General features: G+C 43.6%; 4 protein-coding genes and 3 pseudogenes across 17 annotated transcripts; 3 read left to right on the top strand and 4 right to left on the bottom strand.

Annotated features, from left to right (window-relative positions):
• Positions 1–22,526: 22,526 nt before the first annotated feature.
• On the top strand, positions 22,527–35,863 carry DELE1 (DAP3 binding cell death enhancer 1). Its single transcript, XM_016124156.2, has 13 exons — positions 22,527–22,682; positions 23,304–23,418; positions 23,513–23,630; positions 25,622–25,769; positions 26,690–26,851; positions 27,099–27,187; positions 27,290–27,386; positions 30,046–30,188; positions 31,052–31,210; positions 31,303–31,395; positions 33,641–33,800; positions 34,299–34,532; positions 35,254–35,863. The coding sequence occupies exons 1-12, from the start codon at positions 22,652–22,654 to the stop codon at positions 34,529–34,531; spliced, it is 1,548 nt and encodes a 515-aa protein (XP_015979642.2). The 5' UTR covers positions 22,527–22,651; the 3' UTR covers position 34,532; positions 35,254–35,863.
• Positions 35,864–39,172: 3,309 nt separating this feature from the next.
• PCDH12 (protocadherin 12) lies at positions 39,173–53,574 on the bottom strand. Its single transcript, XM_016124155.2, has 4 exons — positions 50,350–53,574; positions 46,899–46,996; positions 44,799–44,950; positions 39,173–41,366 (listed from the first exon to the last, which is right to left on the bottom strand). Exons 1-4 carry the CDS (start codon positions 53,227–53,229, stop codon positions 40,894–40,896), a joined length of 3,603 nt encoding a protein of 1,200 aa, XP_015979641.2. The 5' UTR covers positions 53,230–53,574; the 3' UTR covers positions 39,173–40,893.
• LOC118606079 lies at positions 49,862–49,980 on the bottom strand (annotated as a pseudogene).
• Positions 53,575–62,490: 8,916 nt separating the features above from the next.
• LOC118606213 lies at positions 62,491–62,609 on the bottom strand (annotated as a pseudogene).
• Positions 62,610–63,226: 617 nt separating this feature from the next.
• RNF14 (ring finger protein 14) lies at positions 63,227–94,461 on the top strand. 11 transcript variants are annotated; one of them, XM_016124148.2, is made up of 10 exons: positions 63,300–63,315; positions 64,234–64,365; positions 65,623–65,794; positions 66,956–67,117; positions 68,130–68,281; positions 71,062–71,589; positions 72,233–72,461; positions 77,219–77,391; positions 78,887–79,017; positions 80,605–82,012. In XM_016124148.2, exons 4-10 carry the CDS (start codon positions 66,964–66,966, stop codon positions 80,660–80,662), a joined length of 1,425 nt encoding a protein of 474 aa, XP_015979634.2. In that variant the 5' UTR covers positions 63,300–63,315; positions 64,234–64,365; positions 65,623–65,794; positions 66,956–66,963; the 3' UTR covers positions 80,663–82,012. The 11 variants fall into 11 exon arrangements, 9 of the variants coding, with proteins under 9 accessions (XP_015979639.2, XP_015979635.2, XP_015979634.2 ...); XR_004951920.1 differs by lacking the exons at positions 63,300–63,315; positions 64,234–64,365; positions 65,623–65,794 and adding exons at positions 63,356–63,638; positions 86,111–86,276; positions 90,203–94,461 and having other exon boundaries at positions 80,605–80,697; XR_004951921.1 differs by lacking the exons at positions 63,300–63,315; positions 64,234–64,365; positions 65,623–65,794 and adding exons at positions 63,356–63,638; positions 86,111–86,255; positions 86,337–86,544 and having other exon boundaries at positions 80,605–80,697.
• GNPDA1 (glucosamine-6-phosphate deaminase 1) lies at positions 88,264–99,236 on the bottom strand. 4 transcript variants are annotated; one of them, XM_016124142.2, is made up of 7 exons: positions 99,093–99,236; positions 98,016–98,145; positions 95,026–95,127; positions 93,415–93,597; positions 92,220–92,404; positions 90,401–90,575; positions 88,264–89,712 (listed from the first exon to the last, which is right to left on the bottom strand). In XM_016124142.2, exons 2-7 carry the CDS (start codon positions 98,137–98,139, stop codon positions 89,612–89,614), a joined length of 870 nt encoding a protein of 289 aa, XP_015979628.1. In that variant the 5' UTR covers positions 98,140–98,145; positions 99,093–99,236; the 3' UTR covers positions 88,264–89,611. The 4 variants fall into 4 exon arrangements, with proteins under 4 accessions (XP_015979628.1, XP_015979629.1, XP_036080162.1 ...); XM_016124143.2 differs by lacking the exon at positions 99,093–99,236 and adding an exon at positions 99,031–99,080; XM_036224269.1 differs by lacking the exon at positions 99,093–99,236 and adding an exon at positions 98,698–99,024.
• Positions 99,233–111,433, top strand: LOC107499689 (annotated as a pseudogene).
• Positions 111,434–123,245: the final 11,812 nt, after the last annotated feature.

Here is a 123,245-nt window from a genome sequence, read left to right as displayed (position 1 = left end):
CTGTGGCTGGCTGGGTGGGGGAAGGCGGGCAAGTTCTGCCTTGAGGTCTAGGAGATGCCAGGAGCTTGAGGCTGGGCGGGGGCTGCCGCTCTGGGGAGGCTTCGGCAGCTGCTCTGCTGTGGAGCTGGGAAGCCTGTTTTCATTACCGTTTTAACTCTTTTTTTAACCTTGTTTTTCTCTCGGCTGCACTTTCGCTCACTCATTAATTTTGGTATTTTTCTCACGGTGCCTCAGCCCCTGTCAGGGCTGCCATGGAAACAGGAGGCAGTGTGCACAGTGCCAAAATATCCGATCAAAAAATAACCAAAATAAGCAAACACCAAAACGGTTGTAATGGGGGCTATGGCCAAGGGAGAGCCAATGGCTTAGGTCCAGGAAACCCTACATTCCCGAGGGACTCCTTTCACTCCTCACTCTTACCAGGAAAGCTTTGCTGAGCCTTCTGGTAACCTGGGAGGCCCCTTCCCAAGCAATTCCCACAACACATTCTCCCAGGACTCCCAGATTTCCAATGGTCCCTGCCCAAGATCCAGCTTTGTCTGAGGTGGGAACATTTGGAGAGTGTGAGGGCTGGGGCACACTTCCCAGGAGCTGAGAGTCAAACCTCTAAGAAGTTCCCTACCTACCCTAGCCACACACTTCTGCACCCACCCCTCTCCTGGCCCCTCCTTCCTTAGGCTTCTTCTACCTTCTCTGCTCCAAACCCCTATTTGACCACCTCCACTTTTTTTCTTTCCATATATCAACATCCTGACAGGATGGATGGAAAAGAGGCAGCTGCGGCCTCCAACCCCGCCCTCCCCCAGCTCCTCAGTGGAGGTGGTAGGGAGGGCTGTCACAAAAGCGCCTGGCACTCCTAGGCCTTTGGCCACCTCTAGCCTAGGGGAGATTCCTGAACAGCCCTGAATACCCACACCAACTTCAATTTCCTCTCCTATTTCTTGTGGCTTTCTAGTTTCCTGGGGCAGAGGGCTCCTTCTCTTAAGTGGGCATGTCCTTCAGGAAGGATAAAATGATAGACCCTCATGTGAAGGGTCAGAAGAGGCAGAATTCTTGGTACTACCTGTCTTCCTTCCTTATTCACCCACTAATTTCCCCTGTGAGGGGGCTTGCCTAGATGTCTGGAACACTGAGAACTGAAGGAGCAAGAATGAGCCCCACAACTCTGTCTCCATTACATCACCCAATTACATCTCTGGTCCCTCTTCCTGATGCGCCCCCCCCGCCCCCCCCCCCCCCCCCCCCCCCCCCCCGTGTAAGCCTCACTCCCAACAGGTCTCCTCCCCTTCTGGGGATAGAACTCACTTCCTACTCCTTACTTTCCAGTCCTACCTTCCCCTCCTCCTCAAGAGCAGTACTGGCCTTGGCCTCCTGGCAGAGCCTTCCTGGGCCTGTTTCTATAGAAACCGGGTAGTCTATGCATTGCCGGAATGGAGAGACATGAGAAGGGAAGAGAGACTATACCTTAGGGCAGCCCCAGAAGAAGGGACATCGGCACTGAGAGAAGAGGGGAAGCTGTCCCATCCAAAGGGAGGATGGGACCTTGTATTGGAGAGAGAAGAGGTAGCAAAAGCTTCATAGGTTCTGCCCCCACGCAGCTTGCTGCGCTGCCTCCTGAGGAGAGGGTACACACTGGTTCCTCCCTGGTACAGGGAGGGGAGTTCTTCTCTCCCTGCCCCCCCCCCCAAATAATTCTTCACCAGGAACTGCCTGATCCAGGATGAATCTCCTTCCCACAAGCCACCAGTCTCTACGACGGGAACCACAGGACACCTCCTCCCCGAAGCGTGCTCTGGAGGCTAGGCAGCCCTGAACCCGGTGGCCGCCGCTGACCCCTGGCGTGCGGCTCTCAAAAGCTCCATTCATCTCTGGGGGCTGAAGGCACCATTGTCCACGGTGGGAGGTGGTGGGGGAAGTGGGGTGGGGGGGGTCTCGACTCAGAAGAAAGGAATGCGTCTGGAGAAGTTGCCCCCAGGGCTCCAGTCTCCAGGTCCCCACCAGATCTCCCTCGGGACCCCTTAACGACCCCGAGCCCTTTCCACCACTAGCTCCCAGCAGCCTTTGCACATCTCCTGAGGGTGGGGACTGCGGGGCGAGAGGAAGCCTAGGCCCACCTCTCCAGCTGACTCCTGAGAAGCTTTTCTGGGGCTGGGAGCTGTCCAGCACTTCGGGTCCTGACGGACAGCTGATTCGCATAGATGCCATTGAACAAGAGTGTGCTTGGCGCCAGCCCTGGGGCCTCGAGAGCTGTCCTCCACCCTGGCTAAGACCACAGACCATACCTGGCCTGGGTGGACATGGGCGTGGCTCTAGACAAGGGATTCATTGGTGCCGAGAACTGACTCAAGGAGCAACTTGACCCCTGCCCTATCTGAGTAGAATGGAAGGGTCAAGTTCCTCCAGGCCACTCCCATGGAATTCTGTCTTAACCCGGGCAAAAGAAAGAACCATGAGAGGTCAGGCTCCGCCTTTCCCTTCCCCCATATCTCCCCCTTGCCCGGTTCTGTTTTCCTCCCTCTCTCCTCCTCTTTCTCTCTTTCCCTCCCTGCTGAGTTGGGGGGCTGCTGAATTATCATTTCTCAGCTCTGCTAATGTGCTCCCTGCTGTGGGGAGGGATCATAATTCTGGGAGATGATTAAGTTTCAGATTGTTTTTCTTTGTGTTGTTGAAGATGAGGCTTTAATACAGTTCCTCCCTAGACAGGGTGCTTGGCCTGGCCCCAGCTTCCTGCTCCCATCTCTCCTCTGCTAACCTCTCCTCTCTGATAGGCCAGGTCTCGGACCATGTTCCTCAGGGTTTTCTCTAAACTTTTGTTTGTGTGTGTGTGTGTGTGGGGGGGGTGTATGGACCTATCCTTAACTCAGATAAGAAGACATATAATGAATGTAGTGGTGTGAAACACTGATTTTTGAAGTCTGACAAGTCAGAATTCAAATCCTCACTCTGCCACTTACTAATTGTGTTACCTTGGACAAATTACTTCAACTGTCTGAGCCTCAGCTTCCTCCTCTATTAAATAGAGATAATTTGATAATATCCTCATCGAGTGCTTGTGTGGATTTAAAATGATAATGCATGTAAAGTGCTTTGCAGATTGCCTGGCTCATGGTAAAACTTGGCAAATGTTAGTGGTGATTAGTACACATATACCCCATCCTGTTGGATCCTGCTTCCTCTATTCTCCCTTTGTTCTTAAGTTCAGTAAATGTTTATCTAATACCTACTATTTTCTAGACACGTGTGACAGAGATTAAGCTATCCAGGAGTGAGGAGTTTGGTTTTCTTGCTTATCTGCCCTCAAACATCCCTTCATTCATTTCCTTCTCTCCTTTCAATTTAAGTTCACTCCCATTACAGCCTCCCACCTACTTCTAGGTTTTCTTTCATTATACCCACTCCATTCTTCCTTCTTTTACTGCAGTCTTATTACTTCACTTTGATTCTTATCCTTCTAACACATACACATCTCTTATCTTTTATATTATTCTTCATCCCATTTAGGGCCATCATCGTGAATAAAGGGGTTGAACTTTCAAACCAGGAGAGAGAATCTTGAGTCATGGTTTGTGTGTCTAAGGGTCACACATGTTAATTCACATTCCATGGTGGATCTACAGCTAACTTCTGAACTCTCACATTTAATGCGTGTGCTTATTTGCCTGTCTACCCTCTATGTATAAGTCATGCAACCCTTGAAATATAAGTCTATTTCTTTGCCTACCTACTTACCTGCTCTGCCCCTGCCTGTATTTTTTTTTTTATACTCTGAATGAGAAAGCCTGCTGATTGTTCAAGAAGAGAAGATGGTTCATAATAACATATTTTTGTCTCTGCTCACTGGCTTTCTACTCTTCACCATTCTTGCTTTTAAATCAAGTTTCTCAAAGAAGTCATTTCACAACTTTTGCAGGCTTGGTTCAGAGCAGAAAACAGAAACTACTCTAGGTATTTCAAACTAAAGGGAATTTAATATAAGGAATTAGATATTTACAAAAACTTTGAAAAGACTTGGGGAATGGACTCCTAGAAACTGTTTCAAGATAGTTACTAATGCCAAGAGCACTAATACTTAGGTCATTATCAGAAAGTTGGGGACTCAGAGCTCTACCACTGGAACTATTGAATTAAAGAACACGTTGCCAAAGATGTGCCGTCTAGGAATTAGGAAAAAGAGACCAGGAAGCTGGAATGGCCGTTGCAGGAGAACCCCATGTTTCCAGGATTCTGTTTGCTAACGGAAGGCTCAAAATAGAAGAAAGAATGCCTATTCCTCCTTTTTGCCTTCTAGTCACACAAGTGCACTTCATTGTAAGGGAGTCAGGGAAATGTACTGTAGCTTTCTAGTCTCTGTAACATAGTAAAAAAAAGTAAGAATAGAGGACACATGCCAATTGACCATACTCAACACTAACTTAGACCCTGCCCTTTAGGAATTCACAGACTAGAGGAGGTAACACCAGGATCAATGCAGGTTGAAAGGAAGAGCCAGAAAGTGTCTGTGACAGACCAAATTTCATCCACATGAGGTCTGGGACCTTAGTAGTCTTAAACTGATTCCAGACCTAATTTGGAGCTATAGAGCTCAAGCTCTGCTAGTCACTGGAGGAACAAAGCTGAAGTCAGTGCACTAGGGAGAGAGAGGCAGAGACCATGACCTAATGTCCAAGACAGTTCTCACTTCATAAAAGTTACTATACACGATAATCCAGAGCCCTGAGTGCAGTCTCAAGAAAACAGGGCCCATGTTCATTGGGAACTCCTCCCTCACACTGACTGGTTTTGGTTTCTGTGGCCCTGTGTGGCCCACCTGTCACTTGCCTCAAGACTGTTGTTTCAAAACAAGCCCCCCAGCATCAGCATTAGGGAAAAAGAAGTGCAGAGGGAAAAACTAAAGTGGGCCTATGTCTCAAGCAGGAGGGCCTGAGCCCAGGAGTGTTTTGCTTGGGAACATCGAGGAACTGGCACCTTTCCAGCTGTCTGTATCTGCTTTCTCCTTCAATTCCAAATGTTTTGGCATCTCTTCTCTGACTCCAGAAATCAAGAGCTAGGGCTAGCTGGTTCTAGGACAAGGAAATAGTGGCAGCTTCCAAGATCCCAAATAAATCCCCATTTCATAAATGGCATCAGCTTATATCTGCTGAGTGAGTAGGAAAGTCTAGGGACAAGGGGTGGGCTGGCATCTCCTCATAGGCTTAAAATGGAAGATAGTATATCCTGGTGGATAAAAGCATGGCCTCGAGAATCTTGTCCTATTTTAGCTGTGTTCTTGTTGTGTGACCTTGGGCCAATGACTCAACCTCTCTGAGCCTGTTCCCCATCTGTAAAATGGGAATAATATATACTTACCACATAAGATAGTTGGAGAATTAATTGAAATAATTATATATGTATAAAATGTTTGGCCCAGCACCTGGCATATAGAAGCTTTCAATAAATAGTACCTGGTAGTATTTTTATTATTATTATCGATACCATATGTTCTGAGAAACAAACATCTTCCCTCTTAATGACCAGGAAATATTTAGAAGAGGTAGTTCCTCATGTAAAGCTTGTTCCAGAAATATGAAGTCTTAGTCATATTCTGGAAAAGTGAGGAGCCAGATCAGGCCAGAATATCCCTCAAATGTGTTCCCTGCAGCTGAGAAGTCTCTGTTCTCGTGAATCCTGATGCTGTTCTTTTGTGGTTCCATTGGGCATCTTAACATGCGCCAGGAAGGGGTACACGATGTCACCCTGGCAGGTGAGGAAGGGAGAGATAGGCATTTCAGAGGCCCAAGATCATAAGAGTTTGGAGCCATCACTTGGACCTTTTGTGCCCCTTTCCCTCTTTCTTTGCTTTCCTTTCCCCAAACCCTTCAGCTTCATTTAAATTTTATTAACTATCTGCTATGTATCAGGTACTATGCTAGGCACTGGGAGTGCAGTAAAAAGCAGAGAGACAAGGCAGTTCCTAACCAACTGGAGAACTCAGTCTACTGGAACCATAAACTATACATATATAATTATACAAATAATTCCTTAATTAAAGTTATAATAGGTGCATCTAGGGAAAATAATAGAAAGTAATGAAAGTGGAAAATGGGGGAACTTATCCTCTCTTACTAGTCTGAGAGAAGGTGGAGCGGCAGGGAAGGCCAGATCAGCCCGAAGAATGAGTAAGAGTCAGCCAGCCAGGAAGAGGAGTGCCCAGGGCAGAGTGAGTTTCTGCTAAAATGTTAGATAATAACTTTATAGTATGTTGCCTTGACCAGAGGTATTTGATTCTTAACTGGGGACTCCCAAAGGGATATTTACTGGCAGGACTTTTGAGAGGCATGTTCTTCTCAGCAACATCCAAACCCAACCTTGTATGTAGCCAGGAAGTCTACTTCTGTATATATAGTGAGAGTGAGTGTATGTGTGTGTGTGTATAGTAGTGTAAGTGCATGTTTGTGACTGTGAATGTCAGTGCAGGTGTATATGAATAAATACAGAACTATAACTAATAATTTTGACATCTGCACCAAACAGCAGAAGCATATCTTTAAATCCAGGGATACGTCATCTCATGGGGGAATTGGGAGAGAGCAGAGAAGGAAAACTGTTCTCTCACATGCACATAACAGCCCCCAGTAGCTGGATTCCTCGCCCTTGACTGTAGATATCCCAGATCATCTATATTTGCCAAGTGTGGAGGACAAACTAGCCAGCTCTGCTGGGGAAGCACTGGAGTTAAAGGAGGGGTAAGAGGAGAGGCATTAAATTTTGCACTGTCTTTTAGAATATTATTCAAAATATTGGTACCCTTCATATTTTTGTTCCTGGGTCTCTGGCGAGTATACTCTTATTGAGACTTTGAATGTATGCTTGCACATATGTGTGTGAGCATTGACTGCATGTGCTTATTTGTATATGAATTGGTGTTTGGGGACCACAATGTAAATTGTGATAACTAAGAGCCCTGTGAATTTGGGGCTAGCAAGCAGGCAAGTTTGTGGGTCTTGCCCTCTCACTTTGTCTATCTCTGCTGATCTCATGAGAAGCAGGGGCTGGCAACATCTGCTGATCAGGGCTGACCGCAACACAGCAAACAGAAATAATATGCTCACGTTCACCCCCATTCCATAAAGCAAGTGGAACCTGGGCCTATTGCAGTGAATGAGCTTCAATAATTCATTCCGGCTGCCAATGTGATATTGACAATAAAGCTAATTTAACACTGGAGGAGCCAGTGGAGGTAACGAGCAATTATGCTTCATCCGCATATGGTCACTCCGCTAGCTCTCTGGTGCTATGCTGGAAAGCAAGTCCCAGAGTGAGAAAAGAGCTAGGGAGGTCACTTGCCTCCTTTCCTCCTTGCAGTTGATTTTCTGAGGCTGTTAAGACGATGTTCTATTTTCTTCTTGACGATATTTTTAGAGACTTTCCACCCCCATCTCAGAATTTCCCAATAGTGAAGGAGGTGTTTCTTAGGTCAGACCAAGTTCTTTTCCATATCTCTTCCTGAGGAATCCAAACCACTGGCACTTTCCAAGGGATGTAACAGTTAAGCGAGTGAAGGTGAGGATTTTTTTCTGGAGAGAGAGGGGACCTATGATTAATGTCTTAAGTGACAGCCAACAACCCGTTTGATTTTCCTCTGTCTCAAAAATAAAAATCACTCATTCAACATCCCAGAAGTGATTGAGTGCCTATCTTCATTTACTTAATAAATGCTTAGTGAGCACCTACTGGTACTAGGTGAATCAAACAGTCTGGATCCTCACCCTCATGGGTTGGCGGCATAGTGGGAGCGAGAGGCTTTGGACACATAACCACGTGAATAAGTATATAATTGTAAATTGTTACTAATGCTACTTATTTCTATTTGTGTATTCATGCGACCATCAGTTCAATGAGAAAGAATAACAGTAAGGAACAGCTTTGGAAAAGGAAGGCCTCTCTGAACCCTGAAGGATGAGTAGCCTGGGAAAGGGAGTGGGAAGACCAGACCAGAGAGAGGAAAAGGCACATGTTTAATGTTTTGCTTCTTGCTGCAAACAGATGATTAAACCTGACTAGGGCCTGGTGGGAGAAAAGGAATTTGAAAGAAAGATATGAGTTTAAATCCTGATTTTGCCACTTTATAGTTGAGTGGTCTTGAGCAAGTTACTTCTCTCTATTAAGCCTCAGTTATCTCATCTATAAAATGGAGATGATAACATTTCCCACTTTATAGAATTGTTATGAAAAATTAAGTAAAGTAATATTCTAAAGTGCTTATCAGTGCTTGGCATAGGGTAAGTGTCAATAAATTACTATTATGGCTATTTTGATTATCCTCAAGTGCTCCAAGTTCTTTATTACCCCCAGGCTTTGGCACAATTTGTTCCTCTGCCTGAATCACATCCATTCCCTTTACTCACTTATACTTATCTTTCAAGTAACAGCTGAAATATACTTCCCTAGAAGGACTTTCCTGACCCCTATATCAGTGGCTCTCAAACTTTAACGCACCTAAGAATCGCTGTGTGTGTATGTGCATGTACGTGCACACTTATTACAAAGTGGATTTCCATTTTTGACAAAATACCTTGGTACTGTAAGATGATAACATTAGGGGAAACTGGAAGTGAGAGATATACAGGAACTCTCTGTACTATCTTCATAACTTTTCTGCAAATCTAAGGTTATTCCAAAATAAAAAGTTTATTTTAAAAAGCAGATTCCTATGCAAAGCAGAATCACAATGAAATACCACCTCACACTATTTAAAAAAAACCCATTAAATAATAAGTGTTGGTGAGGATGTGGAAAGATCGGAACCCTTGTGCACTGTTGGTAGGAATATAAAATAGCCACTTCAGCAAATTATATGGCGGTTTCTAACCAATTAAAAATAGAATTAGCATATGGTATAGCAACTCCACTTCTGGCTATACACCCAAAATAATTGAAAACAGTCTCAAAGAGATATTGTACATAGAAGCACTAGTCACAATAGCCAAAAGATAGAAGCAACTCGAATCTTCATTGACAGATGAATGACTAAACGAAAAGTGGTAGATGTATAGGGTAAGTGTCAATAAATTACTGTGTGTGTATGTGTGTGTGTATATATATATACACATATATATGTATATATATACATTCATATGTGCGCGTGTGTGTGTGTATACACACACACACACACACATAATGGAATATTATTCAGCCTTAAAAGGAAGAAAAGTCTGACCCATGCTACAGGATGGAGGAACCTTGAGGACATTATGCTAAGTAAAATAAGCAAGTCACAAAATATCGCATACTGTATGATATGCCATTGAGTCAACTCTGACTCCTGGTGACCCTATGAATGAATGATGTCAGCTATGGCTTTGTTTATGGAGTCAATCCATCTCATATTTTGTCTTCCTCTTTTCCTGCTGCCTTCTATTTTTCCTAGCATTATTGTCTTTTCCAAAGAACCCTGCCTTCTCATGATGTGTCCAAAGTAGGACAGCATCAGTTTTTGTCATTTTTGCCTCCAGCGATGTTGTTTCAGGCTTGATTTTCTCTAGGACCCATTCGTTTGTTTTTTCTGGTGGTCCAGGATACCTGTAGAGCTCTCCTCCAATATCATATTTCAAATTAAATATCTATAGTAGTGAAATTTATACAGACTGAAATCAGAATGGTGGTTCCTGGGCATTTGGGGGAGGGGAAAAAAGGGAGTTGTTTAATAGGTATAGAGTTTCAGTTTTCTAAGATGAAAAATTCTGTATAGTGTTTGTTTGAGTACCTGTTCTCAGTTCTCTTGGGTATACACCTAGGAGTAGAATTGCTGAGTCATGCGGTAATTCTACGTTTAACTTTTTAAGGATATACCAAACTGTTTTCCACAGTGGCTGCACTATTTTACATGTTGACCAGGAATGTAAAAGGGCTCCAATATCACCACATTTTTGCCAACACTTGTTATTTTACTTCTTAAAAATTTTATTATAGCTATTCTAGTGAGCGTAAAGTGGTATCTGGTATCTAACTGTAGTTCTGATTTGCATTTCCCTAATGTCTAATAATATTGGGCATCTTTTCATGTATTTATTGGCCATTTGAATCTCTTTGGATAAATGTCTATCCAAGTCCTTTGCCCATGTTTAAAGAGAGTTTTTGCTTTCTTGATGGTGTCCTTTGATGCACAAAATTTTTTTGTTTTTGTGAAGTCCAATTTATCCCTTTTTTCTTTTGTTTATTGTGCTTTTGGTATCATAGTTAAAAAACTATTGCCAAATCCAAGCTCATGAAGATTCATCCTTATGGTTTCTTATAAGAGATGTATGATTTTATCTCTTACATTTAGGTCTTTGATACACATTGAGTTAATTTTTGTATAGAGTGAGAGATAAGGATCCAATTTCTTTCTTTCTCTTTCCTTCTTTTTTTCTGTTTCCTCTCCTTCTCCCTCTCTCCTTCCTCTCTCTCTCTCTCTCTCTCTCTCTCTCTCTCTCTCTCTCTCTCTCTCTCTCTCTCTCTGACATGTGGCTATCCAGTTGCCCCAGTACTATTTATTGAAGAGATTATTCTTTTTCCCATTGAATGGTCTTAGCACCTTTGTTGAAAATCAGTTGTGAACATAGTTGTATGAGTTTATTTCTGGACCCCCCAATTCTATTCCATTGATTTATATGTCTATCCTCATGCCAGTATCACACTATTTTGATTACTGTAGATTTGTAGTAAGTTTTAAAATAAAAAATGTGAGTCCTCCAACTTTGTTATTCTTTTTTAAGATTACTTTAGCTATTCAGGATCCCTTGCAATTGCATATGAATTTTAGGACCAGCCTTTTTATCTCTGTACTGAGTCAAAAGCTCTGAAGGTGGAGCCCAGATAGCTACTGTTTAAATTTTTTTAAATTACAGTAAAATACACATAACATAAAATTTGTCATCTTAACCATTTTTAAGTGTACAGGTCAATAGCGTTAAGTATATTCACATTAGTAGCAATACTAACAATAGCCAAAAGATAGAAACAACTCAAAACTCTTTTGATGGATGGATAAATAAAATGTGGTATATACATATAATGGAATATGATCCATTAATAAGAAGAAACAAGGTACTGATATATGATACAACATATGTTAATGAACCTCAGAAACATTATTCTAAGCGAAAGAAGGCAGACAGAAAAGGTCATATAGTATACGATTTCATTCATGTGAAATATCCAGGATAGGTAAATCAATAGAGACAGAAAGCAGGTTAGTGGTTGCCAAGAGATGGGGGACAGGGGAGTGGGGAGTGAGTGCTTGATGGGTATATGGTTTCTTTTTGGGGTGATGAAGATGTTTTGGAACTAGATAGAAATGATGATTGTACAACGTTGTGAATGTCCTAAACGCCACTGAAGTGTACCCTTTTAAATGGCTAATAGTATGTTATGTAAATTTAATTTCACTTTTTAAGAAAGCAGATTCCTGGCCTCAACTCAAAGCCTTCAACTCTATATCTGGCACAAGGCCCAGGAATCTGAATTTTCTACAAGTACCTCAGATGCCTCTGATGCAGGTGGTCCAGGGACCATATTTTGAGAAACATCACTAAACTGTGTTAAACCTCCCCTTGATCCTCTCCCATAGATTCCTCAGCCTCTCCTTTTGTAACATACCTCATAATTGTAATTATTTATCTTGCACTTCTTTTCCCCTGGACTGTGAACTCCTTGAGGTCAGGGCCCATGTCTCCCTTATTCATCATAATATTCCCAGCATTTAGAAAGGCACCTGCCATTACATGTGCTCAATGTAGACAGGGTGAGTAGAACTACTGAACTGGATTAGTCAGAGAGATCAGAGTAAAGGGGGGAAATCCTAAGGAGTCTCTAGTCCAAGAACCCAGAGGTGAGAAGGTGGGTCTGAGGTTTAACCTTTCTTCTCTCCATGACTTCGACCATATGATGAAGTGTATCAGCCCCCAGTGTGGAAATCAGCACACTCTGGCTTGGAAAGGAGGCTTCCTCGGGACCCCAAACAGGGCTCCCTCATTAGGGAGCTCATGGCCAAACCTGGGCACCACAGTCTTAGTACTAAGATCCTCAGATGTTGCACCCAGAGGGGCACATATCTCTCTGTTAGCATTTCCTGGCTAGTAGACTCTGGCCAGGTTTTCCTCGCCACCTAGCTGATCCCAGCACCATTTGGCAGGGTGACTGCTCTTACTCTTGGCTGCTTCCACAGTGCCTTAGAGCACAGTCAGCAGAATGGCTTCTCTCGCTGTCACTGAGCTGGACCTGGTCCATCCTACTGTCACCCGTGATGACTTCTAAGGCCTCATCCACACTGCAGGAAGCATGATGCAGCCAAGAGGGTGTGGGTGAGACATCCTGGGGACCGGCTGGAGCCTTATGCCTGGGCCTCTCATATGCAGCTGTACTGATGTAATTTTCTTCTCACTGCTCCAAACCCTCTCATCCAGACACCTTAAAGTCCCCTTCCCCTCTGTGTCTTCTCTAAGGGGGGAGTGGAGTTTTCCAATTTCACTAAGCTTATGGCTGTTAGTTAACCCAAAATCACCACCCCTCTACCACACACACACACTTACACAAGGAATATCACAAAAGTAGGAAGACAATGTGCTTCAAAGGAAAAATTAGGGCCCTTTCTTAATTTTATCATTTGGTCTCCTCCAAGGCCCCAAGTCTTTCCTTCGACATGCAAAAAGACACTTCTCAAGGCCAACTCAAGGATAAATCATTTAGCCAATGTATAGGCTTTAGTTCAAGAAGAAGGCAATAGTTTCATTCTAGGTGATTGTTGGGCAAAGTGAACAGAAGTGCCCTCCCACACCATCTGATTCTCTTCAATAAACATATTTTGAGGGCTGACTTCCAGTAAGGCACTGAATACATGCAGAGACATCATATCTGCTTACCACACATGGGAATTCCAGAAAATAGTGCACACAGATGAAGGGTTAAGGGCATGTGCACTTATGAGGTGAGCTTAGAACCAAATCAGAGAGTCCCTATCTTGCCCTGCAAGGGAGAGTCCCACATAGCACATGCAGAGAAGCTTGGGCCAGATGAGATATACATAGGGAATGAATATATATTCAGTTTATGCTTCATAAAGGAGGGTGCAATGGAATAATTTCACACTTTGAGGAATCCCTCCATTCTCTTCCGGACGGTAGATTATAGCCTTGGGCCTTCGCAAGGATTGGTCTTATGGGGCCTGGTTTGAGGAAATCGTGGTTTCTTGTATTCAAAGGGTCCCATTAAATGGTTTATGGGTCTTTTAATAGCTAAAAACATTCTCAAGTAGAAGGGACTGCCCTGTTAGGGGATGAGTTCTCTGCACCTGTCAGGGAAGCCTGCATGGATGAGGTAGGAAACCTATTGAGATGACCTCTAGTTTCCTTTTAAATCGGGTCCTATGTTCTGAAGTTTAAATGGGTATTGTTCTAAGGTGTCAGACATTCTGAATCACTAACTTCTAGTCTTTCCTGCCGCCTCATAGATAAGAGGGCACCCCCTTTCTGGCAGGCAGATGGCATATCCTGGGAAACTTGGAGGAGCATCTGGGGAGACATTGGGGTTGAGATAGGATGAGGATCAGAAAGACATAAGAGTGTGTTCTGGCTCTGTCCAAGTGAGGCAAATCTCCTAATTACTCTCAGCCTCAGTTTCTTTATCTGTGAAATGTAGCTGTATCCAAAGAAGAAATAATAATTATCCCCATTTTATAGATGAGGAATCTGAGGCTTAGACAAGTTGATTTGTTCGAGAATTCTCTATATAAAGTAGTCATAATTCAAACTCAGACAGTCTGACTCTGGAGTTGAAGCTCTTAATTACTAAGAATCACCAGTGGAGTGGGGGATGGGGGATGGGTTGGAGAGGAGGAGCTCCTCTAACACGTTTAATGCGAACATCCACTGTTGGATGTTTGCTGGTCTCCAAAACTGTTAAACCAAGAGCGTGTTTTAGCGTGAAGGGAACGCAGTAGTGCGAGTGGGCAGGAAGGAGAAGAAACAGACTCAATGTGACTGGAATCAGTGCTGTTTCTTTCTCGGGTTTACAGCCTCTGGCAGGCCCAAGCAGGAGGGCCTAGGCTCCTGCTTCACTAGGGATGGACTTGGAGCAAGCAGCCTTCCGTGCAGGGTACCACTGACTCTCCCTTCCCCCAGCAGTCAAGACTGGGAGGAGGAAGGAGGGCGTGCAGCGGTTGCTTAGTTTATGCTCCTCCAGAGCTTCAGAGCAAGATTTCCCCAAAAAGCCATATTAAATAAATAAAAGGAAATTCAGCAGATGGGAACATGAATCAATGAAAACTCCCATATGAGTGCAAAGATTTATGTCAAAAAACAAAACATCAACATCTGGGAGCCACCGCGTCTTTTCTTGGTTGCTCGTTTGGAATGGATTGTTGGTGTCGCTTTTTGCCTCTTTCTGGCTCTCGGAGAGAACAGAAAGAAATAAAGAATGAAACCCATTTTTTTTTTAAATAGTCTTTTTTAATCAAAAAACGCTGGTTTTCCCCCTCGAGGTTGGAGGGAACGTGACCCCGGCGGCGGGGCTGAGGCGCTCGGCCCCGGGATGGCAGGGAGAGAGAGCCCCCTGCCGGACGCCGAGGGGTGCCCTCCCTCCCCGCCCCGGCGGCTCTCCGGGGTCCATTACCTCCAGATCTCACAGCGGCCGCGGCAGCGCGAGCGCGCACACCCCAGCGCCCACCGCACTGCGGCCGCGCTCCACGGCTCCGCGGTGCCCGCGCGCCGACCCATCACGTGGAGGGGAACCGGGCTGGGCGCCATTCCGTGGCTGCACTGCCTGCCACCCGGCCCGCTGCGGGGGCGCTCACCTGGTCAGAGCTAGCCTCTGCTGAGGTTCCCCTAGTTGGATGAGAAGGATCCAGCACGTGCGGCGCAAAAGAAGAAGGCAGGCCTTGCGGAATATGCGTCTCAGATCTAAGACCATGCTGAGCTCCTTGGCTGGGCCACGCAGGGGTTAAGAGGGCAGGCTTTGGATCCCGATGTTAGAGTTCAAATCCCAACTCTGTTCCAGCCAACTGTGTGATCTTGAACAATTTAAGTTCCCTGAGCAAGGGCTTCATTATTTGTACAGCGGGAATAGCACCAGCCTCCTAGTGGAGTTGTGAAAAGTAAATGAGGAAACACATGTACTTAGCACAGCGCACACATACATAACGTTGAATAAATAAATGTTAGCTATTGTCATTAGGATAAAGCCTCGAATTCTCATCATAGCCTACAAAGCTCTGCATAACCCATGCTCCCAGCTCTGTGGCCTTGGCGAAGCTACTGACTCCCTCCATCACTGGGCTACAGCAGCATTAACCTTGTCTTTCATCTAGCAGCCTAGTTCTCTTCTGTCTCAGGACCTTTGCATATGCTGTTTCCCCTACCTAGAAGACTCTCTTCCACCTTCCACTTCAACCCAGTCTGCTCTTTCCTTGGGCCTTGGTTTACTTGTCACATCAAACTCTGAGCCGTGGAGAGGTACCAGTCCGTGGCCTGTTAGGAACCCGGCTGCACAGTAGGGGGTGAGCAGTGGGCCAGGGAACAAAGCTTCATCTGTATTTGCAGCCACTCCCCAGCATTAGCATCACCACCTCAGCTCCATCTAAGATCATTAGATTCTCATAGGTCTCTGGGACTGCTGATCTAGGAAACTCTCCCTGATCCTTCCCTCCCACTCTGCTCTATGTTCTCATAGGGGACTGGGTTTCTCATTGCTAGCAATGCTCCTAGTTGAAATATATCATCAGTTTTGTTACATGTTTAATATCTACCACCCCCTGAACAGTCCACTCCGTGAGGCTAGGAACCCATCCTATTGCATTCACTGTAGTAGCCCCGGGCCTCAGGATGAGGACTGGCCTAAGCCTTCTATTTGTGATGAATGAATAGGGTGGGTGGTGGGATCCTAAGGCCAGAGGGAATCTTAAGTCTTCTACATTGTTTCATCAATTCCTTGAAACAGTAAACATGTATTTATTAAGCTCATGTACGTGCCAGATCCTATGATGGGCACCAAGGACACAGATCCATACAATTCTATCTCTGACTTAATAGCACTCATAGTGCAATGGTAGAGACAGACAAGTAAACAGAGGACAATACGGAATGAGTGGAGACAGCAGTCAGAGCGTGTGGGGGGAATGAGGATGGCTGGTCCTGCAAGGACAGGGCCCTTGGTTCTCGGTGATATGGGTGGACTAAGCTTCCTGCTTTAACTGCATTATCTTACTAAAACTCACAACTATTACCTATTATCATTCCTATTGTACAGGAGAGGTATAAAGAGTTAACCAACTTGCCAAGGGTCACAAAGATAGTAATGGCAGAAGTGACATTAGAACAGGGACACATTCTGTTTCAGAGCCAGAGCTCTTAACCAACTACTTGGTCACTCCTATGCAAACAGCTGTGAGGTTACCCTCTGTTTCCACAAACCCTGTTCTGCACAGGATGAGAGTGGGCACTGCCCCTCACCACATCCCTGCTGGTAGGAATACCGCCACCCAGAAGCAGAGGAAGTGGAAGCGCCAGGATGAGTGCCAGGTGAAAACTGCTCCCCACATTGAGCTTAATGAGGAATGTTCACAGGATGGCAAAGGGGATCTGCAACAGCTCAGCTGAAAACAGGAGCGCCTCTGGCTTCTGTGCTGCCAAATCCCCAGTGCTGGGGGGGAGGCCCCAGCCTCAGCCTGGCTCCGCACCCTGAAGGTGCCGCTCTCACCTTTCACACCCATCTCAAAGCTCCACTGATCCTGCTACATCTCCTCTCACCAACCCTGGGGCTTTTTTTAAAGGTTGGATTCACATCCTTCATTTGTTCTCTTAACAGCAGCCCAGCCTGCTCTCTTGGATTCTATCTAAGACAGCCAGTAAATGGTTTGGAGGCTTACAGGGGAACTGTTCTGAGACTTCTTTTCTGAGGCCTCAGGTGGGGGTTCCTTTGAGGATCTGATGAGACCACTCCTCTTTTTCAGGTAGTCTGACCCTCCAGGACTCAGAAAGCTGCATCTTCCAACAGTACCTGGAGAATTCTGACAGGTGGATCTGAGGTCTGAGGAGGACATTTAATGGAAAAGTCTAGCAGGTGACATAAAACTGAACTGTTGGGAAAATGAACAAAGGTAAGGCAAATAATTGTTGTCATTTATTGGGTCCTTTCTAACTAAGCACTTTACATGTGTTAGCTCAGTGAGTCCTCACATCAACCCTGTCAGGAAGTAATCCGTTTTATCCCCATTTCACAGATGAGGAATTGAGGCTCAAAAATGTCAAGTTCACACAACTAGAAAGTGGTGGGAGATTCAAACACAGGCCATTAAGACTCTGGAATCTAAGCTCTCAACCACTCTACTCTCATTTAGGGGTCAACAACAGAGAAGGTAGTTCAAGAAAAGAGCAATGAACAGAGAACTGAATGTGGGCGATGTTCATACTCAGGGTCAGGAGGAGGAAAAGCAAGATAGGAACAGAACGACCAGGGGATAAACAAACAAACAACACAAGGGATGGATTCAAGGGCCTGATGAAAACATAGCAATTTTTATAGGACCTGGTGACTAGCTGGGTTTGGGGACACCTTTGAGGTGTCTGTGCAGAAGTCCAGAAAGAAAGGTAAGGAGAGAGAGGGGACTCACTTCATTGGCTCCTGAGCGTACCGTCCCAACTTTCTTGGATTCCAGCTGCATCCTGCCTTTGGAGTTCATTAGATGTCCCCTCACTCTTCAGTATCCTGATAAAACTTTTCTAAAGAGCTCTAGCTTCAGTGAGTTTTTCATATTTGCAACGAGAATCAAAACTAATGTAGGGGAGGGCAGAGAATGGAGTTGAGCCAACCCTGAGTTCAGGGTTTCTTTCCTGAATGGCTTGGGGAAATGATACAATTGACAGAAATAAGGAAGTGGGATGATGAGGTGGTTTTGTATGTGAAATTTAAGGAATAGATGGTCAACTGAGTCAAGTGCTCTGGAGATTTATTAAACAAAAGCCCGATTGTGGTTAATGAGATGGTCTTTGATGACCCTTAGTAGTGACATCTGTGTCAGGAGAGCATCGATAGAAGCTGGGAGACAAAGCTGAAAGTGAAGGAATGGGAGGCAGTATGTATGTTGCTTAAGAAATCTGGTGGTAGAAAGAAGGAAACAGAATGGTAGTTGAAAAGGGCAGGAGATTCAAATAAAGGATTTCCCCCACCAAGATAGGAAAGGCCTGTGTATATTTCATAGGTAGAAAGAAAAAAATAGTAGAGGGATGTATCCTTTGGCATGAGGGTCAGGATAATTATAGACAAGGTTCTAGAAGAGGCAGGAAGAGAATGGGACTGAAAGCAAACACAGAGTTCGGCCTAGAACAAAGGAAGAGACAGACCTCGTCAAATGAGTCTCTATTCTTGTCATTTCTTCTAGCTCATATTCATGCCTTATATTTATTTGTACAGTGTGCAACTAAATAAATGTCCACAGCTGTACTCACAGCTGTTCTCGTTAGATCCTTCTTCATCATCACCATTTACTGACCATGTGCCATGCAATTTATGTTATCTCATGAGAAGGGTACAATTATCATTCTCATCTTCCAGATGAGGAAACTGAGGTAAAGATACAATTTACTTGACCAAGGTAACTCAGCTGGTAAGTGGAAGAACTGTGTTGGATGCCAGGAAGTCCAATTTCAAACCTGAGCTCCTCTGTGCTGCTTTCTGAAACCCTGAAGAGTTGAAAATGGTTGCTCTTTTAGTACTGTTTGACTTTGTACTAGAGTAGGTACTCTCTTAACCAACCACTACTTAACTGAGGGGTAAATTCCCCTGAGTCTGGCATGCGCCCTGCTCTCCTTAACATACTTTACACAGGTATAAATTGTTTGATCACTTGACCAACCACATGCTCCCACTTTTAAAATAAAAACAAAAACAAAAAAAACCCCCCAAAAACAAAAACTTGTACAAAGGAGCTTGCATTTTTTTATGATAAAAATTCCCACTAATAAAAAGCAAAAAGTACTCCTAGCAGTGCTGAGGTGGTGACTCAGCCTTCTCAGTGAAGAAGGTGAGGTCATTGGCTAGGAGGGACACGGTGAAAAATGAGGGCTTGGCCCCTCCAATCCATCACCTACTCAATAGCCAATAGCCTTTTTAGATTCCCTTTGGCTTGATCATGCCTGCTTCTTTTCTTGATGTCCCATGCCCTCAGGACAGAGTCTAAACATCTTGGGGGACTTACAAGACTTTATGACCCGGCCCCATTTACCTCTCCAGACTAAAGGTCTATCACTATCCTATAACCCTCCCCTGACTGTCACAGACACACTGATCTTAAATTGTGCTCTCTTTGCCTCCCTGGGCATTTGCATCAGCTGTTTCCAGTCTGAATTATGTTTTCCTTTCTGGCTTCTTCATCTGGCTAGTTCATCATTCAGGTTCATCAGATTCGATGTCACTGCCTCCAGGAAGTCTTCCTGGAAGTCTTCTTAGGACTTCCATAACTAGGTTATATGCCTCCCCTGAGTGTTTCCATAGCATCCTGTACTTTCCTGACTAACGCACTTGCTAGTCTCCAAAGAGATCTTAAGCACTATTCAAGCCTTTGTGTCTTCTCCTCCCACACTGATTCTGGGTTGATCCTGTGAATTGCTTTAACCAACAGAGTGCACAAGTGAAACTCTGCAGGTTCCAGGTCTAAGCCTTAAGAAGCCTGGCAGCTTCCACTTTTGTACTTTTTGAAGCTATGAGCCACCGTTTAGGGAGTTCAGCTACCCAGCTGGAGAGGCCACGTGGAGCAAAGACTATACGAAGTAAAGACACGCAGCCTTTTCAGTGTCCTAGTTGAGCCTTCATATGACTCTAGCCTCAGCTGCCATCTGATGGGAATCTCATGAGAGACCCCAAGCGAAACCAGCAGAATTGCCCAGCTGAGCCCAGTCAATCAATGATTGTTTAAAGCCACTAAATTTTGGAGAGTTTGTTATGCTGCAATAAGTAACTAAAACACCATTATGTGTTTTTACTGTCTACTGAGTTTGTTTGCCCTGCTAGACTATTTTCTCTGTGAGGGCAGGGACCATACCCATTTTAAAAAATTGTTATTTACTCAGAACATTCTCCAGCACAGAATAGGCTCTCATGTATTGGATCGATGCAAATTAAAAATGTCTACGAAAGTGAAGGCAACAACAAATGTCTAGAGCCTTCGCTGTGGTGAGTACAAGGTGGCATCAACAAAAGGAGACTAAGTGGACACCTGGGCAGCAGGTTTGCTTTCATTTGTAAAGAAATTAAGTCAAATTGACTTTGGGCCACAAGCCAAAAACAGAGCAATCTTGGGAGCAGGAGAAGAGAATGGTTGATGGTTTAGACCTGGAAGTTCAAGCAAAACTAAAAGCAAGGGAACAAAGTTTCCATGCCCAATGGTGCTTCTCTGGACTGCACTCAGTAGGTGATCTGGTGTGTCAGGGAGGACTCCAGCTACTCTAGCCATCTACCCTCACACATGTGATCTGTTAGTGTTCTCAGGCATTTAGGGACAGATGTCATGAGGCTATTTTACATATGAAAACACATTATCTTCTTTAAAATTTTTCAAGTAACTTCAAACACAGAGGGCCCTCAATGTTTGCATGTGGAATGAATACATTTCCATTTGAATCAATAAATCCCATGATTGGGGTCTGGTGCTCTTGTCTAAAATCATAACAGCACAAGGTGTCAAGTTAACAGGCATTGTTTGAACATCTTCTGTGGACAGTTTATGTCAAGTCTGATGTGACACAAAATGGGAAAATGCCATCCCTGCCCTGAGGGAGAGAACTGGAGAGACTAGACTCACACAAATAAGATAATTAAATAACGGGACAACATATAATTACTGCTAAATTGTGTGGTAAGAAATTAAGTGCTACAAAAATTGAGAAAAGCGAAGAGTAGTGAGGGCTTCAACAGTTGAGGAGTCATCACTGAAGCACTGGATGTGGCTGAGCCTTCAGGAATGAAATGAACTAGACAGGCTGAAAGGAAGAAGGGTGCAGAAGTCCAGGAAACAGGGCTGAACCAGCATGCTTGTTATTTTATTTTGAGGTAGCAATATGAGGAGTGTCATAGGTGGCTGTCTCAAATCCCAAAGCAAAGATATTTCTGAATAGTTCTCCAATATTCATACTTCTGGGCCTGTATTAATTGTTTCTCCTGCTTGCAATGCCTTTCTCCCTTCTCCACCTGGCAAACTCTTAGTCATTTAAGGGTCCAGCTCAAATGCAATTACTTTTCTGAATCTTCCATGGTATTCCATAACACAGTACTCATACTTCTATTGGAACATATCTATTTGTTTACTCATCTCTTCTAACATTACAATTAATAGCAACTTATATTTACTAGGTTCTTACTATGTGCCAGGAACTATGCTAAAAATTTTAAATATACTGTTATATTTAAGCCTGAAGCATTATTTTTTTAATCGATATTTTATCGATAAAGAACCTGAGCCTTAAAATGGTTAAGTGAACTGCCCCAAAACACCTCGCTGGAAGGTTAAGAAAGGTGGGATTCAAACCAATTGTGGAAATCTAGAGGCCACCAAACACTGGATCATGTGTTCTTGGAGGCTACAAATGCTCTTTATTTGTCCTCTCAGATTTTAGGATGGTGGCTGACATATGGCTCAAAAATTAAACAAATTAACACAACTGTCTGGTTTTATTAATTGCCTGTCTACAAGTAGGTACCCCAGGACTCTTACTCTGGGTGGAGACTTCCACCTATCCATAAATCATGCGCCTGGGGGTGGGGGGAAGGGGGAAGTCTAACCACCTTACGTTTGAATTTGAGTGCCTTTATTTTATAGATTATTTTACAGAACACATCGATGACATTAGCTGGGTCTGAAGATGAGAGCTTCGATTAACAGATGTGTGTATGAGGGGGTCTCCTCTAACGTATTTTGAAAGCAGAGAAACTCAAGTGGTTTCTGTCAAACCAGTTAGCACCAGTCGAGGTCACGCCATCTGACCCTATCATGACGCACGCTGAGGCCCAGACAGGGGAAGGGGTCAGCCAGAGGCTACACAACGAGACAAAGCTGAGCCAGAGTTAGAGCCCCAGAATCCGAACCCTGCCCGTTTCATCGCCTACCGGCCTTGGACGGGAAGCTCGGACTACGGGCACCGTTCGTCGGACCCTAAGGCTCCTTTCTTCTGCCCAGTAGGCCTCATTACTCCCACCTCCCCCAGCCTCGGAGCCTGGGGAAGACCGCTTCCCTTTCCAGTCTCTACGGTGTCTGCAAGATCCTCCTGCGCCACCGCGGCCGCTCTGGCCCCACTTCCCAGGAGGTTCAGCTTCGCCACCTACCGCCCCACCACACTAGGGACCCGCCCCCGCCTCTACGCGCGCTCCCCGTTCTCTAGCGGGCGGCAAACCACACCTCCTCCCTGGGGCGCGGAGACCGCATCCCTAACGCCCTTGCCGAAGTTCACCTCCGGCTAGCCCAAAACACGCCTACACCCCCACTTCCTTTCACTGAGACCCGTCCTTCCGGTTGGGCTCCTTTCTAATTGGCTGCCTGAGAGCTTCCTTGGGGTTCAGGCATCCGGAGGGCGCCACCGCGGCCGCTCTAGCTGTCGTCCCATGCTTTGGCCTTGCTCTTTCGGCTGCGAGCCTCTATGGTGTTGGCGACGACATGTGGCGCCTCCCGGGACTCCTGGGCCGAGGTAAGGGGCGCCGGAGCCGCGCGTCTGGAGGCAGCGGACTCAGTACTGGAGGAGGGGGAGGACCGGAGGACCAAGCCAAAGCAGTAGTGGGCGGGGATAGAGCTGAGGAAAGGCGGGACCTAAAGCGGCGGGCTACACCCAGAAGGCAGGAACTTGGGGTTTGGGTGGAGCTAGTGGGGAGAGGAGGTAGCGCTTAGAGCCAACGGGATGGGTGGGATTATTGAAAGGGGAGGGCCAAATAATGAGATGGTGGGCGAGCCAATGAAGAGAGTCGGGATTTAGAGAGAAAGTGCTCCAAACATTGAGTCTGTGTATGAATGGTCATTTTAGAACAGTGGTTGTTAGCTCTGGGAGAGCATCAGAATCACCTGGAGAGCTTTTTCAAAAGATAGATGTGCCACCCTGAAGTATCCTGGTTTATTGGTTCTGAGGTGGCGCCCTAGAACCTACTAGGCAAAAGATTCCCACTTGTATCCTTGTCTAACACCTCTACAGAGGCAGATGCCAGTGATTCTTGGGTTTCTAGGGTGGGACTCTGTCAAAGGTCAGAGGGAAGATTGGTGGGGCTGCCATTTCTTCAGTCCTGTTCTTATCAAGGTGACTAACTTTTGTTCTGCACAGCTCTTCCCCGTCTGCTAGGACCTGGTTTCCGGGGAGTGACCCCCAAAACCACCAGCCTAGATGGGTCTCAGGGTGCTTCCTCTACTCCGCTGGTCCAAGTGCCAAGCTTTGACAGGTGAGATCCTGTTGTTCTATCACCCGTCTTCTCTCTTGGCCTCCCTCCCCCCCTACTTGGGGCAGAACTTAATGGCCTCTGTTACATCATCTAGGTCAGGCCCCCATGGTACAGGCACAAGCAGGGGCCCAAGATCCCATGGATGGAAGGATGCCTTTCAGTGGATGTCTGGCCGTGTCTCCCCGAATACCTTGTGGGATGCCATATCGTGGGTAAGGCTTCCTCAGCCTTGTTTTTGACTTTCAGTGTGGATGAGAATGATTCTGCATGGAATCTTGGAAACAAGAGCTAGGGCATCATTGTGCCCACATTCAAAATTTGAGTAGCTCATGGCATTGGAGCATATTTGGAAAGGTAGTGCCATTCTCCATCTACCTGCACTCCATGTATTTATTCTTCCTTTTAGTCAGCAAACATTTATTTAACACCCTTTCTAAGCCAGGCATTTTTACTAGGCACTAGGGACATAGCAGAGAACAAGTTAGATAATGATTTTTGCCTTTGTAGAGTTTATAATAAATAATACTAAATAGTTAATATTTTATTTGTTTATGTAAGGTGTTATATATGCATTATCTTGTTTAATTCTTACAAAGATCTTACAAGGGAAATATAATCTTCATTTTATAGATGAGGAAGCAGGCTCTGAAACTTTAGGTAAGATGCTTAAGATCACATAGTTATTAAGTACAGGAACCAGATTTTGCTCCGGAGCTCATGTACCTGGCTATCATGCTCTACGGCTTGGTTGCTGAACCTAGTATGGCTTGTAAAAGCACTTAGTACAGATACTGGCCCATATAGTTGCTCAATAAATATTGAATTTGATCTATTAAGTGAGATGTTCAGTAGCAAACACATGGTCTAATAGGGCAGAATCTTTGCCTTTCACGTTCTGCTTATAAGGTCTTCTGATAAAGTTGGCACACACATTCCTCTTATGTCTGTCACATCTCATCCCTATCACTTTCATGCTGTGTACTTTGGGCAAGTGACTTGACCTCTCTGAGCCCATTGTCTCATCTGTTAATGGGTGTTATCAGCAGATCTGAGCCTGGAGTGTCTCTCAACAGGGACACTTCTGTCTGGGGAGCTGTGGACTAGAGATATAACACACCCTGGAAAGGGGAGCATTTTCCCATTTTGTCAAAGATCAGAACCCTGTGGTGATCCCACAGTGAGTCCTTTTTGAAACTGGGCTTTGATCCCAGGAGTCCTTATGCCATCCCTCAGCTCTGTCACTACTGCCCATGTGAAAGGGCCTGAGCACAAGCGTTCCCCAGTGCCATGGATACATGTCCACTGTTGACAATGCTAGCACTTTCTCTTCCTTCTCTTCAGCTCACACATCACCCTGATAGGGTTTCTATCTTGTCAGGCCTCCCTCTTACACTTTGCGTAAACCCTAATTTGTTTCCTTTCTGGCATTTAGCATAATTTGTAGTTATTGTGTTATTTTCTGTGTACTTGGATTTTGTTTTTCTCCGTCAATGAAAGTATACCTACCTGGGTTATAAACTCGATGAAGGCAGAGACTGTGTCCATCATTTTTGCCATTGTACTCAGTGGCTCTTGCAACAAAATTAGTATTTGGGTGTCATTTCCGTTGCATAATGCATGAAGGGACAGGGAAAACCAAATAGTCACTGGTCTAGGTTAGGTCTTCTGTAGACCTGTTGGAGAAGAGACACCTTCAACAAGCCTGTACTTGTGAATGTGTGTGTGTGTGATGGATGGCTTGGTCAGTGGAAAAGGGAGGAGTTGTGTCAAATTAGAGAGAGTGAGCTTAGTGGGAAACTCTGACCTGTTGCTGCATTTGTGGCCAAGCCTCAACTTACCACGTTAATTTTTTGCCTACTTAGGCTTTGTTTGTTTATTCTGCATTCATTCAGTGTGTATATCTTATCACTGTACTAGGTGCCAGGGATACATTGGTGAGGAAAATAGAAGTGGTTCCTGCCCGTGGGGTGCTTAAAGACGAACAGGAGAGACCGACCTTGGTGGAATAATTGTAGAGATGATTACTCAAGTACCAGTGTGTTCAGGGCTCCAGAGGGGATGTCTGGGCACTGTGAGAGTGTGGAGTGAAGGAGCTACCCCAACTAGGAGTCAGGAAAAGCTTCCCGAAGTAATGTTTGTGCTGATGGCTGAGCCTTGAGCTGACTGGTGAAGAGATGTGTATCTGATGTGCTGTCTTTCCCAGGGCACTCTGGCTGTGCTGGCCCTGCAGTTGGCAAGGCAGATCCACTTCCAGGCATCCCTGGCAGCAGGACCTCGGCGAGCGGAGCGCGGCTCTTGGCGCAGTCCCCTGGACTGTTTCCTCTCATCTCCCTTGTGGCATCCGAGCCCCTGTGAGTTCTTAGTCCTGGGGATAGGAGGGCTGGGCTGGGAGTTTCTCTGGGTCAGGAAGTATCTCTGGACACGCCTCAGGAAAAGAGCCATCAGCAGCTCCTTGCCTTTCCTATCTGAAGTTAAAGGAAGGGGAATGTGAGGAAGTTCTATCCATGCAGGGTGTGGGCCACACCTACCCTCCAGTGTCCTCCCATGTCCTCCCATCACCTTCCATGAAGGGAGCCCCACAGGGGTCCAGGATAGTTTAGATCTTGCCTACCCCTCAGACAGTTAGGTCATTCTCTGTTCAGTCACTTGTTAATAAATTAATTTTTATTGAGTAGCTATTATGTGTCATGGTACAGAGGCAATGCAGTCTAGTGGTTAAGGGCTCTGGAGTCAGATTGTCAGGTTTCAAGCCCCAGAGCTGGTGCATATTAGTGTTGGGTCCCTGGACAAATCACTTAATTTCCCTGTGCCTCAGTTTCTTCGTCTGTAAAATGGGGCAATAATAAACTTTACCTTATAGGTTTCTTGGGAGGACTAAGTGAGTTAATACATATCAGGCACATAATAAGTGCTCAGTAAGTATTTAAGTTCTTGTCCTTATTATTATAATTGTTATCAATATTACTGTCAAACAAAGTATTAGGTGCTGGGGCTATAACGGTGAGTAAGTAAGGTAGCTGCCTCCCTGCCGCTGGAAGAGATCAAGCAGAGGGGGGATTTATGCTTAGGGCGAAGATCAGCATAAACCTGGGCCCCTCTCCACTCCTGCGGAGGGAGCCAGTGAAGGAAATGGCGGAGGAGGGCAGAGAAGTGTCACGGGAGTTTCCAGATTCTTCCTTTGGTCCCTGAAACTTCAGGGAGGACTCAGTCAAGCCCAAGCAGGCTGTGCTGGTCCCCTTCTGACGTGACTGCTCTTGCTGGCTCTTTCCAGCGCTGCGGAGCTACATTTTCCCCAGTCATGACAGCCCAGCTCCAAGGCACAGTGGCCACAGGGAACCCCGGCTGAGCCAGGAAGAACCCTGCACTCAGCCCAAGAGCCACTCCTCACACAGCTTCTTGAGAGCAGCTGGTCTTCAGGATCTTTCTGAAGAAGGTACGTCCCAACCTAGAATGAGTAGAAGGCAGGGGGTGGTGGGGAGTTGGGCAGATGACATTTGCTGCTGCATATGTTAGTACTTGGCATTCCTGTGAGGCCCCGTGCTTTCTGGGGCAGTTCAGAATTGTTGTGGTTCCTGGCAGTGGTGCTGGATGGAGGGGCCGAGTGGCCTGGGAGAGTGGGAAAAAGGCGAAGTAACACCTTCTCCTTCACCCTGGCTGGGTGTCGGCCATTTCCTGTGCAGATCTGAGTGACAGCAGCTTCCTGCATGCCAGCAGTAGCTTCACCTCCAAGGCAAAGCCAGCCCAGCCTCAGCCCGCTCGTGAAAAGCAGGTATTGTCCAGATTTGGCCACCCGGATCTTCACAACATTGACCTGGGCAGGTGGCGATCCCAGTGAACCATCCCACGATGAGTCTTTGTATTTCTTCCCCAGGAACAAGATAAATCAAAACCGCTTTCCCTTGAAGAGGCCGTGACTTCCATTCAGCAGCTGCTCCAGCTCAGTGTTTCCATCGCTTTCAACTTCCTGGGTAAGTAGACTCTGCTGCAAGGCAGGCGGATGGGAAAATGGAAGGGGTCTGGGGAAGGTCAAATAGAGTCAGGGCAGGGAGTGGTTTAAACAAGAGAGTTTATTTTCTCCCAGGTAGGTAGACCAAATCAGGTATGGTGGCTCAGTGGTGTCAGGGACCCATTCTCATTCAAACCTTTCTGCCATTCTTAAAACTGGCTTCTATCTTGAGGTCCTGTGTGGCTCTTCCAGCTCCTGCCCTCATATTCATATGCTAGCCAGCTGGAGGGGAGACAGTGGGAAAGCTAAAGGACCACTCCTTCCCTTTAAGGACATGACCTAGAAGTTGCACAGATTATTGTCTGGAATGTAGGCTTATGGCCACTCCTAGTCGCAGAGGGGACTGGGAAATGTAGTCTATAGCTGAATGTGCCTACCTGAAAATTCTGTTACGTAAGAAGGAGAAAATAAGTCTTGGAGGACATCTTGTGTTCTCTGCACACATAGGCAGGAACATTCTCCTGAGGTTTGGAGCAGGCCCCCAAGTGCACAAATAGGAACTTCTTACCCACATCTGGGAACTCCGGATGCCCCTCCATCATTTGTCCTGGTCTGTGCAGTGACTTGGCTTAAGTTTCAGGCCTTTTGATGTGGAGACCCAGACTCCCAGCAGCCTCTGTTGGAGTCTAGTGGGCAGGTGGGTGAGAGGCTGGGATTCATTCAGAACAGAGTTATTGAGCATTCATCTTTTGCTCGGCCCTGTTTTAGGTGATGGGGATATATAGTGTTTCACAAGACAGAGCCCTTACTCTCATGTGAGTTGAGGAGGAGAAAAATAATACATCAGTAAACAATAAGAAAATTTCAGATGGTGATAAATGTCGTGGATAAAATTGAACAGGGGAATGTATTAGTGATTTATCCAAGGAGCAACTTTTGATTTGGAAAGGCTCACTGATGGGGAGATCCTTGAGCTAAGGCCTGATTGACAAAAGCAAGCCAGTCTTATTTCCATCTGGAAGAGAGCTTTCCAAGTAGCGATAACAACAAGTGCAAAGGTCCTGAGGCAGAATTGAGTTTTGCTTGTTAAAGGAACAAAGGTAAGTATGTCTTAGAGATTATGGGGAGAGTAGAAGATGAAGTCAGAGAACCAGGCAGGGACCAAATCAAGTGAGATTTTCTCAGTCATGGTAGAGTGTGGATTTTCTAAATGAGACAGGAAACCATTTGGAGGATTTTACACTGGAGCAGGAATGGCGGCAGTCACATGATCTAATTTACTTTTTCAAAGAGCTTTCTGGCTGTCGTGTAGACAGATGTGGAGTTTAGGGATACCAGAGGGGACACAGGAGACTGAATTGAGCTATTACTGATGTCTAAGCAAAAAGTGATGGTGGCTTGATCTAGGTTAGCAGCAGAGGAAAACAGAAGAGTAGATTGATCAGGGTATGTTGATGGAGCCAGTGTGAGGAATGGGGACAGGGTGGGATCCTTAACCCTCCCGAGTCTTCCCCTCAAGGACAGGGGGCTCTGTGAACCCTGGACAGTGAGTTTTCAGGTAGCAGAGAGGCAACTGTAATTCACTGCTGGCTAAATGGAACCTGACTTCTACCTCATTAGCTTTTTGGGATTTTGATGAGCAGTCTCTTGTGAGAATTTTCTTGCCCATTTCTTTATTCATATATTCATTTACTCAGCTGGTGCTAAGCACTGTGACAGAACACAAAAGGAGCATAAGCCATAATCATATTTTGCATTTGTATAGAGCTTTCACCCTATGCAGAGTTATTTCTTTACATTCTTTTTCTGCTTCTGCCTCCAGGATTTTACAGACTAATTGAGGAGACAGGGCCAGTGCTCTTGAAACAGTTTAGTTCATAGAAAAAGATTTCTATATTAAGTAAGTGCCAAAAAAACATTTAAAGCCTGAGTGTGGTCTGCAGGTTCTAGAGCAGAAACAAGTGTGCAAAGGCCCGATGGTGAAGGCAGAAAAAGATATCCCAGGCAGGAGAAGCAGCTTGAGCAAAGGCTTAGAGTTGAAAACTGTCTTCTGCTTTTCCTTTTTGTTTGGAGGATAAAAAGAACATGGGCTTTGGAGTTGGACACACCTGAGTTCAGGTCTTTGCTCACTTCTATTTCCTCTTAAGCAAGATTAACAGTACCAGCTGTATCAGGTTGTGTTGGTTACAAACAGCCAAAACCCACTCTGGCTAATTTAAGCACAAAAGGGATCTATTGAGATTTGTTGATCTGCCAAGCCTCAGAAAGGACAGGAATCGGGGGCAGGGAGGGGGGTACGGCAGTAACTGATAGTGTCTTCAGAGTGCTGTCCTCAGAATAAACCTGCAAAAGCTGTTTTCTCTCCTGTCACAACCAGATCAAAAGTCAGATACCTGAGGGAGGGTCTCATGGCTTGGGAAGAGAGCAGATACATTGATTGACAGCACCAGGGGGAGAGCTGTTCCCAAAGGGAAATCGGATGTTATTACCAAGTGGACCTCGATGGTGTGAGGAGGGCGGAACCCACTGAGGTGTATGGCAAGCCAATGAAATATTTGGAGGATGGAAATATATGCAAAATGTCCAGCACAAGAAAGAAAAGAAAGAGCCTGTGAGATCTGGAGGAGGATGTGGGGAAGTTCACAGAGGAAGCTGTGTTTACGCCCCATGCTGTCTTACAGGGACAGAGAACATGAGGAATGGGGACTACACGGCAGCCTTTTCCTACTTCCAGAAAGCAGCGGAGCGTGGCTACAGCAAAGCACAGTACAACGTGGGCTTGTGTCATGAACATGGCAGAGGCACCCCCAGGGACCTCGGCAAGGTGTGGCACCTCCTTCCTTGTCCCCAGGCTCATCCCCTGTGCTGTGTGGCCCAGAGTGACCTCCAGAAATGAGCAGTGGGCAGGACTTGGGGAAAGTCCCCTTCTCTCTCCCAGCTGTGAGGGAAAAATAAGAAAGAAGCTTCTAACTTCTAGGAATTTAGACTCCAAACTCAGGCAGGCAAGGGCCCTTGTCTTCTTTGCAGCTGTGTCCTCAGGGCCTAGAATGTGACCTTGGCAAATAGATTAATTCTAAAAAAGTACGGTAAGTACATAAAGATACAAGAATGTATTTATATACAAGAATGTATGTCTTAGAATTGTATATGATGAAAAAAAAAACAAAACAAAACAGGAAGGCAACCTGAAGTTCCTTCAACAAAGAATTGGTTAATAACATCTGTGTGGGTCTTAAAAATAATGTGCTAGATCTATATTTATTGGCAAGAAAAGACATTCATGGTGGATTGTTAAGTGAAAAAACAGGTTATGAAATAGTACACCTCTCTCTCTATCCCCTGATCTCCTTCCTTCTCCACCTCTATTCACACACACATATTTATATACATGTTGTGTGAATGTATATAGAATGTATATGTGTGTATATGTAAATACATATGTATGAAGAAATTTGCAAAGGTGTACACTAAAGTGTTAACAGAATGATCTTTAGGAGACAGGATTTCTTAAGGAGTGTATGTTTCTATTTTTGTTTTACCTGAATTTAAATTTTTTTTGGCTTATCTGCGTTTTCTCATCTATAACGGTTATTTATTATTTAATTAAAATAACTTTTAAAAATTTTACTCAAAGAAAAAATCGGCTCACAGTGTTATCAGTTGACTGGTGTTCTCCCTTTGCCCCAGGCAGCCCTTTGTTACCAGTTGGCTGCCAGCCAGGGCCACAGCCTGGCTCAGTACCGCTATGCCAGGTACTTGCTGCAAGACCCAGCCTCCTCGTGGGACCCTGAGCATCAGAGGGCCGTGGCCATGCTGAAGCAGGCTGCAGACTCAGGCCTGACAGAGGTGAGTGCTATGGGTGGGGTCCGTCCTGGGCACCCAGGCCACGTGGGGCCTGCAGTGACCAAGATACATTTTTCCTTCCTCCTTGACCACAGGCCCAAGCTTTCCTCGGGGTGCTTTTCACCAAGGAGCCGTATCTGGATGAGCGGAGAGCTGTGAAGTATCTTTGGCTTGCAGCCAACAATGGGGTATGAGGTCCCCGGTATCCAGGCGTGTTGGGGGGATCGACTCTGATAAAAGGAGGAACTTTGGAGCTGGTACTTTGTCCTGTGTTTAGGGGACCTTTTGATAAGAGTGTTGGGCTGGCTTTAAGCCTTAACTTGCTGACTTACCGTGTGACCTTGGGCAGGTCCGGGGTGTGCCAGAGCTGGCTTGTACCAGCCTGTAAGAATGTTGGTAGTGTAAAACCAGCTGTGATAGGAGGATTTGCACCACAGAAATTACTAAATATACAAAGTAGGGCTTTTCCCCCTGGAGAACCAGTTGTTAGACATATACTAGCACACTGCTGGGCTGGTCGCTTTTTGATCCAAACCTCTTCCCTCCTCTCTAAAATTGGTATAGTGATACCTGCCTGTCCTGTCAGCTACTTCACAGGGTTGTCGTGAGGATCCAAATCTGACTAAGATATAGGTGTGAAAGCATTTTGTCAGCTGTGTACACGAAAGGTGCATCATTACAAGTGGTGTAGTCCTGGGAAGTCAGAAGACGCAGCCATGGGGGGATATCTAGTCATTTGGGAACTGGGGACATTGGCATCCAGGCAGCATGTCCCAGAGTTTGTTCCACAGAGTATTAGTTTCATGGGATGTTTATAAGTAATACGTGGGTAGAGAGGGTCAGTTAGGCTTGGGAAGTACTGAGTTAAACAGGTATCTTTAATGTAGGAAATGTCAGCTTACTGTCACTGTGAATCACCAAGAAGCCATCGGTGGTTTACTGCATTGCTCCAGTGCGTCTGACCAGGATATTTTTGAGTTGCATCTTGAAGGCCCAAGAGCACTGGATGAAAGCCAGCAGTATGCACAGACTAGAATTTTTCTGTGTAAGGGTTGCAGCTTTTCTGTTTTCTGGCTGACATACCGAGAGTTTCATTGAACTCTTGAGCATCGGGAGACTTTCCACTTTTCACTCTAGAGTGTCACCCAGAGCATCTCTAGTAGCTGTCGGTTGTCACCAACCAGTATGGGCCGCTGTGCCTTTCTATCCTTGAAAGAGCCACAGAAACCTTCCCTGGTCCGAGTGGGCCCCATGGCTTGTGCTGGACAAGCTGGGGCCACCCTGGCCTGCTTTAGTCACCCAGCATGGTAGGAGAAGTTGCACAGAGGGATGTATTGAGGCACAGGCCTCACACTCATCTGCTCCACTAGGAATTGCATCTTCTGGTGCTGAGCAGTTATAGAGTGGGTGTTTGGCCTTATAAACATCCTGTGCCATGTTCTAAGCCAGCCTATAGCCATGAGTCCACCATATTTATTTACATAGACTTTGGCCTGCATCTTAGAAACTCTTTCTAGAAATTTGTAGAAGGTAAAAGAGAAATGGAACCCAGAGCTGGGAATCAACAGAGTGTTTTATTTTTTTTAAGTTAGGAGATTGACTATAATGAAAATATTCTAGTGAAGAGGGAGAGATTAATGATACAGGCAACTCAAGGTATGAAAATAATAACACTAAGTACTCTTCATATGTTATTAACACATTAAATCCTCATGCTAATGTAACAAGGTAGGTCCCATTATTTTTCCCACTTTACAGGTGAGGCAACTGAGGCACAGAGATGTGGGTTTATGTGCCTTAGGTTGCACAGCTGGTAAGTGGTGGAGCCAAGATTGGAAGCCAGGCAGCCTGGTTGTTCAGACTGGCTCCCAACCCCACCTGATCCTGCCTCTTCAAGGAGATAGTTCTCAGTGAGAGGAGAGAGGATCCCGAGCCACTGGCAAAGGGGTCAGCCTTTAACCTTTCGAAGGAGGAGGAACACTTTCCCTGTAATGTATGCTGTGTAGCCCTCTCGGCAGAGGTTCAGGAAGGCACACAGGGCCTTTGGGAAGTCTGGCCTTCATCCCTGCTTCTGGCTCTTTTGGGATAGCATAGGGGACTGACCCCCAGGTTTCCCACAGCTGGGCTGAGCACTCCCTGCAGCCTTCACTTCCGTGTACTTTCAGCACCAGTCTCAGCGAGAGAAGCTTCCATCCTCTTCTGGCTGGACTCTCCTTGGGTCGAGGGATCCCTGTCTCCTTTGTGTTGGGTGGGCTCTAGGCCTCTGACTTTGCGAGATTAGGATCCCTTGGTACAGGGAGGGCTGGGACTGTGTCTTGACTTTGCGTGGATGAAGCCCCGGCGTGCCTCACTGCTCCTCTTCATGCCTTAGCATTTCAGTTCTTTGGCCCTGCATATGTGTGTATCCGTGTGTCTGTCTGTTTTCTCCTTTAGGACTCTCAGAGCAGGTACCACCTGGGGATTTGCTATGAGAGGGGCCTCGGTGTGCAGAGGAGTCTGGGAGAGGCTGTCAGATGTTACCAGCAGTCAGCGGCTTTGGGGAATGAGCCCGCCCGGGAGAGGCTGCAGACCCTCTTTTCCATGGAGGCAGCAGGTACAGACGCAAGTCAATGCCAGCCGGGTTCTTCCCCTAAGCTCAGTACCCTGTGACAGAGAGGAGGGTGGCAGTAGCTCTTGGTTGCCTTTTCATTTCCTGCACCTTTTTAAACCCCTGCTCTGTCACTGGGCATGGATTCCATGTCTCTGAGCTTCAGTTTCTTCATCTCTGAAAATGAAAGTACTGATAGTACCTTACTCATTTGGTTGTAAGGTTTAAATGAGTGACTATAAAGGGCTTAGCACAGTCTGGTACACAGTAGGTATTGAATAAAGGGTAGCTGCTCATGGTTTTTCAGGAGAGATAACATCCCGAAACTGCTTCAGTGCCCCGAATTACCCTTCTAGGGCTCCAAGAGCCCTGCTTGCCCATGAGTCACTTGGCTGGTGAGGTTAACAGAGCCAGGGGGGACCAAGTGCTTTCAGAAGTCTTTGCTCCAAAGTAGAAACCCAAGAATATAGCATGAGTAAGAGTTGCTCTCACCTCTCCTTACAGCCCCTGGGCCCAGCGACCGGACAGTTACAGGATTGAAGTCCTTCTCCAGCCCCTCCCTGTGCAGCCTGAACACCCTGTTGGCAGGAGCCTCAGGCCTCCCACATGCCTCGAGCACCGGGACCCTTGGCCTCTGTAGAAGTGGGAGGAGTCTTGGAGCCAGCCCCCTAGCCCCAAGCAGGGCTACCCCTCCACGCCTCTTGGAAAGGAATCTCGTCAGACTGGGTTTTGGCTAAGGTGAGATCAGACACAGTTGCTGGCACCTCTCAGTGGTGCTGGGGGGAGGGGGAGGAGGTTGGAGGCAATAAAAATAGGGTTTCTGGATCCCTTTTCAGGGTAGAAATTCCAATGGGAGTCAGATTCTCAAGCAATTTCAAATGAATGGCTAATAAATAACTTTGACCTTTTCTCCCAGTTCGTAGCCTCACAGATAAGCAGTGGATACATTCATAGGCATCTCTGCTCTGTGCACCTGTGAAACACTGCTAAAGGGTCCAGAGACCCCAGGTTCTCACTTTACCCTTTGTTTTTGAGCAAATCACTTACCCTTTCCTCCCCATGCTTCAGTTTACTCAGGTGGAGGCAACGTCTTTTTTCGCCAGCATCCAATACGTGTGCCTCTAGTGGTTCACAAGAGGATTTTAGTAGTACTCATTAATATTTTTTTATTTTAGTAGCTGTATATTTAACGTGTAATGTAAAAATGTAACTAATATGTTGTAGCTTCACAGATATTTAAATAGTGAGTCAAATTAAAGAAAAATATTGTAACATTGTATATACGAGCACAGATCTGGAGAGGAGGCAGAAATCATGAGTGGCTAAAACTTGAGAGACACCGAATCAGATCGCTTTTATTTCTCTCCAGTGAATTCATGATCAGCTTCATTTCACCTCTGATTTGGAAAGAAGGAGTTTTTTACCTAAATGCTTGATACATCTTCTTAACTTTTTTCAGATCTCGCTTCAGCCGTAAAGATGGAGCCTGTGGGCTCAGAGAGATACCACAACTTAAGTCCCAAAGAAGAGGCCAGTTATCGACCCACCTTCCCAAAGAACCTTAAGTACCAGCCTCAGCACTTAAAAGAAGAAGGAAGTGTGTAAAGACCTAGGTTCTGGCCATGTCGCCTTGCCTGGCCATGTCGCCTCGAAGCAATGAGTAGCCTGGCTCGCTGCATCATTTTCTGAGTTGTCATCCAAGGGCAGTGGTGTCTGCCCTGCTACCCTGCAACAGGGCTGCTGTGGGGCATTTCATTGCGGAAAGGACCTCGGTGCTCACATAGACCCGAGGAGGTAGTGAATGCTCGTGGTTACATGGCTTTTTGAGTCACCAGGCCAGGAGAGGACCCAAGCCTCCTGACTCCTGGCCCAAGGCTCTTTTGCATCGTTCACACACCGTATTTTTGTGTGAAAGCGTTTTCATCATCCTGCTGCTGTGAGGGAGTGAATGCAGATTGAGCACCTGGACTCTTGGAGCAGGAGAGTGTAGATTTTGCGATCTTCGTTTGTGAAGAGTGTGTCAGAGATGGATGGGAGCTTAATAAAACCGATATGGGATTATCTCATCACTCTGCCCTTGAGTGTGTTGGGGGGAGCCAGGGAGGCAGCCAGGGGGAGCTGAGAGCCGAGGCTCCATTCTCGTCTCTAAACTCTCCATTAACCAATTTAAAGGGTCTTAAAAGCTTCTCCAAGAGAGAGACTTAGAAAAAATGATTTCTGAGTCAACGCTAATGACTCCAATTACTGAATTTGTGAATAGCTGTGCCTTGGCTTTTGGATGTTAGCCCAAGTTCAATAGCATAGATGTGGTTGAGGGTAGGGGGTGGGAGGGACTGAGGACCAAACCTCCTAGTGACTGTTCAAATGGGAAGCACCACCCAGCTTGGCCAGTTCAAAGGTGGGAGGCGTTGGGGGCTGGGTTGTCCACATTTCCCTCTTTGCTGCCTAATCCTTTTTCTCTCCCTAACCCCTAGTGGTCCTGCCATACTTTTCTAGTACCTTCCTCTCACCACTGGAACCCTGAGCTGCCTCTAGCTCAGTGCCTCCCCTGACCCCACTCCCTTTCTAAGGCTGCCTTGAACTCTGGTCTCAACCCCCACCGGTCCCCTTGTGGCTGCCTCCCGCAGATGGCACCTTGGGAGCAGCGACCTTGTTGCCTTCTTTGTATTCCAGTATCCTCAGCACTTAGCATAAAGCCCCGTGCAGGTAGGAGCTCAGTGCACACATTGGTTAAAGCTTAGGGTTTAAGCTATGCAGTACACTAATCTATCTGCAAAAAAAAAAAAAAAAAGTTTCTGTGGTCAAATAAGTTTGGGAAGCACTACACTAGACATCCCCTTTTTATAGATTCACAATGCACATCAGGATATTCAAGGCTCCAGGAAGTCTTGCAGTAAAGAATTTGGTTAACCCCATGTTTTCCTCATGCAATTGAGCACAGAGCCAGCTCCCTGCAGACTGAAACTTCATGGGGCTCCCGCTGTGTAAAATGTCACTCTGGTCCTCCCATGGAGCCCCACCCGCAAGCCTCTTCCCCTCTTGTTGTCATTTCGGGTTCTCTTATTACTACTTCCTCCTGGCTATGCCTGGGGTCAAGGGGCTGTTCAGACAGTCCTGTGGTGGTGGCCCGGTATGACTCTCCTTCCCCCTCGGTCATTACAAATTAATTACTGATTCAGTTGGAGGTGCCAAACATGGAAGTGGGATATTTTTAAGTTCTCTTTGTGGAGAGAGAAGGATGGAAGTGTCGTGAGAGAGATATTGTCAAGGGACCGAAAATCCTTCGCTGTTCAGTCACCGCGGTCTCCACACAGCCCCAGGGGATGGGCTTCATCAGCAGACCCAGAACCACTGTGCTTTTGCCATTAAAATTCTATTATTAATGACTCATCATCAGTGCCCTGAAAGGAAATGTGAGGAGAGGACAGGGAGGTGGCCCCAGTCAGCAGGGCCAGCCTAGGTTAGGGTACTGGGTGACCTGAGGTTCAGGGCCTGATGCGCTCAGCAATGAGACCTTTGTATGAGGCTCTGCTGCCTCAGTTTCCTTATCTGGAGATGCTGTTTTCAGAGAGCCCTGACGCTACAGTGGGAACAGGCTGTTTAGTTCATTACACCTCCAGTGCTAACACAGTCCAGGGCACTTAGTAGATGTTCAGGAAATATTCAGTGAATGAATGATTCTGTGCGTTGCCCCCCACCCCCACCCAATACTCAGCACCAAGTCTACCCAGCACATAGTAGGCACTTTAAATATTTGTTGAAGGAATGATTCTGTATACCCCTACCCCCACTGCTATTTCTAGTGCTACTTCTTACACATAGTAATCGCTCAACAAATACGACATGTTTGTTGTATGAGTGTTTCTGATCATGCCTCCCTCCTTGCCCCACCCATTACATTGTACCCAATACTTGGTAGGGACCGAAAAACGCTGACCTATTTTCTACATACACGTGATGTGCCAAGCTGAGCCTGTGCTAAAACTCCTTCCTCCCCGCTCCTGTCTTCTCCTTTTAGGGATTTGGTTATCGCCAGAGTCCCAGGGGTGGTGATTGCCAGCTCATTCTTGTTTTAGCCAGAGGAGAGGTAGGGTCAGTGAGCTGCCAAGCTGAAGTTGGGTGACAGACAAGGAGGCTGCCTGTCAATCTCTGAACTGCCCCCAGGCTCTGAGTGAGCACTGCATTGCACTCCCAGTGCTGGAGAAAGGCTGACTGTTGATAAATGTCTCTTTGCGCTTTCCAAATTGAGACGACATTTAACTGAGTGCTCACTGGCTCGTCTGCTTCCTCACTCTCAGGGGACAGAGCCCATCTTGGTTCTGAGCATGTCCAGAGTCTCCTCGGCTTTGACATCTTGGCTGATGTCAAGAAGTTTCTGTAACCTTCAGCCCACTCATTTCTGGCACCATATACACTGTCTCACTCTCAGCCTGTTACTGGGAAAGGGCTGATAACAGCATGCTAAGAGGGGCTTACAAGGTATAAGAGCGAGCATAACGCACAGTACCTACACCACTACCCTGACGAGAGGTCGGTTGCCTCGGAACAGCTCCTCCGCCTGTGCGTTCTCCAGGCTTTGCGGGAAATGCAGAACGGAGGACTGACCTAGAGGATTGCAGTGGTCCTTAACCTTATTTAGGTCATAGACCCCTTTGAGTATCTGGTGAAAGCACTGGCTCCTTCTCATAGGAAAATGTGCCTCCTTGTTTTGGATGTAGTTTTCAGCAGATTCATAGATCCTAAAGTCCAACCAAGGGGCCAAGGCTAAGGACCCTTGATGTATTATCACACTAAATCCCAGATCCAGAGTCTAGCCTTGCTGCGGCAAACCTTCCGTGTGGCTTTGGGCCAGTCAGCCTTTTCTGTCTTGCCATTTCCTTGCTATAAAATGTTCAGCCTCCTGAACATGACTAAAATTACCCATGTCTGTGGAGGTTTAGATCGTGACTTAGAGCAGTGCTGCACAACCTTTTATAGGCCACATGTTCCTCTGAGAATGTGATGAGAACTTTATATCTTCTGCTTAGAAAAATGCAACTACACAAAGTTTTGCCTAGTATGCAGGGGGTCTCTCCAGAGTCCCAAGGACTACAGATTTAGGACTTTTGAACTAGAGTGAGGCGGTGATCCAGTGCATCCAGTGATCCAGTGGCCCGCTGTGGTCCAGGTTCCTTAGGTCATCTCCCCCCATCTCTTTCCACCCTCCAAACATCAGCTCTGCACTGAAAATCCACTAGTAATTGGAAAGTCAGCACTGTCTACCCTAGTGCTATGGTTTTCAGACTTTGCTTTCACAGAACCATCTTTTTTTCTAATGAAGTTTTACCTAAAGCTCCAATATAGATAAAAAGGAACTCTAAAGCATTTATTTACCCATTTATTCATTCCTGCATTCATTCATCCATTCAATAAGTATTCATCAAAGTTGCTTTGTGCTGGGCACCTGGCTGGTCAGGCCGGAGACCCTGCCTCCTTGGGCTCCCCTGACCTCTCTCATGGACGTGAGGAATCCGACAGCTTGAAAATCACAGGTCTTGTAAGGAGATCACTTTGACCTGGAGCGAGGTGATCAGAGACCCAGAGACCTTGCTCCTGAAGCACTTAGCTTTGAGGGGGCCTCATTTTCCTCCTCTGTAAAGTAGAACAATGGAATAATGAGGCCACACTGTATTCTAAGTATGTGTGGTTTTCATTAATGCTAGTTAGGCATATGATGGGCCCATTTCTGTGAACAGTAAACATGAATACTGAGCTCCAAGGACAAAAGGTGGAGCACGGAGAGGAGTTTTTGCCTTCAGTGTCTAGCTATTGAGAAGCTAGCTGAATGACAGCTTGGGAATTTCCAGGAAAATTATAAGGCTGGGCCTCGGAAAATATTTGCTGTTTCTTCACTCCCTTCTCCTCTGGAAGGTTTGCTGCTGTCTGTGTCGATTTCATGGACTTGGTTCACAGGTCTTAGGCATGAATTCACAGGCCTAAACCTGCTGTGACAAAGGAAAATTTACCTATGAATGATGGTTTCTGGAAAAATGACTTCTGTACCTGAACGGCTGCTAGCTGAGAAAGGACAGGATCCTGCAGAGGCCCCGGCCTGCATCAGGTCAGATCTAAGTCCCCTTTGCTCTGGGCTTGGAAGTGCAAAGATGTGCAGGCCTGAGCGGCTTTGAAAATACTCTTTTTAGCAGTGTTTCTGGAGGGGAGCTCAGACAAGTCCACTACCAGCAAAAGCTCACCTATGAGGCCTTTTCCTTTCCTTGGCTGGCAGCCCAGTGTCAAAGTCGAGGTTATGGGTTCTGGTATTTGACAAGCCTGGCTCCAAATCCTGCCTCTGCCTCTGCTCTCTGCTTGATCTTGGGCAGGACATTCAACCCCCCAAGCCTCATGTCCTTGTCTGTGAAATGGGGCTAATAACACTTCCCTCCCAGGATTGTCGAGAAATTAATTAAATCCTATTGTAAGCCTAGCGCCTGGCTCATGTAAATGCTCTATAAATAGTCACACTTTTCTTAGTCCTAATTTTCCAGCTGAGAAGCAGATTATTTGATAATATAGCAATAAAGGAGTGGGGTCGAGAGTATGCCTGTCCATCGTTGTGTACCTAACACTGCACACCATTGTGCCCCACTCCAGCCCAGGCCCAGCATGACCCTCTTGCCAGGGACTGGATGACAACCCTTACTCTGTTATTCTTCCCTCCTACCTTTGACAGGTGTATACAATACAGGAGAATAAGCCACTGCTTTTCCTTTAGTAGTAGAGACATTTGCCTGGCATCCCAGGGTCTAGCCCCCACTCTCTAGTGTGCAGCGAGGCCATCTTTTCCTGCTTGTGACACTCATAGCAGCTGTTCTGCCGGAGGACCGGCCCTCTGTGCTCTACATGTGTTTTGCCAGCAAACACTTAGGCACAAACTATCTCCATCCTCCAAAAAATTCACAGGCAGATCCAGCCCCTATCAAGGAGCTGCTTTGGTCAGCCAGCTGTTAGTCCACAGGCCCCCGCCTTCTGTGTGGGGCAGCATCAGTCACCCTAAAGTTCTCGGGCAACCCCTGGTCAGTGAGTTCAAAGACTTTAGAAACCCACTTATATCCCAGGATCCTCAGGGCCTGGGCTCCCTAACATCTCCCAGGGCCCCTGGTTCCTGGATCCACAAGCCCCTGCTGCTGCTGCTGCTGCTGCTGGTCCTGCTTTTGGCCCCCTTCTTTCCACCTGGACCCCCCTGGACTTCCATGCCTGAGGCCCCGCTGGTGGCCAGGTCAAGACTGAGGGTCCTCCCGCAGACAGAGAGCCGCCGCAGCACCTCGGAGGCGGCCTCCACGGGCACACTAGCACGCTGCTCAAGCAGCATCTCCAACAGCGAGCTCATTTCCGAGAGGAAGGTGCTGGCCAGACGAGTGCCCGTTGGGCTCAGCTCTGGCCCTGACCCCTTGCCAAACGTCTGGAAGGTCTTTGGCTCTTCCAAGGCTGCAGCATCCGGGGAGAATAGATTGTCACGGTAATTGGTGGTGAGGGGTAAAGAGAGTCTGGCCATCCAGGCTGGGTCCGGAGTGCTCAGTCGGTCCAGGGACAAGCCTGCAGGGGGAGGAGGGGATACAGTAAGGGCTGGGCCCACCGAAGGGCTGGGCCGGTGAGGGTGGGGCATGGGCAGGGCAAGGGCACTGGACAAAGGAGGGAAGGGAAATGGTGGGGAAGCCAGAGGGGGACAGGAAGGAAGAGGCCCTGACCGGGAAGCTCGCTGGGCAGGAAGGCGGCGACTGAAGTGTCACGTGAGCCGAGTGACACTTAGGCAAGAACTATCTCCATCCTCCAAAAAATTCACAGGCAGATCCAGCCCCTATCAAGGAGCTGCTTTGGTCAATCGGCTGTTAGTCCACAGACCTAGAATTAGGAGCTGGCCTATTTCTGGGTTGGTGGAGTGTTTCAGGTCTAGGGGTCTTTCACCGATTCCTTACAGCCAGATGCACCACTAGCTGAGGATGGTGGGGAAATCTCTTTTCTGAGTCAAGGCTGGAGTTTCTGGCTTGGTGCTGCCTTCTGATCATATGCATAATAGTGACCACTTATTAAGTACCTTTGTGCCAAGCAATTTACATAATTATCTCATTTAACCTCCAAACAATCCTTTGAAATCAACAGTATTATCCCATTTTATGGAGGAAACTAAAGTTAAGTCACATGTCTACTAGGCAGCCAAACTCAGATATAACCCCAGGTCTGATGACTTTGAAGTCCCTTGTGGACTCCACCATCCTAGTACCCTCTGAAGAGCTGGTCCTCCTCTCCCCTGGGTGTTCCAGGTGACCACCTGTGGCTTCTGGAATTCCCAGGCCTGCCGGGGTCTGCACTGTCACCACCTGGCCCCATGCCAATTGCTCAGCCTTCATCTCTCGAGCTGTGGGAAACCTTAGCCTACAGGCAGGCTGGGAAGGGGCTGGCTCTCTAAGGGCTGTCCCAGGAAATGAAGAGAGGCAGTAAAAAGCTGTCCCCTAGATCTTCAATGCCACCGTCATGCCTCTTCTCCCCATCTCTTTAACAGAAAATCTTGCCTCAAAAACTAGTTAGTCCCAGGCCTGATAGTGGAGGCCAAGCAGAGAAAAGAATGTCTTTAAGAAACTGTCTTTAAAATAAAGAAACAAAAGGCACAACATCTATTTTAACATGTATTTAATGTTTGGTTAAGGTGAGCTGCTTTAAAATAAATCTGCATAGAATAAAAGACTAGAAGGAGATATGTCAAAGTGTTAAGTGAAATTACCCTGGGCAGAGTGATTTATTTTCTTTTTATCTACATTTTCCACATTAACTAAATATTGCTTGTGCAATTTGGAAAAGTTATTTTAAAATACAGCTAATTGTTGTTTATATTGATATAAATGAGTCCCAGTCTTGCCTTGTCATTCAGGGACTGTACAGACTCTGAGGCAGGGCCAAGCCCCTTCGCAATTGGTCTAGCCCACACCTGTGACTTAGTGAATGTTTATCGAATGATTGAATGAGCATAAATATTAACCCTGGTCATTTGGGAAATGTAAGCCTTAGTTTCCTGAGACTCTAGGGTAATAAGTTTGGAACTCTTTTGCTTTACAGAATTAGGCCTTTCCTTGTACATGGCCAGAGAGCTTCAGGAGGAATGAAGCTTGGAATGAGAAAACCACTGGGGTGTATGAGAATGGCTGAAAAGCGACGGTAAATTCACTCCGTGGCAGGCGGGCACTGCTCCGACCTGGTTTTGATCTCCCTGCTTTGCTGCCTATGAGCAGTGTGACCTTGGGAAAATTGCTTAACCTCTCTGAGCCTCCTTTTTCTCTCATAAAGTGATGAAATAGCAGTACTCATTTTGTTACATTGCTGTGAGCATTCAGCAAGCTCATGCAACCAATAAAATATTGTCATCATCACGTCCTCAGGTGATGCAGCCAAGACCCCAGTGTCAGGCTCACTCACCAGTAGCCCCATCACAGTCCGACCCTGTGACCCACTCAGGCTTTTGTCCCCCTTTGGGTCCCCCTGTGTTCCTTGCCTTCTGTGCTGTGGGGAAGCAGGACCACCTGGGAACTGAGCCCACAAGTTCTAGCCCAGAACCGCCCAACAGTCAGAATGCAAGTCACAGAGGGTATTTTAAATTTTCTAGTAGCCACATTAAAAAAAAGTAAAAAGAAAAAGTGAAATTAATTTGTAAAAAATTTTATACTCTATCATTTTATCACAAAGTTAATTTTAAAAATTATTAACGAGCTATTATACATTCCTTTTTCATATTAAGCGTTCAAAATCTGGAGTGTATTTTATATTTATAACACATCTCAATTTGGACTAACCATTTTCACATGTGGCTAGTGGCAGCTATATTGGACCTCACAATTCTACATTCTAGACAGCACTGCCCTATGAAACTTTCTATATATTTGCTGTCCAAAGTGATATCTATTAACCACACGTGGCTATTGAGCACTTTGTGACTGGTATATGACTGAGGAACTGAATTTTTCATTTTACATGCACTTAATTTTAATTAGATTTAATTTTACTTAATTTTGAGCTACACTGCCTATGTTAATAACCATTGGCTGCACGATCTTGGGAAAATTATTAAACACCCCTGCACCTCTGAGGATAATGAATAGTCCCTATCTTGAAAGAGTTTCTCATGAGACGCTTAGAACAGGGACTAGCACATAGAAAGTCCTCAATAAATGTTAGTCATATATTTTTTTAACCAAGGAAAAGGAAGTGCCTGCCATGCCTTCAGTCTGTTTGCAGCCAGATGGAGCACATAGGATGTGTCTAAATGAGAAACAGATTCTTAACTGCAGAAACAAAACCACAGCTTAGGGATGGTTGGACCTTTGGCTGTTAGCAGTGTCCACAGCAGGGGTGCCGCTAGCAGATTCAGGAATTAAAGTTCACGTTTAATATCTGTTGTCCAATAGTTTCTCTAGAAAAAATTCTTTTTGTTTCAGTTAGAAATGTTAACATATTAAAGAGTTAACTCAGTTCTCAGGGTAAAAGGGTATTTAAACTCACTAAAATAATTGAAAGAAGTGGTTTAGGAGGTAAGGGGCAGTCTCTTGATGGCAGGAAGGCCTAGGTGGGGTTCCCTTTGATGACTAATAAACTAGGTGACTCTGAGAGGACTATGTATGTTACCTCTCTGATCCTCAGTTTGCTTATCTCAAAATTGGAGCTTATAATGTCTACCTCCAAGAACTGTTTGGAAGCTTAGCTGAGTGAATGTGTATAAGATGCTTCCCATACTTGGCACATACCAAGAGCTCAGTAATTGTTCACTATTCTTATGATGATTTGTGAAATAAATAACCCAAGTAGAATCTGGTCTTTAAACAAAGACCTATTGAAGCTCCAGGAAAGTCAAATGTTGCTGATCTTTCTCCCTAAAAACAGAATGGCTGTGTTTCCCTGTAGTGAACTGCAGCAGAAATCAGAAGCTTAGGCATGGGAGGAGATGGTGGGGTCAGAAGGAGGTTGACCCTGGGCAGTCCCTACCTGTGTGGGGGTCCAAGAGGCTTGACAGCTCTTCTTCTAGCAGCTGCTTCACAGAGAGGTCCTCTTCAGGGTCCAAGGGTCCTTCTTCCTGGTCCGGTTCTGCCTGGCCACCGGTCCTGGCACCAGGGCCGTCTGTGTCTGGGATTGCACTCCTGCAGAGGAAACCAGTCCAGCCCACAAGTGAGGAAATTCACACATAAATTCATTCCTGCTCATGAACATTCTTCCATTCATGCCAGCATTCATTTATCTACATAGGGAACTAGATACACACAGTGTAGCCTTCAGAGCCAGACCAACCTGGGTTACTTGATCCCAGCCCTCCTGTCTACTCTGAGGTGGTTTCCCACCTCATGGGGCATAGTGAGGGTAAAATGAGACATTGTAGGTAAAGAGCTTAGCACAATGCCTGGCATGTTGTAAGCACTTAGCAAATAGAGGTGTCAGTGAATGCATCAATGCGATTCCTCACCATTGTTCCTCCCATTCCTTCACATTGCCTGGCACAGAGTTGGAGTTAAGTAACTTTGGATGATCCAATACAGTCATCCATCCACCCATCCATCCATTTACCCACCCACCCCTCATTCCTCCAGCAGAGTATGAGCTTCAGTGAGGGCAGGGACTTTTGGTCATCTCATTCCCTGTTCTCTCACCAGTGCTCAGAACAGAGCCCTGCACAGTAGGTAATTAATATTTTGTAGACTGAATGTTTCTTCCTCCCTATTTGAGGCCAAATCCCAGACCAGAAGAAGAGCAGCAGGTCGACAGAGAACGCAGCTGAGGTGAGACATCCAAAAGCTGCTCAGAACCTACTCCCTTGTCTCCAGCTGTCTCCACCCTGGCCCCTCCCTCCCACGGACTCTTCTTATCACCTCAGGGAGGCCAGTTCCTGGGGCTGCTTGGCATGTGGGGACAGGCCTGGCGCCTCCTCCCAGCATGTAGAAAGTCTTCCTGAGGGGCTTTAAGGTCTGGAGAATTCTCTGCTTTTTTTCTGTGGCCATTTCTGTTGCTATGAAGGGATCAGCAGGGAGGTGGAAAATTTGCAAGTAATACTGACAACAGTTCATGTTACTGAACAATTATTCTGAGTCAGGTCTTATGCTTTGCAGGGGATATGTACCTTCTCATCAAACCTTTCACATCTGTAACAGGTTTTCTTGTTATCATTTTACAAATGAAAAAACTAAGATTTGTGGAGATTATGTAGCTTGCCCAAGGTCCTCATGGATTAAGTGATAAAGCAAGAATTCAGATTTAGGCAGATGTGACTCTGGAGTATTCACTGCTGCTCTATACTACCTCTCACTATCTTTGCAAACAACAACAAACAAACAAACAAACAAAACCCCCTAAAAGTTGTTACGGCAAGAGCACTGAACCAGGAGTCAGGCGCCCTGAGAGCTGGTGCCAGCTTTAGTATTCACTGGCTATACGACCCCAAGCAAAGTCACTTTAAGAAGAAAGGACTTAGCATTGCTTGTGCACCTACTACATGCCAGGCTCTGGGTTATGGGCTTAGACTACATTTGATGATTAAATCCTACCCCATCACTACAAGGAAGTGTGGTGACCTTCATTTTATAGATGAGAAACCAAGGCCTTGAGATTTATCTGACTTAATCAAGTTTACATAGCTGGGGTGGATCAAACTTCTTAGAGCCTCAGTTTCTCCATCTGTAGCAAAGAGTTAGATTAGATGTTTTCTTGAGGTCTCTTTAATTCTCAGACAGCCCAAAGGAACACACCCACATATCCATGTCCTTAGCTAAGGGCCTTCATATTATGTTTAAGAGTCAGGAGAGAGAAAGAAAAAAATTACAGATTTAAAGCCTGTAGCTCAGCACCTCTGCAATCAGGGGACAGATATAGTCTGAGCCTCAGGGATGAAGTCATTTCCTTAGTGACTCTATCCTGTAAATACTGTAAATACAATTGCTCCAGAACCAAGTGGCCTGGGGTGAGGGGATGGATACTGTCCACTGCACTCTCCCAGGAGTCTGGGATGTGCTCACCCTTCCTTACTGTCACAGAGACTGCAGGAGTGAGGGGAGGCCGGCCAGGGGGCTGGAGAAGCCTGTGGGGGCTACGTGCACTTACCTGGAGCCACTGGGCTTGGCCGAATACTTATTTCCCCGGTGGTTTGGTTTGGGCTGGAATTGGCCCTGGTGCAGCAAGGACAGCAGCTGGGAGATTTGCTACAAGACAGGAAAAATCTGTTGACTCTACACAATTCCGACCCAGCACACTTCCTTGCCGGATGTTTCCCTCAATGCCGGTGCTTTCTTTTTATAGTCTTTCCTTCAGCTTCAGATGTTTGTGCGATCAGATGGGGGATGGTGAATGGTGAATGGTGAACAGTGACAGAGGTAGAGACCTGAGCAGGCAGTTTCCCTGCTTCGCCACCTGGGTGTCTGAAGGAAAGACCAGGGACCCTCTGGGCCCATGCCCTCACTCTCATTCCCCCAAGTGATCTGTTCCTGGAGGTATCCATGGGGAGGGGAGTGAAAAAGGCATTTCCTGACCATAAATTTATTATTACTTTGATAAGGGTTATCTTAAAAAAGTTATTTCCCTACTTCGGCAGTATTCAAGCAATCAGCCAATTTCTGGTGTCCAGATGTAGGACTATGTTGTAGAGAAGGCAAAAATTGTGTCATTTAATCATTCATTTATTCGTCCTTTCATTTAGCAAGTATTTCATAAGTGCTTGTTTATGCCAGGCCCCATTCTCACTATGGGAATAAGAAAGAGAATGGAGACCAATGCTGCCCCAAGGGAGCTCACAGTCTGCCACTGAAGACAGGGCACGGCGTTCACTACAGGGTGTTGCAGTGGGGTTACGGGGTGGAATGGGGGGAGCTGGTTTGTTTATTTCTGTAAATGTTTATTGAGTTCGTTCTATATGTCAGGCACTTACTGCAGAACCCCAAAGCTGCACAGAGTTTGGCAAGTGGGGAGAGGGTGAGGGTCTGGGCGAGAGATAAAAGGTATTCCAGACAGAAGGCACTATGCACTGACAGGCAGAGGAGATGGATGGAGAGTAGGGCGAAGCTGGGCAAAATGGCAGGGCCAGACCCTGCAAGGCCTTATGAGGAGAAGGCAACAGACGAAGAAGGCTTGGGAGGCTGAGTTCTAGTTCAAGGTCATTTCTAGCTTGTGTAATGTCAGGCAGGTTTTTAGACCGACTCAGACCATTGTGTCCTCATCTCTAAGGTGGTGCTAGAAATACCAGCCCAGCCTTCTTCACTGGATTGTCAGGATTAATTAGGTGGTTTGGAAGTTCAAAATACTCCACAAATGCTAAAGCTTGGGTTGTTATTCTAAAAAGTATTGCCTCTGCCTGCTGAGCCCACCCCCATTCCTCCCAGAGAAGGCCCATTCCACCCCTCTGGGAAGCCCAGCAGGAGAGTTGGAAGGGGAGGTGGCTAAGGCTGGGGTTTCAGTGTGACTTTGGGAGCATCAGGGTTCCGTTGCCTGCCTCAGGGCAGATCCCACCTCCTAAGGCACCTGCCACCCTTTTCCCTGTGACAGCCTACATTTCAGGGACATTCCCTAAGTGCCATTCCCTGAGCTGAGTGTTGTCATTCAGGGTCACTTCACAGTTAGAGCCTAGACTCTGTAGTCAGCTGGACTTGGGTTCAAATCCTATATCTGCGCTTGTACCGGTTTCTATCTGTGAAGCTTTGAGGAATTACTTAAGCATTCTGAGCCTCAGTTTCCTCAGCAGTAAAAAAGGGAATAATAATGAGACCCAGGTCATATGGTGGTTGTGATTAAGAGGATTAAATGAGTAAAAGTATATAAATCACTTATTAATAGAGCTTATGATAAACACTTAATAACTTACATTGTAAACAATCTCATTCGATTCTTATAATAATCCAAGGGAAGAGATATTGTAACCCCCATTTTGCAGATGTGGAACCTGAGGCTCTCAGGGGCTACACAGCAATTAGTGGTAGGGCTGGAATTTGAACCTGGATCTGACTCCACTGTGACACCGTGCTGCTGGAAAGACCTGAGCATCAGGCAAGCTGCCTCTTACCCCCAAGTTGATCCCAAATGGCCATGGTTCTTTCCATCACCCCCTGGAGTCACCTATAGTGCCTACTCTCTGCTGTCTCTGTTTACCAACAACCAGCACAGTGTTTGGCACAAAGAGCTCATTCAATAAGCATTTGATAAGTGAATGAATGAATGAATGAATGAATGAATTGCTCCAGGCAACCTCTGGGGCTGCATAGAGCCCAGGACAAGATTCCTAAGAAAGCAGCTGGGCCCTCTCCAGGTAGCTTCCTGGGGAGAGGTGGGAGAAGGAAGCTGTGTCCTTGCTCCATAGGAGACCTCAGCTGATGGCCTGGCCCAAAAGAAGTGCGACTTTGATGGGCAGCCTAGCATAGGGAAAATTATCTGAGGTGCAGAGGAGTGGATATGGGTATGAAAATGTTTCTTATTTGTGTCTAGTAAATCCTGGGTCTCTAGACACTTTGCCGTTCATTGTCCCATTTAATCTTCAAACCCCTGGGAGGCAGACACAGGGTATGTTGGCATCATAATCCCCATTTTATAGATAAAGAAAATGAGGCTTTGATGTTAAAGGACTTGCCCAAGGTTGCCCAGCTCCTTGTGCCTGTGTGGAAATTTGAACCCAGATCTGCCTAACTCCCAAGTTCTAAGGTTGTTTCCACTGCATCACCCTGTAGATATAGTCAGCAGGCTCTGGGGTTTCAAGCAAGTCAAATGCAGCCCCTGAGCCTGGGAGCAATGATGCCCATGCCAGCCTGCTTCATAAGGAGCTTGCCTAGGTGGAGATAGTGAAGAGCTTTGCAGAAGTTATAATCATTTGCTGAATGCCATCTATGTGCCAGACACTATTCTAGAGGCTTTTAGCACTCATTTCATCTTCAAGCAAACTTAGGAGATGGGTGCCGTTAACATGGACATCTTCCATGGAGAAGCCGAGGAACTTCCCTGCGGTTCACAGCTAGGAAGAGGTGGAGTCGGGATTCGAACCCAGGAAGCCTTTCTTCAAAGCTTATATTCTCTCTGCCTGCTCCCCCCACTTACAGCACCTGGGCTTCCTAGGTGATCTCCCATCCAAGTACTAACCAGGCCCAACCCTGCCTAGCTTCGGAGATCAGACGAGATCAGGCATGCTCAGGGTAGCTTGGCCGTAAACCAAAGCTTATATTCTTAATCACTATCTTTGCTGTGTGTCTAGTTGTGCCAGACTTCCTGAATAAGTACTTTATAGGAATTAACTGATCAAATCCTCGGGACAACTCGGCAAGGCAGGTGCTCTTACCACCATTCCTATTTTACAGATGGGAAAACTAAGGCTCAGAGACAACACATAATTTGTCCAGGGTCACACGGCTAAATTCTGTTGACACCTAACTATGCCCTGAACCACTGTACTTAATGCAGCATAAAGTGCCCAGTGAGCCTAAGGAATTAAAGTGAGGGTTGGTGAGGGGAAAGGGAGTGTTTGATGGTGTTGGTAGTGATCCGGGGGTGACCAGAGCAAGAGCTGCCCATGCCAAGGTACCTGAACAGGAGGAGAATCCATAGTAAGCTCCTCTACGGGGTTCCTCTCTGCGAAGGCAGCCACAGACAGCCGGACCAGGCTCCGCAGAATCTGACGGGGGCCTGACTCTTTCTCAGGGGCCAATTTGCCATTGAGATTCCGCTGCCGCCTCAGAGTTGCTGAGGAGGCCGGTGGGCTCAGTGGGGCCTCCTCGCTGCCCTGGTCTCCGGGCAGCCTCCACGTGGGGCTGCCTGCAACCTTCAGGGGCCTTGAGCGGGGCTGGCCCAAAGCAGGCTGGGGCTCAGGAAGGCTCAGGTTCTCCCGGGAGGCGTTCCTCTGCCTGGGATGGTTGAAAAGGAGGTTGACAGTTTCCTGCAGCACCTCTGGGCTCTCGGCCAGCACTCCCTGGTTGCCTTGGTTCCGCAGGGTCCTGTACAGGGTTGGTGTGAGGTGAAAGGGGGCCTGCAGGCAGGGATCCCAACCTGCTTCCATCATCGCTTCCTTGCCCACATCCTTGGGAGACTGCCCAACTTCACCGGGTTCATTTGCCTGGCCCCTGAGCACAGGCACAAGGTGGATGTCTGCCTTCTGAATTTGTTTCTGGGGCCTCTTGGGCTGGTGACGGTAGGTGGACTCGGCCTCCCGACAGTTGTAAGCCCTATTGTCCTTCTTCTCTGTCCGGCAGATGGACATGATCAGAGCCAAGATCAACCCAAAGATGGCCAGCAGGACAACCAGACAAATCACCGTCAGCACTGAGGTACTCAGGGCCCCAGGCTCACGTGCTGAGTCCCTCAAGTGGTCCACGCTGGTGACGAACAAGACCCTCAACAGGGCTCGGGTATGCAAGGAAGGGCTGCCACGGTCCTCTACCACTATCTCCAGCTCCCACTCACTTCCAATGAGGCTGCTGGCATTTGTGATGTTGATGAACAACTGACCCAGGTAGGGGCTGAGGACAAAGAGGCGGGCTTCATTCCCATGCCGAATGCTGTAGAGGACCTCTCCATTTGCCCCTGAGTCTGCGTCTCTTGCTACAAAAGTCACCAAAAGGAATGGCTGAGAGATGTGGGTGGCCACTTGTGGTATGTCAGTGCCCGCTGGACCCAAGCCATTAGGAGTCTCGATGGGCACCAGAAGGTGGCCTGTGGAGGCATTTACAAGCACCGAGAGGCTGGCTTTTCCATCATTGAGTATGGGATAAATCACCTCTGGGGCATTATCATTGGCATCCAGGAGGCTGACCCACACAGAGATGCTCGAAGTGAGCTGGGGCTGCCCACTGTCCTCTGCAATCACCTGGAACTCAAAGTCAACCATCTGTTCATAGTCCAGTGACCTCTGAGCAGTGACTTCTCCTGTGTCTGAGTCAATAGCTACCAGGTAAGAAACTGGGGAGTCCTGGATGCGGTATGAGATTTGTCCATTAACACCCAAGTCTGCATCATGAGCCCTGATGGTAATGAGGTGAAGAGAGGGTAGGTTGTTTTCCCTAGTGGAGACCTCATACCTGCTCTTCTCAAACACAGGTGCGTTGTCATTGGCGTCACTGATCTGAATGCTGAGCTGTTCCTTGGCTGATAAGGGCTGAGGTCCTTGGTCTTGGGCCAGCAGAGTGAGGGTATATTTGGGCCATTGTTCTCTGTCCAGTGTGGCATTGGTTAGCAGCATGTATGTGTTGCCATTGGTCCTTTTCAGCCTGAAGTGGCCCAGCTCTTGGCTCAGCCAACAGTGGACCAGACCATTCTTTCCTGAGTCCAAGTCATTTGCCACAACGAGAGCAATGAAACTGTCCTTGGGAAGAGCTTCTGACACCAGCGATGGCTGGGAGGCCCATGTGATGTGGATGCTTGGGGCATTGTCATTGACATCCAGAACCTTGATAAGAACTTTGCAGTGGGCTGGGATGGGGTTGGGACCCAGGTCTCTTGCCTGGACGTCTACCTCATAGGCAGGGTTCTTCTCATAGTCTAGGGGTTGACGCAGAATCAACTGACCCGTTTTGGCATCAATGCTGAAGGTGTCCAGCACCTCTGGAGGCACGTGCTTACTGAGGAAGAACTCTACCTCCCCGTTGGGGCCTTGGTCAGGGTCTGTGGCAGTCAAGTTGATGAGGAGAGTACCAGGGGCAGCATCTTCTTGGATTTCTAGTGCCAATGAGCTCTCAGCAAACACGGGGCTGTTGTCGTTGGAGTCTAGGACGTTGACTTTGATCAAGCTGGTGCCTGACTTGGGGGGGTTCCCACTGTCATAGGCAGTTAACACCAGATCAAAAAACGAGTGGATTTCCCGGTCCAGCTCCTTCACCACCACGAGTTCGGCGTGTTTGGTTTCATCAGGCCCCACAATGACATCCAGGGCAAAGTGCTCACTGGGAGACAGGGAGTAAGAATGCAGGGTGTTGGGGCCAGTGTCCGGGTCGAGAGCTCTGTCCAGGGGGATCCGGGTGCGCAGAGAGGCACTCTCGGAGATTTCTAGCTCCTGCTCGCCTTTGGGAAACTGTGGCTGGTGGTCATTGATGTCCAGCACCTGGATCTCCACGTGGATCAGAGCCAGATCCCCTGTGGCAAGCACGTCAAAGGAAACCAGGCAGGGGTCCCGGTGCCGACAGAGCTGCTCTCGGTCCAGTCGCCTCCCCGTGCTGAGCAGGCCATCCTCAGAGTCCACCTGGATGGGGAGCGCCTGAGGCAGCTGCAAGACCTGGAAGGCAGCCTCCGCTTGCCCAGTCCTCTCCTCCCAGCCCAGTTCCTGGGACAGCTTCCCTATCACCGTGCCAGACGGCACTTCCTCCAACACTTGGTAATTCACAGTGAGAGTGGCCACCTCCTGACAATCCCCTGCAAGGAACATGTAGCCACCTACCCCCAGGAGCCCCAGCAGAAGTTGCAGAGGTCGCATCATGCTTACCGCCAGAATGGGTGAGATTCAGAAACTGCTAGAGTTCTTCGAAGGCTGGGCAGTCCTCCAGTGTTTCCTGGGGGGCTTGATTAGCCCTGTTCTCCTGCCCCCAGACCTGCTGGTGCAGCCTTGTCCCATAATTAGATAATGATGGAACTAGCGGGATTCCCAGGCAAGGCCATCTTCATCCGAAGAGATCTGAGAGGTCCCAGTGTTGGTGAAGTAAGATCACCAGGGCAGACCCAGCACGGGGCACCCGTCGGTCCACTCCAGCCAATGATGGACAAGAGCCGGTCCAAGAGGGACTTGACCCAGTAGAGCAGGATGTGGGGATCTGACTTCCAAACAGTTGGCGGCTGGAGAAACAGAGAAGCAGCTTTTTCCTATGGAAACCCCACCTACAGGAAAAGGGAGGGCTGTGAGTTTCAATGCCAATTAGGGAGAGAGCATTTCCTGTGAAGCCCAGTGGCCTGCTGCTGAGGAGGATGAAGCTGGGGCTCCGGGGACAGGCCAGATAGGGAAGGTGCTGTCCACGCAGCAAGGTGGCTGCTGAGGGAAATGCAGCCCCTGTGTGGCCAAGTGAGCAGAGAGCCGGAGCCCCTGCTTGTTCCACAGGCCTGAGGCCACTCCTGAGCAAGTCACGCTGTTTCCAGTGTTTCCGCGTTACTCCTCTCCCATTCCGATCTTTTCTCTGTACTCATCTACCTTTAATCTTGACTCTGTCCTGATCACCCATTTTTGTCTCATGGGAAGCAGCTGTAATTAAGAAAGTAGCCATCAGAGCCAAACTGCTTGGGTTCAAGTCGTGACTGCAGCTTACCAGCTGGGTCATGTGGGACATGTCACTGAGCCTCCCTGTGTCTCCACCGCCTACTTTATGGAGTGTGAATGGGAATAAGAATAGTAGCCCTCTCTGCAGGAAATTGTGAGGATGAAATGAAATGATGAGTGAAGGGCTGGCCCAGAGTCACAGGCAATGACGTTGTTGTTAGCAGTGTTATGATCTGCACAGCTCCTCCCAAACTTGTGGATGCCTCTGGCTCTTGCACTGGCCCTGGGGCAGTCCCTGCCCACACGGACCCATGGGGGTGCCCATGGCCTTGGCTCCTGAAGCACCAGGACCTCCCTGGCCTGACCGTGTGGCTTCCCTCACTTTTTCCTTCCGGCTCTCTAGCCTTGAGAGGCCCATTGTTCTCTGCATCTGGTCCAGCCTGAGCCCCTGTCTGGGGAATCCCCCAGCCTCCCACTCCTGTGTCTCAGAGGTTTTATACTTTTCCCTCTCCCACACCTTCCTCTCCTTTTCCCTCCCTTCCTCTAATTCTTCTTTCCCCACTGCTGTTTATGTCAGAGTCCCCTGAACAATAACTCCCTTGCTGGCCCCCGTAACGCTCCTTCTGGATGTTTTAAGATGTGCTCTCTTCCATTCCCCTTCTTGCAGAAGCAAGGCCCAGGAAGGATGCAAACGGGCAGTCTGTTTGGGCAGCCTTTGAGGTAACCTGTTGCTTCTCAGTTCTCTCCTCAATTTGCTACCCCAGCCTTCTCCCAGGCTTATCTCCTACTTTGAGATTTAGTACAGAGGTTGGTAAAGCATTTGAAGTGGTGGGAATTAAAGGCCAGCTTTCTCTAGATGGGCGTTTGCAGCTGAATCCTTGAAGGTGGAGGTGCCCTGTTGGGACACAAGTGATCCTAATCAGGACTTGTTGTCCTGGAATCCCGTGGCCCTTAGGATGGGGGCGGGAGGGACCTCCCTGGACTACGCCCCATCTGTGCTCCCTCCCTTCCCCTCTCTTTCCCATACCCGCTCATTTTATCCCATTTTCCGCTTATGGAGGTTTCTTAACCATCTTACTGAAGCTGGTTGGACCACAGCATGGAGTCATTTCCTACAGCATGGTTCTGAACGTAGATGAAACACTAGCTTGGAAACATTGAACAAGTTGCTTAACTTCTCTGGGCCTCAGTTTCCTCACTTGTCTAGAGAGTGACTATGACCCATTTCACGAGTCTGGTGAGGATTTAATGAGATGACGCACGTAAGGTCTCAGCACAGTGCCCGGTACAGAGAAAACTCTCAATACGGGGGACTATTCTTCTACTAGGTATTATTTTCCAGGTCTTATGGCTCGTATGCAAAAGGTGAAGATGGTCTTGCATTTGTCCCTCCACTTTTTTCTCTGCCTCTGGGTCCTGAAAAGCTGATTTCCCAAGGCTCTCTGTGCTTCAACAACCTGCATCACCTCATGCCACCCTCACAACCATTGCTATCGGAACATAGAGGATTAGGTAACTTACCCAAGAGGATTAGGTAAGTTACCCAAGATCACAGAGATTTGCCCTCCAGACAGCCTCTCTGGCTGCACTCTGAAAAATAGATTGCGAGGGAACAGAAAAGAGATATGGAGGAAGCCCAGTCGAGAGTAACGCAGGGGAGACTTGGTGCAGAAAACTTGGGTGCTGAGAATTTCTCCAGAATGCCATCTGGTGGCCAAAGGCAGAAAAAAGGGCATAGAGGCAGGGAGGTGGGTGCCCTGAGTTCACAAACATCCACAGCTCCAGACCCGTGCTGCTTAGAACACAAAGCGAGAAGCTACACACGATGACAATTATATCTCTCAATGGGAAACCAATGACCACAGAAGAAAGATGGAATTCGTGATTTTACAGGTGTTAACATTTATATTCTTGACAGAACATTGTTATATGTGTGTTTTCTGTGTGTGTGTGTGTTGCCTTGACTGGGACCATGGATGTAAAAAATGGACTCCTAGTTCATGAGAGAGTTTGAATTTGGGTTTCACAGGTGGTTTTATTGTTGTTTGTTTGTTTGTTTTATTCCCTTCGGGGACATGAAGCTAAGATAACCCTTTAGGAATCCAAAGCCAGCCAACAAGGCCTCAGACTTTTGGTTATCCCTGGGAATGGCACCCCCTTTAATAATTTTCTCTCCCTCTGGCTGCAAGGGTCAGTTGATCATAGGTAGCTACCTGTCAAGGGGTAAAAGGAGCTGTCATGTCACTGGAGTTTGTCTAGTAAGCCTTCATCACCCTAAGTTTTGAAAATAGGTTTGAGGGAGCAGAGGTATTCTGATATAGGTTTGAAACAGCTGAAGACAGCCACCCTCAAGTCTGAAACCTTTTTAAAAGAGCCGAATTGGGATTGGTACTTGGAGGGCTTGCTTACCACCAACACTGAGGGTGTCCATACGTGGGTCCTTTACCCTAAGGAAAATGGGGTGAAGTGGGAAAGGTAGGGAGTCAGAGAGTCTTTTCAAAGCACCTAAAGTCCTGAGGAAATATGAGAGGTTAGACCAGCAGGGTGGGACCCGGACCTGTGAGGGACTCACAGGCCAACTGGAAGGCTAAGATCATGCCCACACGACTAGTGTTGTGCTGGGCTGGCTGCCCACCCCCAGGGCTCCTCATGAATTTGCCCAGCAGCTGCCATAGTCGGGACCAAGGCAGCTCCGATGACATTCAGAAGCTTCATCCTCAGGATCGTTCCATCTGGGAAGGTGATTGGACCTCCTAAATCTGCCTCTTTTTATTTTTAGTTTTAGCAAGATCTTGTTGAAGTTACAGCCAATCTAGCCAGGAATCTTAACTGGGAGACTCAGGTAAATCTTCAGGATCACCTGCTGGTGGCACAGCATTTGTGGTCTTTGTAGGAACAGACAACAGATATCCACTCCCACACACTGGCACCTTTTTCTGGAACCAGTACAGAAAGAAAAACGTACATTTTAGGGAAAAATTTGCCAATAAATAGGACTTTACAAGAAATAAAAAGGCTTTGTGTCTGGCTTAAGGCACGAAGGAGGCTAGATCTCAGGATCACTTGGAAGGTTTTTTCAAAAAACCAGGGACAGGGCAGGAAACTTCATGCTTTTCCGTTCCCCAGCCTGCTTGAGAGAATTTTGTAATTGCCAGTTCTATTTCCCCCCTTGTGAAAAGGCTTCGTTTTTCATATCATTTGGGACAGGGTTGAGGAAGTCAATTGGACCTTTTTGCTAGAAAGAGAGGTCTAATTGATCTGTAATAAGAGGAGATGCAGATGGGGGAGGGAAATTGCTGAAGGTTGAGGAAATCATGGAGGAGGTGTGCTAGACAACAGCAAGGAAGTAGATTGAAGATAAGGACTTTCCAATGAATTTCAAACCAGGGATTTCCTTCATGGTTTTGAGAAAAAATGCAAGGAAAAGTTTACAATTTATAGCCCCTAAACTGGACCACGTAAATTCTGAGTTGATGAGGGTTGCACATATATCGTTTCCCTTTTCAACCCAAAGTGAGGAAGTAGGCACTTCCAGCATCCAGGTTTCAATTCTGATATGCTATAGGTCATTTCAACAAGCAGCCCATCTCCATCCACCCCAGCCTCACTGAGAACCACTGAGTTAGAACTTCTTAGAGGCACCAGCAATTTTGTAAGGCCAAACTCTACAGCCATTGGGCCTTTCTTGCTAGCATCCTCCTGGTTGCCAACACCTCTCTCCTCAGGCCTGTTTCACTGCTCAGAAGCAGCTCCGTACACACTTGTTCTCCCTCTGTGTTTCCACAGACTCATCTGTCTGCTTCTCTGGTTCCAACTTCGGTGTTCCTTGTGTCTGACTCCAGGGTGTGGTCATGGCCCCCAGATACTGTCCTCAGCCCTCTCTTCTACAGAGGGTTATTAGCCCAGAATTAGGTTGCTAAATTTAGCACATAAAAATACAGGGCCCCCAGTTAAATTTGAATTAGATAAACCATGAAAATTTTTTTGGTATAAATATTTTTATCTGGCAGCCCTATCCAGAAGTAATGTATTATGCTCCCAATACAAGTTTCTTTTTTTCTTTTTCTTTTTGGTTTGCACAGTGAATTTTAACATCTATTAGTAAACACAAAATTCAAACATATTGACTGGGAGCATCATCTGTGCATGAATATTCAGAAGCTGACTGTTGATTGGCCTTGTTATGTGTTCAGCATTTCTGGGTGATCCAGGATCTAACTATTCTCACACTGTAAGAACCACCTTGGAGGAAGCCTGGATCATGTTCATTTATTAATTTATTCAGTCATCCAGTTACTCATTTATTCAGCATGTTCTTCTGTATTTACAAGGCCATTTCTTTTTTTTTTTTTTTTGGCAGGGAAATAGCTGAAGTTGACCCACATTTTCCCTTCCTCTCAACCGTTGGTTCGGTTTTCTTTCTTCACATAGTCTAATCAGCCTAATTCTCGCCTTGCTTCAGAAGGTTCCTGCAGGAAGGCGAATGAGTCTTCTTCTCTCACATAAATTCTCATGAGGCTTCCCTTTATAAGTTTATGACAGCCAGGAGTTGAGCCCGGAGCTCCAAAAGGAGCAGTGGCACACTGATTTATGATGGCAGCTGCTGCTAAATCTCACCTTTCTTTCCTTCTTACAGAGCTATGTTACCTTGGGGTTACAAAACTCTTCACTGTTATTCAGGGGAATAATAATAAAATGCCGGGTTGCAAGTATAAACATGATCATTCTGTGTCTATTATTGTAAATCAAATTTTGCTTGCATCAGAAGCTCAGAAAACACTTCAAATTGTCAGCCACCTCAAGCCTTTTTAGGAATCTATTTTTTTTATAACTCTGGGGTGACCTGAGGTACTGTTTAAACTGTGCTGACTGGGAAGCTGGTCACAAAGGTGACCTAGTTATTTCTCCTCATAGACCCCACTAATCACTTGCCTCGAGCAAAGTATTAATTTGATTTAAGCATAGCTTTGGGGTTAACAATGTGGACTCAAGACTCCAATTGCCTGGGTTCAAAGCTTGGCTTGGTAATTTACTATCTGTGTGCCAGTGACAAGTCAATTTATTTGTGATCAGTCTCAGCTTTAAAATAGGGGTGATGATAGTAACGATGTTACAGGGCTGCTGTGAGGTTTAGTGTAGTCAATACACAGCATTTAGAGCAGGGCCTGGGACATGAGTAGCACTCTGATTGTTAGTCACTTATCAGTGCTTTTAGTGTAGTTGCTCCCAAATATTTTAACGGAGGAAGCCCGTGTTTTAAACAATATCCAATTTTTCATATTTCCATGTAATAATAGTGAAAATTTTAAGATCTGCAGGGTAGGTCTATAATTACCAGAGACCAGCAGGAAGTCAGTGACATGTCTGTACTGGGGTAGGGCTCACTACTGTCCAGTCCTCTCTCAGAGTTTTCCCTTCCACACTGATGCTCTTCTGTGTATCAAGGTTTGTTTCAGGGATGCTCATGAATGATAGCCATTGAAAAGGAGGGTGTCTCTTCTTGGCATGTGGAATGAGCTCAGAAAAGCCTCTGGATACCCACTGAATGACAGTGATGGATGGGAACAAGTACAGACATTGATGGAAGGCCCGCTAGCCCCTCTCAGTACCAGATGTAGTCTGTGACTAACTCAATAACTTGGAGCTTGACCTCTGGTCTAGGTCACACACCTCCATCCTTTCCTAACCCTAGACTCCATCATCTAGTGTCCCTAGGGCACCAAGTTGGATCTCATTCTCACCTATCACTATGTCATACACTCTAACCCTAACTTCCCTGGTACCTTTTGTTTTAATTCTTAAGGCCAGAACTATTTCGTTTCATCTATATTGTTACAAAAAAAAATTCAATTCTCTTATTGCTACAGGAGAGGATTAGACTGATGAGGAATTAGTCCTAATCCTGTACATCACCACTGTATGACACCGATCAAATCACTTCACCCCTTAGTGCCTCAATTTCTTCATCCATAAAATAGGGAGACAAAATTACCTCAGTCCTGAGTTCCTGGGTTTTAAAATGAAATAATGCATGAAAATTTCTTAACACAGTAGAGAGCTAGGCACGCAGGGAAAACTCAATTTAAATGACTGAGCACATGAAACCAAAGACAAACCTCTTTTTATGGAGTCTAATAACAAAATTTATTAGAAAACTCTGTTTACCCAATACCAACCTCAAAACTGGACTCTATTTAGTTTGCTTTAAATATTCATTTAAATTATTAACACTGCTTTGAAATTCTATTCTTTCTATGCTGAGACCTCTGACATGAGGTCATGTTGTGATGTCACAATTTACCTCCTGCTCTGACTTTGTGAGAATTTTCTGAGCTGGTTCTTAGGCCCCCTCACTTTTTGCATCTGGGAGGTCTCTGGCAGGATTTATGATCTTACCCTCTGAGCACTCTGAGGTAGAGTTGCATGTGTTTTGCTCTTGGTTTAATTTCCTTTGGCTAAAAATGAATAATGACAATAGTGAATGGCTTTAGAGATTCTTCTTCCTTCACATTTTTTAAGAGTGTGTTTCTCCTTTTGGTACTTATTACTGGGGTAGTTAGTTTTCTGCTCTGTGACAGTCAAGATTACAGTACAGAAAACAAGTGATTATTTGCATTTCAAAAGTTTTCCCTCTGTGGTAGCCAAGTAAGCCTCTCCAGTGCCCCAATTTACCCACTTGGTCTTTCTTCTCTCTTGGTTACAGGACCAGCAACATAATTTGTGGAGCCCAGTGCAAAGTGAAAATTCAGAGCCTCTTGTTTGAAAATTAAGAATTTCAAGATGGCCATAGCAGAGCATTAGACCAAGAGCAGGGCCCTTCTAAGCCTGCGGTCCTCCTGAGCACAGGTGCTGTGGCCACACAAGTGGCTAGCCCTTGAAGCCAATCTTATCTGGAAGGTAGTGCTGGTTAAGATCTTTAGAATCCTGTATGTTTGGGTTTGAGGCCTAGCTCTGCGAGTTGCTTTTCTAGGGGGAGAAGTATGTGATGAGGACATAGGAGCTTATTAGATCATTAGGGGCACATTAGTTTGATGGTTCCTAGGAGCAGGAACCAACATTTCAGTATCCCACTTAAGTGCTGAGAACAGTGCTTTGCACTTAAACAATTGATATAATTCACATAAAATTCATCCTTTAAAAGTATACAATCTAGTGGCTTCTAGTATATTCACAAAGTTGTGCAACTATCATCACCAATTTCACAATATTTTCATCCTGCACAGAAATCCTATCCTCATTAGCAGTCACTTCCCATTTCTTCTTGCCTCAGCCCCTGGCAACCACTAATGTACTTTCTGTCCTATGGATTTGCCTATTCCGGACATTTTTCTATAAATGAGTCATACAGTATGTGGCCTATTGTATCTGACTTCTTTCATTTAACATAATGTTTTCAAGGTTCATCTATGTTGTAGCATGTATCAGTACTCCTTTCTTTTTTATAGCTGAATAATATTTCATTGTATGGTTATACTACATTTTGTTTATCCAATTATCCACTGATGGACATTTGAGTTGTTTCTACCTTTTGGCTATTGTGTATACTGCCACTATTGTGTACACTATGTACAGATAAATATATACAAATGTAAATATGTACAGATGTAATTGGACATTTGTATACAAGTTTTGGTGTAAACATGTTTTCAATTCTCTTGGGTATATACCTGGGAGTAGAATTGCTGGATCTTATTATAATTCTGTTTAACTTTTTGAGGTACTGTCAGACTGTTCCCCAAAGCAGCTGTACCATTTTTACATTCCCACCAGGAGTGTATGAGGGTTTCAATTTTTTCCACATCCTCACCAACACTTGTTATTACCTGTTTTTCTATTATAGCCATCCTTGTAGCTATAATTTGCATTTCCCTGATGACCGATGATGCTGAGCATCTTTTTCATGTGCTCTCTGACCATTCGTATGTCATCTTTGGAGAAATATCTATTCAGACCCTATGCCCATTTTTAAATTGAGTTGTTTGTCTTTTTATTGTTGAGTTATAGTTTTTTATATATTTGTATATTAGACCTTTATCAGATATCTGATTTGCAAATATTTTCTCCTATGGTTTGTCTTTTCACTGTCTTGATAGTGTTTTATTGAAGCATAAAAGTTTTTAATTTTGATAAATCTAACTTATCTATTTTTTCTTCTGTTGCTTGTGCTTTTGGTGTTATATCTAAGAAACTATTGCCTAATACAAGTTCACAAATATTTACGCCTACATTTTCTTCTAAGAGTTTTATAGTTTTAGCTCTATATTTAGGTCTCTGTTCCATTTTGAGTTAATTTTTGTATATGTCATGAGATAGGGAACATAATTTTAATTCCTGCTCATCTTCTTAATAATCATGTATCTTATGGTCAGTTCTTGAACCTGTTTTTTATTTTTTAGGCAAGGCACCCCTTGGTTGACCTCACAGATTGCAAAGACCTTGTCAGCTTACAATCTCTATTTTTAAATTTTTCTTATTTTTTAAAATTTTTATTTATTCCTACAGCACTTGGTCTTTCTAGGTGGTCTCCCATCCAAGTACTAACCAGGCCTGACCCTGCTTAACTTCCGAGATTAGATGGGATCCTGCTTTTTCAGGGTAGCATGGCTATAGACTTGAACCTGAGTTTTAATTTCCTCATTTATAAAGTGGGAATAACAGATAGTACCTAAATCATAATGTCACAGTGAAAATAAAAAGTCAGCGTACATAACAGATAGTACCTAAATCATAATGTTACAGTGAAAATAAAAAGACAGTGTACATAAAGCACTTAGCACAGTGCTTGAAACATCCTAACTGTGGTAGTTATTACTGTTATGATATGAACATTGAATGCTTTCATCGTGGAGGTGCCCGCAAGGATGGGCAGCATTTTTAAGAAGGTAGTTGGGTTCGAGGGAGGAAGAGAAGGGTTGTTTAAGTCTACCTGGAGGAGCAGGTCTGAGATTGTTGGCGGAGTGTATGCCCCAGGTAGACTGCTGCCTCGCGATCTCCTCTAGGGACTGGCAATAATTCTAAATCCTGGGCCCTATCCTAGGACTACAGCAAGGAGGGCGGTCTCAGATCTGCATTCGTATTAACTTTTCCAGGGGCAGAATATTTGAGTTTGCTGGACGGTAGGGGGCGGTGACTGTGGTCCCGCCTGTAGCGCTGCCTTTGGCCTGCGGGGGGCCGCCGAGGGGCCGGGACAGACACGGCGGCTGCGCAAAGCTGGGGCCGCCGAAGCCGGATTTGTCTAGTTCAGCTGACAGGTCCTAAGACGGAAGAGGCGGTGCGCAGGTTGAGTCGGGCGTCTGGGAGCTGGGCTCGAGAGTGGCGGTGAGGGGACCCGGGGCTAGGGTGGAGGGCGGAACTTTCCGGCCCGGCACAGTGGGGCGGCCGGAAGGTACGGTGGGGACCGCGCTCCGGGCGCACGAGTCAGCGAGTGCGGCCGGGCCGGGACTGCCCGCCCAGTGGGCCACAACCCCGCAAACCTGGGACGGGGAGTCCCCAGCCCGGCCCGGCTAAAACTCCCCAGGGCGCTCAGAGGAAGAAAGGGAGCGTCCAGCCCGCTCCTTTGGGACTGCACCTGTCCGCCCAGCGCCCTCTGTGTCCTAGCGCTGGGGCAGGTAGCTAGGCTTGGGCCTACCCTCAGGTTGTAGGTGAGTCGCACAGACTACAGTCAACATGCCATGTGGTGAGCGGTGGAGACGCTGGCGACGGCGTGCTGATCCCAGAGCCAGGGCTAACAGGGCTGGAGTCCGCAAGGTGTGGCCTGGGAGAATGAGTAGGATTTTTCCAGGCCGCAGGAAAACCGGGCGGAGGAGGGGCTTCCCTCGCCAGTATAGCTGTTTCCGGCTTTCCAAAACTAATATTAAACTTGAATTATCTCTGGTCTGATGGCGCTGGGGTTTATATTCGTTCCTGTGTTACAGGAATAGGATAGTCTGAATCCATATTTAGTTATATATTAGCTGTGTGACCTTGGGCCGGAAGAGGACTTAAATGTCATTGTTTTTCTAATCTGTGCGATGGAAATAGTAGGACTTGTTTCATGGGTTGTGGGAATCTAACATGAGTTAATGCAGTTAAAGGGCTTGCACCAAGTGTAACTGACTGTTCTTGTTGTTATTGTCATTAGCAAACCAGCCTCCTGCTTCTAGTTGGATGTGACTGAGCAGTTACTGAACCGTATGATTTTGACACTCCATTTCAGCATGCTGCATCCCACCCCAGTTCACTTCTAATCTTTTGCAGTGTCTAATGCAGGTTACCACTAAATACTGAGAACAATACACATGCAAAAGATTTGATGCTGGCCCTTAAGGAACTAATTAATGCAGTCTGGTAGGAGAGGAAGTGCAAGTTCATAAACTACTGTAATGCAAGGTAGGATATGACAGCGTCTTAGGAAAGTTACAGTAAAAAAGTTTGCTGGATTTTTAAAGACAAGAATGAGGTCTTATTAAACATTTCTACATGAAGTAGGGGTTTTGGAGTTGGGACTTAAGGCTGAGTGGGTAGAATCAGAGGGAAATGTAGGTCAACGACCTGAATTAAGGGACTGGGACCCCCATGGCAGTTTCAGAAGCTGAGGTCTGTTGGGGTAGGTTATGAAGAACTTGATGGGAAATACTACTTGGAGTAGAGCTGCTCTATCCTGGCAGCACATTAGAGTTATCTGGACAGCTTGGATAGCTCCTGATAACCTGATTTAATTGTTCAGGTGATTCTAATGTGCAGACAAGATGGAGAACACTATATACTCTATAAATTCATTTCTCACCCCAGTTATAAATGTTTAAACAAGAAAAACAGAAAGCTTAATTATGTTATCACCAGGTACTACATCTGGTAAAACTGTTTAATATTAATTAAGGTAATGTGAAAGGATCTAATAATACATAGTGGGTGCTCAATAAATATAAATTGAATCTGAATTTTATTTTTAGCTTATTTAAGAGTCACATACCTGGAACTCTGGTTTTAAAATTATGGTTTATTATATAATAATTTTGCATGTAATTTCAGGGTGTTCATAGGATTCTCCATAATCCTTCTAGGGGTCCCCCTTCTTTCCCCTCATTCCCAGTTCAGAAGCCTGGCTCTAAAGCATTTAGAACAGAACATAAAAGTTTGCATGTGTGTGCATGTGTGCATGCATGCATGGGAGTCCTTTGGTTTTTTTGTTTTGTTTTTTTAACATCTAGCTATCATGCTTAAATTAGCCTAACATGGAGTGTCCCTGGCAGAATTAATTCATTAGTAGGTGAGAGGAAAAACTGGAGGGGGTTAGGAAATAAAGGAATAGAAGCAGCAGAAGAGGAAAGGAGAAACGAAAACAAACCCAAGAAGATGTTTGGGGTGTGATGTGCTTGCTGCCCTCTCATGACCTTGGTGTTCCTTCTCAGCTCCTAAGTCTTGAAGACATAAGAAAACCTCTCAGTGTTGGGAACATGCAAATGCCCCTTTTACCACGTGGCTCAGTTAATCTGTCCTAGGAGAGTAATATGTAGCTGTAGATTAAGATAGACCATGTGTTCAGATGTGTTTTACTTAAGTGATGATAATAGGAATTCAGAATTTAAATTTGGAGAGGCTTCTAACACCACCTTTTGTGTTTGTTTTTTTCTTTCTTTTTTACAGATGGCAGGATTTCTGTAGTATATCTAGTATGAGTTCCACATCTTGGCTTCTTATCCAACTTCACCAGTCTCTTCTCCACTGTTGAGAGAATAAATGGAATTTGCGTGAATTCCAAACTAACCTGAAATAGACTGTCGTATTAATATATTTTTCTTCTAGTTGTTATTAACAGGTACTAACTGACCTCAAATAAAACATGTCACTGTATCTTAGATGGGGAGCAGCTTAAGCAGAACCATTATCAACTGGAAAAACTCATTTTTTGAAAGTGGAATAATTTTAAATGAATATGTTTAAATTTTGTAGTGTCACCTTTTATAGTGTGAAAAATCATGTCCTAACTTTTCAGTTTTGTACATTTCAATTTAAAAAACTATTTCAGTTAACAGGACATGTATTTGTAAATGCAATTATAGTCAAATAAGTAATTTTTATAGATTCTCATTACATATTTTTTCACATTTAAATTATCTGAAATTGTGATGCATCTTTCAGTTGCTGTGATTAAAAAGCATCAATTCACCCTTTGATTATAGTGTATTTGTGTTACCGGAAAGAATGGTAAATCTTAAAATTGGTTTGACAAAATTTGATATTTCAAAATTTTAATGTTATTTTGTTGTTTCCTCAGTTATTTAACTCTCTTATACAGCGTGTGTCCCTGTAACATTTTCTAGAACAGGGTATTATTCTCCCCTAGGAGCAATTTTGGCCCTTCTCCCTCCTCCGGGCCATTTAGCTATGTCTGAAGATATTTTTGATGGTCACAACTTTTGAGGGAAAGGGACACTATTGGCATCTGATGAGTGGAAACCAGGGATGCTCTTACACATCCTATACTGCACAAAATAGCCTCTCACAACAAAGATTTGTTCCAAAATGTCAGTAGTGCTGAGATTGAGAAAACCTGACCTAGAGATTCCTGTGGATTTTTAAAATTCATTTATTTTTTAAAAATGTATCAAATATACTTTGACTCCTTTTGTGGGCAAGACACTTTGTTAGGTTTAGTGGACAACTGAAGTAATTTGTGATTTGCCCTTTCAAAAAAAGTTTTAAAGTGTTTTTCTCCCTTTAATCAGTCATAGTTAACTGATAAAATCAGCAATTAGAAGCATTGCAATCATTCTTTTTGGAAAAAAGGCTGCTACTGTTGCACAACTACTGGAATATTTGACATGCCTGTTATTTTTTAGTTTAGCAGAAAAGTGAGAGTATTGATTGACTTTGTACTTGTTCGTGAGGAACTTTGTTTTTTCTTGGTGCCACTAGACTTTTCCAAATTGTCTTTTCTATTCTTAACTTATTTGAATGATTATCTTCAACTCCTCAGAAAATTAAATGTCGTCAGAAGACCGAGAAGCTCAGGAGGATGAATTGCTGGCTCTGGCGAGTATTTATAATGGAGATGAATTTAGAAAAGCGGAGTCTGTCCAAGGTGGAGAAACCAGGATCTATTTGGATGTGCCACAAAATTTCAAGATATTTGTGAGCGGTTAGTTAATAATATTCTCTTAAACAGATTTTTTTCTAAATAATAGGCATTGGTGATGGTATTATTATAGATTTAATGCATGTTTTTATTTTAAATGAAAATTGGACTGGGAGTTAAACAGTTTTCAGTTTGATTCCGACTTTTGACTAATGAATTTGGAATATTATCCTTCATATTCCATGCTTCCTAATTTTCTAAGTAGCGGTTTATCAGCCATGAGTCATTGGCTGTTAAATAGATAGCAAAAGAGAAAATGAAATAATGTATATGAAAACTCTTGGGAATCTTTAAAGTACCATGGTGGTGGTTAATACTGTTTGGTTTCCAGAATCATTTAAACTACCATAAACATGTGATGTGTGTTGTTATTCTGTGACCCTTTGCTTTAGGAAACAAAACAAAACAAAAAACTGCTGCTTTTGATATAGATATTTACAGAAGACTTTAATGCACACTTTCTCAAATGTTTCTACTATAAAGGCATTGAGAAAAGGAAGTTAAGTGTGATGATTTAAAATGGAACTTTGTGAGAGTGTTGTGTGCTGTATCTTGCCCTCAAGCCTGAGATCATTGTGTTGGCACAGATTCTTCCAACTATGATTCATGGGTAGTTGGCTCATGGTGGTCTAAGTAGGTCATGGTTCTCTGATAGAAATAACATTCTTTTCTCTAGATTGTGTCTTTAATCATCTACTGTAAAACAACAACAAAAGAAAATGTTTAATATTACTTGCTCAGTAGTGTTAGGAATTGTACTTAAAAGTGTTTACAAGAATAAGTTGTGTATCTTCATTATAAATTTCATGGTGCTTAGTAGATTTTTAAAGGGCTTACAAGATTTTTTTTAAAGGTGGTGGCTATGAAGTTAAAATTAGGGAATAGAAAGTGCTTTGGAGAAGGTTTTTATCCCCTCAGCTAAAGCATTAAGTCTTTCTTGAGCACTGCTCAACAGCAATGGATACTCACTCAAGTGCTGACCAACTGATCCTTTCTAATCTTTGTTTTGGTTCAGGCAATTCAAATGAGTGTCTCCAGAATAGTGGCTTTGAATACACCATTTGCTTTCTGCCTCCACTTGTGCTGAACTTTGAACTGCCACCAGATTATCCATCCTCTTCCCCACCTTCATTCACACTTAGTGGCAAATGGCTGTCACCAACTCAGGTTAGACCCAAAACTTAATTTCTCCTATCCATTTTTAGAAACTTAAAAAATCATCTTTAATTGAAGACTGCCTTGATCTTAAATTCAGTGCATGAAGAACAAATGGCTTTGACATTGTTATTTTTCCCCTTGCCTTCATGAATCCTAATGTTAATGAATTGAAAATGTTTGGTGTTTTAGAAAGGAATGGCAGTAATTATGATTAATCATCATGAATTGCAGTGGGAATATTTTTTAATCAAGTATATTGTTTCTTGTTTTGTTATTTTCCCATTTAATCTGTACTGTGATGGAGACTATCAGGTCCTCATCATTTTCCTTAGATGTTGGTATTATTCTTTTTTTCTTAGTTTCTTATCCATTCCTTAAATGAAAGATTTAATTGTAATTGGAGGAATAAAATTGAGATAATGTAATTATAATAAACAAACTTCCTAAGTAAACATAAGTTCTTTTATTTTTTAAAGATCTGTTTGTTAATAATTGCTGACTGGTCTCACATAGATATAATTACACACAAATAGAAGTGTGTACGATTCTTGTAGATAGCTCATGAAGGCTTGAGACCTTATATTATGAACTGTCATGTCCTCTAGGTTACATGTCCTTTTCTAGTAACAGCCTCAACTCTTGATTGAGACATAAATGTAACTTGAAGCTAATATAAAGTGTTCTGGGATAATGGATCGATAGCAGCTACTTTTCTAGAAGTCATGATGAAGATTGATAGGCTGATGTATATTAAATATTAAGACAAAAGCTGTCAGAGTTCTTGACCTTAAGGAACAGCGCATCATTTTTTCCTTTTCAATCCATCATGTAGTTTTCAATCCCCCTCCTCCCCCTTTCCCAATAGGCTAAGCTTTTAGATAAGAGTGCTCCATTTTTATAAAATTGAGCTTCAAATTGAGATTTAAAAACAAAATTAAACTTTAAAAAAAGATAGTACACATGGAATTAAAAGGAATATTACCTCGCATTCTAATAGCTGTGCCAGAGGCAGTCCATGCAAGACAGTGGATTATTTGCCAAGGAATATTAAGGCTGTTTGACATTTAGATCACTGATAGTTGGCTGAGTTATTTAGATATTTATCGTCCCGTTTCTCAAGAGAACTCTTCATAATTTACATCCACGCATGTGTGTGCATACACACACAACATGTACAACAAAAGAACAGATTACTTGGTGTGGTTCTAGTTTCAGATTCCAGCCAGATAACATCTACCTAATAGGGAGAGGAGAGTTTTTCATTATTTTATATTATACAGCTAAAGTTACAGTAGGATCCTCTATCAAATAAAATTTAGTTCTTATAATTTACATTTTATGCTACTTTTTGGTTCAGTTCTTGTTTGTTGCTGGCACCCGATTCCTTGGCATTGTGAATTTCACCCGTTGATAGGGAAGTTGACACATGGACCTGTCTTTCACTGAATTGGGGTTGGTAAATAGAAAGGAAATAGGTTTAGTTTTCTTGTATTTTCAATTATTCCTTCACACACAAACACACACTCTTTCTCTCTCGCTCTCTCGTGCTCTCTCGCTATTTTCCTCTTTCTAGCTCTCCTTTCCTCAATGTGCATATCAGATGCCTCTTTTGAGAAGGGGCTGGGAAAGAAAAGAGGATGGCGAGAATGGCTTCTTAATTAGATTTGGTGGCTCAAGCAGAACTCAAAGCTTCCCTTTTTAGTGTTTATTCCATTTTACAGCTTTCAGCAGGTTTCTCACAGTGTGGTTTATCTTACGAGCATATTCATGCAAACTTGGCAAAGCATTAGTTTCCAATCTTGAACTGGTCAATGAGTGTTTAAGGCCATGTCTGTGTTAGGGCTGAGTGAACAGCAAGGAACAGAAAATGTGGTCCTTGTTCACTTGTTATTTAAATTTGCAAAGTGGATTTGCATCTGGAAGACTTATTTTCTGATGTTTACCTAAAAAGAAAAGCTTGTGTTAATCCCTGAGCTCTGCTTGCAAATATTTCACATTTCTAATATTCGTCATTCAGTTTGAATCAGACTACTTATAAGGAGGAAAAGTTGAAATAGTTTAAATTTCAGTTGTTTAGCTTAGAAACTGTGAAACTTCCTTATGGCGACCAGACCATGTCAAGGGCTTGTAATCATGTCCTGTTCAATATCACTCTGCCTGCCTCCATTAACCAGGTTTTAGGGTAAACTCGGATTGCTCAGTTAGGACCAGCTTGTAAATGTGGATAACAAGGACTCTGAGATTGGATCCTGTTACTGTTTCTTTTCACAGGAGCTGGCTTTTTGATAGGACTGAAAGAATTGATTTTAAAACTCGAATGATATTTTAAACTGTTTTCTTTCTAACCATTATTATAGCGTACTACCTACAGGGCTAGGACTCCAAAGGAATAGAAATAGTTCATTTTAGAGCTAGATCTCTTTTCCTCCATGAGGTATATAGTAATACTAACACAAAGAACTATTACAGAACAGAAAAAGTCCCCCATTCCACAGTGCATACATAAATCTGGTTCTACATCTTGTGAAGTTGTGCCATTTCTCTTGTTTTCCTGGTATTTCTTTTAGCTTCTGACTTTGTGTTCTACTGTGGCTCATGTTGCTGAACAGTTTAAGAAGTGCCCTGATAAGAGTATCAGTGCTGTTTTGCAGCAGTTTCTCACAGCAGTAAGAAACCATGTTAGGAAGTGTGAGAGCCTAACATACAAGTTAAAAAGATGTCAAGGGAAATGAGTTGATAGCATCATGGTCTTTCCAAACTCACCAGCATCCTCATGTGTTTTCTCCTAGCTGTCTGCTCTCTGCAAGCACTTAGACAACCTATGGGAAGAACACCGTGGCAGTGTGGTCCTGTTTGCCTGGATGCAGTTTCTTAAGGAAGAGACCCTAGGATACCTGAATATTGTCTCTCCTTTTGAGCTCAAGATGGGTTCTCAGAAAAAAGTGCAGAGAAGGACGGCTCAAGCCTCTGCCAACTCAGAGGTAGATTTTGGAGGTGCTGCTGGATCCGATGTAGATCAAGAGGAGGTTGTGGATGAGAGAGCCGTGCAGGATGTGGAATCACTGTCAAGTCTGATCCAGGAAATCTTGGACTTTGATCAAGCTCAGCAGATAAAATGCTTTAATAGTAAATTGTTCCTGTGCAATATTTGTTTCTCTGAGAAGCTGGGTAGTGAATGCATGTACTTCTTGGAGTGCAGGCATGTGTACTGCAAAGCCTGTCTGAAGGACTACTTTGAAATCCAGATCAGAGATGGCCAAGTTAAATGCCTCAACTGCCCAGAACCTAAGTGCCCTTCGGTGGCCACTCCTGGTCAGGTAACTCTCTACTCTGCTGATCGCTATGTCCTAATTCTCTTTCACAAAGGGAGTCATCTTTTCAGGAACTTCCTTGATGGGGCTCATCAGGGCAATCTGAGGCCTTGGAGCCAGGCCACTGTTGTTTCACTGTATCTATCAAGAATGCTGTGGTCTTACTTTACCATTTAAGCAAACAAATGCTTTTGTTGGACTTGGGATGGGCAGTCCTTGGCAGGCGAACGTTGAAAAAGTATGAAGTAATTCTGGTGATTTACTTTGTATCAATTTACTAGGATGCCGTCAACCTTGGGGAATCATTAACCTGTCTTTGTGTGAGTGAGATCTGAAAGGGCTATCGCTTAGGATGGTTAACCGAATTGTTTACAGACTTTGACATAAAGACAGCCTACTTGGTGTAATTTTTTTTTTAAATCAACTTTATTAAGGCGTTTACCTATTTAAAGTATATGGTTTGCTTAGTTTTGACAAATGTAGTCCCATTAAGCACCATCTCAGTCAAGATACAGACTTGCTATACTTGGTTTGATTTTGAAGTGAGATAGAGGGGCTTAATTTATGTGTGTCTGGTTTGCACCCACATCCTGAGTATCTCCTCAGGATCAGAACTGGTTGGGAAATCATCAGACCTCTGTTCCTCCAGGTCAAAGAGCTAGTGGAAGCAGAGTTATTTGCCCGTTATGACCGGCTCCTTCTCCAGTCCACCTTGGACCTGATGGCAGATGTGGTGTACTGCCCCCGCCCGTGCTGCCAGTTGCCTGTCATGCAGGAGCCTGGCTGCACCATGGGCATCTGTTCCAGCTGCAATTTTGCCTTCTGTACCTTGTGCAGATTGACCTACCATGGCGTCTCTCCATGTAAGGTGACTGCAGGTAAGTGGTAACTGGACAAACTCAGTCCCCCTTCCCCTGATCCCACCCCATCCCCCCCAAAAAAGAGAAACAATTTATCACTTCAATTTTTCAATTTGAAGGTGTTTGTTCCACAGATATTTTTCTGTCAGTTACTGTGTCATAGTTTCTGTGGATGTGGTAGTGGCCAAATGCCCTCATGGAATTTACGTTCTAATGGAGGAGACAGGCAAACAAAATAAATATGAGATGGTGGTTAGTGCTAAGGCGGAAAAAATAAATAAAACGGAGAGAATATGAAATGTTTTGAAGGGGAAGGGCCTTGGGAATTTACTTTGGGAAACCAGGAGAGGCCTTGTTGGTAAAGTGGTTTGAGTAAACTTAAGGACATAAGAAAACACGCCATGCAGATATGAGGGGAGAACATTCCAGGGGAGGAATGGCACAGTAATTTTTATCTGTGAACATGAAATAATGTAATGGAATCCACATTGACAAAAAAAAAAAAAAAAAAAAAAAATGCATAGTTGTCAGTCTTGTTTTTGTGGCACATAGTTCTGATCAATCATCAGGTGCTTTCTCATTGAGCCCAGGGAGGCTTCAAAGTCTTCCTCAACACAGTGCTGTGGAAAGCCACCCTCTCCTGAAGTAGGCACAGGAAGTGAAACCTGTTTGCCATTTCTGAGCTAGATAAGGATTGAGCAGTCAGGCCCTTGACATCAATTTAACTAGAGTTTGGTGACTTAAGTCTTTTTCATAACAGAGATGATGATCCTAGCTATTTTATAGGGTTATTGTAAGGAGGAAATGAACTATCGTAGTGCTTCTCAAAGCTGTTATACTAGTCTGTGACATGATAAATATAGAAATTGGGAGTCAGTGTTAGAAACTTTTATAGCAATGTTACAGAAATTTAATGTCAGTCAAATCAAATAAAAATTAGGGCTTATATTTTTTGTCTTTTTACTTTAATTTTTCTAATAATTTATTTGATTGTCCCAACAGAGTAAGGTAGAAAAACTAATTCTTCACCATAAATAATTTGAGAACAATGGGCCAATACATGTAAAATGATAACGATTAATGCCATTATTATTCTAGTTACTGATTGCTGCTGTTAGCAGAGTATCATTATCTCCAAGAAAGTACTCCAAGAGAAAAATGAATAGATACTTCCAGTTGCCTAGAGCAGAGTCTTGTAGGTGGGACTGGGCAGATGGATTGGAGAACTCATCATAGCATAATATAAGTCATTTTTTAGATTTCTGTAGCCTTAGCATTGAGAAGCTAGAGTACATTTCAGGTGTTTCACAGCACTTGAGGAAGAAATCAAAGGTGAGCTGGGGGCTTCAGGAAAATTTGGCATCTCTTTATTTGTATCTATATTTTTACATATGTTAAATATTATATAAAATATTTGGAGTACTAGCTTAATATTTTGAGAACATTAGAGCAATAATCTTTATCCTTAAGATGTGTAGGAACACAAAAATGTTTTGAATTATTAGAGGGATAATAATGACAGCGTAAAAAGATACATGTCTGCTACATCTCGGCAGAGGTGATAAAGCCTGGGAATATACAATGCAGAGAAAGGATTCACAGGATAAGGAAGAGTGCAGATAGGATTCTGTGCCAGGAAATGTTCACTGTGTTAAAAGGGAGACAGAACTCTAAATATGAGGAAAGTAAACTAATAAAATGACAAAAACATCAGTAGGAGAGGTCTCTAGTCACGCTGAAAAATTAAGGTAATAAGATTGTGAATAAAAGCCTTTTGTCTGTAAGTAAAGGCTGTGGGAATGGCTGCCTATTCCATTTGAGTTAAATGATAAAGCAATAGAAACCAGATTAAAGAGTATCAAGGGGAAAAGTTGGCAGGAGGAACTTCAGTACTTGTGGGTAGTAAATTTTATTCACTGAATTTTTTTTTTTTTATATATATATACCAAATTAAACAGTTAGTTTTTGTCCTTAAGCCAAAGGTGCTTTTGTTTATTTGGTAGGCCTTGTCATTAATGTGGTGAATGATGCTGACTTAGTGGAAAATTGGTGTCTGTTTCAACCTTTGGGTTTTTTAGTTAAGTCACTTTTTAACTCACAAAGTAATCACGCCACTAAATCTAGTGCCCCTCTTCCCTCTTCCATATTTATTACCACATTGTTAACTATTTTCATTTTGCTACTCTTTGTATCTCCATGTCTATTTTGTAACTATCCATATGTACTTCTTAATCCCTTTCCCCTTTTTTACTGTCCCCTCCAATCCCCTTCCCATCTAGTAGCCCTCAAAATATTCTGAGTTTGTTTGCGTTTTTGTTGTTGTTTATTTTGTTCTTTAGATTCCATATATACATGAAATCATGCGATATTTGTCTTCCTCTACCTGACATCTCATTCAGTGCAATACCCTGTAGGTCCATCAATGCAGTATCTTTTTCCATTTCCTTTTTACTCTGTGTGTGTCTTTTAATCTGAAGTGAGCTTCTCGTAGGCAGCATATGTAGGAGTCTTGTTTTCTTACCCATTCAGCCACCCTATCTTTTGATTGGAGCACTTAATTCTTTTCCATTTGAGGTACTTGTTGATAGGAATGTACTTATTACCATTTTTTATTCATGTTTTTGATACATGTTTTTTCTTCTTAAAGAAGTGGCTCCAGCATTTTTGGTAATACTGGCTTGCTGTTAAATTCCTTTAGCTTATTTTTGTCTGGGAAGCTCTATATCTGTCCTTCGACCCTAAATGATAGCTTTGCTGGATAAAGCATTCTTGGTTGTAGATCCTGGGTTTTCATCACGTTAAATATTTTGTGCCAAGCCATTCTGTCCTGTGTAGTTTCTTTTGATAAATCAGCTGCTAGTATTATGGGAGCTCCCTTGTAGATAACGGCTTTTCTCTTGTTGCTTTTAAGATTCTCTCTTTGTATTTAACCTTTGGCATTTTAATTATGTGTCTTGGTGTGGGCCTCTTTGGATTCATCTTTTTTTGGGACTCTGAGCTTTCTGGGTTTGTTTGTGTGTGTATTTCTTTCACCAGGTTAGGGAAGTTTTCCATCATTATTTCTTCAAATAGCTCTTCAACCTCTTGTTCTCTTTCAGGTACTCCTATGTTTTTACATTTAATTTTATCCCATAGGCTCCTTAAATTTTTATTGTAGTCTTGGCTTTTTTTCTTGCCCTTCCGATTGGGTGTCTTCGGCTTCCCCATCCTCTATATCGATGATTTGATCTTCTTTATTCACTCCGTTGATTCCCTCTAATAGACTATTCATCTTAGATAACATAGTCTTCATTTCTGACTGGTTGGTTCCTTTTTACAATTTCCATTTTTATGTTTTTTATCTCTTTGTTAAAGTTCTCACTGAGTTCATCTATACTTCCCCTAAGTTCATTGAGCATGTTTATACCCAGTGTTTTGAACTCTGCTTCTGTTAGATTGCTTGACTCCATTATTTCTGGATCTCTGTTCTATCCTCTCATATGGTTTCTGTTTCTTTGTCTTCTCATTTTGGCTGCCTTTCTGTGTCAGTTCCTATATACTAAGGCAAAGCTCCTGTGTCTCCTGGTCTTATTAGTGTGGCTTTGTGTAGTAGGTATCCAGAGGCATAGTCCTGAGAGGGGTTCAGCTGCAGGCCAAGTTTAGCCTGTGGCCCTCTGGGGCCACCTGTTAAGATTCAGCAAGCAGTCCACAGATGTGCTTATAGTTGCCTTAAAAAACCATGCCAGAAACTGAAGCAAGTTTCTACCTGTGTCTGTCTTGGAGTTGGCTTAGCAAGGAGTACCTGACTCCCTGAGGACACAACTGGATGTGGCTTGAGTGGGGCCGTGAGTTGGGGGAGGCAGAGTTTCAAGGAATCCTCTGGGTGGAGCGACCTTTATTATCCAGTCTGATGATGTCTCAGCTATGGTGGCGCTGAGTCTGCACACTGGGAGAGGGGAGGAACAGTGGATACTGCCAGCACTTCTGCCCTGGAGGAAGCATCACCTCTGGCCCTTGTTCTGACAACTCAGTTATCCCCCTGAAAGTCCCTGTGCCTTTCCCCCAGCAGCTGACCGGGCACTGGTGCTCAGAATAAGCAAGTCTGTCACAACGAAAGCCCACTCATGCACACGATCCCTTCAGGTGGTGGCTGCAGCTGCGATTTGCAGCTGCCACAGACTCTGCCCTCCTCAGCTACTCAGGACTGGGCAGCCCTGTGTCTTCGCCCCCTCCTACATTCTACTATTGCAGGGCGATTTCTTAACTTCTCTCCCTAGTTGTAGTGCTTCTGTGCTTCTGTTCTTCTGGATCCCAGGCGACTGCTTGCTGTTTGCTCCATGTTCCCATCACAATTTTGATGTGGTTGCGGGAGGGATGAACAAACCCTCTATCATCTTTGCCATTTTTTCCTCCCCTCCTGGAGGATTCCTTTTTGTTTTTTGTCATTTGTGCATGTTTAACTTTTACCAAGTTATAACAAAAATATGGGTTTTTTTTTTTCTGGATTCTGTAATGAATATTTTAATTGAGTTGTAGCCATCTTGATGAGAAGTTTTTAATAACTGAATATTATGTTATTAAATGGCTCTTTCACACATAGCTATTCCCTTGGACATTTAATTTGTTTGCCACTGTCGTATGCATTTCCATGCATATAACTTTATTTTGGATTGTTTCCTCCTGATAAAGTCCCAGGGGTAGCATTACTGAGTAGTCAAAGGTTATGGCCATTTTTAATGGTTTTTATATGGCATTGCAAAGTTGTATAAAAGTTAATTTTCCATTTCACTTTCTAGAGAAATTAATAGACTTACGAAATGAGTACCTGCAAGCAGATGAGGCCAGTAAAAGACTTTTGGAACAGAGGTATGATAAGAGGGTGATTCAGAAGGCACTGGAAGAGATGGAAAGTGAGGAGTGGCTAGAAAAGAACTCAAAGAGCTGTCCACGTTGTGGGACTCCCATAGAGGTAAACAGGCTTGCAGGCATGTTACGGTTGCCCTAAGAACGCTATTTATTTTATGACTAATTAAGGAAACACATTCTGATATTTATTAAACCTTCTTACTTGGAAGATGCAGTTCACTACTTAATGTTGTTAGCTACCTTAAATGTATGTTGATTTCCCTTTTCAAAGTGCTTTCATACAGTGACAATTTTCTCACATTATAGCCACCTCAAAATTGAATGGGTTATGAGGAGGCCATACTAGAGCTCCAGTCAACTCTTAGCTCATCTACATGATAAACAAAAAATCAGACTTCTTAGAACTGTTTATCCTGGAATTTAACATGCCTGTTTAACAAGTATATGCTTAGGAAATGGAGACATTACCCATTAATCTGAGCCAAAATAGATAAATATATTGCTTCATGACAAAATCTCAGTATGTTTTAAAATTGAGATATATCTTTGTATTTGATTCTACTGTTCCAGTCTGTTATAGTAGTTCCCCAGTATCCATGGGGAATGTGTTCCAAGACCCCAGTGGATGACTAAAATCGTGGATAGTGCTAAACCCTGTCTATACTGTTTTTCCTTATACATACATATCCATGTTAAAGTTTAACTTATAAATTAGGCACAGTTAGAGATTAATAATAATCATCATAAAATAGAATAATTATAACAATATATAGTAATGGAAGTTATTTAAATGTGGTCTCTTTTCATGGAAATATGTTATACTATATTCACCCTTCTTGAGATGATGTGAAATGATACAAAATGAGGTGAATCATGTAGGCTTCGTGAAGTAGAATTAGGCTATTTTAAGGGTGACGAATACAAACACTGCAATACTGTGACAGTCGATCTGATAGGAGGCTACCAAGTGGCTAATGAGAAGGAATGATTCACGTCTTGGACAGAACAGCACTAGATTTCATCCCGCTACTCAGAATGGTGCACAGTTTAAAACTAATAAATTATTTCTTTCTGGAATTATCCCTTTAATATTTTTGGACCACAGTTAACCACAGGTAGCAAATCTGCAGATAGGAAGGGACTACTGTATATCTGAACTGACTGTGGTGGTCATTCCCCAGTTACTCCGTTAAGTAAATTTGCATTCTATTTTAACTCTTCTTCCACGACTCTATCTATGATAGAGTACTTGATACTGAATGTTTACTTAGATTTATGTGAAAAGTTCAAAATCTCACATATTAAATACAGACATTTTAATATTAATCTAACTATATGTTTCACTTAACAATGTACATGTTTGGTTTAACTACAGTTTATCAGAAGAGAACTTGCTAAGTATCTAGTTGTAGGAACACCTGCTAAATATTTTCTGTGTTTTACTTGTAATGCAAAAGAATAAGCATTAAATAGATATATCTCAGCCCTGTATCAGAAAAGGGAGACTAGGAGAATGTTGTACTGAATCTTTTTGGCATGTACATTTCTCTTTTGCTTTTACAGCCTTGATATTTATCCCTTTCTGTCTTTCCCACCAGAAACTAGATGGATGTAACAAGATGACATGTACTGGCTGTATGCAGTATTTCTGCTGGATTTGCATGGGTTCTCTGTCTAGAGCAAAACCTTATAAACATTTCACTGATCCTACTTCCCCGTGTTATAACAGGTATGTATACATGGAGTTCCCTAGGCTTGGCAGCAGTTTTTGGCACTTGATTTGCAGATCATAGATCTAGTGATTGACTTAAGTGCTTTGCTTATTAGGGAATTCTCTTTCATATATTTTCCCACATATTTGAATTTTTATATTTTCTTAAAAATGAGTTTTATGATGAATATATTGTATTTGGAAATTTTCTTTTTTATCCTTTTCAACTTTTTATAGTGAAAATTTTCAAACAGAAAAATTAAAAGGATAGGACTTTGAATAGTAGGATACCTTCTACCAAAATTAATAATTGATAATATTTTGCCATATTTGTTCTCTAACTTTTTTGCTCAACTACTTGACCCTACGTTGCTTCATCTCTGAATCTTTCCACATGTATGTCCTAAGACATTTCTTCTACATAGTAGCAATACTTTAAAAACTTTAATGATAATGGCATATTATCATATAGTAAACATAATTAAAACTTCCCAGTTATCCTTCAAAATATCTTTTAAAACTATTTTATTGAACCAGGATCTAATCGAGTTCAGTCATTTTATTTTATTTTTGTTTTTTTAGTCTCCTAATATCAAAAGTTTTGGCCACCCTCCTTTGGCATGTTGTGCGTTGAGGGGAATGTGGGCTTTGTGAAGAGTCCAAGCCAGTTGTCCTGTATAACATCATACCATCTAGAGTTTTGTTTCTCTATGATGCCTTGTAGCTTGTTTCTCTATCTTCTCTATTTCCTGTAACCTGAAATTTATGCCTAGACTGAAGTTTGACTAGATTTAGGGTAACATTTTTGACAAGAACACTTCATGAGGGATGACATGTACTTCATATTGTATTACATCAGGTCCATAATGTCAGACTATTCCACTATTTTGTATAATGCTCAGTTTTATCATTTGCTTGACTTTAAAGGTAATTTTACTTTTTGGTCACTAGTAAGTGATCTGTGGGGGGACCCCTGGCACAATGTGGGTACTCTGTTTTCCACCAGCCCCAGTCTCACCATCAGCTGATCTTTGTTAGTAGGCACCTGTGTAGCACCTACTATCATTGCCGTTATCAGACTAGAAGAGAAGCTGAAAATGCAAGCTCTGCCTATGAACCACTGGCAAGCTAGTGTTGAAAATTGGGTACATTTTAGATAACATAAGGGAAGAAAGACAAGTTGGCAACTACAAAACATTCTACAAGTGTTGGAGAGTGCAAGGACCATGAAGATAGGATGGAACGATTAGCATCTAATAGAATTAAAGTGCCTTGAAAGAGTTCAACTTCTTTTAGATTGACTGATTTTCCCAATACTGGCTTATTCCACATATTGTATACATTGAATATCAGTTTTGTAATACTCATCTTCCATTATTGTTTATTTTTGACCTTAGGGAGTTTACCTGGATCTTAAAAGAACTATTCTTATAAACTTTAAGGTAGCTCGTTTAGAGCAATCCGTATTTCAGTTCTCTGAAGTGGAAGATTAAAAGAGAGGAAAAGATAAAGATGTCATCAGAGGAATACAGAAAGTATTTCTGAGAGAATGAAAGAAATTATATTTCTTCCAAGTGTATAAAATTATGCCTTATATGCTTCCAGGTTGTTCCATGCTGTGGATGTTAATGGAGATATTTGGGAAGATGAGATTGAAGACTAGTTAACTCCTACTGCTCAAGATGTGGAAGTAAAATGGTTTGCCCTAATCTTTTGTTGAGTATACAAAATAACTTTGCAGGGTATTAAGGGTACCATTTACTCTCTTCCAATGTAGAAGATATGGAAGAACAAGTTTTATATTTTCATGTGGTACTACTGATTAAGGCACACGCGTACATTTTTCAATGTAACGTAATTGAGAAAATTATAAGCCAAAGGTTCAGAAAATGGAAACTAAAGAATATTAAATATTACTATGTACCCAAAGCTCTGAATATTTAAAAGTTAAATATTTATTTTCTTCCCTAAGCTTTAGGTAGGGAGAGGGGTCGAGGTCAACTTAAAGACCTTTTTTTCTCTGAGCAGCATCCCTCTGAGACATTCTGTGGGAGCCTCCTCAGTACTATTCCTTACAGCTGGGGTGGGTAGAAGCCTTATTAAAATTGTACTGAAAGCCTAATCTTATTTACTCCATGTTACATTCCTTCCAAACTAAATTTCTGTGACATTAGTTCTCTTTGGGGGGAGCCCTTTACTCTATAACTGATTGGACAGCCCAGCGTCATTTTGGTCTATTGCTTTTCAAGATGGAAATTTATAGATAACTTACAAAATATTTTTTAATACCACAAACACTATGGGTCATCTGGTATTTGTTATTGGTGTATAGTCCACTGGTTTTGGGCCGAGCCTGTTATTTAATGATACTGGGTCAGAAGAACTTCAGCCCTGTTTAGCTTTCCTGGGCAGTGGAGCCTGGATTCAGAACAACTTGTCTTTGCTGGCTTTCATTCTCTATTTCCTCCCTTTACCCTCATGGTGGTAAGGACAATTTTAATATTAACTCCAGCAGCTCACATTTTTATTTCCTCTGCTGGAATAGAGGAAAGCCTGATATATATATTCCCAAGCTGAGCAAGCTGCTTTTTGAACTCCACACCACTGTAGTTTAGTCGTAACTTTCTGAAATCTTTATAAAGGTCTTCTCTAATGAGTTCTGGTAATTTGGTTTTCCGCCCTTTTTTGCAACTGCACTGTTTGGGGGGATAATTTTGGCTTGCCTGGATCCCTGTTTCTGGGTTTTGTTGGCTTTAAAAAAAAATTCTCTTTCCTTCGATTTGGTGAGTGGCTTGGTAGCAAAATGTATTTTTTTTTTGTTTGAAAAAAGAGGAATTCAGCTGCAGCTGTGAACATGTTCTTTTTTCCTACTTTGTCCTTGAAAATTGGGGAGTCACTTTTGACCATTCTATGTGTGTGTATCCAAAGAGTCAGCAAGGACTGACATTGTCAATGAGGATGCTTAATCTTAAAAATAAAAATAATTAAAAAATTGTCTTATCATTAGAGCATAGCTGCTGCTATGTGTTCTTTCATTAAGGGCTTATAAAGTCTTATTTTGGAGGCATGAGTAGTGAGCTGATTTTAAGATGGTGAAATTTCGGGTAAAATACTTTTGTCTCTGAATAAAATGAAAGATTGGGGTAACCTCCCAAGTTCCCTAGAAATAAGTTTGTTAAAGGTTGGTATATCAGAAACATATATGATAAAAGAAAAAGTTTGCACCTAGCTTAATTTCATGAAGGCTTAATTTCATCAAGTGGGCTGAGATTTGCTATAAATTGACATGAACCTTATGTGTCCTTTTAGTGGGAGTGAGAGAGCAGAGGGTCCCTTTGCAGACTTCCAAGTTATCCTGCCCAAAACTAGTTTCAAGAGGCTGTGTCTCTTGATTTTATATAAAAGGTTTGGGTTTAGAACTGATAAATGAAAATAAGCTACTGAATCACTTTTTAAGTCAAAATAAAAGTCTTGTGACTTTTTAAGGGCCTGCCTTTGTCAGTGGAGATGTGCCTTGTCCCATTTAACTTTTTAAAATCTTTTTTTTACATAAAATAAATATACTTAAAATACATATCCCTTCCTGTTGAGGAGAAGGATAATCATGGAGAAAAGAGTTGGCAGCCGTATTCTTAGATCTATATAGCACTGAGAGCAAGGTTAATTTAGTAGTACAAGGTTCTAGTTTATTAGACATTAATATACTTGTTATTTATTTTTAAGAGAAAATTAGAGTTAACCAGATACGATAATCATAAAGCCATTTATGTGGCTGCCAGCTTTAAAAGAGAATTTAAAAAATTTGGCAGGAAGTTTGGAGATCCCAAGTAGTAACTTTGTCATAAGCATCACCAGCAGGTGGCAGCAGTTCCCATGTTGTACAAACGCGGTAACTGGTTGCGACAGTATTTCATTATAGAAGCAGGTTTATTTCTGGGATTTTGATTTTTTTGTGTATTTTGTTATAGTCTGTTATACACACTGATAGGTTGAAATGGCATCTAATGATACCAGCAAGCAGGAACACCAGTATTACCAAAACTGTAAGGCCACTTAAAATTGTACTTGAACCATAGTTGACATCCAGTTGTTATATACAAAAATGTCACTCCTGATGGCAGCATTTATCTGCAGCCACTGAAGTAAAGAAAAGAAGTTATGGCTGAAGCCCCTTAATAGAATGTAGAAATTGTGACACTGTGGTACTCTCTGGTAAGTGTAGCCAAATAACCTGCTCCCTGAACTTTTGCTCAATAAAAAATTGGCCAGCAGACCAGGCTGAGGGTTTGTAGTCAGAAATTTGGCTTTGAAAATGTTCTTAAATGTTTATGATAATTGTCAACTTTCAGCACCCACAGTCTAGTCTTCGCCCAATTACTCCGGTTACCTAAAGATTTACCACTCTAAGGATTCCTGTGTTTCTCGGAGTCAGAGGATGCTTTGGAGAAGACTGTGCACATTGAAAACTTAGATTCTGATATCATAGTTGCTAAGTACAAAATCAGCACTGTTCTTTTCCTTGCTTGGCTTTCTCTTTTTTTCCTTCATTGAATCAACAAACTGATATTGATACAACATAAATGCATATAAATTTAAAAGGTGATTGTCTTACTCAATTCCATTCCACCTTTTGCAACCTATTGTGTTTTCTTCATTAAGGAGTATTCATTCACTAATTTAACATATTTATTGGGCATCTCACAATAGGCTTTACTGTATGTGGTAAGAGTGTAGCAGTGAATAAAACAGACATGAATCTCTCTGTCCTTATGGAACTTAAATTCTGGTGGAAGGAGACAGATGCTAGGCAAATTATATGGTTCACCAGAAGGTAAGTGCTATGGAGAGAAGTTGGGAGAGGGAATAAGGAGGCAGAGTACTATTGGAATGTTAAAGAGTGGAGAAGGCATCATCAGAGAGCACTTGAACTAAGACTTGGCAGTGTGGGACTGAACCTTGTAGACACCTGGGAGAAGAGAGTCCAAGCAGAGGGAACTGCAAGGGCAAAGGCCCTTAGGATAGGAGCATGTTAGAGGGCTCCAGGAACGGAATGGTAGCCAATAAGGGCTGACGCAGACCAAGGAAGGCGGAAGAGTAAGAGGGGGGACGGGAGTGCTGGTGCTGCAGACTGCCTGGGGCCTTGTGTGAGCTTTGGCTTCTACTCTGAGGTGGGAGCCTTTGGAGGGCTTTCAGCAGAAGTGTGATACGGTCTGACGTATATTTTAGGAGAGTGGGTGTGCAGATGTTAAAACAGACCAGTTAGGAGACTGCTGCAGTAACTCAGCTGAGACGTGCAGGTGGCTTGGATCAGTGTGCCAGCACTTGGAATCTTGAGAAGTGGTTGGAATTTGTACTTAGTTTGAAGGTAAAATAAATAGGACTTGCTGATTGGATGTATAATGTGAGAAAGTGAGGCATCAGAGTTGATTTCTAGGTCCTTTTGTCTGAGCAGTTGAGATGGAGAAACCTGTAGGTAGCATAGGTTTGTGTTTGAATATCAGGAATTTAGTTGTGGACAGACGAACTTGAGAAATCTGATGAGGTACTCAGTAGAGATGTTAAGTAGGCAGTTGATTATTCTAGCCTGGAATTTGAGGGAAGACTCAGGATGGAGATGTAAATATGGGAATCAATATACAGATTGTATTTAACCATGAGATTAGATGGAATCACCTAGGGAGTGAGTTATATAGACAGCAGATGTCCAAAGACGTCTCTGGGCACTTCTCATGCTAAGAGGTCAGGGCAAAGAGGTGGAGCCAGCAAAGGAGACAGAGTGGGCAGTAAAGTAGGAAAATCAGCAAAGGGTAATGTCACTTGTGAAGGAAGGAGTGATCAGCTGTATCAGATACTGCAAACAGGTCACATAATAGGAGTTCTAAGAATTGACTTAGCAATCAATGTAGAGGTAACTTTGATAAGTGCTGTTTCAGTGAAGGGGCAGTAAAAATATGGAGTTTATTTGAGAAAAAAAAAAGGCAATCTTAACAAGAGAAAAACTGAACAAACTGAAAATTAGCTTTTCTTAGATCTATCAGAGAACTGAGGTCACAGGGCAAACCAACAAAAACGACAGGAAAATGCAGAATAAACAGATCTGCTCACCTAAAGCAGAAGCTGCTGGAGTCATTAATCAGGATTTAAATGAATTGCTGGAGGCTTCATTATGGACTAGCTGGAGAGGTAAAAACTCCTGGGAGCTATTCCTAGGTCTCCCCCCACCCTGCCCCAACCCCCACCCCACCCCAACCCCCACCCCACACACACTTCAGTGGGTTTTATCTCTAGAAGTTCTCCTAGGTTCTCACTGTGAAGATGGCAGAAAAATTCCCTTCTAGCCATTTTGAAACACATTTTGAAATAGAGCTTCCTGTTTTCATGGCAGAAGCCTGCCCTCAGGAAAAATTACTTTGCTGGAGTTTTCTCTGGCCTAGGGGCAGTTAGATGGCTTGAGCCCCCTTCCAGCCTTCCTGTCTCACATAAAAGGGAAACAAAAACCTTAGGAACTTAGAAGGTCTCAGCCCAGGGGCTCTTGCCCACTAAAAAAGAAAAAAACATCTGGAGACAAAGTAAACATCAGAACTAGACTCAGATATGGCAGAAATTTTAGTTATCAGACTTGAGAGTTTAAAATAACTATGATTAATTTGCTAAGGTCTCTGATGGAAAAAATGGACAACATGTGAGAACAGATGAGTAATGTAAGCAAAAATGGAAACTCTTAGAATCAAAAAGATGCTAGAAATAAAAACATTGTAATAGAAACAAGTGAATGCCTTTGATGGGCTCATCAGTAAACTGAACACAGTTAAGGAAAGAATTAGTGAGCTTGAGGATATGACAATAGAAATGTCCCAAACTAAAATTTAAAGAGAAAAAGGAATGGAGGGGGAGGGGGAGAGAAAGGTACAGAATGTTAAAAAACGGAGGCAATTACAAAAGTTGTAACATAAGCATAGTGAGTACCAGGAGGGAGAGAATGGGAGAAAAGAGATTAGAGCCAGAATATTGATAACTCTCGAAATTTGGGGGGATCAGAGAGTGAGGCTATTACAGGAGGGGGCAAAGAGTGTAGAGATTTGTTTTTAAGACTTGTTTTGTATGCTCATAGGAGTGATCCAGGAAAGAAGGACAATTTGATGCTGCAGGTGAGAGGAGAGTTGCTGGAGCAGTGCCCTCAAGGAGGCAAGAGAAGATGGGATCTAGTGCACAAGTGAAGGGACTGGCCGAGGAGCAAGTAACAGGAAGAAGGCAGAGTATGAGGGCAGGGCTGGCAGGTGGGTGTATGTGATGGTGGGAGCTTCTGGAAGTTCTTTTCTGATTGCTTCTACTTTCAGAGTTATCAGCTGAGAGAAAGGCTGGGTGAAGAGAGATTGGAGGCTTGAGACCGCATGTATTAGTCTTCCAGGAGACTGAATGGACTAGAGAATATAGTATGATTGCCAGGTGGTGGTAAGGGTATCCTTGAGGTCCAAATTACTGTGTTCTGTTTTACACACCCATTATTGTATCTCAGTATTGTCACAATATATTACTGGAAACTTATGCATGCTTCATTAGCATCTCATTGCAGTAAGGATTTTGGTTCCCAGGAAAGAGGTGTCAAATTTGCAAAGTTAGGTTGCCTCAATAGGACAATTTGCCATCCATTATCATGTAATATTGCTGTTATCTCCCTTGGTTGTTATATATGAACACTACTCTTGGGAGGAACTATATGGCTTATAGTTCAACAAATAATGGATATCAAGGCACTGGACAGAGCAGTATTTAAGCAGTATGTAAGCTTCATGAAAGCTTACATTTAATGGGAAACAAAATACATGTCAGCTGGTAAGGGTTCTGGGAAAATAGAGCAGGGTAAGGGAGATAGAGAATCAGGATTGCTACTTTGTTGGAGGGCCAGGGAAGACCTGATAAACGACATTTGAGCAGAGACTGGAGGAAGAGCCAGGCTCATTTCCATCTCTACTTTATAAACATATTTAATAGAGGCGACAACCATTTACGTCAACACACTGTCACTCTTTACAGCTTTAAACACATTCCATCCACTCTTTCTGAACTTAAGCTCCATGCATACTTAATATTTAATATTATCTTTTTCATTTTTTGAGTATCAGACTTGGGATTTTACAGACTTAACTTGTTTTCCTTAGCTGTATTTATTTATTAATCAAATTGTCACAGCCCAGTCAGTTGTAGCTCCATTAAACTGGCTGCTTCATCCTCTCAGTACTGCCTCAGACATTTTTTTAAAGCACTCTTTATTTTCTGGCAACCGGATATTCCAGGCCCACTGTGATCCTGGTTCCAAAGCATGCAGTTAGCTCCTGTCCAAGGAGACCCAGTCTGGCCCAGGAATATACATCCCACCTGATCCACACAAGAACTTGTTGCAGCATCTGCTGGGCCACCAGGGTCCCGAATTCATATAGACATCTCCAGTTTAGCTGTCATCACTAATCCTTTTTCACTTCATTCTAATATAATTTTTTCTATGCCTATTTGAAATTTAACCCCTTTTTTACTGGATAAACAATGTGACATAGTCATATAGTGGAATACTCTTCAGCAATAAAAAGGAATGGATGACTACTGCATGTTAGGTGAACCTCAGAAACATTAAGCTTAAAGGAGTCAGACCCGAAAGATGCCATGCTGTGTGGTTCTATTTATATGAAATTTCCAGAAAAGGCCAGTGTAGGAATAAGGTACTTTTTGGGATGATAAAAGTGGATTGTGGGAAGGACTTGCACAACTCCACAGACTTAGTAAAAATCATTGAATTTATTTTCAAAAATGGGCATGTAAATTATATCTCAATGTAACTGATGAAAAATTAAACACTTCTAACTTCTGCTTGTATCTAATTGGTTATACTTACCCAAGATAGTCCATTATATTGACTTTTTAAACTAAAACACTAAACCTATTTTCCATACCATGCAGTTTTTATATCTTCCTGGTCATAAATCTGCCTTATTCTTTTTAACAGCTGTATATCCTTGTTTGGTCCCAAGTACGTCCAGAACATGACAGTTTGTTGCTCAACTGTTCATTCCTACTATTTTTCACATAGGTGCTTCATTCTTATATTTTCTTTTACCCTGGTTAAGTTTAAAATAGATTAACAACTGCTATGATTGTGACTTCCTGCCGAGCTATTGTGACAGCTTCGTTCACTCGCTATCCCCAAATGTACATCAACCCAAATCATCTTCTGACCTTTGCGGGGTAGGGGGTAGAAATCCACAAATGACAAACTTGAAAATACTGAATTTAATAGAAAATTATCACATTGTAGACAATGCAATTAATCCATTAGCTTAAAACAAAATGATGGCAATCACGTATAAAAGCTAATGACGAAACACTGGTATCAAACACAGCGCTGAGAGGCCTGAGCCAGGCTCTGAACGATCTGTCCCAGAAACAGGCAGCAGCAGCTTGACACAGGCACAGAAATAGGGAGGAGGAGGAGGCAGCATGCACCTGAAGGCTTACGAGTTAAAAGGAAGACTCATCTTGAGAATAAAAGGTAAAGGATAAAGGAGCAAAAATGTTGTATTTCCTGATGTTCTGGGAACAATGGAACATGCCAACCCAACCTGAGAGGGTTAGAAGGGCAGGGTTTTTTAGGTGGGGAAAGGCAACTTTAGGAGCATTTGGTATGTTTTGTCACTCAACTCCTAAGGAAGCAGAACACGCACTTGTGTATTGTGACTAAACTCATAATGGAGCTGCTTAAACTGGCCCCCATCACCTTGGCTGGACACTACATTGAAGTCCTGGCAGTGTCTGTTTCCCCAGTGACCCTCCTACTTATTAATGGTATGCAAAAAAGAGGAGCCACAGTGAGACCTTGGAACAAAAACACAGGGCTGTGGAGGGTAAAGGGTTTCCACCTTCCAGTGCTGGAGAGTCCCTGAGGGAGAGGAGTTTGACCTCGCCTGGCCCCTTGAGGCTCTGAGTTTATCAGCAAAGCCTTCTCTTTAGCCCTACCCACCCCAAGGGAGTCCTCGAAGTTCACAGAAAGGTCAACTGAGAGACCAGGAAAAACAACTGAGAAAGTAAGGGACAGTTTTCTTTCTATGGCACTTGTTACTGACCAGAGGGACTACCCCCTTATACTGATTTTAGACATTGAGTTTGTTCCTTAATCTAGAACAGTTATTCTCAAATAAGGGGCAGGCCTGCTCAAGAGGGGCTCTCAAAGCTTCTCCAAAGAAGTTTTGTCCAAAACAACCCCCACTTCCCCCTAAGTGACAAGTCTGCACATAATAATGGAAATTTCTGATGGAGTGTGTTGTTGTACATGTGAACAGTGTCAGAAGCAGAATAAAAAGCTAGAAATCCCAAATCTGTGAAGCTGACACCAAAATTATGGAGTGATTTTTTTTTTTTTCCAGTTAAATTACAAACAAGTCATTCCTCCTGTAGCTAAACTCCACAACTAAGCTCCACACTGCAGAGTGAAGAAAAAAAAGTTCACCCATATATCTGGAGTAATCATACTGGATTAAAGAAATAAAATTCTGTCTTCCTAAAGACAATTTCCAGAAAGACCTGCCCATCCCAGTGAGACCCTTGACACTAGGATTAGCACAGGCTAATCACTGTATGGTTTCTTAGAAGACTGGCTTTTCTGTGTTTCTTTCTCTTTGATACTGTACAAGGGGTCCACCAACTTGTTATGGACGAGCATTAAACCTAAAAAAAAAAAACAATTAAAAAATAGTTAATGCAGTTAGAGGCAGGGTTCCATGATTATCAACAGTAATATCCAGGAGCTCTCAAATTTTGTCCTGGAACTGATCATCATGTTTTCTCTGGGGGCCCCAAAAAACAAACACCATAAGACTAGGAAAAGAATTTGTTATTCCCAAAGAATGCTTGAAACCACTGGACTTTTGTAAATGCAATCTGTAGAAGAGTTGGCCATTAAAAGGTTAATCTTTTCAGCGAAGAACAAATTCCTAATTTGCTTATTCAATAAATGAGGATTTTTCATAGAAGTTTGCTTAAGGCAGTTTATGTCCTTTTTAAGACCAAAGACCCTCAGTGACAGTTCAGTGCCTTTCCCACAAGGAAAGGCCTGTGCAAGAGCTGGGAAGATAAACAACCTGAGGCTCACTAGCACCGCACAGATCACCACCCAGCCCTTGGACTATGTCTTTTCATTTTCTTTTCTCCTCTTCAGAGCAAACAAGTCTCCAGAAATGGACCCTCACCATCATAGATGGACGAGAAATGACTATATTCTGAAATAGTTGGGTTTGATTTTTATTAAAATTAGAGTTGACAATGAAAATGGCCAGAGTATGAAAGCTAGATCCACTCCCCACTCCTGGCACACCCTGAATTTGGCCACCTCCTCCCACATTCACCCCTCCCTCACCTTTGAAATACTTGACGGTCTTCACTTTCAGCTCCAGGGTAGCATCCTCATCACACACAAACACTGTGCGGGGATGCTGCTGGAAGGCAGACACGGTCCACATATGGTTCACTCCCTCCTCAATGGCCTTGTACAGAGCAAATGCCTTGTGAGCACCTGTGATGAGGATCATCACCTGGGGATCAGAAAACAAGCCTGTGACAGAGAAGGAGCAGCGGAACCGGAAGTCCAGGGACCTGAATTCTAGTGTGGCTGCCCCAAACTGCTGTGAAGACTACTATTTTATATACCATCGTAAGTCGTTAGCATGCGACACACTGTGTTCCATGCTCCCATGCGTTATCACACAAGTAGCCTGAGGTAGGGAGCATGGTTATCACAATGTTCTGTGATAAGAAATGGGCTGGGGGGATGGTTAAGTAACTTGCCTCATGTTCTTGCCCATCACCAGTAGTGTCTCCTGGCACCTTTGATGGTGACTGTGCAAGTGCCCTGTAAATAGATGTGCCACACAGAGGCCCACCTCTTATCTCAACAGTTCTGACACTAGGTCCCAGGGGGTCCTAGGCTAGGTAAGTTTTCACAATCACATACTGAAAAAGATGGGGCCCAATCTACAAGGGGGCCTTGGGAGCAATGGTGAAAGTTATCTCCTTTGCCTCTAAGGTTGAATCCCAACAAGGTTCCCCCTTAATCTGGTCACTTTCAGTTCTGAGTATTAGACCTACTAATGCGACTTGGGGTAGTACCTTTTGTTTAAATAAAACAAAGGCACAGGCTCCCCTCAACAGTTAAAATAACAAGAAAGTAAGTGTTGGACAGTGATTGTAAAGAACTCAGCTTCATGGATTTCCTCTCATTGTAACTCACTTGTACCATGGAGTTGTGAACAAGATTTACTGTTTTTTTTTTTTTTTTAAAGATGGGAAAACAGAGGCATAGAGAGAATGTGACTTTGTTCAGGACCGCAGAACTTTTATCAAAGGAGAATTTCCTGATTTCCAGCCCCAGGTCCTTTCTCATATTACAGTACACTCACACACAGGGAGGGTTTATGAGCTGCAAGCCAAGAAGAGCAGAATGACCTCTCTGGATGCTGATTTAAGGACACGCAACAGAATATGGTGCCATCGTGCATTTCGCAAAAGTTCACTTTAGACAGGGAACCTTTTTCACTGATTCAGATGTTTGTTTACAGACTTGGGCAAAGAAGTTTGAAGCTCAAAGGTCTGTAACTGTTTCCCACTGAATATAACCCAGGAAGAGAAAAAGCTTTTAAAATTCTAATGAAAGATGGTAAGGAAGTTGGAACCACAAAAAATTCAACCATTGCCCAACTTTCTAGGGAAGAACTTACTAAATTCAGTTCAAGACACTTATATTTCAATCATATGTCTCCACAGTTATGAATCCCTGAGCACAGGGCTGTAACTACCAACATCCTTCACTTCAAACAGTTACCTCGACCACCTGCAGGGAACCAGAAGGTTCCTCTTGGTACCTGGGCAGATGCGAATTCATATTCAGACATTAGTGGTGCTGGGCTCCTCTCCCTCTGCCTGTGAGGACCTTGAAAGGGGTATGTCAGCAGAGGCCAGGGAGCCTACAGTTCCTGGGGAGTCAGCACTCAAAGGACTTACCTCACACCGGGAGCAACGGTGCCCTCCAAAGAGGGTCAGTTGGGATTTTATCCTTATTTATAATGTCTTCATTTTTTATACAAATGTATTCAGGTGGTACTGCACAGTTGAAGTTTTTTAATAGCCAAAAGACTAGTCCAACCCCGCAGTGAAGGCCTATGGACCCCTTGAACCCTTACCTCTCTAGCATCCATGACAGTGCCCACACCCACTGTCAGGGCCATAGTGGGCACCTTGGCGAGATCTCCCTCGAAGAACCTAGCATTGGCCAGGATGGTGTCCATGGCCAGTGTCTTCACACGGGTCCGGGACACCAGACTGGAGCCTGGCTCATTGAAGGCTATGTGTCCGTCGGGACCGATGCCTGCCAGGGAGAGACAGCCAGGGCAGCCCTGTCAGTTCCAGGAATCCAAAATTTCAAGGGTGGACTATCTCTTTCCCCACCTGGAGTCTGCAAAACTTGAAAACTCTCTTTTCTCATTCACCCCTGGGCAGGTACACTAAGCCTATGATCACCCCCTTCCCCTTTCCTCCCCATTTCTATCTGAAGTACACATAACCATTGTTAACTTGCTGCCCCCCTCAAAAAGCTAAGTAAGGGGTACTCCAAATAGCTTCTGCCTCCCCAGATCATCAAAGTGCAACGTCTCTCCTGCTGGTAGTTAGGGGTCCTCTGACTAGGATAGAGTCACAGAGAATGAAACACACACACGGCCTGGACAGGGGCTGCGAAGTTTATAAAATCGCAGAACATTAGTGCTCCCAGCCTCTTCCTCCCCACCTTGAAATAGAGAAGGGTTAAATTAAGAGCAGTAAAAGACAGTCTGACTTCATACCCCTGTGGGTGACTCTAGAGCTGGCGACAGAAATTTAAGAGGGCAGCCCAGGGTAGGAACAAGGGCATAAATCTGAGAGAGGGACCCCCTAGGTTCCCGCCTTCTCGCCACTGCTCTGGCCAGCTGACCTTGGGCAAATCACACAACTTCTCTGGGGTTCAACCGGCTATAGCATGTACGGGCTGAGTGTGGAGTCTTTGGGAACTACGGGAGCCTGTGATTTTATCTTTAGATAAGTCCCATGACCAATCTGTAAAACCTTAAGATTGGGAAATAGAATCTCAGAGTCAAAATTCAAACCTCTTAATTTACAGATAAGGCATCGAAGTGCAGAAAGAAGAGATGTCCAAGATCAAAGCCGCTGGGTAGCAGAGCCAGGGCGGGGAGCTAGGCTCCCACTCTTGGCCTTCCCTGCCTCCTCCAAGGAATAAGTGACCCCCACTGTCGCCAGCACAGAGAGAAGAAGCTGTTTGGAGACAGACATGTGTTCTAGCCATGCTGGGTGTGGCCTGGACACCTACTGCAGTGTCAAGCTCACCTCCAACGAATAGCTCAATCCCACCCGCAGCCTTGATCTTCTCTTCGAAGGCGTCGCACTCAGCCTGCAGGTCAGCTGCATTCCCGTCCAGAATGTGGGTGTTTTCTGGATGGATGTCGATGTGCTTGAAGAAGTTGTTCCACATGAAGGAATGGTAGCTCTCCGGGTGGTCTCGAGGAAGGCCTGTGGGGCCATGGCCATGATTAGTCATGCCTAGCCGAGCCAGAGCCTTCCTCCCAAGGAGGATGCCAGGATATCCTGCCCCCTAGAGATGCTCTCAGGAGAACACTCATCAGGGAACCTTGGGTGCCAGCCCTCTGACCCTCACCCCCTTGGGATAGGCTGAGCTGATATCCCCTAAGCATCTACCCACCACCACCACCTGTGACTACGGAATTGGGCCGAAGTAGCTGCACACCAGGGGCCTGAGGAATCCCCTCACTTTGACCACCTTTTCACAAGGGAATGACCAAGGAAGGCCAAAGTAACTCTGGGCTTCTGGAGATGGCCTAGACACCTGGGGGTAGGGCAGGGCCCCTCTCGGAAAGGAAAAGGAAGTAAGCACCCCATTCACCTTGTGCCTCCCACTCCCAGTTATACCCTGCTCAGCCTGAACCCCAACTCGAACACCAAATGTTTGGAGAGAATTATCTCAGGACTTGCCAAATGGGATTTTTTTTTTTTTATCCAAGAAGAAAAATGATGTTTAAAGTGAATATTTAATGTTTAATGTTAAACATTAAGAATGTTTACAGTGAGCTTTACAAGGGAAGGAAATTCTGACATACTACATTATGTTAAATGAAATAAGCCAGTCACAAAAAGACAAAATACCGCACGTGAGGTACCTAGAGCAGTCAAATTCATAGAGAAAGTAAAATGGTGATTACCACCGGCTTGGGAAGTGGGAAATGGGGAGTTGGAATTTAATGGGTGTAGAGTTTCAGTTTTGCAAAATGAAAAAAATCGTGGAGATTGGTTGCATGACAGTATGAATGAATGTACTTAATGCTACTGAACTTACATAAAAATGGTTAAGGCAATAAATTTTATGTTGTGTATTTTATTACAATTAAGAAAGTTAAGTGAAGCCATTACAAAATTACAGGGGAGTTGGGTGGGGAGTGGAAGGAGGCGACAGAGACCAAGCTGTAGCTTTTCAGCCGTGGAAAGGACGCCAGTCTCAGCTCCCCTCCCAATGTACCTGGCTGAAAGGGGAGCTAGCAAATGAGCACTGGAGAGAAAGTCCAGATACAGACACTGGGGACACACTCTAGCCACGCTACCATTTCCAGTCATTTGTTCCAAAAAGAAATGGCATGGAACTAGGGAGGAGGCAGAGGAGAAAATATTCAAATATTTATTAAGTGCTTGCTCTAAACAAGAGGCTTCCACGTCTGTTATATCATTTAATGCTTACAACCTGTGAGGTCAGTTTTATTTGTTACCCATTTTATAGCTGAGTAAACCAAGGCCTGGAAGAGACAGGCCTTGAGATAGGCTCAGTAACTGGTTTCCTTAGACATCTGCATTCCACTCTAGGGTCAAGCCTGTGAGGTGAAAAATACAACTCCTGGAATCAGGTAAAGACCTGGAGAGAGGAAGACTCACCCACGTACTCATCCATATTGAAGGTCTCAACATATTTGAAGGACAGATCTCCATTCTTATAGTACTCAATCAGCTTCTGGTAGCAGCCAAGTGGGGTGCTCCCTGCAAGAGAGGCCATAGCCGTGAACACCTTTCAGACCCCAGTTCCTAGAAGCCCAGAGGGCACCCAGAACGAGTCAGGGCTATTCCACAAGGAGAACCTGTCAGATCTGAGCGAAATAAGTCAGATCTGAAGTGCCACCCAAATGCTCCAATCCTAACTGCCACACATCAATTGCTTGTTTATCGCCTATTTCCCCACTAGATGGTAAGCTGTCTTTGTTCACTGCTAAATCCCCAGTGCCCAACACACTGATGATTAAAATGACTGCGATTGAGTGAATGTCAGACCTAATTACTAACATGACACTCCCTGAGCAACTACCGTGTGCGAGGCACAGGGAGGCTCGTGGTGGGGATGCAGAGGAGTGAGAGACCTGGTAGCCACCCTGGAAGAGCTGTCTAGGAGTGGGGACAGGAAGCAGTAATGTCAGCTGTGATGGGGTAAGCAAAGGCTAGTGTGAGGGTTCAGGAAAGACAACCCCAGGGTTGAGTCTCATTAAAAAGTCGATCTCAAAACCTAAAAAAGGCAGGAAGACTGCTATAGACTAAAACACTGCAGATGCATGAAGCCTAACAACACTGGATTAACTTTTTTTAAGCTATGAAAAGTGTAGACAATTAGAGGAAAAAAATGTAATGTTTGTCTATTACACGATATTGTGATGATTTTTAATTTTCTTAGGTATGATAATGGTATTGTGGCTATGTAAGAGAACGTCCTTATTCTGGAGAGACAGGTGCTGAAGGACCTGGAGGTACAGGATGTCAGGATGTCTGGAACTTCCTTTCACATGATTCAGAAAAAAATTGTGTGTTTGTACAGACAGAACATGAGCCAGAAGAAATGAAAGCAAATGTGACAAAATGGTAATAATGGGCAAATCTATGGAAATAGTAGTGTACTAGTCTTTCAACTTTCCTGAATATTTGAAATCTTTCAAAAAGAAAAAAAGATTGAAAGAATAAAAGCCCCGCCCAAATCAGACCACTCTTTTTACAATCCACCAATGGCTTCTCATTTCACTCTGAATAATATCCAGCCCTAACAAAGGCTCTACATAACCTGGCCCCTGGTTACCCCTCTCTCCCTTACTCATTCTGCTCCAAGCAATTCTACCTCAGGGCCTTTGCATGTTCCCTTTGCCAGCAATGCTCTTTCTTCAGGTATCTGCATGGCTATCTTTCACCTCCTTAGGCCTTTATTAAAATTTTTCTCAGAGACCTTCCTTGCTACCATATCCAACACTACAACCCCCACCCCTGCCTAGACACTCCTTATCCTTTCTTCATTTTTCTCCTCTCTTTTCACCATCTAACATACTCTGTATTTTACTAGTTTGTTTATTATCTGTCCCCTCTACAATTTAAGTTTCAGGAAAGCAGGAATTTCTCTTTTGTTCACTGCTGTATCCCTAGCACCTAGAACAGCTTGGCATATAGTGGGCATTAAATAAATAATATCTGCTGATGAATGATAGCGGTAGTACCCCCTCTCTCCTCAACCCAACCCAATCCAACCCAAAATAATCAGCCTGTCCCTGTGACATGGCCTTGGCCATGTCTCAGCCATACAGCTTTCCTGTCCTTCTCCTGGGCTTGTTCATTTACATCTAGTCCATTTTCAAAACCTCTAGCCTTCCCATCAATTCTGTAAGCTCCCCAATACCTAACCAATAAATTCCTTTTCTGTTTAAGTTAACCAGAGTTGGTTTCTGTGGTTTTCACCCAGAACCCTGCCTGGTACTTGCTTCATCTAACAGTTGGAATGTTCCAAGGAACCTATATGGATATGTTGTGCTGGTTCAAGTGTGATAGGAAGGGGGTACCTAGGTTGTGGAGGGCCCTGAGTGCCACTCTGAGGAGCTTAGATCTGATTTTGCAGATCATGGGGAACTAGGGAGTGTGTCAGCAGGAGCCCAGACACTGGCCCATTTAGAAAACAGGATGTTAGTGCAGCCCCCATATTGGCCTGGGGTATTGGTGGTTTCACAGATAACTGGTCCCACAAACCTCCAGTGCAGAAGTGAGAAAACTTTGGCCTACAGGCCAAATGTAGCCTGTACAGCTCATGAGCTAAGAATGGTTTCTACATTTTTTTAGGTTTTTAAAAATCAAAAGAGTATTATTTTGTGACATATGAAAATTATGTAAACTCAAATTTCAGTGTCCATAAATAGAGTTTTATTGATGTTCATTTATGTATTGTCTGGCTGCTTTTGAGCTGCAAGGGCAGCGTTAAGTAGCAACAGAAGCTGTATGGCCAGTGAAACATAAAATATTTACTACCTGGCCACTTACAGAAGAAGTTTGAAGACCTCTGCTCTAGTTGATGGGCCTTTGGGGACAAATCCACCCACTTCTGAAACATAATCAGGACATTTGCTTTGAGGGGCCGGAGTAAAAATATCTTCCTATAAAGACAACATTTTGATTTTTTCCCCAAAGAAACTAGCACTGTTCTTCACTTAGGTCCTGTGTTTAATTAAGCCTTACAGAAAATGCTGTGACTATCTTCTCAATTCTCTCAAGGATGGTGAGACAAGCTAGTAGCACTCAGATACACAGAATATAAATTAATTCATTGCACAAAATGTATGCCTTAGGGTACTGGAACTTAATCCAGTTAAGGAACGGGGCTGACTTAGGATGTAGCCATAAATTAAGTTCTCTCTGCTCCAGAACTATTAAGGAACGGGCGGCAACTAAACCAACTCACAGAGGAAGCTGGGACCTCTGTTTTCTAAGTCCAGAAAGCAGGGAAGTTGTTCACTCAGTACCAGTACCTCTGAGTCCTCCTTGGCTGAGTAAATCTGACCTGGCTTTCTAAAATCCCCTAATGCCCACTCTCTCCCCTCCATCCATGGAATCCTCTCCCTCCAACAACGCACCAGTGGGGAGCCCCAGGGTGAAGTACTTGTCTGGTCCTGGATTAAACTGGATGATGCGGTTCCTGATGTATTTGGCGGCCCACTCGCTGGCCTGAGAATAGTGGTCCAGGATGATGAGCTTCATGTTGTCCTGCAAAAGGCAGGTGTCAAAAGGAATTGGTTTTAAGGGGTGAGTTGAAAAGGATGGAGATGGTTGGGGAAGAGGGGAGAAGCCTCTCTCACCCAGCAACACCCTCTCCCCAGGCAGTCTGAGCCAGGAAGAGGTCGCACTTTCAATTCACTGAGGAATTAACAGCTGGGCCCCGTTCCTCCACTGCCCACCGGAAGGTGCCGCTGTGGCACGGCTCTGGGTTCTAATCTCCATTTCTTCATTTACCAAGGGCAGGATCTTGCTCGAGGGACCTAAGTTTTCTAAGCCTGTTTTCTCATGTGAAACGAGGATAAAGTAAACTACCTGACAAATTTCACGATGGTGAATATTAAATAAAAAAAAATGCATTTAAACACACAGTATTCAATATGTTTGCTATGATCTGGTAGTTCGACCCAGCCCCTTTTCTCCACCCTTCCACCTCTACTGCAGGATAGTCTCTAGCACCCCGCTCCCGTCCCCTTCCTCAATAACTAGAGGGGCCATGGTTTTATCTCGAGCCACCAGAGCAGGTGGGAGCCGTGTGCTTGCCTGGAGAGAGGGGTGTCCCCTCACTATCGGCTCCCACCTGCTGGCCTTGCTTGGGGATCTTCAGGTTCCAGGAAAGCATGCGAGGTCAAGGTAATCGCTCCGGAAGGAGGGGAGGGCGTTTGCTCCCCAGCGCGGCGCTCAGAGTGGGAAGGCCCGAGCCGGACGTGGCCGAATCGGCCGTCCGTGGGGTACAGAGGTTTTTCACCCACCACGATGGAGATCTTATCGCCTCATCCGCCCCCTGCCTAGGGAGCGGGACCGAGCGGATCAATACGGTTCGGGCCCTGGGGTAGCGGAAGCTGGGGCAGTGCCCAGACACCCGCCTGTGCCCACCTCAGCCACACAGGAAAGTCCGCGCCAACCCAGGCCAGCTCCCTCCTTACTCGGATACCTACCGCGTCAGCTGCAGCTACCGCGCTGACGGCCCCGCCCCGCGCTGGTCACAGGGCTCGGGTCACGCGATGTCAGGCACCGCCCACGGGGTGGATTCTGCGGGGCGAGGCGGGGCGGGTTCTGCATCGCTCCGGGCCTCCTACTCACCCTCACCTCTAGCGGGCCAGAGGCACGCAGGCCAGGGAACAGCCCTGGCAGGCGGGTCTTGGAGACGAGATTTGTGTAGGAGGAAAGAGATTGGCGGACCCAGGCAGCCACCGGGATTGCAGCCCCCAGGCCTGGAGTCTGGGGCTGTTTTAGTGCTGCAGGTGGAGTCCGGGAGGAAGGGTAGAATCCCTTCCTTAGAGTCTCCTGGCGTTGGTCCTGGCTCTTCCTTCAATTTTTTTTTTTTTATGTCATTTCCCGCCTTAGATATTACAGCTATTATATCGTTTTTAAATATAATTTTTTTCCTGTTTTTGTTAAAGGTCACCCTTTGCAGCAGCATATACTAGAGAAAAAGGTAGGTCCCTGGTCTCCCTAAAGCCCCTCCCCAGATAACCATTGCTAACAGTTCATGCTAAATTCTAAATTGTTTTTCGTTGAATATACTTAAATTATATTTTACAGAAATGGGAACACACAACACATACCATCCACAATCAGCTGAATGGCCACATTCTCCAGTTCCTGTGACTCTACTTATTATGGACACCCCAGGGGGCACACTCCTCCCTTTGGCCCATCTCCAGCTCCAAACTGTCTTTATCAAGGTGGGCTTAAAGTGGTGAGACCCTGATGAGGCAGGGATGTGGAGCTAATACCTTTACAGTTCCAGGGACATGTCCTTTGGCCTTGAAGTTGGTGTAGTTTACTTTCAATTCGGTCAGAAATCTCATCTTAGCATGAGGATTACAGAATCTCAGTGAGATCCCAGCCTCCGTCTTCCAGTACATCAGATAATATGAGCCCGGTGTGTGTAGCAGCTGCCTCTAGATCTTTCTAGGAAGAGCGAGTTCACATGACTTTAATAGGGCCTGTTTCCCTTTCCGTAGGGAAGCAGAAGGGTCTCCTAAGCCTGGAGGCTCTGGAGTCAGACTGCCTGGGGACTGGTGAGGAAGACCTGGGTTTAAATCTGGTCTAGCCAATCTCCACTTTTTGAGTGGGTGACCCAAGCAAATGACTCAACTTCTCTAGCTCTCAGTTTTCTTATCTGGAACACGGGAATTTAGCAGAAATAAAGTAAAACTGACCTCGTGGCGACTGTATTAAATGACATATTAGCACAGCTTGGCATTCATGGCTAGCCACGATTACCTCTTATTTCCTTCTACCCTCTTTACAGCCCATTCTCTAATCCTGAAATGCTCTCCATCCGGACCTCTGCCCACTCATGCTCCTGCCGCTCCATGCCTGGGTTGAAGTTATTACCCATATCTATCTTCTCATCTTTTTGTTTTGGAACTAAAGTTGACTAAAAGAATTGTGAGTTCATCCATACAGTGGAACACTCTGTAGCTCTTGTGTGGATGAATGATTTTATACTCTCTAATATGCCCTTGCTTCGGGTAAACACCCTGCCCCTTTGTACACTCCCCACCCCCTAATCCTACTTGGTTTGTGGGTTCATGTGGGTTTGATGGAGCTGGCCCTACCAATTGAGATTTCCATGTCCTGGCAGTTATTGGTTCAGGGTTGGGTAGCCGTGGAAGACACTAACCCAACAGCTAGTCACAGCCTCCTTTCTCCTTTGCTGTTGCTAATGTAGAAGATGGAAAGTCAACTACTTTTTCAGCTTCTCAGTTCCCAGGAAGTGGCTAGGTAACCTAGTTCTGAAGTAATAGATTCTGGGAAAATATTTTACTTTTTGAGAAAAGTAGAAAAGCCCACTTGGCAAGGAAGCGAGATGTCCTTCCAATAGCCATGTGAGTCAGCCATCTTGGAAGTGGATCTTCCAGAGAAGCCTTCAGATGACTGCAGGGCTGGTCAAGATCTTGAGTGAAATCTCATGAGAGACACTGTACCAGAATCACTCAGCTTAGTTGCTCCTGAATTCCTGACCCATGGAAGCTGCAAGATAAAAAAAATATTTGTTTTTTTTTTTAAGCTGCTAAATTATGGAATAATTGGTTGTGCAGCAATAGAAAAATTCCACAAGTGGAGTGATTGGTGGGCAGGGGAGTCAACCCTTATCTCTCTCCCTTGTGCCTGGAGGTGCACCATCTGACCACGAGGAACACTGCTCTTCAGCCCCACACTTCCACTGTGCTGCCTTCCGCGGGGTTTCTCTGGCCAAGGCTTTTTCTCCTGTTACTTACTGTCTTCTGCCTTCTAATAATCCGAGGCCGTGTCTTGCCTCCAATAGTGATAGCAATATCCTTCTGATCTTTGCATTTCCCATACCACCTAGCTCAGTGCCTTGTGAGTAAAAGCCAAAGCCACACATGTTTCTAAGTATGGGTTCTGGAGCCCAGTGCATTCACATTCCACATCAACCATTTATTAGCTGGGGTATTTTCTTAACCTCTCTGTGCCTTAGTTTCCTCAATTACAAAATAGGGATAATAATAGTAGCTACTTCACAGGGCTGTTACGAGATTTAAATAAGTCGACTTTGGTAAAGCATTTGGAATTGTGCCCGACACATGACAATTGCTCAATAAGTAGCAGTTATTAGATTGAACCATATGACATTGCCAATTTTCTGCATCAAAACTTAAATATTGGTAGTTTCACATAGTTTAACATAATAGTATTATTTTTATCATCAGTTATTTTCAAAGAAACAGTCCAACAACCAAAAAACAATTTGAATTGTTATTGATGTCTCTAGACCAATCACGTTAATGAGGATGGATCCACATCAGAACTCAGGGCATCTCTTAAAATCTTCCTTGCATCATTCCTCTTACATCTACCAGGCAACCCTTCTCCATGTTCGTTCTCCACCAACTAGAAAATCTCTTTACCTCAACACCATACCCCACATAAAGAGCCCAAGGGAATTCCTGCCTTGCCCTTTCTTCAACTTAGCTCCATTCTCCTCTTCCTTATAGTTCATTTCTCTCAGTCCTTTTCAGTGCAAATGCCTTGGTTTGACTTCTCAGTTGTTCCTCTGTCTTCTTCATCTCAACAACCCAGACAGGAAACTGTCAAAAACTGGCTTCTTAGAGAGCAGAAGATAAGGGGAGAAGCTGAGGGGGCAAAGGCAAAGTTCCTTCTTTCTTTTTAAAAAAATTTTAATTATGGCAAAAAACATATAACATTAAAACTTACCATCTTAATAATTTTTAAAATTAGTTTCAAGTATACAATACATTGGTTAGACATTTACAGAGTTTATGAAACAACCTCCCTGATTACTCTCATCTTCCCTCTGGCTCTACACCTAGCCATTACAATACTGTTGACTGCATTCCCTATGCTCTGCTCCCCATCACCTGTGACTCTCTATCAACTACTAATTTGTACTTCGTTAAGCCTTCACCGCTTTCTCCCAGCCCCCTCATTCCCCTCTCCTCTGGCTAGTTGTCCTCTATATTTGTGGATCTGTTTTCAATTCATTTGTTCTTTATGTTCCTTAGATTCCTCATATCAGTGAAATCTAATGGTATTTATCTTTCTCTATTTGACTTATTTCACTCAGCGTAATCATCTCTAGGTCCATTCATGTTGTTGCAAATGATAGGCTTTTTTTTTTTTTTTTATGGCTGAGTAACATCCTATTGTATATATGAACCATAACTTCTTTATCCAATCATCTGTTGATGGGCATTTAGGTTGCTTCCATATCTTGGCTGTTGTAAATAGTGCTGTCATGAACATAGGGGTGCATAGATCTTTACAAATTATTGTTTCGGTTTTCTTTGGGTAAACACCCAGAAGTGTCATTTCTGGGTGAAAAAGGTAGGTCCATTTTTAATTTTTTGAGGAACCTCCAGACTGTTTTCCATAATGCCTGTACCAATTTGCAATCCCACCAACAATGTACGTGGGTTCCCTTTTCTACAGATCCTCGCTAACACTTCTTGTTCTTTGATTTGTCGATGATAGCCACTCTGACAGGTATGACTTAATCATTTTTAAGTGTACAGTACAGTAGTGTTAAGTATATTCACATGGTTGTACAACCAGTTTCCAGAACTTTTTTATCTCGAAAAGCCGAAATTCTGTACCCAGTAAACACCAATTCCTCCATTTCCTCCTCTCCCCAATACTTCACAACCACCATTCTACTTTCTCTCACTTTGAATTTAATTACTCCAGATACTTCTTATATGTGGAATCATACAATAGTTGTCTTTTTGTGACTGGCTTATTTCACTTAGCATGTTCTCAAGGTTCATCCATGTTGCATCGTGTGTTAGAACTTCCTTTTAAAAGCTGAAAATTATTCTGCTGTTTGTATATACCACATTTTGTTTATTCATTCATCTGTTCATGAACAGTTGGATTGCTTCCACCTCTTGGCTATTGCAGAATTCCTTTTAAAGGGGGGAATGAGCACAAATTTAGTAATTTTAGGCTCCTTCACCAGGTAAAGACAACCTAATAAACTGCATGATCGCGTGGTTCAAATGTAAAATGGGGAAGCATGTCAGAGCTCCAAGAGAGCCATGTAGAGCAGAGCCAGACAGACGTGGGTGGCGTATCCAGGAATAGACTCCAGAGCCATGCTGCCTGGCTTTGAATCCCGGCTCTACTCCTTACTGACTGGGTACCTTCTGGTAAGTCACTTAATTTCTTTGTACCCAAATTGCTTCGTGCATAAAATAGGAAAGAATAGTATCTTCCTTATAGTATGTCCTATTATTACCACGAGCAATTACCTCAGGAAGGAATAAACGATTTAACACATGTAAGGCACTTAGAACAGTGCCTGGCACAAAGTTAGCATTATTAAAGGTTGTTATAATTATTACTAGAGTTTCGAGATGGGCCTTGAAAGAGAATTAGGATTTGGTTGTTGATGAGAAGGAGGGGGCATTACAGACAAAAATGACCAAAGGTAGGCGGGGAGGCACAGAGGCTGTAGGAGTAGTGTTTCCAAATTTAAGAAATAAAAACACAAGGCACCCAGTTAAATTAGAATTATTTCTAATCGCCTATGCATATGTACTTTGAGATAAAAGAAAAACATTGCATGAGACATACTAAAATCATATTTGTTGTTTATCTAAAATAAATTATAAGTATCTAAATTGTAAACCTCTTTTATTGTATTTCCCAGGTGATTTGCCTCTCCTTAATAGTTCCCCATTTTGCAAAATTTCCTTATAAAATCCCTCCAAGTTACAATCTGAGTTCATTTACATTTTAATGTGTTTTCTGTAGTGGTCACATCCAATTTATTTTGTTCTTGGCCATTGAACACTCATTAATGAGAAATCACTCTCAGCAATAACATCATGAGCTAGTATATAGAACATGTATTGGCATAAAGTTAACAACTCTGAGAACTGCTCTTCTAATTTGATTGGTTGAAGCACATAGCATCTTTCATAGCATAGCTTGCTTTTCCTTTCTTCAGATTGCATTGCATTTCTTGATCAACAACTTTTTAAAATGTCCACTAACAAAAAGAAGCACTGTCATCAATTTTTATTCTTTTTTTTCCTTCAGTGCTACACATGATGACCCACTGTTCTTGTGCTGGAAATAACATCCATGTAAAATAATTGAATTTTTCAGTAGATGAAATCTAATTTTAAAGAGAGTCATAGCAAGTAGTGCAATAATTATCCATTTGGCCTGAAATTTATTTTCCTGTTCGTACCTAATATTGTCCCTTTTAAGAACAGCTTTGATAATAAAAGCGATAAACTTTTATTAATTCTTTTTAACATTTGACAAGTTCCTTTAAGCAGTGGAGTACTTCAATAACACTGCTTTTCTTTCATTTTGCATAATCTTATTGCTAAATTGATACTGAAAACTATGAACAAGAAATAACTAGACTTCATTCAATGCATTATTTCAAAAGTCAACCAGAATTTTTGGGTCCTTTTCTTTAGAATTGAAGTATAACGTCAGTACTTTACATAAATGGAGGATTCTCTCAACTGCATTTGTTAAAGAGAACCAATGATTTTTGAATATGAGAGAAATGAGCAATACTGAATACCCACGAAATCACCAAAATCCTTAAATTACTCAGTTAGAACAGTGTAAATGTCGAAGTAGGAGAACAATTTCATGAGTTCCTTCAGTCTCAATAGAAAAGACATCAGACACTACCGAGAAGCATCATGCAGAATATGAGTAGGACAAGCATCACACTCCATAGAATTATCCATGCTTTATTTCAACTTGAATAATCATTGTTTCTACCCTTACGCAGACATCCACCAAAAGTTGTATCCAACAAAAGTAGGAAGAAATTTCTCATTCTTTTTAATATATACAAAGAACTGCATATATTTACTATGTATAATTTGATGATTTTGGACATATGCATACACCTGTGAACGATCACTATGATCAAGGTAATAGACTCATCCATCACCTTCAGAAGTTTCCTGTGTTCCCTTTTTTTTTTTTTTTTTTTGGTGTCCTGTGTATCATCAGCTCTTTAAAAAAGAATCTCTGCAACAATTTGCTACTGTTTCTAAAGTTTCGTTTGGAAAGAATTTTACTTGCAGTAGTCTTGTAAGCAAGCCTCTTTCACAAGAAAAATATTGCACAAAGGAAAAGTTGTTTCTGTGTGCGTTGTGATCACCTGTATTGCGGCTATGCCACAGAAAGGTGAGACATTTAGATCTTTTCCGTGTAATAATAAATGGAGCTATTACATTTTTATTATGGAAGTAGATTTCATCCTAGCATTTGAAAATTTGCTCGCAATTTTAGAACCAGAAAACACTTCCAGTAGTAGTACAAACAGTTATTTGAGCTGAAAGACATAATGATATACAGTGCGGAAGGCCATTACATTTCTGCCACGATTATTTAACCTCTTAATCTGAAATTTATCTTAAAAAATTGTTCGTTTATCATTTTCCTTAGGACTAGTTGAGGAAATCATACATCTCTTTTGCTTATCTGTGAATATATGCTGATTTATATCTGACTTCATGCCTTTTTTAATGTTAAACGAATAATTGCACACTGCAGAAAGCTTCGGAAAGAATTTTTCCCTATTTAGTAAATGTCTGCCACTCAGAAAGTTCAGCACAAAATTCACGCTTCCTTTTTAGTATTTGGGGATTCAAGTATTCATAAAAAAAAAAAAAAAGATAATAGAAGCCACTACAAGGATCAGATAGATTGAATTTGATAATCTCACAGCTGCAACAGTGCATCTGTCACTCACAAGACTCAACTCTTAACTGTTAAAAGGGCTACAAACTTGCGAACTAACCTTAAGTTGAACTTGACATTGGATGCAAAAAAGGTGAATTTCCTGTTTGTCTAAAAGTGAGAACTGTACTTTTAAGGCAAAATCTCCATCACAAAGCCAGAGCTGATTTAATGTAAAGTTTTGGGAAGCCTGACAGTTGGGCCAGTGGACTTTCAGAAGAGGAAGTATTTAGGGTCGTAAGGACTTTCAGCTGTGTTAGTGTATCTCTGAAGCAAGGTTGCCTTTGACTCGCTTACTTCAAGCGTGGTCCCTAGTGAGGCAATTGCTGATTGGCTGTTGTCTGGCATGGGGGCTATCACTGATTGGCTGGTTTTCAGAAGCTTAGGCTGCCATGGACTTGCTCACTTTCAGAACCATAGTTACTGGAGTGAGAGTATTGCGATTAGCTGATTTTCAAAACAGAAATCGTTAAGTTATCTCTTATTAACTAATGGTGATTACTGTGCACGACTTAGAACTTTGACCAGAGAACAGTGTTTTCCTTTCTTGAAGATGTAAATAAGTACCTTTAATTCCCAGTCTCCCCTTTTCCCCAGCCAAACCAGAGACTTTAAGGAATTGTGCAGCTCTTTATTTGTGGGGATATGCTTTTCAGCTAGTGTTGCTATTTAAGTAATTTAAATACCAATTACTGGAAAATTGCTCCGATTTCTGTCGTTTATTGAAAAGAGCTGAATACAAGCCATTAAGAGTGTGCTGATGGTCAATACAGGATGCAGGACAAAATGTGGGACATGTCTTGTATATACAGGTGCCTCTGTGGGGAAAGTACGAGGGGATGGGGAGGAAGCCCCATCTGATTCTCATTTCCTTCTAGAAGGGCATTTATTGTAGTACTGCTTGTTAAAGAAAAATATTGAAAACAGCCTAAAAGTCCATCAGCCGTGAACTGGTTGGATAAAGTTTTGCATGCCTATAAAATGGAATATAATGCAGCCATTAAAAAGTAGATGGAGTTCTGTAAACTAATGTGAAGACTACCACGAGAGTTAGGTTTAAAAAAGCAAAATGCAGAACTCCACGTAGGGGATCATTTGTGCTAAAGTATGTGTGGGGTCATGGAGGTAGAAATAAATATATGTTCCTTCCTATATGTATAGATTATGTCTAGAAGGTTATTCAAGAAGCGGTCTTGAGGATCTCTGGTGGGAGGAACTGAAAGGCTGGGAGGCTGAAGGGCAGGGAGCAGAAAAAGTCTTCCTTTTCATGGCATGTCCTTTTGATGTTTGATTTCTTTGTCCTTTGTGAATGCATTACCTATACTAAATGAGTTTATTATTTAAAAGCAATGATTTAAAAAAAAAATCAGATGTATGACCTGGACAGGAGGCACAGCTTTGATGTTGGGTGGGGGTGGACAGGATGTTTTCTGAGACTGGTGATCCTTCTACACCAAGGTGGAGGCTGGCTGGTCAGCTATGTGGAATGTTTCCCACAACTGAAGTCTTCTCCACATTGCAGAACACAGGAAATAGCCTGGGGCTAGGAGGGGAATGATGTCACCCACAAAGCAAAATACCAAGAAAGAGAGCTCACAGTAAATCTGCTTAATTAAGCAGGCAGCCAGAGGGAACAGGGGCCACTCTAATTATTCTCTGTAGATTTCACTTCCGGGGAGCTCTCTGTGTACGGAAGTAAAAACCAAGTAGTGTCCTCAGAGCGTCTATCATTACCTCATTTGGGAATCGGTCTGTTCAGAGGATGAGGGCTCCTTAACTGGCAAAAACCAATCTCTATAGCACAAAACATGTTACAGTGAGATGGTATGACAAAATGAAAACTTTTAAAACTAGAGGGATTGGAAGCAATGGAGCCCACGTAGCAAATCACCGTCATCATAGCAGCTAATACTTACTGAGCATTTATTGAATCCTAGGGACTGTTCAGGTGCTTTGCTTGCATTATCATCTCACTTAGTCCTTAGAATAGCTCTATGAGGTAAGCACAGTTACTCTAATTTTAACGATGAGAAAACTGCATATGGAGATTTAGAAATTCACCCACAGTCATGTCAGTGGCTGATCGGGGTGGTTTAAACCCAGGCTGTCTGTACTTCTGGCCATTTGATCATATTGCCTCCAAAAGAGGGTTTCTCTAAGCACAGCCTAAAAAACAATTAGAAGCATCAAACATTCATTACATACCTACTGTGTGCCTGGGGCTTGGAGAAGTCCCATGGGAGACATTCGATGTTTCTGAGTACCTGCATAGCTCCTGGAATGGGATTTTTAAAAATTGAGATGAAATTTACCTGATGAAATTAACCATCTTAAAGTGAACAATTCAGTGGTATTTAGTATATTCACAATGTTATGTAACACCTTGATTTAGTTCCAAAACTTTCATTACTTCAAAAGGAAACCCACTATCCATGAAGCAGTTTCTCTACTTACCCTTCCTCCAACCCCTGATGAACACCAAATTGGTGTTCTAGCTCTGGATTTACTTATTCTGGATATTTCATACAAACGGAGTTATACAATATGTGTCTGGCTTCTTTCACTTAGCATATTATTCTTGAGGTTTATCTACACCGTAATATGTATCAGTACTTTCTTCCTTTTTATGGCTGAATAACATTCCCTTGCATGCACATACCACTATTGTTTATACATTCACTCAAGGGTAGATATTTGGGCTGTTTCCACCTTTTGGCTATTCAAATAATGCTCCTGTGATCATGCATGTACATGTACTTGTTTGAGTACCTGTTTTCAGTACTTTGGGACTTATGCCTACAAGTGGAATTTCTGGGTCACATGGTAATTTTATGATTTAACTTTTGAGGAACCACCAAATTGGAATGTAGTATTTTGACATTGGTATATTTCCTTGGTACCTTGGCTTTTTCCTATCCAAGAAAAGGAGAGCCCCTTTCTTAGGTGAATAGAAGAAACAGTGTGGTATAGTGGAGAGAAGACACAGACTGACCTGGTTTTGAATCTTTGTTAGTTATAAGCCTCTTTAAGGCTCAGTTTCCTTATCTGTAGAAAAGGAAATGATTGTATCATCCATCCATTAATTCAGTGAATCTGTTGAAGGCTTACTGTGGGCCAGGCACTGAGGATAGGGTGAGCTGTTATGTAGTGCAAAGAGTAAGGGATGGGAGGTGGGGAAGAAGGGAGGACCGAGGAGCAAATTATTTTGCAAAGGGAAGACTCTTTTTTGTCATGAGAATTATCACTCCTTTCAATCAGATGTAGTCACTGAGCACATTCCAGTGGGCCTGCTTCTTATTCCTCTCTCTACCCAGCCACCAACACAGGGCCTACTGAAAGACATGTCATTTAGAGCTCTGGGTGGCAAGTAGCAGAAAGTGAGTGGCTCTGTTTAGCAAAGATTACTGAAAAGAGATTGGGATAGCTCCCAGAATGAAGGAATGAAACAATCAGCCCTCTTGGAGATGGGGAAGAGACCAGGCACTGACAGGCTTCTCAGTACCAGTGGCTTGTCACTCTGTGTGCTCCTGCCCCACCCCCCGTCCCCCACTCCCGTGGCCGTGCCATCTACGACCCTGCTCTGACCTTCGTCTCCCACCTGAGAGTGGCTTGTGGAGCTCCCAGTGCCTAATCGTCCCAGCTCAGGGTATGTGTGGCAGGGTGCTGCCTGTAATTGCAAGTTGGGCTTTGCACAGCTCCAGAGGGTTCCTTCCTGTCACAGTCATGTGACAGAGGTTGGAATTCTCATTATGATAATTCTCTAGCAAATAACAGTAAAGTGTCTTGAGGAGGACCATCTTTGTACAGAGTCACAGTTGGCCTGAAAGAGCCAAACCTAGTCTGGGACTGAAAATGAAAGTCGGCATGGACTACAGAAGGAAAAAGCCGGCTAAGAGGACAGAGAAGATAAAGCCAGCCGCAGAGCCAACAGGAAACATGTGAACACGTACATCAATGACTTTCTCCCAAAGTCATGCAGCGCTGTAAATTGTCATGAGGACCCCTCTTTGGGTGACCCCTGCTTCCTGACCTATGACAAAAGGCCTGCTTTGCTATTCTCATCTATCACTGGAGCTACCTAGCCTTTCAGCCACCCTCACCTCATGACAGCACTCAATCCCTGATTAATCTCTGCTTTTCTCAGTCCCGGGTCCAAAAGTACAACCAGACCAGAAGTGATTCCTGCTTTGCTTAGACCGTCTTTGGAATCACTGATGTGGAACCCCAGATTTACAAAAGAGCTGTCCTCCTTCCACGAGTCCTCTGGAATGCCCACCTCCATGCACCAAGTCAGGAAATCGGATTCTGTCAGACTGCAGGCTCCATCCTGGTGGTCCCTGGCTAATTAGGCTTTAACAAAACTGTCGGGCTGGAATAGTGGACTATGATTGGCAGCTGTGCCAGGGTCATGGGGTGGAGGGGTAAAGTTCCCCAAAGGGAAGGAGACTGCTGTCATCAGGAAAAGGTGAAAGTGTTGGGCATCCAGACTCAGGAGATGGCTCTTGGAGTGGTGCTCAGTTATTTCTAATTATTATTAATGAAGCCATGTTTTTAGAGACGCTAAGCAAATATCTTATAAAATTATAGATAATTGTGATAATAATTGAATATTTGCTGTGTGTCAGGCACTGTTTGTCTATACCCTCATTTCTTTTTTTTTTTTATTTGAGAAATTTTATGAGTTTGAGCCAAGCTGACGACATATGCAAGGAGCAAGATCTCAAACGCTCCTATCATTTAATTCTTAAAGGGACCTCACACCTATTTTATAGGTCTCTGTAGTTTCTAGGACATGCTCTCTGCATGGAGAAGCATCCAGCATGGGAATGTTGAAGGCAGATTGCTCCCAGCTCTGGATACCACCTCAGTGACTCTGCTGGCCTGGCAGCTGTCCCCTGGATTCCTCTTGATCTTCGTGGGGACATAGAAGTCAGAAGATCCAACTCACTCAGCTTTAGGACTCATACTCTACTCTGGCAGCAATAATGAGAATAACAACCATTAAAACCACTCATTAGCCATTTTACTACAGGCAGGAACTGTGCAAAGAGCTTTGTGTGTATTATCTCATTTAATTAGTAGAGCAGCCCTGTGAAGTGGTACATGATTCCTTATTTGACAAATGGAACAGAGGCCCAGGGATGTTCCTTGTTAAGGTCACACAGTTAATGAATGACAGAGCCAGGACTTGAACTTGAGGCTGTTTAGAGCTCATGTGCTCAACCACAAGGCTACACTGCTTGACTGACCTGCAACCATCTGTAAATGTGGCCTCTGATTATATTTTCGTACTTGTTATTTATGTACTTGTTCATATGTAAATATATTTTTAATGAATTAATGAAGAAAGCACTCAGCATCAGGTCTGGTTCAGGAGTCTCATGAGTCATTATTACGGTTACAGATGGGAGTGTTTTTGAAAAGTATGTAAATCAAACCCTATTTTCTCCGTAACTTTAGCTTGCGATTCTCATTTTATCTTCATTGCTCTGTGATGTTCAGTTTTCCATGGCTCAAAAATGTTCTCCACCTCTCCCCTGAATGCCATCTGCCAAACTTCTCCCACACGCTCCTAATGTGGCAAATAAACATATAAAAGCAAGCATTTAAAAAATAAAAGCATCTCTTAGCAAATTCTTTTGGGAGGGGATGGATCTTGTTGTCTTGGGGTAAATAAGTCACCCCCTCCAACTTTCCTGTTCATAATCTCAGGAATTTGGGGAGGATTTGGTGAAAGAAAGGGGAATGGAGACTGTGATGGCTGTCTCACAGATGGGGGACAGCCTAGGGGAGTCTCTGCTGCTGAGAGTAGCCAGAGGGGCTCAGAGTTGGGGCTTTAGCCATTGGCATCGTTGGCATCGTGGGCAACTGGGTCAAAATGAACCCCAGGCCCACTGAGGCCATATCTCTGGAGATGGTGCCCATGAACCTACATTTAGCTCGTTCCTGGTGAATACAGCTGTAGTCTTATTCTAATATCATGGAGGAGGAGCCTGAGGCAGGGCTGAGGTCACTGTTAGGGGAGGAAGTAAAAATATGTCTCGTGGATGGCTGCCGTTTTAGGGGCGGTTCCTGACTTTGCTCTCACATGTCTTCTCTGCACAGCCTTTCATCTTGGCTGCACTTGCCTTATTAACACCAACTCAAGTTATTACACTATTTTGCTAAGACTCCACCTCTGAAGAATGTGGTTGGGGAGAATTCAGTCTTCCTGCTGCTTCCTGCAGACACGTTTCTGCTTCCAGAAGGCTGCTCGCACAGGACCTAACATCTTTCCAGGCTCCGCATTCTTTTTCTTATTTCTTCTGGTCTTGGCTACTGCTGTTCCACTGTTGGGGAGGCAGGGAGGATGCTCCTAGAATGTGCAAAGACCCATTTCCCTGTGAAGTCCAATGATGGAATTCATACGAGTCACTTCATATTTGGATTTGAGGCCCTGAGATTTTGTACCTAATTTTGTATGGACTGGATTGAGAAGATTGGAGCCTGTTTGTTTATCCCTGTGGCTGACCTTCCCCTCCCTCCTTTCTGCATTTGTTTATTTCTTGTCTCTAAATACTGTTGTAGGTTTCATTAATCAGCCTGGTCTGCCTTAATGATGCCTGCAAAGGAGGCAGGGCTTGAACCTGTGCTTGGCTGGGGGATTACGAGGAAGCTCTAGGGGCATTGTGGGAAGAAAGGAATAAATGCATGTGAAACATCTTGCTACGGCTCAACAACAACAAAAAGAAACAACACAAATTCAAAAATTAGCAAAGGACTTAGATATATATTTCTCTAAGAAAGATATACTGGTAAATTACTGAAATCATCAGGTATATGTACCCCATCTTCAGAACACTGGTCTAAATTATGGGGCTCAGTCAATTTATGGAGGTGAATTCTCTCAGGCTTAAGTGGATTCTCTCAGCTATGGCTGTGGGGACCTTCTTGGCAGGGGGTTGGATCTCACCTGCCTGTCTTCCTCATGAGTCCTATTGCATTCTCTTCATCTGGGCCAAACACAGAAGGCGCTGCTTCAACTGCTAGAATCACTCCAAACTCCTATTAGTCTTAGCATGTTCTCCCCAAGTTTCTGTTCTTTTAATAGATCTGATTACACTCTGCTCCACCACACCTGGGGTCAAGCCTCTGTCATGCAGGCAAAATCAGCTGACTTGAGGTATGATGTTGAGATAGTGTCCTCTGGTTCCCCAGAGGGCTTTTCAGCTGAGCTGATAAGCTACAGCGGCCTTTTTTTTTTTTTTTTTTTTTTTTTGCTTGATATGTCTCCTAACCTTCCTTTTGAAAAGATTTACTTAAACTTTCTAAGTTTCTTTTATTGAGGAATTACTTTAATATTATCTTAAATGTATAGCTTGATGAGATTTTATGTAGTATATACCTGCTGATCTAGGTTCAGTCCTGTGCTGTTCAGTGTAGTAGCTGCCAGCCCTGTGTGGCTATTGAGCAATTGCAGTGTGGCTGGTTGGAATTGAGATGTGCTATAAGTGTAAATTACACCCTTGACAACTTAATACAAAAAAGAAAAAAAGGAAACATATTATTGGTAATTTTTCAATAGTGATTAAATATCCAAATGATAATATTTTGGGTATATTACATTAAATGAAAATATATCATTAAAAGTAATTTCACCTGTTTCTTTTTAGCTTTTTAAATATGGCTGCTAGGAAATTTTAAATTACACATGCAGCTTGAGTTTTATTTATTTTGGACAATGCTGGTATAGAACATTCCCACCACGCTGGGTTTCCTCATGTTGCATGAAGGAATACCATCAATCTGTCCCTAAAGGTGGCCTCTATTTTGATCTCTGTCATCATATAGGTTCACTTGGCCTGTTCTTGACCTTCATATAAATGGAATAATATAATATATACTTCTTAGTATCAGGCTTTTTTCACTCAATATGAAATCTGTGAAATTCATCCATGTTGTAGTCATTTGTTCTCTTTCACTGTTCTGTAGTATTCTGTGGATGTAATTTTACCCGTTCTGTTGCTGATAAATACTGGTATTTTCCAGTGTTGGGCTACATTAATAAGGCTCTAATGATTTTGCACCTGTGCTTTGGTGTATGTGCATAAACGCTCATTTCTGTTGGTACCTACCCAGGAAAGGGACTGCTGGGTCATGGGGCAGGTGTACGTTCTGCTTTGGTAAGACTTCCCAACAGTTTCCCTAAGTGGTGGTTACAATGTACACGCCCATCAGCCATAAACGGGGGTCTCGGTTGCTCTACATCCTCACCAGCACTTGGCATTGTCAGTCTTTTTGATTTCAACCAGTCTTGTAGGGAGGCAGTTAAGTTTTGAATTAAAAATAATTCTTATCATTTTTTTCTCTTTACAGGGTTACAGATACCCACCTAGATGATGTGTAGAACACACACATTGGCAAAATGAAGACAATAAAAATACCCATCACCTCAACAACTGTTAACATTTGCTATGTATCCATCCATTTATCAGTGCTTATATTGACAAAAATGACATCATACTATTTTTTTCTGGCGATTTACCATGATGTTTCCATATCTATGAATATTCACCTACAGCATAGTTTTTTAAATTAATTAATTGATTAATTTTTAATTCTTTCATGTCACCTCATATTTGACCCCTTTCACTCCATTTACCTCCCCCATTCCCCTCCCCTTTCCTCTCTGGTAACCACTAGTCTATTGTCCATGTCCACAGCATAGTTTTTAAAAGCTAAATAATGTTCTATTTTATGGGTGTGCCATAATTTAATCAATCCCCTTACTCTTAGGCATTTTCTAGAAGTTACTAAGTCCTGTTGACACTCGAGGGGGATTAAAATCCACCTTTTAAAGGGAAATGTCATGGGTTTACGCACATATCTTAAAACAACAACCCAGTACACCTCCTCCCTATCTGCACTTTGATAAAACATTACTGGGAGTAGAGAATCATTAGTCAATAAGGGTTATTATGGCAACAGATTAACCATTTGGGAAAACAAAACAAAACAACAAAACTTGTATCCCTACCTCACATCGTACACCAAAATAAATTTCAGATAGTTTGAAGATTTAAGTATATAAAAGTATCGGAAGAAAATTTGGATGAAAATTGAAGTAGGATGGATACGGGGACAATTGTTCTTAATTCTGTTACATTCAGTTTATTGCAGACTCAAGCTTTTGAGGGAAGGTTCAATGGTTTTATAATAAATGATTTTCTCTGGTTAAAAAAATCAAAGTCGAGAAGAATATTGAATCATGACATCAAATCTTGGGCAACACAAAAGAAATAGTTGATAAATATGATCACATATGAAAATTAAATACTTTAGAAGAGAAGAACAAGTTAAAAGACAAATGAAAGCTGGAGAGAAATACTTGCAATTTGTAATGACAGACAAGCACTAAACTCTTAGTGTAAAGTACCCTTCCAAATTAGTGAAAAAAAGAAAATAGACTCTAAAACATGCCCCAGAAGTATGTCTCCTCCCCTGGATAACTGGATTGTAAATGTGCAAGGAGGGGGTTGTGTCTGAAATGGTACGGTACCGCCCACAGAACATTACACACTGTCAGTACTCAGATCGAATCTGTTGATTTCAGCTCTTTATTTCAGTTCTGAAAGTGTCTGCATCTCTTTCTGTTCCTCACCCCGAAGAACTCCCCCCCCCCTCAGAGAAATCTCATTAAGATGTTTTCCTGTGCAATTCGTGACTCACAGCTAGATTGTGGCACAAGCAGTGCTGATGTCAGCAAGAAGTCCTCCCCAAGGAATAGACTGGGTTCCTGCAGTGCCCAAGGAGTGAATTAAAATGGAGGAGGGTTCGAATCCCTTCAGCACCTCCTTCTCATGCCCTTACTGTGTATCTGGAGCTGTATATATATATATATTTTTAAATCTAAGTTCTGCTCTCAGGAAGAGTGCATACAGGAGGGCTGGTCAAGAAAAAAGGGCGTGGGCTGGGAGATCTGGATTGAGTGCTAGCTCCGCCACCTCTGATCTGCAAGACCAGACAGACTCCCTCAGCTCTGGCATCCTAGGATTTGGCTCACTTTCTAATAGTGTGGGTTCTAATAGTCATTTAACCTTATTTGAGAAATTTTGGAAGTCCCTTGAGAGTCCTTCTCAGATTTTGGAACCCACTGAGAGTAAAATAGAAAATGCTTTCAATTACCGAAGTTGTTTCTTCATTTTCTAAAAAGGACTCTGTTCCACTCATTTGGAAAAAGTGAAATTGCACACAGAGTGAAATGACTAAGAAGGCAGTCATCGGGTTAGGTGATGGGTCGGTTTCCATGTGCATTGCAGTGATGCATGTTGCCCTGTAATCTGTAGAGCACCTGTTGGGTTTCCAGGGAGTCAGTATCCTGTTACCCCAGGAAACTGTCTAGAGCAGGGCTAGGTCCAGACTCAGAGTAAGCCATGGGGTCATTTTCAGGTCTTTCCTGCCCTACAATATTTTTCTGTCTATTGTGATGTTAGAGATCTCTAACACTAATGCTTCCCCTTTGCATTAAGATCTTTGGCAGCAATTATTTTCAGTTGCCCAACACGTCCCTCCCACCACCTTCCCTTGTATATGTATTCCCCTGCTTTTCTGATCTGGCCACAGATGTGGGTGTGGGAGCCAGTGTGGGGTAAACATTAGGTTTCATTTTTCTGGACACATGATTGATCCAGGGATGGGCATGACACACCTAGTGCTGGGATGGAGAAGATTCCTGTTCCTTGATCTAAAACTACCCCTGAGGCTACTAAGCTGGGAGGATGTAAGTCTGAGCTGCTGGCAGCCATATTCTTGCATTTGGAAAGAACCCGACATGGAATAAAGCCAAGTAGAGGCTAAAGAGATGAGAGACGGAGAGAATATTGTGGAAAGAGGGCACCGAAGAAAGAAAAGAGGGAGATTGAGAAATTTGGGGGTGGAGTGAGAGGGTGAGAGATTCACCTTGAAGTCTCGGTTCCCATACCCCTCCTCAAAGTCTGTAAGCTTCCCCCACTATCTTCCCAGCTACGTGAGTAAATAAATTCTCTTTTTGCTTCAGACGGTTTGAATTTGAAAGTGTTCTGAATAATGTATTAGTGTATTTACAGGAAGCTCTTTTTAAATTGTGAATGTATTATCCAGAGAGATGACACATAAAATCAGCAATGTAGATTAACTGTGAATAGTACACAGAACAGGCAAATTTTGAAAAGGAAGATAAAGCAAGGGTATTATTAGAGAAAGGAGGTATTGCTAGAAAGGGGAAGCCTCGTTCATTGCTGGTGGGAATGTAAGATGGTGCAGCCACTATGCAAAACAGTTTGACACTTCCTCAAAAAATCGAACAGATGTTATCTTATGACCCAGCAATTCCACTCCTAGGTATATAACCAAGAGAATTGAAAGCGTATTCACACAAAACCTTTACTCAAATGTTCATAGCAGCATTATTCAAAATAGCTAAAAGAGGGAAACAACCAAATTTCTGTTAACTGATGAATGGATCAACAAAATATGGTGTATCCATTCAATGGAGTATTATTCAACAATGTGAAGGAAGGGAAGTTCTGATACATCTACAACTTAGATGAACTTTGAAAATATGATGCTAAGTAAAAGGAGCCAATCCCAAAAGGTAACTTATTGCATGATTCCATTTATATGAAATGTCCATAAAAGAGAAGTAGATTAATGGTTGCTGGCGCTGGGATAAAGTGACTTGTATTCATTAAAAGGGTTGAATTTTTGGTATGTGGGTTACATTTCAATTTTTAAAAGATCAATCTCATTATTTTAGTCATTCCCATCTTTATATTGTATCATCCAGAGTACATTTATGGTTCGACTCTGATTCTCTCCCAGACATCCTTCCTCTAGCCCACCATGCCACCCCGAATCCTCCGCAATATTTAGAAACCTTGGTATGAATAGGAACAGGCTGGCCTCTCTTTCCAAGGAGCTACATCTTTTTTTGCTTGCTCTTTTTTTTTTTTTTTTTTTTTACTAGGGTAAAGGACTAGTTTTATCAATTCAAAGGGGTTAGGCAGCAGTGGACTGAAACTAATTCACAATTTTGTTTAAATTTACTTGTCAAAGGCAGAAATATTCAATTTCATGCATACTCCCAATTCTCTGCACTGGGAGCAGATTTCCAGGAAGCAATTATGTAGAACAAAATGTAATGGGTAACAGGGGGTGCCTTGTGAATTATTCATAATCTGATAATGATTTTAACCCATTTTTAACATGACTTGCTGTTGGTATTAGCTTCTGGAAAGTCCCCAAAGTAAGCAACAGAGCCTTTCTTTAGTTATGCTTATATAACTGTAAACCTCCTGTCTTTCCCCCAAACCACCTGAATAATTAAAATCAAGAGACCTAGAATCCCTTTTCCTCCCCAAGTCTACAATTCAAAGGTAAATGCTGCCTCACAGATTTTACCTCCCTCACCCATCACTCCTTTTTAGTCTTCTCAGGGAGGCTGGTGTGGCATAATGCCCAGCAGAGGACTGGGCTCAGGGAAGGCACGCAGCACTTATTTGTTTTTCATGTTTAAATGAATGAGTGAACAAATGAGTGAACGGTGGAAAGAATGAGGTGTTTGTAATAAGGAAGACTTAGGCTAAGGAGCTTTGCTGTATACCAACTGTGTGGTTTGGGCAAGTGTCTTGCTCTCTCTCTCTCTCTTTTTTTTTAATTTGTAAAATGGAGAAAATAATACCTGCTTTGCTGTGTTATTGGAAGAATTTGAGAACAGAATAAGTGTTCAATAAATAATAGCTACTGTTATGGTCTTTCTTTCTAGAAGCTTCCAAATAACTTCCCCAAATCTAGTAAACTATGTCAATCAGCCAATGCCTTCTTAGGAGCCAAAGGGTCCCCAACCTGGCTATGTGTCAGAAGCACCTGGGAAGTTTTTTAAATATAATATTTCAGATTCTACTTCTGGAGATACTAATTCAGAAGGAATGGGATGAGGCCAGAGGATATATTTTTAGTTTGGATTTTAAAATTTAGGTAAGATTTATCTACACTGCAGTGCACAGATCTTCAGAGTATAATTGTGTGCATTTGACAAATATTTGGATGTAGAATACTCCCATGGCCCCAGAAAGTTAAATTAATCTTCATTCCACATAAACAACCACTATTCTGATTTCTATCACCACAGATCAGTTTTGCCTGTTCTAGAATGTCATATCAGTGGGATCACACGGTATGTACTTTTTTATGTCTGGTTTCTTTTGCTTTTCGTAATGTTTTTGGGATTCATCCATGTTGCATGAATCATATCAACAGTTCACTTCTTTTTATTGCTGAGTAGTATTCCAGCGTATGGCTATACCTCAATTTGTTTTTCTCTTCACTTGAGAAGGCTTTTAGGGTTGTTTTTTGGCTATTAAGAATATAGCTGATATAGATGTGTTATCATTTTTTATGGATAAATATCTAGGAGTGGAATTGTTGCATTAGAGCATAAAGCTATATTTAAGTTTATTTAAATTAAATTTATTGGGGGGCAGTATTGGCTAATAACATTATATATGTTTCAAGTATGCAATTCTATAATACCTCATCTGTATATTGCACCATGTACTCATCATCCAAAATCTAGTCTCCTTCTGTCACCATGTATTTGACCCTCTTTACCCTCTTCATCTTTCTCTTACCTACCTCTCCCTCTGGTAACCACCACCCTGTTGTCTCTGTCTATGAGTTTGTTTGTTTTGTTTGTTCTTTCATTTCTTTCTGTTTTATATCCCATGTATGATTTACTCAGAGTCAGACTTCATATGGTTCTTGTCCTTTTCTGGCTGACTTATTTCACTTAGCACGATACTCTCAAGATCTATCCATGTTGTCTGAAAGGGCAGTACCTCATCCTATCCTATGGCTAAATAGTATTCCATTGTATACACGTGCCACTTGTTTAAATTTACTTTCAATTTCAGTTGTGATAATTAACTAGATTTGAGACTCCCTGAGGTAGCAAAAGATCAACCTTGATCATTCGACCGGTGATTTGTTCAGTTTTTGCTTTGTTGTGCAGCTGTTCCTCTTTTACCGCGAAAACTTCTGCTTCCCCTCTCCCAGCTGAGGCCCCCAACTCTCCTCTCTCTCACTTGCCAGTCCCTTACCAGAGAAGAGAGTTCCCAGCCAAGAATCCCCATGAGTATTTTGGACTGTAGCATCCAAATAGTTCCAGGAAGCAGTAGAAGACTAAGGGAACCAGAGCTGCCAACCCGACAAAGACTTGCTCTAACTCTGGCATTGCTTGCTTAGAGTGAAAGGCCCACCCTCCAGTCACTTGCGAGGTGGGGAAGGGCCAGCTTTTCCCACTGGACCATAGCAATCCCCCCACCTAATACAGGTGCAGGCCATGGGCAGTTTGGGACTGAGGCCTTCGGTAGACCTCGTGGAGCTCTGAAGTGTTTCTGAGGGAAGAGCAGTGGGCAGGGCCGGTAAATTCCTCAGGCTTAGGAAATGGGAGTTAAAGTTGGGTCCTGGAAACTGCAATGGGGGAGAAAGGGTTGAAACACAACCATTTTGTGCCAAGAGTCATGCTAGCTGTTGGCTCAGGAATTATAGGTAGATATATATGTGGAAATTGATATAGATAGATAAATATAGATATATAGATTTTATGAAATTGCTTTTCCTTTTCGTGTTACTAGAATTTCACAATAGGGGTAAAGATATTTGGGAGCCAAAGTGATGCTCTCATCCAGTGTTTCCCAAAGGGTGGTACATGTGTATGGTACTCAAGATGGTTTCAAGGGTTTTATGGATGAGTATGTTTTAGTGCATAGTAGAAAAAAATAAAACTTGCACATTAATATGTGCTTTCATGGATATATTGCTTAGGATGAAGCCAAGTTAAAAAGATAATTCAATTTTCAAAAAAAAAACATTAAGTGTATAACAGTATCGATGGAACACAGGTGTGATAAAGCATGTGAAGGTGGAGATGAGTAACTGGGTTTAGAAAACTGCCTTGTCAAAGCATGAGTTTAACAGATGAAGAAAGCAAGACCCGGAGGTATGAATGATTTACTCAGTCAGACTTCATCAGAGCTAGGACTAGGTCCCCAAAGTTACCTGGTTCCTGGCCCCTTCTCATGCCATTAAACCTGTTACTTCCCAATTATAAGAAGGGGAAGGGAATCTCAATGACCAGGTAGCCTAGCCCCTAGATTCAAAGTCAAATGCATTTGCAGAAACAGCCTCCAGTTTGCTCAGACCACAGAGTCAGAAGGAGTCCATTAGTAGGTCCAGGCTCTGGGAAATCTGAGTTAATGAGTAGGAACCAGACTTCTAAGGAATGAGCACCAAGATCTTGGTAACTCTCCTCATATGAAATAATTGGGAGAGAAGAGTACAGAAGCAGATGGGCAGCTGGTCTTTCCATTTCTGCCTGCCATCCCTCCAGAAGACTAAAAATGCCCTGTAAGGCAAGACATTAGAACCATGCATGAGTGCCCTATGTGATTTTTCAAGGCCACAAAGGGGGCTCTGACTGTTCATAGAAATAGCTTCAGGCAGCTACTAATGTGTAAGGGCTTTCCAGATGACTGTCTTCCTTGAATCTTAACAAACTCAAAAGGGAGATTTAGAGGAGGCAACTTGGTTAAATTTCTGCCTTTGCTGAGCCCCACAGCACTGAGAGTGAAAAGGGCAGGCATTGAAAACACAAGCACGGACTTGAACTTTTTCAGCTGGAAAATATAACTGACAGTGGGAGAGAGAGTCCCCGTTACTCCTTCTCTTCTCCAAAATAAATCTTGTGTCCCTTGTGGAGGCATCCCCGACTGCTACAGTTTGGAAGCTGTTCATTCTTCCTCTGTGTCACCCTCAAGGTGTTGAGCTAGTGCAGACCTGCTGAGCCCACCCCTCAGAGGAAGTCTGAGGGATCTAACCTCAAAGGCGGCGTAGTGGGATATACCACGTATAAGGTCTCCCGGTCACCCTTGTAGGGGCTCAGCATTGAAGTGGACAGAACTTTATCCTGAGTCCAAACTGGAGTCTGCACATCAACCCCTTCCTCCCCACCTCCCGTCCTTGCTCTGGTTGTTGGAAAGGGAACCCTAGGAATTTGATAATGGATAAGTTTAACCAGTAACTTCAGTTTCAAAGCTTCTCTTGTCCCTTGTAGGCTCAGCTTGAAGTCTTTAGCAAAGACTTAACATGTTTAGCAAAGTAACTTAATGTGTCTTTAGAATATGCCAGAGTGCGCTCAGGGACCTGATTTGAGTAGAAGCGGAAAGCTGAATACTTCTGCACTAAAAAGTAACAAGGAATTTCAGGGTGCCTGCTGAGAGTTCTAGGGGAGAGGTCAAGGAGAAAGGGAAACCATAGGATGTCCTTAATTTGAGCACTCACCGTAGAAGACAGTGAGAATCAATTCTATGTGTGGAGTTCAAGTTGGTATTGTTCTGAGTTATGGGGTGTATCTGCCACCCCCAGACCATCAGTAAAACCTGCTATACACACAGCTAGTGTTGGTGGTGACTTGGGGTCATGTATGGAAAGGACGGGGTTCCACATGAGGGTGACGCAGGCAATGTAGAAAAAGAAGCCCTCGGAGTAAAGGATGACCTTAAGAATCAAGACTGCACTGGGGTACTGGCCACAAAATTGCCTCTCAAGAACAGAAGGGAAAACATAAAAGTGGGAAAGCAGGAACAGATGTGGGGTGAGGTGAGGGTGAGGAAGTGGGGGACACACCTAAGTGGGTCTAGACCCTGGATTATCTGTCTTCCTCAGCCTCAGGGAGCTATCGGGAGCTAGGGAGCCTTCTTGTTAATGCTCTGATCCATCCCTGGCCTTCACTCATTGTTCCAGGCCTGGGAACCTCTGACCCGAGCCAACATGTCTCTTTCCTTGGAGTTTTGGTCTTGGAG

The sequence above is a fragment of the Rousettus aegyptiacus genome, unplaced genomic scaffold (genome assembly GCF_014176215.1).
Source record: "Rousettus aegyptiacus isolate mRouAeg1 unplaced genomic scaffold, mRouAeg1.p scaffold_m13_p_7, whole genome shotgun sequence".
Lineage (NCBI taxonomy): Eukaryota > Metazoa > Chordata > Mammalia > Chiroptera > Pteropodidae > Rousettus > Rousettus aegyptiacus.
This window is presented reverse-complemented; position numbering and strand designations above follow the sequence as displayed.

What these genes read in the sequence shown, in the direction of transcription:
- DELE1 (XM_016124156.2), top strand. Translation starts at nt 22,652, where the DNA reads ATGTGGCGCCTCCCGGGACTCCTGGGCCGAG. An exon ending in CCCGGGACTCCTGGGCCGAG is followed by an intron (nt 22,683 to 23,303) that starts GTAAGGGGCGCC and finishes TGTTCTGCACAG; the next exon opens with CTCTTCCCCGTCTGCTAGGA. An exon ending in CTTGTGGCATCCGAGCCCCT is followed by an intron (nt 25,770 to 26,689) that starts GTGAGTTCTTAG and finishes GGCTCTTTCCAG; the next exon opens with CGCTGCGGAGCTACATTTTC.
- PCDH12 (XM_016124155.2), bottom strand. Translation starts at nt 53,229, where the DNA reads ATGATGCGACCTCTGCAACTTCTGCTGGGGCTCCTGGGGGTAGGTGGC. An exon ending in TGGATTCTCCTCCTGTTCAG is followed by an intron (nt 46,997 to 50,349) that starts GTACCTTGGCAT and finishes CCTGTCTTGTAG; the next exon opens with CAAATCTCCCAGCTGCTGTC. An exon ending in GCCAAGCCCAGTGGCTCCAG is followed by an intron (nt 44,951 to 46,898) that starts GTAAGTGCACGT and finishes TTTCCTCTGCAG; the next exon opens with GAGTGCAATCCCAGACACAG.
- RNF14 (XM_036224267.1), top strand. Translation starts at nt 66,964, where the DNA reads ATGTCGTCAGAAGACCGAGAAGCTCAGGAGGATGAATTGCTGGCTCTG. An exon ending in GTTGTGGGACTCCCATAGAG is followed by an intron (nt 77,392 to 78,886) that starts GTAAACAGGCTT and finishes CTTTCCCACCAG; the next exon opens with AAACTAGATGGATGTAACAA. An exon ending in ACTTCCCCGTGTTATAACAG is followed by an intron (nt 79,018 to 80,604) that starts GTATGTATACAT and finishes ATATGCTTCCAG; the next exon opens with GTTGTTCCATGCTGTGGATG.
- GNPDA1 (XM_016124141.2), bottom strand. Translation starts at nt 98,776, where the DNA reads ATGCTTTCCTGGAACCTGAAGATCCCCAAGCAAGGCCAGCAG. An exon ending in GATTGAGCTATTCGTTGGAG is followed by an intron (nt 92,405 to 93,414) that starts GTGAGCTTGACA and finishes TCTCCCTGGCAG; the next exon opens with GCATCGGTCCCGACGGACAC. An exon ending in GACCGTCAAGTATTTCAAAG is followed by an intron (nt 89,713 to 90,400) that starts GTGAGGGAGGGG and finishes TTTTTTTTTTAG; the next exon opens with GTTTAATGCTCGTCCATAAC.